The sequence below is a fragment of the Lepisma saccharinum genome, chromosome 18 (genome assembly GCF_977018435.1).
Source record: "Lepisma saccharinum chromosome 18, izLepSacc3.1, whole genome shotgun sequence".
Classification (NCBI taxonomy): Eukaryota; Metazoa; Arthropoda; class Insecta; order Zygentoma; family Lepismatidae; genus Lepisma; species Lepisma saccharinum.
The window spans coordinates 25,850,724-25,994,902 of record NC_139246.1 but is presented as its reverse complement, the minus strand read 5'-3'; the positions used below and the strand labels follow the sequence as shown (position 1 = coordinate 25,994,902).

At 37.4% G+C, this 144,179-nt stretch overlaps 1 protein-coding gene across 6 annotated transcripts; it reads left to right on the top strand.

Moving 5' to 3' along the window:
- The first annotated feature begins 58,962 nt into the window (after positions 1 to 58,962).
- On the top strand, positions 58,963 to 137,001 carry su(w[a]) (suppressor of white-apricot). 6 transcript variants are annotated; one of them, XM_083140366.1, is made up of 16 exons: positions 58,963 to 58,980; positions 72,012 to 72,121; positions 74,470 to 74,639; positions 78,887 to 79,083; positions 80,122 to 80,335; positions 86,102 to 86,178; positions 92,233 to 92,632; positions 97,058 to 97,270; positions 103,285 to 103,578; positions 104,775 to 104,939; positions 113,034 to 113,181; positions 115,383 to 115,450; positions 117,654 to 117,795; positions 120,763 to 120,852; positions 127,312 to 127,515; positions 136,848 to 137,001. In XM_083140366.1, exons 3-16 carry the CDS (start codon positions 74,576 to 74,578, stop codon positions 136,852 to 136,854), a joined length of 2,283 nt encoding a protein of 760 aa, XP_082996492.1. In that variant the 5' UTR covers positions 58,963 to 58,980; positions 72,012 to 72,121; positions 74,470 to 74,575; the 3' UTR covers positions 136,855 to 137,001. The 6 variants fall into 6 exon arrangements, with proteins under 6 accessions (XP_082996492.1, XP_082996488.1, XP_082996487.1 ...); XM_083140364.1 differs by lacking the exon at positions 58,963 to 58,980 and adding an exon at positions 68,477 to 68,613; XM_083140365.1 differs by lacking the exon at positions 58,963 to 58,980 and adding an exon at positions 68,596 to 68,613 and having other exon boundaries at positions 72,002 to 72,121.
- The last annotated feature ends 7,178 nt before the right edge of the window (positions 137,002 to 144,179 follow it).

The window sequence follows — 144,179 nt, the reverse complement described above, 5'->3', positions numbered from 1 at the left end:
CGATAGTAGAAGCAAAAAAGTCTCAGTAAACGAACCATTTGCGACACATCGTACGCTTGTCACTTTACAAGTGACGTGCCTGTTATGCCTTCCGTCCTGTACAGGACGTATGGTTTGTTTATAACGCCATTTTCGGCAGTGTTCAGTTTTAAACAATGAGACCTCGGAGTGCGCAAGGAGACAAGTGTACCATGCGTACAAACAATGAAATCAGTGGCGGATCGTAACCATACATTCGTAATTATCTTACAACCGGTTCGTTTGAGACTCCATGTTTACTACGACATTTTTGCTTTTACCATCGTGTACTTTCCACCGTTTCAGTTTGCGCAATTATTTATGATACACCCTGTAAATTTTCACATGAATGAAAATATAGATTACTTATGATACATCCTGTATACACTCGTTTAATTTAGTAGCCATTGATAAGAACTTTCGAAAGAACTAAGAGATTCAAACAATTCAGAGGATTGGCATGTAGTATCGTTTCTGCAAATATGCACAAATACTAGTAGGGATAAGTACAATACATAATGAGAGCAATATGGATGAACATGTTTAAATAAAAGTAATAAATTTAGCCGAAAGTTTATTATCCTCTGCCTTCTATATGAGCGTTTAAAATAACATATCATGTCTACCAACAGTGCTTAAGTTTCTAGTACAAAATGCATCTAACAAAATTGCTTCACAAACTATATAAGTTATAAAATATAGTGGATAATCATCTAACAAAAGTCCGAATACGAATACATACGTTGATTTCGATTACTAACTCTTTACGGAGCATGACGATTCAATTCTCAAATGTTGACGTTTCTTTAGTGTGGAACCTTTTGATGTGTCTTTTAAAGTGTTCAGAGGAGCTAAATAATTTGTAGCAGTATCTACAAGCAAACTGTTTTTCCCCATAATGTGCTTGGGTATGTCTTCTTAGATGATCTTTTCTGTAGAATTTCTTATCGCATTTTTTACAACTATGGAGAATATCCCCTGAGTGCAGCTGAAAATATTTTAGTGGATCTGATTTATTTGGAAAAAATTCAGTGCATTCATTACATTCAAATGGCTTATAACCTGTATGCACAATGACATGATCCTTTAGGTTCCTTTTAGATTTGAACCTCATGTTGCACTCATTGCACGTATACGGTTTATCGCTCGTGTGTGTCAAAGTGTGTCTCTGAAGATTGACTTTAGTTGAACAAGAGTACGGACATTCGTTGCATTTAAATGGTTTTATAGCAGAGTGTATTAATTTGTGCCTGGCGAGTATTGAGAAAGAACTCAAGGTTCCACCACATTCATCACAAGTGAAAGTCTTCTTCCTCTTCATAATCTTAACATGACTAGCAAAACTGCACTTGCTCTCAAAGATATGCTCGCACCCTATGCAACGATAGAATTCTATCTTCGCCTCTCTGTGAGTAATTACATTATATAGTCCACGGCTGCATTCCGATATCGAAATTCTGCATTCATTTCTTTGGTGAAATTCAATCACTTTCTTTCTTTGATGAATCTGCACATGGATAATGGCGTCTGACTTCAACTCGGATGAATAACTACACTTGATGCAGTTGTATAAGTGTTGTGTTTCGATATTATCATTGTTTAGTTGAAAATTATTAGTGCTGCTGTGAGGTACTACTGAAACATGAACTTCCTTATGCCTTTGAAGACTGTCGATTCTCGTGAAGTTCTTTTTGCAGAGATCGCACTCGTACGGCTCTGAAACATGAACTTTCTTATGCCTTTGAAGACTGTCGATTCTCGTGAAGTTCTTTTTGCAGAGATCGCACTCGTACGGCTTTCCCCTGTGTTTTTCCATGTGCCTAACAAAGTTTTTCGTATTGATAGCTAAGGTGTTGTATTGTTCACAATTCAGCTTAACTCTTGAACTTTCTACATCCTGGTAAATCTTTCCTCTACAGTTATATATAATGTGTCTCTTCAGACGGTATTTACTGATGAATTTCGTTGAACAGTTTGCACAAACAAAAGGTTTCTCTCCTCCATGAAACGTCGACAAATGATTTCTGAGGACATACTTTCGTTGAAACCCTTTTCCGCAAATGCTGCACTTATGTACAAGTGGCATGTGCAACTTTAAATGTCTCAGAAAGGCACTCATTGATCCTAATCCTTGTCCGCAAACACTGCATTCGTATTTTGAACTATCTTTGACTCCCACTTTACACTTTTTACTTGAATGTCTTCCTTGTACATTATGTTCAACTTGTCTACTCACCTTTGTGGTGCGTTTGGATTGATTGGAAAGTGTAACAATTTGATTCCGAACTTCTTCATTCGATTCAGACAAATCTTGGTTTCCTGGTGCATCTACACAATTGAGATACGAAGTTTCTTCATTATGACGATGGACAACTTTAACTTTACACGACATAACACATGCATGTTCCGAATTTTCTTCGTTGTAACTTATACGTTCTTCATCAGAATAACTACTAGGTACTCTTAAATCACCGTTTCCTTTGACAACGATGTGCGAAATGATTCTTTTATCTTCCTCTCTCGAGTTACTGTGAAGTTGCTCTTGTCGTGGTATATGTCTTTGGTTCTTCTCTTGTTCTACCGAGGTATCCCTTGGTGTTGTCAATTTGAAACTCCCTAAAAGAAAAGAACAGTGAAATAGATAGGATTTGCGTTTTGGCTTCTTGGATTTTGGACATTTCAGTTGACAATTCAGTAGACCCTCTTAGCATTCCACCCGTAACCTCATGAACATAATTCCCGGAACAACAGGCGTTACTGAAAACATGAAATATATTCTTGCGTACAAACATAAATATACCAGATATAGATAGAATCAACAATGATGTACTAAATTGACACTGATATCTTAAATAACAGAATGAACTTTCTTCTGCCGACATAATAAAATTGTTACGTTCCCTGCAGCTCTTACCCTCAGCTCCGGTAGCCAGAAAAGTAAGACGTCAATGGTCTACACTGAACCTCTCTTCATGACCGTTTGCACCAACGCCGACATACTCGCGAGTAAGAGTAAACTCACAGTTAACCCACGAATCGGCTGATTATCTGTTGCACCAACATAAACGCCGAGTAAGCTGGGAGTTAAAGGAAAAAGGAAGGTCAAATTTGCTCTCCGAGATCGGCGAGTAAAAGTGGAGTTAACCCACGTGCAGCGGAGTAATGGCTGCCATCTGCAACCACCAATGTATCACTTCAAAATTACAAGACTAAATTAATGTAAAATGCGGAGTAATAGACTCAAACTGCGTATACAAAATGCGAAATATATATAGTATGTTGTTAAATATATACCTTCGTAGATGTTTATTTTGCACATTCTGCAGTACAGAGTTTGTAAAATCGCACTTGCAATACAAACATAAACATATTCAGTGGCAGGAGAAAGTGGAATAGTCCTAGCCATAAAACGATCGTGAATACTACGTGAAGGTAGATATATACATCGAAATCTACTGCAAACATCACTATAAAACTACTTACTATGATTGCAAGCTGTAACAAAATATCAAAATGTATCACGTAAATATTTTCGCCCGTCTTTATCACGCCCTTGAAATTTCCTCGTAGCAGTCACTTTTTACAGAGATATCAAAGTCCCGTTACCTCCACCCTGTCTCTATTCTTACCATTCAACAACACCACGAGTGAAACCAGCCCTTCCTCAAACAGGTGCTTCCATCTGTATGAAGTTTAGCTACTTTGTTTTAGACTAGCTGCTATCCTGTGTGGCCGCGGTGGCTCAGTCGGTAACGCGTCTGACTACCATGCTAAAGGTCTCGGGTTCGATCCCCCGCCGGTTCAAATCCGGGAACTTTTCTAACAATGGAAGCGGCACCGGTACCCACCCAGTGTCGAATAACATGAGTACCTGGGGGAAACCCTGGGGGGTAAAGGCGGTCAGGGGCGTGATGCTGATCACATCACCCCCACTACCGACCGGATCAAGAAAGTGTGGAGCGTTACCCTCTATATGCCTTCAGGGCGTGGTGCTATGCACAGGGAAGCACTTTACTTTACTTTTGCTATCCTAGAATAAAGCCCCTGATCCGTAGTTTTTCAAACTCGCGAGTTTGTGCAATGTTGGTGCATACGGCCCACGGTGTTGGTGTTAAAGAAAAGTCTAAATTTTGCAGCGTTTATTTTTTCCAAAGGACTGAATACATCCAGATGGCCGGATCAGGAGGGTTTAATTTCGATGTGCAATAAAACCTAATGTCTGTAGTTGGGAACTCTTAATAGTGTCGAGAATTCCAAAACTTCTGCCTAACCCAGATTGTGTAAGAAACTGTAGAAAGCTCCTCGTGTCGAGAATTCCAACACCTCTGTCCAGAATCCAGACAGTCGAAGAAAACTGGAGCTTGGTACTGTCAAGAATCCAAACACTTTAGTCTATAATCCAGACTGTGGAAGAAACAGTAAAAAGCTCAAGTTCTTGAAAATCCCAACACCTCTGTCCAGAATCCAGACACTGAAAGACATTTTGAGCATTTGGGCACAAGGCGATAATTCCGACTTATATACCTAGAATACAGGAAAGGCAATTGAAATTAGACTAAAGACACCTAAAATTATATTGCTGTATTTATGCTCGTGTTCTAAACTTCGAACTCTTCTCTTTAGTTATTTTATGACATAATATTTAGTGTTGTTACATACTGAGAGCAAATCGGATGAACCTGTATAAATAAAAGTAATAAATCTAGTCGAAAGTTTATTATCTTCTGCCTTCTTTATGAGCCTTTAAAATAACATCTCATATCTACCAACAGTATCTAAGCTTCTATTTCAAAATGTGTCTGACAAAATTGCTTCACAATCTACATTAGTTATAAAATATACAGGATAATCATGTAACAAAAGTCAGGATGCAAACATATGTGTACATTTCGATTAGTAACTGTTTTAGAAGCATGATTCAATTCTTAAATGTTGACGTTTCTTTAATATGGATTTTTTTTCCAATGTCTTTTAAAGTTGCCAGAGGAGCCAAATAGTTTGTAACAGAATTTGCAATCGAACTCCTTCTCTCCATAATGTGATCGGATATGCTTCCTTAGATTATATTTTCTATAGAATTTTTTATTGCACTTCTTACAACTATGCGGAATATTTCCTGAATGCAGCTGAAATATTTTAAGAGGGCTTGGTTTATTTGGAAAAAAATCAGTGCATTCATTACATTCAAATGGATTTTAACCTTTATGCACAATGACATGATCCTTTAGGTTCCTTTTAGATTTGAACCTCATGTTGCACTCATTGCACGTATACGGTTTATCGCTCGTGTGTGTCAAAGTGTGTCTCTGAAGATTGACTTTAGTTGAACAAGAGTACGGACATTCGTTGCATTTATATAGTTTTATTCCAGAGTGTATTAATTTGTGTGTGCCTAGTTTTGAGGCAGAACTCAAGGTTACATCACATTCATCACAGGAAAAAGTTTTCTTGTTCATAATCTTAACATGACTAACAAACGTGCACTTGCTCTCGAAGCAACGCTCACACCCTATACAACGATAGAATTCTATTTTCTTCTCTCTGTGATTAATTACATTATATATTAAATGACTGCATTCACTTCTTTCGGGAATTTCAATCACTTTTTTCCTACCATGAATCTGCATATGGATTTTCGCATTTGACATCGATTCGGTTGAATAACTACACTTAATGCACTTGTACAGTGTCTCTCAAAAGTTTTAGGACAACGACATTTTAAACTAGGCAACCCAATTTACACAAGGCGTTGGTGGGTTGCGTGTAGAGTTAGGCTCAAATTCAGGGTTGCCACATGCACAATAGATGTTTATAAAATACGCGAAAGAAATAAAAACAAGTATTATTGTATAAAAGTATTAAAAATATCACTATTATATCGCATGTGACAAAATTCTTTCTCAAAGAAAAAAATAGGTTTTCTAGTATTTCATCGCTGATGAGTCTACAGAAAGAAAAAGAGGTGAGAGAAAACGAGAGGTGACAAAGGAGAGGAGAAAGAGAAAGCGAAAGGAGAAGAGAAGAAAGAGAGGATAGACGAGGAGAGGAGAAGTAGTGAGAAGAAAGGAAAAATCGAGGAGGAATGAGGAAAATGTAGCAAAGAAGAGAAAAGAGAAGGAAAACGAGATGAGAGAAGAGGAGACGAGAAGAGGGGAGTGGAGAGTAGAGTAAAGGAGAGAAAAAGAGAAGAACGAAAAGAAGAGGAGAAAAGTGCAGTGGAGTCGGAAATCTAAGACAGGAGAGGAGATACGAGGAGTGAAGATGAGTGGGATGGAGATAAGATGCGAGAAAATTAGGCAAGGCGATATGAGATAAAAGCAGAGCAGAAGGAGGGAAGAGAAGAAGGAGAAGGAGAAGAGAAGAACAGAAAGGACTGAAGAGAAGAGGTAGTTGCAGAAAATATCGTCTCAGCGTCAAGAATTGATGCATTGGTCAAATTGTCGACATGAAACATTCAATAACATTTTGAAATGTATTGGAGAATGTATTAGATCGGTGCCATATGCCTTTTGGCTGACTTCAGAGCAAGATGAAATCTTTCACGTAAGATCATTGATTTTACATGCGATTATACCACTAAAAACATGAATGTAATTTTAACATTTATCCAATGTTTCTCCAATTCTCGCTTCGTTGAAATGAAGATGTTGTAATTTAATATTTCCCCTCCCCCCATCGTTAATTCCAAACTGAATCATTCCGTTTCACACAGCGTGGACAATGAACACAATGGGATATGTCTAAAACTTAAGAAAATTTTCTGCCACCGGAGGGGTTTGAACCTACGACCATCAAGTTGACAATCCTTAACAGTAACCATTACCCTACAAGCTGTCACTCCTGAAAGCAGGTAGAAGGAGCCGACGAACGTGAAATGTATATGCAACTCTCCTCCTACATGTAATGTGCAAAGAATACTTGTTTGAAACAAAGAAAACGAAGGTAGAACGAATCGGAGAAAACATTTAATGGAGAATTGCACATGTTGAAAACTTTTCATTCGATATTTGCGGAGGTATCCTTGATTGATCTCGAGTGGGAAAAGGGGTAAAATTAGTATATCCTGAATTGCCACAAATATAAAGAGTTATTTCATTAATATTTGTCAATGTCTTTAAACGAGTACAGAATTATCGTTAGAGTATCATAATTCATGATCTTATACATGAAAATATCCCTTTGAACGTGTGTCAATTCATTTATTTGTTTTTATATATACATTCCAGATGCAGAACAATGTAGCCACTTTACACTGCTATTACAAATAATGTTACCTTAATAGAAGGGGAAATATGTTTTTTAGTATGGAGGATCGAACCTGAGACCACAATCAATCTTTCAAGAACCAATGCACTACTACAATACTGCTATTACAAATAATGCCACCATGCCGTTGTTTAATGAAATGAGAATTGAAAGAAAGAGAACACTTCGTAAGGAGGATCGATCCTAGGACCGCTAGCAGCCCAATCGAAAATACTAGCCACTACACCACGTTTATACCTTTCGTTGAAGCATCAATTATTAAGAATTCTGACCTTCCAATATTGTAAATGTCGTTGGGTAAACATGTAGTTAAACTTTAACTTTAATTTTGACTTGCTTTCTTATAGTATAGCAGCTATCAGCCTCCCCGATGGCGCAGAATTTACAATACTGGACCAATCCCCGATTTTTGTAATATTTCGCATACTCACTAATTGAGGCCTCCTAATCACGAATTTGAAGTTAAAATTTGGGGCTCATGTGTAGAAATTGCAAAATAAGCTAAATTGAGTGGTCCGCGACCGGCACGATTGCTCATTATTTACCGGAAAATTTTGAGTTTCCAATACTTAAAAAAAAAAGAAATATACATTCCTGATTTTAATTATGCTTGCCTTGCCTAACCTAACCTAATCTAACCACCGTGAATGGTTCGTGGGGCTATCCGTCAATGATGTGTGCGTCTACCCGTGCATGGTTTTACGACCCCAAATTTTAACTATGTTTGCCTAACCTAATCTAACCTAACCTTACCGAGAATGGTCAGTGGGGCTATCCGTGAAAGGTTTTGCTCTAATTGTGAAAACGAACCGATAAAAAATCTTATTTTCGTAGCACTTTAACGGCAAACGTTCATAATCGAAGACGCCATTTTCGTATCCTGCAATTTTACGATCGATGCACTGTTGCCAAACTTACTTGTAATCAAATCAGTCCACATTCCACATGTTCTTCTACATCGTGATTGTCAGTCACTGTCGTCTTCTTCGTCATGCTCTCCAAGTATGAAATCAACAGTGTGGCAACGCTGTAGACAGCGTAACTAATTGCGAACGTCAATTGTTCATATCAACAAATATGGCTCCCATACTTGTATACGGAGAGTCATTGCGAGAACTGAAAAGCTTATTTTACAACTTCTACACGTTAGTGAACAATTTCTTCACCTCATCCAAACATGTTGACCTGAGATAAATCATCGCGGCTAATTATTTCGTGAGTATAAGACGTAGCATAGAAATTACAGAAGGGTCCGCTATTGTAAATATTTTCCGCGTTGCCTTGTAATCAAGGGGTCTCGCCGGTGGAGTCATATAGTGGTTCAGATCCCACTTTAAACTGTAGGTCCAGTCCCGATTAGCCTTACTGTGCATAAAGTGGACTTAAAACACTAAATCAATCAATCAATAGCAGCTATCTTCGAGAAATAATTTGATGTGATGATGAAAAACTAGAATATCAGTAGTTGTGAAAATACGAGTTATTTCTTCTAACTTATTATTGTGATGAGATATTATGAATGGGAATGGAAAATATCTAGAGGCTTGACATTGCAGAACGATGCTCTCTTCCTGTGATACTGTAACAGACGAAATGCTTGTTTACTGACGCAAGTCTCGTGTCTAGAACAGTCTTATGAAATGTATTTGCTGTTGCGCAAGGTAACACGAAGTAATTACACCGTTTGCAAAAATGTTTGCGAACTGCCAAATGTGAGAAACGTTATAAGTAGACAGGGGAAAAATTTTATTCATGAAATCACATCACATTTGACAGTGTTTGTCAAGAGATACTCGTGGGACTGTGTTAAGGTGCTGGAATAAATGCTTCTTATTTTTCTTCACCGAAGAACAACAATTTTTAAGGTAGAGCAACAGTAGTTCCACTCTTTCTAATTTCTTTTAAATTCTTTCATATTCCTTTAATTGGGTTAAAAAGAAATAAAAATATTGCTTGCATTTCTGTCATTGACGTAGACCAGGCACGTATCCAGGATTTCTTTGAGGAAGGGGCCAGACCCAAAATTATATATATATATATATATATATATATATATATATATATATATATATATAGAGAGAGAGAGAGAGAGAGAGAGAGAGAGAGAGAGAGAGAGAGAGATTACAAACAGTTCAAATTGTCCGAGCGCCATTGAAAATTAATTATAATTCTATGTTTAGAAAACGACGGGAGAACATTGGTCGAATTTCCTTTCTTGCTCTTTTGAGACAATATATACTTCTACAATAGCAATCGCGTTCGGAAACGGTGAAAAAAATGACTGTTTTCAAAGGCAGGCAAGCTTGGTAGCGTAGCTTGCTCGCGTTCAAAGTGACTCACGCTATATTCAAGGCAGCTTCTTATCGCAAAACACAACGTCTGCACGCAACAAGTTACAAGTGACCAGAGTCGAATTTTACAAAGAACCTGAAGAATGTTACATTTCATCAGAGGCGGCTAGTTGGGCACTAGATAAACATGCATAAGTTTGTCATAATTCCTGACAAACAAAAAGCTTATTATATTCGAATAGTAATACGTGCTTTATCCTGTAACATGTAAGATACTTATCAGGATTACAGCGTAGTAGTGGCAATAGATCCATGAAGAACAAAATAAAACTGAATGGTTGCTTTATTATAGATAAATATTTAAAAAATATATTTTTTTCATTCCCTTGTATTTTCTTATTTTAATAATAATAACCCATGGCTCGACAATCCTCGAAGGGCCTTGACCTATCTCCCGACTGCCAGTCTCCCTCCTCCCACAGTCCTACCTAGAGGTGTGGAGATCTTCAACCGGTAATGGGGTGACGTGGGATCAGCACGTCGAACCCCAGCCGTTATAGAAGATTTACCAGACCCGATTACGCTACTCACTCGTAGCTCTCCAATTTCCTCACGATGGTGGGTTGCTACCGGCCCTATACCCAGGCCGAGAACCCTAAGACTGAACACAGGCGGACTCGAACCCATGACCCCATGACGTCTCGCAGTCGGAGTCCAAAGCACAGCACCTTAGACAGCACAGTCTGATTTTACTTTTGGCTAATCGCGAAGATAAGGATGAATAATGAATAGAGAAATAAATAAAGAAGGTCACGCACAAAGAAGACGACGGATCTTCAAATCTCTTAGATTACGAGTTCAAGCCCTAAATATGAGGATTTTAACCTTAAACCTCAATTTCAAAATTATAAACAAAATGCCTATTTATACTAAACTTCTCATCGAGAACAAAAGAGTTTGTAACTGTGAAACTAGCTCTGAATGCAAACTGACATTTTTTCATGTGAGTAAGAATGAAATGTGTGGCACACAGAGATACTGTTTTGCGAAAACAATTAATTGTGTCCTGTCCCAGCATCTCTGGAGCAAAGCCGCGCATAGCAGAAAAGAAGGAGGGAAGGGGGGGGGGGGATCGACTGGACAGAGCGAAACAGTGCACGCTGCTGGGAAGGCTGGTAACTGCAGTGGCTTTCCTCCCTCCACGCAATCCCGTTCCTCTCACGTGTTCATCGATGCTGAGATACTTGTTTTCGTTCAACTGCTCCAGAGATAAGTGGGACAGAGTGTAGTTCGCATACATGTAGCAAGTAAAGAATCTTATCTCAGAATGAAAATTCCACAGAGTTTTAAAACATTTGCTTCAGCAATGAATGACTGGAAACGGATCACATATACAATTCCCTTGCAAAAATCTAGTAGTCTAAAACTAATTTGAAGACTTGAAAGTATCTATTTATTAGATTCCAAGTTGTAAGGAACTATTTCGTAAATGTTCATGTAACCGTTATGAAATTAAAATAAATTATTCACAAGCTTAGATATTATAATACGCAGAAAGAAATTCAGAGTAAAATGCATGTGTATAAAATAATTCTAGAAGTACAGAGCTATGTATATCAGAGTATTTTATTTTCATTTGCAGGATAACGTTTACAATATTGAGGCGAGAGAATGATTAAGAATTGTTGCTCCAAGGGAAACGAAGGGCGTAGTGTATTGGTTCTTGAAAGCATTGATTGCGGTCTCAGGTTCGATCCTCCATACTAAAAAACATATTTCCCCTTCTATTAAGGTAACATTATTTGTAATAGCAGTGTAAAGTGGCTACATTGTTCTGCATCTGAAATGTATATATAAAAAAAACAAATAAATGAATTGACACACGTTCAAAGGGATATTTTCATGTATAAGATCATGAATTATGATACTCTAACGATAATTCTGTACTCGTTTAAAGACATTGACAAATATTAATGAAATAACTCTTTATATTTGTGGCAATTCAGGATATACTAATTTTACCCCTTTTCCCACTCGAGATCAATCAAGGATACCTCCGCAAATATCGAATGAAAAGTTTTCAACATGTGCAATTCTCCATTAAATGTTTTCTCCGAATCGTTCTACCTTCGTTTTCTTTGTTACAAACAAGTATTATTTGCACATTACATGTAGGAGGAGAGTTGCATCTACATTTCACGTTCGTCGGCTCCTTCTACCTGCTTTCAGGAGTGACAGCTTGTAGGGTAATGGTTACCGTTAAGGATTGTCAACTTGATGGTCGTAGGTTCAAACCCCTCCGGTGGCAGAAAATTTTCTTAAGTTTTAGACATATCCCATTGTGTTCATTGTCCACGCTGTGTGAAACGGAATGATTCAGTTTGGAATTAACGATGGGGGGAGGGGAAATATTAAATTACAACATCTTCATTTCAACGAAGCGAGAATTGGAGAAACATTGGATAAATGTTAAAATTACATTCATGTTTTTAGTGGTATAATCGCATGTAAAATCAATGATCTTACGTGAAAGATTTCATCTTGCTCTGAAGTCAGCCAAAAGGCATATGGCACCGATCTAATACATTCTCCAATACATTTCAAAATGTTATTGAATGTTTCATGTCGACAATTTGACCAATGCATCAATTCTTGACGCTGAGACGATATTTTCTGCAACTACCTCTTCTCTTCAGTCCTTTCTGTTCTTCTCTTCTCCTTCTCCTTCTTCTCTTCCCTCCTTCTGCTCTGCTTTTATCTCATATCGCCTTGCCTAATTTTCTCGCATCTTATCTCCATCCCACTCATCTTCACTCCTCGTATCTCCTCTCCTGTCTTAGATTTCCGACTCCACTGCACTTTTCTCCTCTTCTTTTCGTTCTTCTCTTTTTCTCTCCTTTACTCTACTCTCCACTCCCCTCTTCTCGTCTCCTCTTCTCTCATCTCGTTTTCCTTCTCTTTTCTCTTCTTTGCTACATTTTCCTCATTCCTCCTCGATTTTTCCTTTCTTCTCACTACTTCTCCTCTCCTCGTCTATCCTCTCTTTCTTCTCTTCTCCTTTCGCTTTCTCTTTCTCCTCTCCTTTGTCACCTCTCGTTTTCTCTCACCTCTTTTTCTTTCTGTAGACTCATCAGCGATGAAATACTAGAAAACCTATTTTTTTCTTTGAGAAAGAATTTTGTCACATGCGATATAATAGTGATATTTTTAATACTTTTATACAATAATACTTGTTTTTATTTCTTTCGCGTATTTTATAAACATCTATTGTGCATGTGGCAACCCTGAATTTGAGCCTAACTCTACACGCAACCCACCAACGCCTTGTGTAAATTGGGTTGCCTAGTTTAAAATGTCGTTGTCCTAAAACTTTTGAGAGACACTGTACAAGTGTTGTGCTTCGATATCATCAATGTTAAGGTGAAGATCATCATTGCAGCTCTGAGGCACTTCTGTAACATGAACATCCATGTGACTCCAAAGATTGTCCCTTCTAGTGAAGTTCCTTTTGTAGAGAACGCACTCATATGACTTTCGTGCGTGTTTTTTCATGTGTTTAACAAAGCTTTCCTTGTGCATAACTAAAGTGTTGCAATGTTCACAATTGATGTTAACTCTCGAACGTTCCCCATCTTGCTAAATCTTTGATCTGCAGTTATATAGTCTCTTTAGATGTTGTTTACTGGAGAATTTCGTTGAAAAGTTTGCACAAGCGAAAGGTTTATCTCCCTCATGCAATGCTGACAAATGACTTCTAAGAGAATACCTTCGTTGAAACCCTTTCCCGCAAATGCTGCACTCATGTACAACTTTATATGTCTTTGCAAGTTGTTCATTGATGCTAATCCTTGTCCACAAACACTACATTCGTATTTAGAACTGTCTTGGACTTTCGCCTTATACTTCTTGCTTGAATGCCTCCGTTTACGTGCACCAACTGTACTCACCTTTGTGGTACATTCGGATTTATTGGAAAGTGTGGCAATTTGTTTCAGAACTTCTTCATTCGATTGAGACAAATCTTGGTTTCCTAGTACACCTACACAAATAAGACACAAAGTTCCTTCGTTCTGAGGATGATGAACTTTAACTTTAGACGATATAACACATGCATGTCTTGCATTTTATTCATTGTTACTTATACTTTCTTCATCAGAATAACTCTTAGGTACTCCTAAATCTCCGCCACCTTTGACAAAGATATGCAAGTTGATTTTTTTATCTTCCTTTCTTTCGTTTCTATGAAGTTGCTCTTGTGAAGGCATATTTCTTTGGTTCTTCTCTCGTTCTTCGGAAGTATCTCTTGGTGTTGTCAATTTCAGACTCTCTAAAAGAAAAGAACAGTGAAATAGATACGATTTGGGCTCTGGCTTCTGGGATTTTGGACATTTCAGTTTAAAATTCCATATGCCAAACAGTAACGTAAAATGAACTATTTTGAAATAAAAGTTATTCACTGACTCTACTAAAGTTTTTAATTAGTGAGTCAATCAGTGGCGGTCGCTCATAAGGATGATACGGACGCCGCACTACCGTGTATAATTACAAGTGAACAAACATTACATTAACATTTATAGCTTTCAAATTGTCTGAATGTAAATATTGCGTTGCTTACAGATCGTTGGTTAGTCACTTTTGTATTTATTCTTCCGTGACAATTATAAATTTTGCGCGCCACTGTGCCGGAATACGAAGCTTGGCTTTGACAGCTGGAGAAATCTGGCGGAGCGGCGTCCTTCCACTTTACGTTCCAGCAAGCATTCTCAGGCAAGGCCGAGCGAGGGGAGAAACAAGGCAACCGGAGGAATAACACGCACGTTTTCGCCATCCCAAACCCAACCACCTAGCCGAAACTGGCGCCTCTCGCAGGATAACTGTAAACAATGAAGAGTTGCCAGAAGCAAGCACGTTAACATAAGACAGAGAATTACCAACAGTTGAAAAATTAATTATGCATTCCATAACCTTCTTCACTTATGGCATAAGCGTTGAACAATAAATAATGTAATTTCCAACGAGGAAAAAATAAATTATAGGTAATTGAAAAAATACAATCTCTTGCTGTTTGATTTGTGTTATTTAGCGTCGCTTTCTTATACTTTTGGCTAATCAAGACGATGAGACTGAGTGACTCATGATATAATGAAATTCATGGAGGGACACTCACAAGAAACATCCATACCCAAGCTGGGATTCGAACCCTGGACCCCTGGCTTTATAATGCTCTATGATATCCACGGAAGTCGGCTACAGATTCTTGTTACCTGCAAAATTAACGCATATATGCGTTGTATTTTTTCCATGTGTTTAGTGGAAAGTGCAGTTGGATTACAATGATGTCTACATCATGTACATACGTAGATTTAAATACATGTTTTGATTAGCACGTTTCAAAAAATTCATGTTGGACAGGAAAATTTTGAAAGCTTGTTTAATTATCTTTTTGATCACATAATTACATTGTAAAAATGTTTTTTTGTGTCAAAGGAACGATACCTATTTTTTGTTGAAAAACGTAGTCCAGAGGCGAGTTCCTAAGATGGCCCATGGTGGACCAACTTGTGAACAGGTCACCAATCAAAAGTTTGATACTAACAATTTCTCTAATAAATTATAAAACAATGAATAAACATGAACAAATATGTTTTCTTGAGCACAAACAATATTTTCTAGGAAGGTATAAGCAGTGCCCTTATAAAGTTTAGCAGATTATCGTACAAGCAACTACGATGAAAATGACCATCGAATGTGCAATACATACGCACATAAAAGTGTGGTCGTACGCCACTGGACCTCCCCGATACCTTAGGGGTAACGTCGTCGCCTTGTAATCATGAAATCCTGCATTCTATGCCCAATGGAGCAACATAGTAGTTCTGATTCCACTTTAACCTGTAAGTCCGGTCGTGATTACACTATCTGGCACAAGAAAAGAGCCTTAAAGCTTAACTCGACTCGTACGCAACCGTCAAAGTTACGCGGGGCATAGAGGACATGTTCCTGGCTATTGTATTGTTTGTAACGGTCTATTTTCAGCTCTGTACACACATGAGGTGAGACAATTTAATTCCTTGAATAACCCTGTGAAAGCAAAATCTGCTTACCTGTGTGCACTAGCAACTGCTCTTGAATTCGAAATCTCTTCTTGTGGAGTTATGCTCTTCTCGAAACGATGGTGCAACTGTCGGAAATAGACTTGAAAATCGTTTTCCAGAATGCCCTGCAGTTTTGTTGTCATGTTGCGTGGGTGTCAGGAATGTCAACACTTTGCCTCTTCATGGCATTTTTATATTTTGGAATGAGTCAAAATTTACAGGGGCTAAGTCAGGTGATTTAAGTCCCTTTGTGTAATGTTTTTGTAGCCAGGAGCTCTCAACACATCAACCGTAGGTTCATTGTCATGGTCAGAGGTGTTCACCCTCACACTCATGATTTGACCTCGCTCTCACCCCCAGCGCTCGATCTCACCCTCACAAGTCTTCCGAAAGTTCAGGGTGAAGTCTGCCCTCATGAAGGTCGCCCTCTGGATGATGAGAACTTGTAGTCATGGTGGAGAATCTAGACACCCATAACCTTGTTCCAAATAGCACCGCTGATTCGCCGTTTCTTCTTCTGCAATGAGTTCATCCCATTGGATCGAAAAACGCACAAGCATGCTCATGAATTACGCGTTGTTTTTCTTTGGTTTTGTTTTTGTTCTTTCGGCAGATGTAAATTCTACTTTTCGACTCAAATCTGTGGAGTTTTGTTTCTGTGTCGTATTGAAAACACTGTGTTTCATCACGATAATGACCAAATCAAACATCTCCGCATTTTGAAAATGATCAGATGAAATTTGAAGGCGATGTTGTTTCTGGCCAACGAACGACTTACTTGTGAACACAAGTTGGAACATGTCCAAACGTGCTTAGGTACATGAGTTTGCTTCACTCAACATCCCAGCTACAGGCTTTAATTCCATTCCAGGAATTAAATTGTCCCACCACGTACAGGTCTTCGAAAACTCATATCATCTCGGCAGAGACTTACGGTTGCCAGTGACATAAATTTATTTATTATGTCCAAAAACATAGAACGATTATGTGGCTTATGGCATTTCATGCATTTACAAATGTAATTTTTCTTTAGCGCTCTTTTAATAATACTGTTGAGAAAGGCGAGTCAGCAGTGCTATTTAGAAGTCCAGACAAGATTGCCGATGGAGAGGCACTCTCACTTCAAATAGACACTCCTGACGTCTGGTTTGAACATTCCGTCCGCACGGTACTAAAGGATTTTGTCATTCTCCGACAGAAAAATAAACATCAGTGGAGCACTGAAATTTATTCTCACAAATAGGAAAACGCGTGGATAATACATGCACAGAGTAGTGACGTCAACAATAATAATAAAAATATATATAAACCAGTAACAATATTCAGGTCAGCTGTATTTTTCTTGAAATATCTTGACTCGTCTAAGTGTGATGGTGCTGCAAAAGCACGATGCAAGTTGAAAATTTATTTGTGATTCAAATGTTATATTGCTTACGTACTACCAATCACAATAATGTAGTTTATCCACTAAAAAGTATAGATAGTATGGATTCGGTTAAAAGTAGAAAAATAATAATATAACATTTGTCTGAAATTTAAACCTTATGTTTACATGTAATTTAAACCAATATATCGTTTCTATAAGACACAATGCTTTGAACGGGTAATTATTAAATCTATCGATGTTGATGTTTCTTTTTGCGGAATTTTGACAAATGACTTTAAAAGTTTGAAGACTTGTAGCAGTACCCGAATCCAGACAATTTGTCTTGTGAGGGTAAAGGTCTCCATTGCTGGAGAACGTCTCGTTGCATTCTTTGCATTCGAATAACTTTTCTCCGGTGTACACAAGAATATTCCTGTTCAGGAACGCGTCAAGTATCTGAGCGCTCAGCGAGAAACGTGATCGCTCAGCAACTGGACGGCCAAATAAGCGTTGCTAGGCGACCGCTGCTCACTTGATCACTGAGCGAACTTGAAACTTGCTTACCACAGCTTTGAGCCACATAATATATTGTTCTTGTGTTTCGATCTCGTGAGGCAAAGGGAATAAGAGGAAAACTGTATGAGGATGGCGGGTTGGCGGCGAATGAGGAAATATTTATGATTAACGGCTTGCGATATAGCGATATAGCGTAAGTTCAAGTAACAGAAGGTAATGTAATTTCTAGTTTTTGTAATTGTATTAAAATGAAAGTGTTGTTTATTCCAAAAAATAAATATACACCGTAGTTTTGGAAAGTTGTGCAAGGGTGTGAAAATTGAAATTTCGACAGTTTTGTCCACGTCAACTATGATCCAAAATAAACAGCTTTTCAAAAACTGAAATCTTGTCCACTCGACGCAGCTACATTTATCACAGATTATTCAAAGGCACTGATATTTTGATCAATGAGCAAACAGCGTCAAGTAAATGATCTGTCTGCTCAAACAGCGAAAATTTTGCTCAGCGAGCATCGCTCAGATACTCGACGCACCCCAGGATTCACCCAGAGCAAGATACCTTTCCAAACTCATAGCAAGAATACGACATATCTCTCGTGTGACAGACGTTCGTTGCACCAGTGTAAATCAGCTTTTGTCCACTTGGATGGTAAAAAGAAATGAAGTTTCCACCGCTTTCATCTCAAATCTCTCACTGATAAAATCATACTTCCTGTCTAATGAACCACCACACTCTTTCTTCTTCAATATCAGAGTCTCTACCAGTCTGTATCTGTAAAACTTTGAAATCCTGGAAAAGTCAGGGAATTTTCTTGAAAAGTCATGGAAATGTCAGGGAAAATTCCTGTGTTCATGGAAAAATTGAAATATTTTCTAGTAGTGGACTGAAAATAGGTTTTTCAACAACGAAACATAGGAGAACCAAGAAACTTTAAATTTGTTTTGTACAAATTACAATGTAGGAAATGGGTCATGTTTTGAATATTGTGTTCACCTAGAACTATACTACAAAAAGTGACTATTGGAATTTATTAATTGCTCATTTGGGGGATGAGGGGTGTTTGGTAGATAGTTATTAGGATGAATGCATATAGGTAGTGTAATCAGAGGTGTTCAACGCCTTACGTGGTACGAGGCCTATTATTTTTATTAATTTAACCACAATGGTAAACCTATTTTGAAGATGTTTTTGTCAATTTTATACTATTGCAAATTTGAGATTTTTCATCTCGTATTTCGTACGTGTCTCATAATTTTTTTCGAGTTAAAGTACGTAACACCCACGCCCACCCACGCAATGTTTATGCAACAAGTTATTACGCAGACCCGTATCTAGTGTGTTGTTGGTTATGACGTAATGGGTGTCTTCTGATTGACTTACTGTTTCGGATGTTTTCATCCGCGCTTAGGTTACATAAAAGGGTTCTCGCATTACAGATCAGTCAGTATCGTGAGAGTGTTTTGAAGAGTACGGATGTGTTGTTGCAGTGTTAAAAGTTAAGCATTTAATTTATTTTAAAGCTACATACTATTTTATTATTTTAAGTTTAAAAAAAGTGTATCAAGTGATTTTTTTTCATAGAAATTTCGATCAGATTGATATTTTGGTGTATTTATTATTTTTTTTATACTTAGTACAAATATATATTTTATATATAATAAAAAATAGCTAATATAAAATAAAACGTCATGAATATTTTTGGGTTTAAAAAGCAACAACATAATCAGCCTGTAGAGAGAATTCCAGTAAACATGAATGTATTTAGAGAAATTTATCATCAATTGAAAGGGTTACTTCTTGTTCACTTGAATAGTATTTGGTCTCATGTTGACGAGGATACTGGAAAGCACTTATTTGTATTTAATAATAACTTATCATCATATAAGTTACCTGTTAGTGGGAAAATTCAAATAAACATTTCACCAACCAATGCAGCAGTTTTGCACATAGGTCGAAATTTGTATAGAATTAAACATAGTACATTACTTCCTGATACGTCTTATGATGAGGAAGCTGGTGAATTTTTGTATGCTGAGATAATTGGAGAGTATGATAAATTGATTCCTCTGTTTAACGAAATAGGAATAATCTATCCTCTTATTAATATATAAAATACCTAAAAACAAAAAAAACATGAATGTATTTGGTAATAGAAGGCGACAGGAGATTCCAGATAATTCCAGCGAGATTGCTAGTTTAGATGTACGTCTAAAGAAACTCAAATCAGATTTACTCATATTACAGAATTCGCTAAATCTAAATATTCAAGCAGAGATTACAAATCTTCAAACTCAACTGATTGATTATATAGTAAAAATTGCTGGAGAACTCAAATCTTTGCTTGAGAAATATACTAATTTAGCTTCAATAGATAATCTTCAGAACTTAGAAGAGAATATTGCCAACTTGAAAAAAGAACTTGATAAATTTAGACAAATCCAGTGAACGAATACCGAACAGCTGAAACAGCAATTAAATGACCAGGCAAATAGTATTCGTACCGAACTGCAAACCATCATCCAGAATATCAAAACTCAAGAAGAATATGAGCAGGTAAATGCTAGTATTGCTAAATTGCAAGAACAGTTTCAATCTTTCGAAGTTCCTACATTGCAAAGTATCAAATCTGAATTACAGACAGATGAACTGCATACAGCTATAACAGAAGTTCAATCGAAACTACAGACATTGGAAGATTTTATCAATAATTTACCTCCATCTTTTGAATTAAATGCTATTGCTCAGAGCGTTGCCGGCATCAAATTACAGTTGGAGACTTATGAAGATTTTGGAAAGATAAAAGGTACCTTAACTCACATAGAAGATACTATGGCAACTATGAGAAATGAGCTAACAAGTGTACAGGAAACTCTGGAATCGAAACTGCCTGGCATTTCTGATATTCTAGCTATAGTCCAACAGCAAGTTACTAAGCTTGAAAGCTTGAATACTGAATCAGAATTATCGCATTTCCATCATCTTATTGACGACATTCAGAGTAAATTAGAGACACTGCAAAAGTCTACACCTACGCAGGATGACATAACGCAACTACAAGAAATTTTGAAAAATGCAGCTGATGCAACAGAACTTGATGCTATAAAGTTAACTCTTACCACACTACAGAATACTGTAGCCGATTAGCCTACTTCTCAGGAAATCAGAGCTATGAGGAGAGCAGTACATCGAATTTTAAAATCTGAGGATATCAAAAACATTCAAGCAGAAATTGCGCAAATCAGAGAAACTGTTGCTACTCTCCCCAACAATCAAATAATTAACGAAATACATGCATTATTTACAGAAATCAGAAGTCAAGTACACGATCTTGTTACCCAGAGTTCTAAATTGAAACTTGTAGAAAATTTACAGGAGATTATTTCTAATATTACGTTACAAATTACCACTCTTGAAGCAAGTCAAGAATCTGCTTTATCAGGTTTTGCTACTCAACTTCACGATCTCAAAGAGGAATATAAACAACTGTATGTTGATTTAAAAATCAAACCTAGCTACGATGAGTTGGGTCGTACTATCAACGAACACTTGGAACCGGTATTAAGCAGACTAGATGACGTAGATACTCGTCAATTTTATTCTATGGAAATTGTTAGATTACAAAGTGTTCCAAATGCTCGAGGGCACTGGACGTACGCCAATGCTGGCAATGTTTACAAATTATATCCGTACACTCAGGTACATGAATTTTTTGTTGATGGTAGTTTACGATTTCTGAAGTTTAGTTTTCTAAAACATGGAAAACATATTGAAGTTCCACAGTTTACTATAGTGCGAAAAGATGGTATACACAAGGCAGTTCAAATACCTATCGCATACTGGAATGAGTCTACCAATAAATATAAAGTACATGACGACGAACAATTATCAGTTTTTGATATTGAAATTGGTGACAAGCTAGTATTTGACATAAAGCGGTTATACCCTGAGGACAATCCATTTTATGCGATATTCTCACTTCGAACTCGATGTCAAGACAAGATATAGTTCATGAATTACACAAACCAGCCCGTCGCAATTACAAGCGATTGAGTGTAGTAACAAAAGTTGTAAATGATTTGTTTCAGGCTGATCTGATCGAGATGGCCTCTCCAAGGAGGACTTTAAAAAATTTGGATAAGATAAATCATGGTTACAAATATATGCTTACAGTTATTGATACCTGTAGCAAATATGCATGGGCTGTTCCCTTAAAATCCAAGACTGGTACTTGTGTTACCGAGGCTTTTAAGTCGATATTTAGTGTAGGGAAGGATACCAAAATATTTACAGACAGATAGAGGGAAAGAATTTTACAATTCTACATTTGCTAAGTTAATGCAACAACACAATATTAAACATTATTCTACATACAGTGATCTGAAAGCTAGTATAGTGGAACGATTCAACAGAACATTAAAAAATCACATGTGGAGACAATTTACTCTACAGCGTAATTATAAGTGGGTGCAAATTTTACCCGAGCTAGTTCATGATTACAACAATACAGTACACATTACTATTCACATGAAACCTGCTGAGGTAACCAAATCTGATGAGCAACGATTGATTTCTACTGTTTATTCTAAAAAATATACATATACTACCAAGAAGCCAAAGTTTAAAATAGAGGATCAGGTAAGAGTTAGTAAATATGAACAGTTATTCGAGAAGGGTTTTAATAAAAATTGGAGTACGGAGTTATTCTCAGTGGTTCAAGTTTTACCAGGGAATAGAAATACATATATAATAAAAGATAATCATAACAAAATATTGAAAGGGAGATTTTATGAAGAGGAACTTAGTAAAACAAAATATCGAGATACATATCTAATCGAGAAAATATTGAAGAAGAAAAATAATAAATTGTATGTGAAATGGTTAGGTCTGCCAGACAAAAGTTGGATAGATGCAAACCAGGTGATTCTTTGACACCAACATGGAATGTGGTACAGCGTTTACCAGATTTAGTGAAAACTATTAAAAAAAAATGGAGAGTTGTTACCTGATAACATAAGATGCCTCATTGCAGGCCCATCAGGTTGTGGAAAAACCACTTTGCTGGTTGATAATTTCTTGCTTGCCCCCAATTGGCTAGATTGAAAAATTGACACTTGTATGTATTCTCAAAGAGTTTAGAACAACCGAAATACCAACAACTCTTGAAGTTGTACGAGGGACAGGGCATAGCTACATTTGCATCAACAATAAAACCTCTCGACCAATGTTTGAAAAATTCTGTTGTAGTATTCGATGATGTTATTCTAGAAAATCAGAATGAAATTGGAAATTATTTTACACATGGTCGACACAAAGAAATAGACTGCTTTTATTTAGCTCAAACTTATTCCAAAATTCCGAAACAGTTACTACGAGATAATACAAACTTAATCTGTTTGTTTCGTCAAGATCATACTAATTTGAAACATGTATACGATGATTATGTGCGAGGAGACTTAAATTACAACCAATTTTCAAAATTTTGTTCACCTTGTTGGAACAGCGACGATTTTGGATTTGTTACTATCGACATGACTCGGAAACCTATCAATGGTAAGTTTAGAAATAAAATCAACGACTTTTTAAACGTTGAAACGATATAAAATAACCATTAATCAAAAAATAAATATGGCGAAACATAAAATAGAAGATAATTCGAAATTACGAGAGTACTTGTCCAAACGTTTCAAAGGTTGGAAATCAGTGAATCGAGGTTTTTATGAACAACACAAGCGTCAAGACCAACCTATTATCGATGCAATCAGTGATCTCGGTAAAGAGATTAAGAGTGTTACAGAACAAAATAGAAACCTCATCAATGAATTGGTACCTCTTACTGCTAAAAATTATGCAGCACCTACCCCTCTATCCAGCATCCACACTCCCCTGGTACTTAAGGAACCACCTGCTAAAACAGCTATAGAACAATCAGAGAAAATCGAGTTGGGTCCTCTGGCAAGGGATTACCTGAGTACAGGAAAATTCGAAAAATGAGGTGCTTGGATTGTATCCAACTATGGAGGGTAATGAAGGTGTAGTACGAAAATTGGCAAGTCTAAAGTTACATTCGAAGGGAATAACATAAAAGTTAATTTGGGTGGGAGAAACAGCTGGTCCAGATATCCCGGTACCGTAGGGCTATGGGAGCTCATTACCAAAAAACAACCAAAAAATTTTACAAAAGATGATTATCAAAGTTACTCTGAAATTTTGACTCTGATGCTTTGTACCAAAATAACGATGCCAGTCAAAAGCGTGTGAAATGGAGCAGCGGGGATAAATACAAAAATCTGATTAAACCTATCTGGAATCAACTAAAAACCGGTAGTGGTATAAAACAATACAATACTCTACCTAAGGAATTTGTATGGGTAAACGATGTGAGAAAACTTATAGATAGGTTGCTGGTTATAGCAGGGGAGGAAAATGCTGGGAACAATAATTTCCATAATGAGAAAATGGGTATTGTAAACATGATTAGTGACAAATTAGCTAATTTTATTGTAAACGATCCTAAAGGTATAGAATACTTAATTAAAATTATCAATACTTTACCTCCTAAATTCTGGAATATATCAGAGGGTCGAGGTTTAGTGAATGATATTATTAATTAACTTCCGTTCGAGTTACACGTACCTGGTTACCAATATTGTGGTCCTGGTACAAAACTTGAGAAACAAATAGAAAGAGGGGACATGGGTATTAATCCTCTGGATGCAGCTTGCAAAGAACATGATATTGCATACAACACACACAAAGATCTGAAAGATCGTCATGTGGCTGATCAAAAACTGGAAGAGGCATCTTTTGGAAGATTAACAAGCAGAGATGCATCATTGGGTGAAAAAATAACAGCGTTGGTTACAACCATTGCTATGAATACAAAACAAAAATTAGGGTGGGGTTTGTAATATAAATACCCTGAAAAATAATAATAATAATAAAACAACATGATACCAAAAGGAGTTGTATACCAAATACCATATCACGAACTTAAAAATTTAACACTTAATTCGATTTAAACTAAAAAAACAACAAGAAAAGAAGAAGCAATGTATAGCCAAAGGAAATGGAATGAAATTATTACTCAGTACGCCACAATTAAAACGATTGCAATATACAAGAAAGAAAACACACAGTGGAGGATTCATCTTCAGCATTCCAGCTATCCTGGCTGCATTGGGGGCAGTTGGGAGCTTGGCTGGGGGTAGTGCTGCTATGACCAAAATTGTAATTGATTCGAAAAAAATAAGGCAGAACTAGAAGAGCAAAAGCGTTATAATCTTGCCATGGAGAAAAAAATAGGCAAAGGTGTGAAGTCTAGAGCACTCAGAAAATTAAGAAAAAGAAGAAGCACTCACGAACCAAGATATTGAATCTTTAATTAAAATATTTAAAATTAAATACTTCAGGGGGTTTTCATGTCTGATTCTCTCCCTAAAAGTAGTCCTCACTCTCGAGAATGTGGCGTAGTGAATTTGGACAAGTACGAAAATGTTGGTACTCACTGGATATGCTACAATAAACACAATGACAATGCTTTTATTTTCGATTCTTTCGGAGGGGTACCCCCTACAGAATTAATTCGTTACTTGAAACATGTTAAAATTTATTGCAACGATGATCGTATTCAAGATTTTGATCAAATTATATGTGGTCATCTTTGCATTACGATGCTCAGAATTTTAAATAAAATACCAAACATCAAATTAAAAGATTTTCAGAAAGCTGTATTATGTATTAAAAATTGGAAGTTTTCATCTCTCCAGCGAGACTTCGGTTTTGAAACTACATCTTCACAATGATGTTATCTATCCAAAATCCATAGCTCTGAGAACATTCTACAGTATGTATCTGATTCCGAATGTAACTACCTACAGCAATACTATATTAGTAGGTAATGAAAAAATAATTATTCCTCCTGGACAGTATAACTTATCTACTTTACAATTTGAACTTCCAACCACTATCTTGCTTTCTCAAAATTCTGTAACACACAGAGTAGAAATTGTAACTACCAATGAAACAGTGGACTTATCTACCATGGGAGAACTTTTAGGATTCGAGAACAATAGCAAATTAGAACCAGGTGTTAGGCACATAGGTAAATTTATACCAAAAATTCTTAGCTATAGAGACATTAAATATTCACTGTAACATTGCCAAAGGTATGATTATCAAAGCAAAAGAAAATTCGATTGGCAGTCACAAGGAGACAGGTATTATTGCTACATTTAAACCGAATTCGGAATTTATGGAACCTATCTTCTATTCCCCAATCCCACCAGTCTATTTCCCTGTTTCTATTGATAAAGTTAATTACATAGAAATAACAATTACGAATGAGAAAAATGAAATCATCGATTTTGCCAGTGCTAATAGTACTGCAATAATAGAAATTAATATTTAAAATATATAAATAAATACCAAGATGGAAAATATTGAGAGTTATGAATTACAGTCCTTCCGTCCAAACAGGAGGACATTTGCAAATTTGAATCAGCCCAATAAAGAGATACAGTATGACATCACGGTGGGGGACGGATTCATTCATCCACATAGATCTGATCTGCGTATAAAATTTGATATTCTAAAACATAGTAATGTTGAAGAATATCTAGCTACTTCTAATTTAAAACTTATAGATAATTTTGTTCCATTCTTATTTTCTCAAATTGAAGTCAGGAAGCATGGTACAGTGATTGACAGGATTGATTGTCCTGGAATTACATCCACTACAGTGGGGACATTGACACTGTCCAAATCAGAGAGTGCATATTATAAAGTTGGTGGGTTCGAAGCTGGAACAAAAATTCAAGCAAAAAGTCACACAGTACTGTTCCCCATGAGATTGCTATTTGGATTTTTCTCTGATTATAAAGAAATTATGTGGAAAGGTGGTTTGAGTGTCATATTTCGCAGAGCATCCAATGATCATAATGCTATCATGAGATACAAAACTTTGAATGCAGATTGAACAGGTAATGAGGCTAGTTTACCCAAAGCTGCAAAACGTGTGATCCAGTCTATGAAGTTACGACTGCCTATAGTTGAATATGAATCGAATTATGCTCTCAAATACAAAGCCAACATTTGGAAAAATCCTCAAATTCCGATTCAATTTTATACTTATCAATGCATTCAGAGGTTAGTGGAAGGTAAATTGTTTGAATTTGACCTTACTAATCAGTTCCAATCTTTGCAATATGACATGCCAGAGTTTGTAGCTGAGCTGTTTCAAACAGGGAGAGATGACAATCAGGAAAAAGATAGCAGCCAGTTTGATAATTGTAAAGTTAAAAATGTGTATCTGAAGAATGGTAGAAATGAAGCATTTCCTCGTGAAAATTACAATTTCAACATTACAGAACAAGATTATCTAAAATTATATGAAGCTTATAGTGCATTTAAAAGAGTAGCTGAAGGTAACATAGATATGTATTATAATCCAGATGAGTTCATAATTCACAGACTAATGTTTTTAATCAATGCATCAAAATGAAAATTGGTAGTTATAAATGATCGAACTAATATTAAATTGATATGTGAATTTCATGAAACTCTACCTGAAAATACAATATGCAGTGCAATTTTAATTGTGGAGAAATCATATATTTATGATGTAAAAAATGAAAGAGTGATAGAAGAATTTTAATAGGAGAGAATAATATATGAAAAATTAGACTACGTGTAGGAATTTTTTTTTGTTATTTTCAAAATTTTGGTTTGATGTTAGGTTTATTTTTATCACATGTGTTGAGTGCAATTATTATTAACTTCTAAACTAAAGTGTCCGCAAGGCAAAGTATGGATTCCACACTCGAGAATACACCTCTTGTCGTCATGTGGATCCAGGGCTACTTTCTTATTTTATTTGTTGTAATCTCATGCTTTGAGCTTGGTATTCCATTATCCTCTCGAAGTATCCTCGACTGTGAAGAAATGCAACAAATATAATCCTGGAATGTTAGTTTGTTTTCCACGGTATCTTTGCACGTTCCTTTTGCTTTCTTCGTGACGCTGCTTTCTGTTCTGAATGTATACATCTTCGAACGCAAACCAGCGAACTCAACAATAATATCACCGTTACATTCATCTTTGAACTTACCGAGAACCTTCTTGTTGTGGGAAGGAATCCCAAATCTGTTAGGTTGAGGGTAGGAAGAAGTGTCGACATACCCAAGCATGGAAGGATGTTTAAGATCTTCGTAGAGGTTAGGTGTTTGTATGTCATAAATAAAACTATCGGTGTCCATGTACAAAATTGACAGCTTATTATAATAGAAGGGTTTCATAATATTATAATGAAATTCGAACATGTACAGTTTCGACAAGTCGAGAACTGTTGCACCAACATAAATAGGTTTTCTGAATTTTATTAATTTTATATCTTGATTAAAAAGTGTTAAATTCTCGTTGTAAATTTTTCGCGACTTGAATCTAGGATTAGATACCAATTTTCTACATTTATTATTATCTGAAACCAATTTTATGTCTATATGCTTTCTGACGTTCTCCATCGTTTTTCCATAAACGGCATTATTCATGAGTTTATAAAAATCTTTATCTAATTCTGAAATGGCAGCTGTTCTGTATCTCGTGTTGGTCTCAATATAAGATTTTAACCATGAAGAGTGTTTGAACTTGAGAATTCTTCTCACATTTACTACAAAAAACACCCTTCCCAATCAAAAACTGGAGATTCTTGTAGTGGACGACATATCTCTCTTTTCTCTCCAGAGTTAACATAAGTTTGCTTTGATTAGAATCAGGTGGACATTTAATTCCTGGAGCCGGAGGTAAATCGGAAAAATATCATGCAAATTATTTGGAAATTCAATGTATACCTCAATGAACATACCAAATTCACGATCGTCGAAATGATTAATATCAATTGAAATAGGATCTATCCACTCGAATCCTCCGTATGGAAGTTTTTGTATCATTGCGAAACCGTAGAGATTGTTTACGTCAGCGTAAAATATGTAATTCGATGGTCGATTTGCATCGTATTGATTCTCAGACATGTGAATATTGTTTGCCTTTGCATGTCTCTGCGAGCATTGCACCATCTCCCCACGTATCTCCCATTCTGTAAAAAGTAACATGTCCACATCCGATATCAATTCCAACTTGATCCTGGTCTGGAGCAACATAGCAGACCACGCCAAACCAGGAAGACTGTAGAAGTATGCTAGATCTAATTTATAAATATTTATTGCTGTTTTTCTGAATACCTGAAATACATCAGCAAGTACTGTTATGTCTAATTTGAGATATGCATCGTGATAATCCCCGAGAGTATTCCATCTCAATTCCTTCCATATTAATTTCGCATGTTCGTATTCTTCATTCGTAATTCCGGGTTTTTTTTCAGTTGACTGAAGAATTCTTTTTGAGGTGGGAGAGTGTCATCCTCAAATTTAGATTCATCGGTTACATATTCGTAAGGATAAATGCCTTTACGCTTAATCAGTTCTACGTCTATGTTGGGAAAACTAGCTTTTGTAATTTTAAATTGTTTGTCAGTAAGTTTACTTGCTAAAGCATCGACACTTGCCGATAGGAATCTAAAAGAATCTAGAAACCTCATCTCTATGATTTCATTCGTTCCTGGAATTTTAACTTTTTTACTTATAGAAATATAACGTTCTTCGTTTTGAGCAAGAATATCTATGTTTTGCTTATCGTATCCAAGATTCCTAATTAAAAAATGGAAGTCGTAATTGCATCCATTGTGAAAGAATTTTGGTACGAATTTGGGCTTCTGGATTTTGAGGTTGCAGGTGTTACAGATTCCACTAATATAGTTTCCGGTGAAATGGTTATGGTGAAATACTTTCCGATTCTCATCCGTGAAATGTTGATCACACACGGACACGTTTCAATGTTATTGTAAGACTGAAGTTCATCACTAGATAATGGAAGGATTGATTTCGATTGTCATAAGAGGCTACCAATTTTCTCAACCTCCTCCACCATCTTTTTAAAAAAGAGTTCAATAACATTCGGTCCGCGATATATATATATATGGTTCATCTATCCTATCCTGCCAAACAACAACATATCCAAAACTATTTGGATCATGAAGCTGGTACGGTGTTGTGGAAGAAAATTCGGGATCCGGATCGCAATAGGACAATCGTTTGAGAAAAATCTCAAAATCTGCAATGATAATGGCCGGATGTTCCAACAAGGCCTTGTGCATTTTAAATTCTTCGAATTCATTTGCTTTGGGCATCAACATACGAGCCGGTCTTTTGAATCCACAGTAGACTTTATGTTCAGCAAGTTTTTGTTTGGCAATTTCTTGATTTTGGAAGTGTTGGTAATTACGTTGGTCACGATCGTCGAATATGGTTAAACACCTTGGACAAACTTCGATGTGTGCATCAAGCTTGGTTGTTTGGCTTCTGACCAAGCGGGAGAGTGAATGAATTAGCGTGTAATGATGGACATCTTCGTCAGGAATAAGAAGCAGATTGATTTCTATGGCTTCGTCATCAACAATATTAGTTATCCTAACAGGATGCACAAAATGCTTAACTGAAGTATACGAATAAACATTTATAGCTAATTGTTTTCCTTCTCCATTTCGTACCCTGTTTTCAAACTTTGTTATGTCAGAAATAGCAACAGGGTATTTGATGCCTGTCATAGCATATTCAATCTCGTCGATATATTTCTTGTTGTGACTAACCTGTTCCGGATAATTTGAACAATGAATCGGGTGAAGCGCTGCTAAAATGCACCACATAAAACACTTATTGTCGGTGTTATGAATGTTCAGCACGGCTCTCTTATGCTGAATTTCCACTGGAAGTGGAACATAGCTCGAAGCAGAAAAAGGTGTAAATTTGTTTACATAACCGATTAACCTGTGAGGACTTCTACATAAAGACCAACCTTATCCCTTAGCCTCGAATTCATCATGTTTCCTAATCAATTCAGTAGTAAGATTAGAATAAAAAACATTCAAAATATCAATGTCTGCCAAATAAAGAACTTGGTTTTTCGTATTGTGAAAAAAGATATTTCTTGTACCATCGGTTTTCTTATATTTACAGATTAGATCAACATATACTTTTATGGAGTTGTTTTCTAATTTATTTTTCAAAATATTTATGATAGATGTTTTAATTTCACTCAAAAAACTAGAAATATCACAGCCTGGTTTCGAAGTAAAAAGAAAATCCAGGAGTTGGTTGTTGAATGCAGATCTAATCGGCTTTTGGTCATTAGATATCTTAATTTGTTTGGAAGTAGAAGCTTCAGTTTTAGGATGATCAATTTTTCTTTTCAATGTTCCATGTCCGGTTGATGCCTTGCAAATTTTCACGTGTTTACTTAAATTAGTAACGCTAATTATTTTTCCACACTGAGTACAAGGCTTAGTAGGTAACAAACTATTTATTTTCGAACCTGTTTCGCTACATCTTGCCCTATGCTTGCTAATATTAGTTTTGGAGATGAATTTCCCACAAATAACACATTGGATGAACTTGGTAGATGACATTTTTTAATATGTTATAAGTAAATAACAATAAGACGCACAATCAACTCAAAATTCAATAAGATTCTATTTACTAAAAAACCACTTTTAAACTTACGATAATTGATAGAATGTAACTTTAAAAAACAATAGTTATAATTATAATAATTTTCTTCAGCTCTGGTATTTATATATAAATTTTCTCGGGAAAAAATGCAAAATTCAATACAAATACAAATTCATACAAATTCAATCTGTGTGAAAAACAACTTGAACCACCTTCAAAATAAAATAATTTTAGCTATTACGATCAAATTTTCAGCTATGTTATTTATACAGAATTTCCGGAGACAACAAGTAACATCTGATCACATCAAAATTCAATCTGATCGAAATTACTATGAAAAAAAATCACTTGATACACTTTTTTTAAACTTAAAATAATAAAATAGTATGTAGCTTTAAAATAAATTAAATGCTTAACTTTTAACACTGCAACAACACATCCGTACTCTTCAAAACACTCTCACGATACTGACTGATCTGTAATGCGAAAACCCTTTTAAGTAACCTAAGCGCGGATGAAAACATCCGAAACAGTAAGTCAATCAGAAGACACCCATTACGTCATAACCAACAACACGCTAGATACGGGTCTGCGTAATAACTTGTTGCTTAAACATTGCGTAATAACTTGTTGCATAAACATTGCGTAATAACTTGTTGCATTGCGTGGATGGGTGTGGGTGGGCGTGGGTGGGTATAGGTGTACGTGGGTATGCGTGGGTGTTCCGTACTTTAACTCGTAAGAAATTATGACACTCGTACGAAGTATGAGATGAAAAATCACAAATTTGCAATAGCATAAAATCAACAAAAAACATCATCAAAATAGGTTTTCCATTGTAGTTAAATTAATGAAAACAATAGGCCTCGTACCAAGTACGGCTTTGAACCGCTAAAAAATATGTACTTGTATACTTAAAAAAAACTGGAAAAACTCACAGGTGTCTGTCAAGTAGACCAGAAGTGGACCGGAAGTAGACCGGAAGTAAATAGGTGTAGGTGGGTGTGGGTGTGGGTGAGCGTAGGTGGGTGTGCGTGGGTGTGCGTGGGTGTAGACGTTTCGTACTTTAACTCGAAAAACATTATGACACACGTACGAAATACGAGATAAAAAATCACAGATTCGCAATAGTATAAAATCGACAAAAACATCGTCAAAATAGGTTTACCATTGTGGTTAAATTAATAAAAATAATAGGCCTCGTACCAAGTACGGCGTTGAACACCTCTGATTACACTACTCATATATTACTCAATTGTACGATAATACAGAACGTTTGCTCAAGTTTCGGCCAAGAACGGACATTTCCGCTTTTGACGCACCAATAACATAACAGCACAATAAACGATTGTTGTTCATCACCAACAACATTTAATAATCAGTCAAGAAACAAAATGAGTTACATTAATTGTTTCTTGCGTTGTTCGCAACTTTGTATCTTCATACCACAATGTAAGTTATTGTGCTGTCATCATCGTGGGCTTCTCCTCTTGTTGAGTTTCAGGTTCTTTCAGTTCTTCAATCACACAAGAAATGGAGTCAGGAATAAAACAGTATTAGCAACACGAACGTAAATGTATAATTTAGGAACACAGTAACATAATCAGCACAATAACTTACATTGTGATATGAAGATACAAAGTTGCGTCGCACAGGACGGCTATATCATATTGGACATGTTTGACAGGAAGAACGCACAGACTAAACACCAACAACATTTAATAATCAGGTCTGGCGTTCGAGTTCAATCAACATACGACACTCTCCCCCCCTTAGGTTGAAGAGACTCCCGTTTCATGTAGTTTGCCCATATCGGTCAGGCGGTCGTCTTGGTCTTTGTGATCTCCTAACCGGTTGATTGTCGCAGGCCGCATTCGGAGGTACCACTGGATCCTGATAAGCAGGCACTGGGAGATAATCTTCCTCTCCAACAAGCAATGGGTTTTTTCGGACAAGGATGTCTTTTCCGACCTTGTCGGGATACTTCTTGATCTTCGAGAGATGAACAACAATCGTGTCATTGTCCACAATCACCTTCGCCATCTTCCGGCCCATCAATGTAACAATTTCTCCGATTTTGTATTTGGATCCATGGCTGAATTGTTTCTTGCGTTGTTCAACAAGCACCTTTTCCCCCGGCATAAACGGAACGGGACTAATAGGTTGATTGTCGAAACCATTTGGTGCGTCAAAAGCAGAAATGTCCGTTCTTGGCCGAAACTTGAGCAAACGTTCTGCTGGACTACATCCGTGCACTGGAGTATTCCTTAATCTGCCTAAAAGCTCAAGAACGAACTTGTCCATCTCTCTCAACGTGATGTATGAACGATTCGAAAAGTTCTTTTGTAGTAAATTCTTCACCACCCCAACATTCCTTTCAGCTAGACCATTTGATTGAGGGGTGTACGGAGCTGAGTGAAGAAGCTTGATGTTCTTCTTTGAGCAATAAGAATTGAAGTCTGAAGATGCAAATGGTTGGCCATTATCTGTAACATATGTTTTCGGATATCCAAAGCATGAGGAAAATTCCTTTAAGTAACCAATCATGATGTCAAATCGCATATTCTTCACTCTCCATACCGATATCCAATGAGAGTAAGCGTCAACTAGCAATAAGAAATCCATGTCCGAGAAATGGAAGAAATCAAGATGAACACGCTCAAAAGGCTGCGATGCAATAGGCCACGTTTCGAATGCGGTACCTGGTACATTGGGCCTGTTATTGTATCGCAAACATGTATCACACGAAGATGTAACCCTTTCAATATCTTCATTCATCGTGTTCCAGAAGAACGATGAACGAGCTATTTCCTTCATTTTGCATGTTCCCTGGTGGAATTTGTGTAACAGAGACAGGACACTTTGTATACAAGATTCAGGTACAACTAGTCTTTCGCCCACGAAAATACATCCCTTCTGTATGTGGACATCATATCGCCTGTCGAATATTTTCCTGATAGGATGACTTTTTGTTCTCCCTATGGATTGTGGCCATCTCCTTTGAACATATTCGAAGACTTTAGAAAGCTCAGGATCACGTTGTGATTCCAGCGAAATGCGCGTCAACACCGAAGATTCAATAAGATTAAGGACAACTGGCTCAGCTGTCAACTGACACGCGAAATCATCATGATAATCATGAACTGGATCATCTGCAACACAAATTCTAGATAGAGCATCAGCCAACTCAACATGCGGCGTGTAAACAGTTTTGAAGTCATATTCTTCCAATACTAACTTCCATCTGTTGATTCTGCTGATGGCTAAAGCAGGCAGGTTACTTCTAGGATCCAGCAGGTGAGATAAAGGTTTCGAGTCGGTGAACGCGACAAAATGTCGTCCAATAAGATACTTGTGAAAGTATTTGACTCCACGGACTAATGCAAGTGATTCCCTTTCCAATTGAGTGTAGTTCCTTTCCGCAGCGGATAAAGTACCGGCCATACACATGATAGGCTTTAGGACTCCGTTTATCTTGTGCATTATGGCTGCTCCCGTAGCGGTAGGAGATGCATCCGACATGAGGTATAAGTCTTTATCAGGATCATATACTGCGCGTACTAAGTCCTTAGATAGCAGATCCTTGACATCCTGGAATTCCTTCTGATGAACATCTGTCCATGACCAGCGCACCCCATTCTTCAACAAATCATATAAACTGGCAACACAGTCAGCTAGGTTTGGCAGGTACGAAGCGTAATACGTGACCATACCGAGAAATGACTTCAATTCGCCGACATTAGTGGGTGGCTTACATTGAATTATTTTATCAATGTTTTCTTTCAGAGGACGAATTCCCTCCTGTGAAATAGAATGTCCCAGATACTTCACATTTTGTACAAAGAACACAGACTTTTGTTCATTTATGCGGACGCCATAATCGGAGAAAAGATTTAGCACCTTTCGTGCGTTATCATAGCACTCCTCAAGAGTAACTCCTCCCACTAAAATGTCGTCTTGGAAAATGGAAACCTTGTCTACACCCATCAATATCTGCTCCATCGTGGCTTGAAAAATTGCACTGGCAGAGTTTACTCCGAAGGGAAGCTTCAACTGTCTGAATAACCCGAATTCCGTGTTGAAGACAAGAACCTTCTGAGCCTGAAGAGATAGGCGTAACTGAAGGTAAGCCCTTCGAAGGTCAAATGAAACGAACCAACAGCAACCAACCATCTTGTTGAAAAGATCCTCTATTCTAGGTAACGGATGTCCCATCTTCCTGAGTTGCGGATTAACAGTGTTCTTGTAGGATACACATAATCTTAATTCACCGTTTTTCTTACGAACAACAACAAGAGGAGAAGCCCACGATGATGATTTGATCGATTCAATGACTCCGTCGCTAACCAACTTCTGTAATTCATCTTTGACTGGTTCCTTTAGCGAGTACGGGACGTCATAATATCTCTTGAATACTGGTGTAGCATCGTCCTTTAATGGCAAATCTATCTCAAAACGCTTGATCGACTTGGACATGTCACCATCAAAAGGTATAGGGAAATCTTTCTTTAGATTCGCAACCAGTTCCTTTATTGATGACGATTCAAGAGTATTTGAAACCGTCTGAAGAGTATGTGAAACAAAGATGTTTCGCCATTCAGGCATGAAAACATCAATCCAAGATAAACCCATAATCGAACGATTCAATTTTGTCTTAACAACAATCATATCTAAATTATGTTTCATTCCTCGAAATATAACTTCAACATTAACTTTTCCTAATACACCAAGATTGTTGCCATTTGCTGCTTTCAAGACGATAGGAAAATTGCATATAGTGCAACCTCGCAATGAAGACTCAAATTGTCTGCTATCAATTAAAGTATAAACAGAACCTGTATCCACTAGGAATGGAATCTTAGAATTATTGACTTGTAAGTCGACAAACAACGATCCCTGTGTTTGCCAAACAGATTCACTCTCTTTAGTAATGCAGGTAGTGAAAATTTTTGGACACAGAGCATTACATTGGACACTAGCGGCGCTGTAATCAACAAATTCGCTCTTAGATTTTTCTTCTTGATCATCTGAAAATTTGTGATCTATGGGAATGCACGGCACATTAAAATCTGAAAAATCAATGGATGATTCTCGGACCATATGTTTAAAATTGCTGTGATTGTTAGGTACAATGGAAGGTTTCGAATTATCTTGCATATCAATAGATCTTTCATTGATACCCGTGTTAAGCACAATGTTAGTGCCAGAAACCAATTTGCTTTTACTAGAATTGTTAAATTCTCTCTTCTTGCAGGCAGTCAAGAAATGATTTTTCTTTTTACAATATCTGCAAGTAGCCCCAATAGCTGGGCATTTCCCGTTAGGATGAAAAGAATTACAATTACCACACGGTTTACCAGAATCATTGTTTGATTTGTTACCAATATCCCTTGAATCAGTTCTATTTTGTCTGATGTTCATTCGGAATTTGTCCTTGTACCTGTTTTGTATTTGCGAAGTGACTTCAGTTGGAGTTTCAGAATATTCCACAGCCTTCTTTGAGCGACTTTGATTAATAATTCCCTCATTTAATTCTAGCTCATCGAGATACATGGCCGTATCTATTGCTTTTTTCAAGGTCAAATCAGGATCTGATAACAGTCTGTTTCTAACGCGCACACTTCTCATACCAAGAATAAATACGTCGCGACACATTGAGTCGATGAGATCACCAAAATCACATTTTGAAGCTTGTTCTTTGATTTGCACAATGAAATCCGGAATGTTCTGATTTTCTTTCTGTTTAATAAGAAAGAACTTATGCCTTTCAAGCACGAGATTTTTCTTGGGCTCATAATGGCGGATCAACATTTGTTGAATTTGGGCAAGACTGAGTTCTGATATAGATTTTGGTTGTATGAGATTATATAAATCAGCATACGTTCTGTGCCCTATTGCTGCTAATAGAATATGCTTAGCCTTTTCATCTGGAATGTCTGAACCTTTGCAGAAATGCTCGAATCTATCAAAATATTGCTTAATACTTTCCTGCTCCCTGCAGAATTCGGAAAATTGAGACAACCTCTGCATTGTATATAGAGATTCTTACCTCCAACAGACAACTTGAAGAACAATAACGAGAAATGTGTAGAATTACGAGAAGTAAGTATGTTCCAAGATCCTCGTCGCCATGAAGAAAATTCATCTAAATGACCAATCATGGTGTCAAATTGCATATTCTTCACTCTCCATACCGATATCCAATGAGAATAAGCGTCAACCAGCAACAGGAAATTCATGTCTGAGTAATGGAAGAAATCAAGATGAACACGCTCAAAAGGCTGCGATGCAATAGGCCACGTTTCGAATGCGGTACCTGGTACATTGGGCCTGTTATTGTATCGCAAACATGTATCACACGAAGATGTAACCCTTTCAATATCTTCATTCATCGTGTTCCAGAAGAACGATGAACGAGCTATTTCCTTCATTTTGCATGTTCCCTGGTGGAATTTGTGTAACAGAGACAGGACACTTTGTATACAAGATTCAGGTACAACTAGTCTTTCGCCCACGAAAATACATCCCTTCTGTATGTGGACATCATATCGCCTGTCGAATATTTTCCTGATAGGATGACTTTTTGTTCTCCCTATGGATTGTGGCCATCTCCTTTGAACATATTCGAAGACTTTAGAAGGCTCAGGATCACGTTGTGATTCCAGCGAAATGCGCGTCAACACCGAAGATTCAATAAGATTAAGGACAACTGGCTCAGCTGTCAACTGACATGCGAAATCATCATGATAATCATGAACTGGATCATCTGCAACACAAATTCTAGATAGAGCATCAGCCAACTCAACATGCTGCGTGTAAACAGTTCTGAAGTCATATTCTTCCAATACTAACTTCCATCTGTTGATTCTGCTGATGGCTTAAGCAGGCAAGTTACTTCTAGGATCCAACAGGTGAGATAAAGGTTTCGAGTCGGTGAACGCGACAAAATGTCGTCCAATAAGATACTTGTGAAAGTATTTGACTCCACGGACTAATGCAAGTGATTCCCTTTCCAATTGAGTGTAGTTCCTTTCCGCAGCGGATAAAGTACCGGCCATACACATGATAGGCTTTAGGACTCCGTTTATCTTGTGCATTATGGCTGCTCCCGTAGCGGTAGGAGATGCATCCGACATGAGGTATAAGTCTTTATCAGGATCATATACTGCGCGTACTAAGTCCTTAGATAGCAGATCCTTGACATCCTGGAATTCCTTCTGATGAACATCTGTCCATGACCAGCGCACCCCATTCTTCAACAAATCATATAAACTGGCAACACAGTCAGCTAGGTTTGGCAGGTACGAAGCGTAATACGTGACCATACCGAGAAATGACTTCAATTCGCCGACATTAGTGGGTGGCTTACATTGAATTATTTTATCAATGTTTTCTTTCAGAGGACGAATTCCCTCCTGTGAAATAGAATGTCCCAGATACTTCACATTTTGTACAAAGAACACAGACTTTTGTTCATTTATGCGGACGCCATAATCGGAGAAAAGATTTAGCACCTTTCGTGCGTTATCATAGCACTCCTCAAGAGTAACTCCTCCCACTAAAATGTCGTCTTGGAAAATGGAAACCTTGTCTACACCCATCAATATCTGCTCCATCGTGGCTTGAAAAATTGCACTGGCAGAGTTTACTCCGAAGGGAAGCTTCAACTGTCTGAATAACCCGAGAATTACGCATCCGACATGAGGTTTTGGGGCTCCACTGGATCCTGATAAGCAGGCACTGGGAGATCGTGTCATTGTCCACAATCACCTTCGCAACTTTGTATCTTCATATATTATGTACCTGCAAAGCAGTGTCTATCTCCTATACAAAAGGAGTCGCTAAATATTTCGGAGACTTAAATTGGAAATATTTCATGTAAAACATACTTGCTTCGGTTAGTGCATGCAAAGCTCCAATTGAGTGTACGAGGGTATCCTTTTTCGTCTCTTATATATTAGATTTATGATACCGAGAAGTTAGTATATATACAAGATTATTTGATTCAGTATTCATGAATACATAGAATTTGTTCTTGCGTTGTTCAACAAGCACCTTTTCCCCTGTTCTTCAAGTTGTCTGTTGGAGGTAAGAATCTCTATATACAATGCAGAGGTTGTCTCAATTTTCCGAATTCTGCAGGGAGCAGGAAAGTATTAAGCAATATTTTATCATAGCACTCCTCAAGAGTAACTCCTCCCACTTTCAAGATGATAGGAAAGCTTCTAGAGGATCTTTTCAACAAGATGGTTAAAGTGTCCTGTCTCTGATTAATTTTCGCCCACGAAAATACATCCAGGAGTCATTGAATCGATCAAACTTACATTGTGATATGAAGATACAAAGTTGACGTTCTGTGCCCTATTGCTGCTAATAGAATATGCATGATTTTTTATGTAAAAATAATTATTTGTCAATACTCTCCATATCAAACAGCCAAATAGTGTTGTTTCCCTTCTCATTGTTACCTTCACATTTGAAGTTAATATTCTAAAACTTGATTAAGTGAGATTCTAAGTGTGAATGTTTAACTGAAATATTGTAATGATCTTAGAGACATGTTCGTGTACTAATTGTCCTAATGACTTGGTCTGGAAAATTTGTTCTTGGTTTGGGAAAGCTGGAAAAGATAGACATCCTGAATATCTCCATCTTCAAAATGCTCAGTGTGGTTAGTGTGTACTTCAACTCTATGCATCTTTACATGTTTTCAAAGAGTGTCCCCCTCTCGAAGTTCCTCTTGCAGATATTGCACATGTACACTACTCCCATGTGTTTTTTGCATAGGGCGATGTGTAACAAGATTATATTCATGAACAATGCATTGCAGTATGAGTGGGTAAGTTTACCTCCTACATATTCTTAATAATATTAAGTTTGGATTTTTGACAAGGTTTTGTAGCAGCTGTTTATTTCGTGCGACTTTCTTTCATCATCAATATCTACATGCTTTATGAAATCCCATCTCTGTCGTCATACATAATTCGGTACAAGCGTAGCTTCTCACATCAGGGTAACTTCGTGTGTTGCAGCTATGTTTAAAGTGTCTGTTATTATCGAATTTATTACTAAATTCCCGCAAACAGTTTCCACTTTGGTAAAGTATCTCGCCTAGATGAAACTTTGTTAATGCCTTGTAAGAAACTTTGTTGATAAATTCCGCATTTCGCAGTTGTTCGGCACGTAGGTTTTTAAGTGTCTTGTCAAATTGGGATAGTTATACTCGTTTGTTACGTGTGCAAAATCGTATCCGCTTCACGCTCTGCCTTGTTGTCTCGTTTCTTGCTTCTTTGTTTGTTATATTGCACTACCATCTTTTTTAAAGCCCTTGGAATTACAGGCTGGGTACAGGTAAAGTATTACGTTCAGTATCTATTTCTTCGATTGTGATTCACGTTTACTCTATATTTAGAAGTTTCTTCACAGTGCGAACTACATTTTTCACAAATACCAAAACACCTTGCTTCATTCGCCTGATTTGCTTATCTTCTGGAGTCACTGCTGTCGTCTTCTTAATTAAAATATCTTCTAATTATCCTTGCGTAGTGAACGTTTTTGGACAGACATTTGGAATTCATATTTTCAAATTTCTTCCCAGACTTAAATGACTCAGCACGTGAAATTTTGTTTGTCCCTTTCTTTTGCTCCCCCGTTAACCTATGAGTTGGGGAACATCAGGCAGCTTATAAATAATTATGCGAGAATAGGAATTCCGTTCTTTATGTGGATCACAGTCACGGACACTTGAGGGTTGTAACAATCCATTTGACTTCAATGGGATTGTGACTGTACGTGCAATAAAATATTTTAAGAAAATTTTACATACAATACAAAACACAATATATGTGGACTTCTGCGTAGTTCGTGCAGTGGCAGTTCCATTTCCTGTAGATATCCCAAAAATTAATCCATCATCCTGTGGGCAACTGGGGAGCTCGCTGAAAAGAAGAAGTAACAGACTCCAGTCTCGAAAGCCAGAAACAGCGGCGATGGGACTCGATGGCTTAGGGCGTGTCATTCAAATAAAAGTCTCTTTGCAAGTCTTGGCCCTCAAAGACCTGTTTCGGCGTGGAATGTAGTTTAGTTGTATTTAGATGGATACTAAATATGACTAAACCTCTAGAAAATACCCCCTCCACCTCTACGCTTATTTCTTTCTAGCATAGGACATTGACAGAAAAATAATTTGGAAAACCAAACGCAAAATCTTCTTACCTGATCGCTGACATCTCTTCACTGTCTTAGCGTTTTTCGGCACCAACTTCCTCAAAGCGGGGACTTTCGGTGGTTTCCTGATAAAGATAAGTGGGGAAAACACATTATTAGTTTTTTGTACTATAATTTAATTCGTTTTTAATGTAAAATATACCGACACATTCAGTGGTGGCATAGAGGGAGATAAAGGCTCTGATTGGCACCATGCTGCTATGTCCGATGAGGCGGGGAGGGGGAAATCAGAATATATTTAATAATTAATTTACTTTAGCTGGCTCGAAATCACCTTTGCTACTAGATACATCATATTTATTCCGTTACCTGAAGAATAGAAATAATTTGTGGAGAGTAGACAAGTTAAATGTTCAAAAGAGGGTTTAAAAAATGACTTACAGTAATAGGATCACAATAGACATGCTATCGTAATTGCTTACTTTATGGGGATCGTGACATGATCTTTGGGGCACTCGCCGTTGGCCTGGAGGGGGATGTCCCTGGGCACATTCATGAAACTACATCTGGGTAGTTCTCGTGTCTTATGCAGGAAGTTTCGTGAACCGAAGAAACTAACATAAACTCTACATACAGGCTTTTCAGCGTGATTGAAGGTTGATTCTGATTGGCTGTGTTTCCTGATATTACCACAGAATATTTATCGTGGTACCGCTCCTGCCACTCTGTGGTCTGTCATCTGCTTCAAGACCTTGGGAGCTGTCACGTGAGTGCTTCCACCAATAAGAGGAGCGCTGGAGACAGCACGTTCTTTGCTCTCTGCCAGGCAGAACTCACCTTTCCCTGTTTGAGGGGAATTTGAACATTTGGTTGCAACATTTACAAAGCAGCCGACACAATGTGCAGGTAATTCAGACGGAAAGAGGAAAATAATTTGCTCATTATGAGCTTAAATAGCATTGATATAGTTTGCTTGCCCTTTCGAACGACTCGTGCAAAACAGCGGTCAGTCGTCATGTTTGGACGACATATACGTTTTGCAACAACGATGCAGGAGCTGTACCAGGATAAAACTATAGCACTTGGCTGGATTATGGGCGAGGCCTGAGAGTGCGATAGTCTAATAAGATTATCGTCTCCTTGTGATCTCTAAAAGTAAGTGATCACCTTTACCGAAACGGGCGAAGCTGACAATGAATTGTCAAGTAACATAGAGCAAACAGCGATCTCCTCTGTCACGACTAAAATTATACGATCATGCCCTGCACAGGGCATCTAAAACTAATACGAAACACTCAAAGAATCTAGCAGAGGTACGCTATAAAAAGCTACCACCTTTCCACGATACAATGTAGTGAATCCGCCACTATCTTAGTATTTAGTTCAGTGACGATAATAGGAGATCTAGTGTCAGTTAATTCGTTGTAACTGATCTAACACAGGACTCTGGGATTATTCACAACCACGTCTCTTCACACTCGTTTCTTTACGTCGGCACAAAAGGGCATTTCCACCGTCCTTGTTTCACTTCCGCCTCTGAAGTTCGCGGGTTCGAGTCCGGGCCTGGAAATGTCCAGTGATAAATTTCTTCTACTCATTCTCATCGTCACTATTAACCAAAAGTTTCAGAAAAGCGACGCTCAATAACAAAAATGCAAATACAAATTTTGTCCCTTCTCCGAGACAGACACTGGTCCGTCCTCTTTAGCCACAGAGAAGTCGCCATGAACTCGAAAATGGGCGTACGGTAGGGAAAACGAGAGACACTGGGGGCCTCCTGATGATGTAGAGGCAACTTTGTCGCCTTGTAATTAAGGGGTCGCAGGTTCGACACCCGGTGGAGGCACATAATGGTTCGGAACTCACTTTACACTCTAGGTCCAGTCATGATTAGCCTCTCTGGATTTGAAAAAATACTCAGATTGAAGAGAAGACACCGACACTTACATCTGGTTTCAACAGTCCTTGTCTTCGGTCAGGACCTGGGAACTGAGTGGAAACGACCAGGTCAATCGTACCCTGGTTTAATAGCGGACAGGATAGGTCAGAACAACACAGACCTCAACATCTCGCCAGAGCTGACTACTTCGCCATCGATAAATCAGCTAAATAAGATTTGCTTTGTGTGTGAGATATATTCTGTAGCTTTCGTCACTGGCAATACTAGTGACATCTAACAACAGTGAACAGTTGACCGGAACTATCTGCTTCCGAATCTCGATTCGATTCCTGGTGGAGGCAAATAGTGGTTCGGATCCCACTTTAAACTGTAGGTCCAGTCCCGATTATCCTTACTGTGCATAAAGTGGACTTAAAACACCAAATCAATCCAATCCAATCCGAGTCTCGAATCCTTTACAGCCTCCTTCTGAGGTTGACAGACTTTCTTGGTAACGTGGCATTCCTCTCCGATTACTCCCTGATATCAACCCAGTTGTCTACCTGTTTGTTCCATATTTTAATTGAACGCAATGATTGCCTTCCAACACTAGTTCTGTAGAATGCGCAATTACTTATGAGCAAAGGTGAAACATGAGATGAAAACATGAAAAATGAGAGAAGCTTCCCTGTAATAATTTAGGAAATCTTACCGTCTCACTTTGTCCTCCGTGAAACCGGCGACATCACCATCATCTCTGTTATCATCCTTATCGTCAGTTTCTACCTGCAAGAAGGAGACAAGGATGAAAATTACTCCTCTAAAACATGGTCTTCAGTTAAATATCACAAACAAAATTGAGTTTAGTACTTTGTATTTAAGCCTGAAACATTAATTTGATATCCACATTTTGAAAATATTACAAGAATCATATGAGAACCTTAAAAGTCCAATAAAATTTTTAGGGCAGACTGTATACAGCTCAAATTTATATGAGGTATAAACTGTTATATACAAAACGACCTCAAGGCTGCAACACTAATGAAGTGAGCTTCAAAACGCTATTTGTGTTATTTGAAACATGGCGCCTCCTATACACACTTGCACCAGTAAAGAGAAGTGATTTCTTGCGCTCTGTCATTACATTAATTTATCGGCAAATGAAAATTTAATATCTCTGTGCATGCTTACCACACCAGGAAGTTTACTAATGGAGAAGGTTTGACAATGGCCTCAGTTCGCAGGCAGATGGGTGGAAAAGCCTTCGCAGTGGCTCATAAGTGACTGCACGTGGACCCCAAAGACATATTCTTCTTAAGGTGTACAGGCCCTAACTCAAAGTTAAAAATATATGTAGATCAGCAATAGCTCTGTGATAAAATGCCGCAAACCTGTGCAACCCTACATACAGAAATCTACTAGATAAGATAGACAGACAAATTAAGGCTTTCATTTGACTCTTCTTGTAGATATGTGTTGACATTAAAATTATGCCCGCGGACAACAGAAACGTATAGAGAACATCAAAATAAACAACTTGTCTAGGCTATATTCTTGCCTTTGGTGCTAAATATGTATTAAGAGGCTCTTTTGCCGCCTGTGTGCTGGTGGCCCAACATAACATTTGATCGCATCTAGGCGTTGCTTCCTGTGAAACGGAACATTCCCGTGTTGCAAGGAACACACATCCTACAAAAAATCTGTTGTAAAACGTAGATAGCAAAGCGATCAGTAACCCAACGGAAAGTAAACCAATGATACTAAAAAACAATGGAAAGAAAATAACATATCCAAAAGGAATTTGTGATAAATGAGGCTGAAGAGGAAGAAACAAAACGTTTCTGTGGTCCGTTGCTGCCATTTTAATTACATCCTGTATAATTATTGAACATTTTGAATGTCATTCCTAGTAGGGCAACCTTACTTAGAAAAGTGATATAACAACATAAATTTATTACCAACGCATTAGCATTTTGTACACATTTGCACATGATTGTTTTTCTATCAATATTTGAATGAGAGAAACCTTTGCAATGAGACCATTATATTTTGAAGTGAAACTCTTACAAACTGTATTACCATCTACTATAGATAGTCAGCATTTTGTATGTTTGCAAAACTTGTTTCTTTATTTTTAAAGCATTAAGATTGAATTGTCTGTGCGCTGTCATTCTACAAGTAAGTCAAACTTAACAACTATGCATATCTACAGTATATACTAATGTACAAATTCCTTGTTGTTATTTGTAATTCAAATTAATTTTGTAATTATGTAGACTGTTTCAAGCAATAAAATAATAATAGAGTTATTTTTATGTTACCGTGTCCTTTCAGAATAAACTTTAAGTAAGATGAAAGACTTGTAATGAACTTACAACTAAAATATATTGTTATTACTTCACGGTGTTGAAGATATTGTGAGAGGGATGTAGTGATAAATACAGCAAGAGGGAGAAAGAGTGAATAATGCGATGCACATAACGTTAAATAATGAATAGATTACTGATGAGAATTTGAAAATGAAATACGGGTGAAAATGAGATTTCTAATAGAATGCCCAGTTAGAGTGTGCTCTATAATGAACAACTGTTATAAGGTACAAACAACGTATGGTACAGTAAAACTGTAAAATTCAGCCTGAAATATATATATTCTGAATGGTTTATGTATGTATCTGTGCGTAACTCACCTGTGGTTTCAGCTTCACTCCGTGGGTTGTATTGCTGGAACTTTGTTTGGACTGATTTCGCGAAAATTGAAATTTCTTTGAGTATGATCTCGCTGATTTGTCATGTACTTGTTTCTTCTTCTTTGGTGGAGTCATGTTCTTTCTTTTGCGATATTTCTTTGTTTCACTTTCTAGATGTAGAACATTCAGAATCGAAGCCGAACAGTCAATAGTTTCATCTATCCGTTTTAGTTTGATTCTAGGTTGAAGCAAAATCTCTGATTCATCAAATCTATTACTATCGCTATCTAGCCAAGTGTCTTTGCGGTCATTAGAATCTTTCCTGATATCTTCTTTAGCCTTTGTCGATTGATTTTGTGCAGTATCAGTGCCAATGCAAAGTTCATCAGTATCTTCTTCTGTAAGCAAACAACCAACTTGCTTAGTATTATGTACATTTTTCCGATTCGTCGTTATGTCGCCTGCAATGATATCGTCAATACTAATACGCTTTTTCTCCATACGATCATCTTCAGCAGATTCTCTTGGGAACGCCTTTTCAATATCAAGGTCTTCATAATTCTGAACGTTGGATGACTTGTTGAAAATCTCTGTATTGTCATTCTCCTCGAAATTTTTACTCTCAGAATTATAATCAGAACTTTTCATATCATCTCGTTCGCCTGAAAGTTTGCTTACATTGCAATTGCCTTCAATTCTATCATCATCATCATCTTCCAGATAATCAGAACTACCTTCATAACTCCTTATCATTTCAAGTGCGTTTGGAAGCCTCTCCGTGGGGATCGTAATGCTGTGGCCTCCTTCCCAATCACTCCTATGGTATTCATATTTCTCTTGACCATTATCATCATTATTACTCGCAGATGAAATTTCATGATCATCTAGTGTTTGATGATTCTTAAAAGGTTTGCCTATAACCTTTGTGCTATTAGTTATATTATTCTGGTCTCCCTTGGGACGCATTCCTATCTTCTGAGAAACTCGATTCTTGTCTTTATTCATAACATATCTTTGTGTGCATATACTGTCAGAAGAAATAGTGCGAGTATCCTCTGCTACATTTACTTTGATCGTAGACTTGCGTATAAGACGTAGTCTTGAGCATGAATTGCCAGGAGCGTTAGCCATTTCACTCGAATATTTGTCTTGAGCAGCATTATCATCTTCTGAAACTTCTGTCACAAAATCTGTGTTGGCTTCTATTTTCACTATTGGTTTGCTGCTAACAATTATCTTGTCCGCATTCAACGTGTCGATCATGTGCTCATGTGAAAAGTCTCTATAATCCATCATGTTTTCTCTTCTTACAAGCTTCCCTACTGATTTCATATCCTGATTTACACTACATGATGCATTTCCATGTTGATCTAAATTATCATCACATTCCAGTGCTACTCCCCGTATTTCTTCATCATATGATGATGTGTAATGATTTCCTTCCATCATGTTCACTTTACATGGAGTCTTGGCCTCATGACGTGCATACCTAGTTTTGTCATAGTAGACTGCTCTTGAATTCTCATCAACGTCATTTACCTGATTTCTCATCACGTATGTACTAGAATCGTCTTCCATTTTATTATTAGTTGTAGGCATTATGTTAATCATCCTCTTAAAAGATTCATTGCCATCTGTTGTTACGTATGCAGCTTTCATTTGAGAAAAATTGCAATTTTCATGATTTGTGACTCCGTTGCGACAGTCTTTACACAAAGGAGTTGCATTTTCATAGTTTTCCAACCTTTTATAAGGCCCCAACGACAAGTATCCATATCTGTCAGCGTTACCATTCTTAGCAGATGTGATTCCCCTGATCTTATCTTCATATATGCGGCGCCGATCATGTACCGTTGCTATTTTGTTCTGGCCTATTCTAAACGGCGCAACCGGTTTGCAGGCAGCATATTTATCATTACCATTGCATTTTTCTCTTGTCAAATCTCTACCACCGACAGCTTCCAGATATTTTACAACTTGGCGTTCCTCATCACCTATTTCATCTGCCCTTTCCGCATAATCAGTACAGGTGTCATCAGATTCTTCTACAACTTTGAGAGGCTGTAGTAGCCTAACTAACGCCATGGGGTTAATATACCTCTTACTCCTACCTTGGTTTCTATCATCTTCTCTCAGTAAGTCTATAGTAGAACTGCACATATGATCTGCCATTGTACTTTTCTCAATACTCTGAGAACTGACTATTGTACTACTCGGGACAGCTCTAAACCGAGAAAATTGACCATGATCATTTTCTACTTTGCTCCTCATGAAGGTAGTACTATCAGAAGATACACTGTAACCATCTGATTGTTTCACTAAATGTCTCGAAAAATTCCTTGGATGTGACCTAAATGAGAAGTGATTATCTCCAACAAGTAGTTTCTCTCTGGACAAATCTGCCATCTCATAACTTTCTTCATTTCTTAGTTGAGATTGAATCGTACGTTCGTGCAGCAATTCCTTATTCCGAAGTGTCCTCCTGTCAAGGACTTGTAGATTGTTACTGTTACCTTCTTTTCTCAATATACCTGTGCAGGCAGGACGGACTATCGGCTGTAGTTGAGCTGCGGATTTGTCTCCAGCCATTTCATCAAGATCTGGGGCGATGTACGGGTTCCTGATTATCACATCTGGATTGTCACGGACAGTAGTCAAGTTAGTATTGAGTGGAGGCTTGTATGTCTCTTTGGAGCCAAAATGGTCGTTGAGGTGTTTCCTGTAAGAATCATTGGAATTTTTACAAAAGTACATGTAATCACTTGCATCTCTCATACTGCATCCCTCATCAACATCTTCAGAATAGACCGGTATTTTCAATTCGGTTGGACAAGTGGATACAGACTCTTTATCTATGCCCGTTCTGATCTCGTGTGTTCTACGACATGAATCCATGGTCTTGATCGCACGACACTCGTTATCTGCTTCGCTGGAGATCAACCTATGTTTTGGACTTGATTGCCTTCCTTCATCTGGCGATCGGCCCATTCTTTGACGTACGATTTTTGCCAATCTTTGCTCAAAATATGAACTCACACCACTTGCATTCTTGGAGGTATTGCTGGCGCCTGAAACTGCATATATGTTAGTGTTTCCTAGACGTGTTGCCTTTAGCTTGTTAGAATAGCTATCCCTTCTGTCCATGTCCTGTAAGTGAGGAAATTATGTCTCTGTCTCTTTATCTATCTTTTCAAACTTTGAAGTATATGAATTGCATTTTATCAATTTATTTCCACTTGCCAAGTCACCACCTTTGGAATCTGCTTTCCAGTGATATCTTCGTCTCACCACAAGACTTAATTCTGAAAAAAAGCACAAATATCAATATCGGAAGTAGATTATTCCTAAGCTGTTCTGGAAAAAGCGCTTAAGTCAAGAAATACAATTTTACAGCAGACAGTGTTTTTTCATGTTTGATACCAAACAGTACCGACACGATATATATGTTGCATTATCACTGTTTAGAATCTTTGTACAAGTCGAATATAAGATTATACTTTTAATGTTTTCTTTAATTGATTCAATGAAAGCAACATATAATCGTATTTTGTGACTAAAGTGCTTTCCCCGAACACTCTAGATTTCAAACTTAAATTTCCAATTCCCTACGTTTACCTTAATTTTCTAGGCAAAATAAGTTTGGTAAAAGTAGCTTTGGATCCACATTATGCCAATTGGGACTGAATCTGACGTTTAAATTAATTCTTAACCGTTCAAGAGTTTTGATTTTATGATTTTATATTAAAGCATAATTGTAATATCAATTTCCTAATGAAGTGGATTTGTTGGATTTAATTTGGGGAACCTTTGCTGTCTCTTTTACGTACATTTCTACTGCGATTTTTAAATACTTTACATAAATATGTGTGTGAATGGAATATCGTAGGAAGGTGTTATTGTAAATCGCTAGTAAATCTTTGTGGATCATTTCGCCATTGGCGTAGTCAGGCACAGACTTGCCGGGGTCAGGCCTCTCTCCAACTTTTGCGAACTTCTACTGATCTACAGGGTGTTCGAGAAGTTCTTTGTAACGACCGCCATGATAGGCAAATTTCAGTTATATTATGTAAGTTATCTTATTTGTATGCTTTTAAATTAAGAACTTGGATTATATTATTTATACTTAATTGTTTTTCATAATTCTTGTATATATTTCTTTTATCTTATATTGTTATATTATTCGCATTTTTTTGCAACATTTAATTCAAATTTTATAGGGTAATAATTATCTCAAATAATTTGGAAATTTTCGCCAAGAAGCAGCAGCTAGAAGCGAAAAAGACGTGAAGCTTAGAGAACTTAGATCTATTGTGGCTGCTTCCAGTCAGAAGAAATCGAAATTTTGTTCTGTGATTTGTTATCTTGCGTTCGGTTGTGATGCTTTAAACTGGCTACAAACAAACTGCAACTACTCGATATGGATAACGTTTATCTGCCATAACGTTATATATGATTGAGACTTCAGCCGCTTAATGCAGCATCTACCTGGATGTGTGATGTAAATAGTTAGGTTACAAATAGTTGTAAATAGTTGCGTTAAGGGTTGTAGATAGTTACTTAAAACTGTGAATATTTGTAATAAAGTTGTATTAGTGTAAGTTAGGAATAATCACCTGTGTGTATTCTAATCTTGAAATATGCCGGCCCCCGTGTCGGAGTAGTTAGCACATCGCGCCAGGGTTCCCGGGTTCAAATCCCGGCCTGGGAATTGATATTTGCGTCCTTCATCAATTTCATCATGTCATCACTCATCACCATCTTCGAAAATTAGCCAAAGGGTGGGAACAAAAAGCGAAGTATTTTTTTTAAAAAAAAAATCAATCTAATCTTGAAATGAAGCCAATTTTAAGTCATTATTGAACTTGAAACAGCCAAACAGTTCTTTGAGATATATTAGAGAAGAAAGAGGAATAGAGGTGTATGGAGGAGGAAATAGCTAAGAAAGAGATTTGAGAAATCGAACGAGAGAAAGAGAGAGAGGGGGGCGGGGAGGGAGATGTAACGAAGTCTGAGAAAGAAAAATGCAGATAAATAAGAATGCCAAAACAGTAAATAAAAAAATAAGAAAGAGGTAAGATTAAGATGGAAAGTGAAGGGAGAGAGCAAAAGAATTAATATAATATGCCTCATCTCTAAAACATAAGAGCGCAAAATACGTTGCTGTAGCGACTTTTGTCCAATCGTGAAGATGATGATGAGTGAAGATATTGATGAAGGTGGCACTCACAAATAACACCCGTGCCGAGGCTGGGAATTGAACCCGGGAACCCTGGTGTTGTAGCGTGCTATGCTAACCTCTCTGCTATGGATGTCGGCACGTCCATAAGTTGTAAACGAATTCCTGGGAACGTTCGAAATTTATCACACAAAGTAGGCGGTGGGGGAAGGCACAGGGTGCACTTGGGAACTTTTGTGCAAGTGCTTGCTCCCCCTAATGGGATATATATTATTACAACAATACAACAGGGTGGCCACTGTAGTAGCATGATAAAATTCAAGTATAATTCCCGGTTTTTCAAGCCAAATTTTGCAAAAATTCAAGGTCCAAGCATATTTCAACCTTACATATTACCTCTCACCACCCACCCACACACACCCAAATAAATTAACAATATAAAGGGTCTGTGTGATTCCAGTGTGTCCAAAATTCACTATTTAAAATATTTAATTTAAGCACTTGCCACCTCATATACTCAGATTCGAAATACATTTACAAACAAAAGTTACAAATATTGTGGGATATAGCCTATTAATCTACGAAAATTTTTTAATTCTGAAAGAAGTTCAAACTCAAATTTGCCTTCAACTTCAAGATATATTATCTTGCAATAATCTTCTCCCTTTCAGATAGATTGTTCTGCAAACGACCAAACGACAAAATCGTTAAATAGACTCGAGAAGTGTGAGACAAAAGTTGTAGGTCCCAAGGCAGAAAAATGTGTTCGCGATTAGGACATAGTCCTTCGAGTATATTCCTGTTCAGGCAGCAAGTGTTCGCAATTAGGACTGTTCGCAATTAGGATGACACCCCCTGAGACTATGAAACCCTGTAGCCCCACACTTATTTCAGGCTGACTCGTTACTGCCCGTAACAGAGATATTTTTTTACAGTAAAAGTAACGTTATCAACAGTTACTTTCACAGTTACTTTACAACGGTAAATTTGGCAACTCTGTTTGTAACTGTGTCTTCTCCGAATGTTAAGGTGAAAAGATTTCGGACTATCTGCTGGTCCAAGAAGCTAGGCTTTGTTGCATGCTAAATTTAGAACACAGCTTTGTTGACTTTTATTGTTGATTACCCGCGAAACCTTCAGTGTTTTAGTGGATTGTTTCATTCAACTGAGGATAGGCAGTCGATCTAGGAAAAAGTCATTGTCGAGTGAGTGCTTCTTGTTGAGTTGGAATAGATGAAAAGGAAACAAGCTCATGCAGGGGCGATTCCTCCATGTAGGAAGTACACTTATTTTAAGTTTTCTACTTTTTTAGGAGTTTAATGCGTGTTATACAATTATGAGCGCAATGTGCGTACATTTGACTAGGTTCGCTACTGTTCGCTATCACTCGCTTGCTCCAGCTGCCGCCCAAAGACGACAGTCTTTCCTGCTGCTGAGAAAGCTCGATCTTCCACCTACAGCGGGGTGGGCGAGGAGTGTTGAAGGAAGGGGGTTCCTCGGTTAAATGGCCAGCGAGGAAGCATCGATAGTTTCCTCATTTTGTGATGCCAACCCTAGCATTATGATTCTTAACATAACATAATTTGAACTTCTTTGGCACTTAGCACCCTGCGTTTGGCACAAGATTTAAATCTAGCATCATATCTAAACGTTCGTCCCTGGGAGACAGATAAATCGAAATAAATGGAAGATACTTTGAGGGAATATATTTTTTAAAGTTACGTACTTCTTATGTATACTTCTTCAACGGACTTGTTTCGAACAAAAGGAACTATGTCCACCAAAGAAGAAGCGTTTACAATCACATCCCGGTACATCTTGTTTTCATCTTTTCTCTATCCTCCCCGATTTAGCAAATGAACATTTTATGAAAGGAAATCGGTAGAAAGATGGAGGTCACACATGAAACACGAGCAGCCATTCCCAATCGTCGAATTTTCTCAAACTTTTTCAAGCACTATACTGAATCCATTAATTTAATTGAACCATTGTAAGTAATTTGATGGGCGAAACTCTTAAATGTTGCTGAACTATAGTAAATAAAGGATAAACCAAGTTCACAGCAAAATAGCTGCATACATTGAAATTAAAACTACATAATTAGTTACATTTAGCATCGTTTAAGAGTTAAAGAAGTAATATTCTTATCACGGGATTTGCAAAATACACCAGGACAGGCTGGGAGGACTCAACAAACGTCAACAAACGTGTTATTCGTAATATGTTTATCTGTGGTCTAACCAATCAGCTTGGGTAAAGTGTTGCAGCTAAATGCAAGTCATGCGTGTGTCTGTTTTATTGAACGCATTTCAAAGTCTTCCCTCGGTCTGTTTACTATAACTTCCCAAACCTAAAAAAAAGCCACAAGTAGCCACTGAGCTCAAGTGGAATCAATGCCACCACGTTCAAAATACCATGGTACGTATACGAACGAGTTTTCGAATTAAAATCATTCAAGCAAAGCTGACTCTGTTCCATCATTTTATTTGTTGTAATAATATAGATCCCATTAGGGTTTGGTTTGAGTTGGTGATTTAAGTCCACTTTATGCACAGTAAGGCTAATCGGGACTGGGCCTACGGTTTAAAGTGGGGGCTGCAATATAGCATATTACCGTGTTTAGGGATACCAGATTTCTAAAATAAAAAATTGGGAAATATAGACATTGATATAGTTCAATTTATTTTTATAACATTATTAAACATTACACAATCAATTGCAGTTTAAAGCATTGTTAATGCCGAATTTTTTAACATTTTGACAAAATATTTTAATATTTGAGTGAACACTTGGCGTCCTTTAAGAGGATCTTTGTTTAGAATAATCACTACTATAAGAACACTTTCTTTTTGGCATGACGAAATAAAATAAAACTTTTTTACATCTCCTAAGCCCTGAATTTTATACACTCCACTCTGATTCCATTGACCAAGAAAAGAAACAAGTGATAGGTGTATTAGAACCAGAACTGCCTTTGCCAGTCGTGAGTCGCTTCTTATTCGACATATCGACAATGAGCAGTTCTACGCCAATGTTAATATGAGGATTGAGTGGTAAATGGTAATTAGTATCCAATTAGGTTAGCTATAAATTGTTATTAATTTCTTGTTGTATAAAATGATTTTGAAATTTGAATTCGTTTTTTCTTTAGCTAAATACGGGATAAATGGGCGTCCCGAGAACATTTTCCGGGACACCGGGACATTTGTTTAAAAAAGGGGACAATCCCGTATATACGGGACGTCTGGCAACCCTAACCGTGTTATATTTTTTGTTGATATTGCTGTCGTGAATTATCAGTGTGCTAACGAATTCAATAATACTGCTAATTGTACTAAGAAATGAATAGCAGGGGAAACGACGTATGTAATAATAAACGAAAAAAAATAACAGAAAAGGCAACAATACGCTCATCATTCATTCTCTCTGGGTTTAAAATTAAATGGAAGATACTTCAATTGTCGCATTTAACGGTAAGAGCCTTTGTGGTCCGCTGCTCATTGTTTTGGGAAAAATACTTTCGCATGGTGCTTTCTCGACACTTCAAAATCTCAAGTCAAGTTAGAATAGAACTCGTACTCTAGACCTGCACAGAAACTAATCAAGCTATCAATAGTTCTGCTAAAATTAACGGTTGGTTACATATTTCTATAAAATTATAGTTGTCAAATGATGGCGATCAAATACTAACCAGCATTCCATCTTCAACAATATGTTCCCGATCGCCTGAAACCAGAAGAATTTGACCCTCACTGGAGTAGTAGTCAAATGGCATCGATATGAAGGCAGAAGGCATTGTAGGAGAACGTATATGCAGCGGTGGCGATTGGGTTCCAAAAGTAGGGGAACGAGGTTGCCGAGAGGTGTCAACTGTCGTCATTTCACACTGCTATCGAGATTGCTTAGATTACAAAGCTAACCACCTATGAACAAATGGATTGCAGCGGTTTTAAGAGTTCACTGGATTTTTTTTCACGATTAGTCTTTGAAATTACATATTTACTTTTCTAGAATGAAGTATGTGTAATTTGTATAAGCAGTCTTCTTAAAGTACTCGATATTAACAAACAATATGATTATATACTCGGTGTACAACCCTACAAGTAATTCTGCCAGCGGCCATGCTTATGGGCCCCATGAAGTGTAATATCCTTCAAGGTGGGTCCCGGACAAGAAAAGGTTGAGGACCACTGGCTTAGGGAAAACCACATTCGTGTGTTCCAAGTAGACGCCCGCCATATTGGTGGCCGCCATATTGAATTCAACTCATTTTTTTTTAAATGGAAAGGGGGGTGATGTGGTATATATATGACACTGTTTTCTCACACTTGTAAAATGATACATTTGTTACAATAATGCAGTCGTAACTTTTCCCTGATTAAAAATAGGTTGAATAAACCTTCACCTCGGCATTTCTCATGAAATTCTAGCCTCATTTGATTCTAGTCTGACTGCCACGAGGGGAATCCGGGGTGGGTGTCTAAGATCGGGATTTTTCGGGCTTTGTCCCCGCATAAAACGGCTCTAGGGCCCACCCAGCTTTAAATCAAACGGTACCCGGGGGGGATAAACGCGGCCGCAGCGTGGTGCTGATCACATCACCTCCAAGATGGCCGGCATCGAAAATATATGGTGCTCTAGCCTCACATCCCCTAAATGTGCCTATATGGCACTGCTATGTGCACAGGGAACTTTAACTTTACCTTTACCTGTATATATTGTATTCTTTTGTGTACTCCTGAGTAACTGAGTTTATTTTTTACATACGTACTGTACTATGTCAATGGCTGAGGACACCCTAAATACACCCCCGCACTGCGGGGTTTTGCGGCTTGTAGATCAGACACTGTTCTAGACTCGTATGTATTATTTTAACGGTAAAAATAAACTGTACCCTCCCCCTCCTCCTTGTCCCACTGAGTTCTAGAATTCAGTCATTCGATGAACTTACAGCAGTGACACAGTGATTGAAAAATTAGTCAAATCAAATCAAAGCATAAACAGCTAACAAGTCGAGGGTTCGAATCCCGGTCTGGGCATGCATGTCCTTTGTGAGTGTCCCATCATCAATTTCATAACAGCATTACTCATCTTCGCGATTAGCCAAAAGTGACAGAAAAGCGAAGTAAAATAAACCAAATCAATCAAGAAATCAAAACTAACAGCTAAAAAATACTTTTCAAATGTCATGCTGCATTTGCTTGCATGTGAATATTACATATGTGCGTATTAGGGGGGGTGGAGGGTATAATTTAAAGAATAAAATTCCTTTACATTTCACTTTTCGAACTTAATATTGAGTAAATCAAAGCAATTGAACATGAAGTAAAAAATGGACCTACTATAGGTGTGTTTCACCTACGTCACAAACTGTTGCATTGTGGGATCGAACAGCCATGATTGTGGCAGGTTCTTGTAAACATTCGGAATTCAAGCGGGCGGGCGGGAGATTTGAACTAGGGATGGCCACATCCGGATCCGGTTGGTTCCGGATCCTAAAATTTTTCGGATCCGGAATTTTCAGATCCGGATCCGGATCCGGTACTTTCGGATCCGGATCCAGAACTTTCGGATCCGGATCCAAAACTTTCGGATCCGGATCCATTTTGCCATCCCACCTGCGCTTCTTTGGAAAGTAAGAATGTGCTTATAAATATTGTTACCTGCTAATATACATATATATATATATAATATACATACACACGTGTGTGCGCGCGTGCGCGATTTGTAATTAATTAATACACTTACAAGGGAGGTCTAAGTCTCCCCCTCCGATTTCCATGAAACTTGCAGGGCCCAAATGAAGAAATACGTGTTTTTTTGTTTCGACAAAAAAATTGTTCTAGGGGGCAACCCCCTCTCAAATGTCAAGATGAGGACAAATTGAAGTGGAGATCTGACCGCTGTGTTCCCCTCCGATTTCCATGAAACGTGGCAGATGTATAGTAGGGATAGCCAGATCCGGATCCTAGCTGATCCGAAATCCAGATCCAGAACTTTTTTATTTTAATTTGTAGAACTGTAACTGTAGAACAATTGTATAATTTTTGTATAACATTTCTATCTCGTTATATGTGGAATGGAATGTCTCACATTTATGTGTGTTTTAATTCCCCCCCCCTCAAATGTCAAGATGAGGAGAAATTGAAGTGGTCATCTGACCCCGAAACCACGTAAATATGGCATAGAAAGAAACAGGGGGCATACGGCCTCTCTATACACCTGTCAAATTTCATGAGAATCGGAGGGGAACACAGGGGTCAGATGATCCTCACGTCAATTTGTCCTCATCGTGACGTTTGAGGGGATTTTGCCCCCTAAAACAGTTTTTAGCTGAAACAAAAAAACACGTAATACTTCCTTTGGGCCCCCCTATACACCTGCCAAGTTTCATGAAAATCGGAGGGGGACACAGGGGTCAGATCCTCACTTCAATTTGTCCTCATCTTGACATTTGAGGGGATTTTGCCCCCTAAAACAGTTTTTAGCTGAAACAAAAAAAACACGTAATACTTCCTTTGGGCCCCTCTATACACCTGCCAAGTTTCATGAAAATCGGAGGGGGACACAGGGATCAGATCCCCACTTCAATTTGTCCTCATCTTGACAATTGAGTGGGTTTTCGCCCGGTAAAACCGTTTTTAGCTAAAACAAAAAAAAACACGTATTTCTTCCATTGGGCCCCACTATACACCTGCCAAGTTTCATGGAAATCGGAGGGTGACACATAAGTCAAATGCCCACTTAAATTTGTCCTCATATTGACATTTGAGGTGGGGGTTGCCCCCTAAAACAGTTTTTTAGCTGAAACAAGAAAAACACGTATTTCTTCATTTGGGCCCGTGGTACTATTATCGTATGGGTGAAACACCTACGAATCATATATTTCGGACTTCTTTACATTGCTAACGTGTTGCGGAACATTTCTTAAGGCGAAATAATGCATTTCTAAATAAGATAATATTTATTTTCTCTATTTACGAGTACTTACTGTTACTTGTTGTTTCGAATCTGTAACACATTATGGCCGTGATAGCATACTGGTTTAGGGGGCGTTCTGAGAGTGTTTTGTCGATTTATGCAGTGGTGCAACCTCGTTCACCGGAAAATATCTACTTTCGTGCCCCTATTTGAAATTATGCTAATACGTCGCATTTACGTGTAGAACTTGTAAAATAACCTTGCGATTTACCACGTTCATTGTCCATACACAGCAATTCGGAACCATCTTTCTTTCGCAATTCGTTAATGCTCTTCCTTTACGCACAACACTCTTGCAACCTTGAATATTGACGTCAGACGAGGAATGCCTACGTGGTTAGGTTAGGCCTGTTAGGTTAGGTTCGATTAGCATAAATACAAAGAAAAAATAATATTTTCGCTAAGAGACGCGTTACCTTTGTATTGCCTAACATGAAAAAGGTCTCTCCTGTGACGTCAGAACACAATGTTGCTAGAGTGTTGTGCGATAAGTGACACCCATTCGGGTCGGAACCATCTTTCTTTCGTAATTCGTTAATTCTCTTCCTTTACGCACAACAATCTTGCAACCTTGAATATTTACGTCAGACGAGGAATGCCTACGTGGTTAGGTTAGGCCTGTTAGGTTAGGTTCCATTAGCATTAATACAAAGAAAAATTGTAAAAACAGCTCTCTCCTGTGACGTCGGAACACAATGTTGCTACAATGTTGTGCGATAAGTGACACCCATTTGGGAAAAATGGCTTGTTCCGAACTCGACAGGTGGTTCTAGTGAAAACACGGCGAGGCTGAAACACTGGCTACGGGGTTGCATCGTCTTAACACACGGAACATTGCACTCTCATGCAAAAAGCAAATGGCGGGAGCAGAAACAGCGTGTCGGACAGAGATTTTCGCAGAAAACAACACGCATTCACATTAAAATGGATCAAATCTACATTCAGGAACTTCCAAAACGCTCAAGAAAATGATATCCGTAAGTACTTTCTCCTGTAAATTTGAAGGAAATTTGAAGGAATCCGTTTCACCCATACGATAATGTTACCGGGCCCGTTTATACACACACCTGCCAAGTATCATGGAAATCGGAGGGGGGCACAGGGGTCCGATCCTCACTTCAATTTGTTCTCATCTTGACATTTGAGGGGGTTTTGCCCCCTAAACCCGTTTTTTAGCTGAAACAAAAAAAACACCTATTTCTTCCATTGGGCCCTACTATACACCTGCCAAGTTTTATGGAAATCGGAGGGACACAGTGGTCAGATCCTCACTTCAATTTGTCCTCATCTTGACATTTGAGGGGATTTTGCCCCCTAAAACAGTTTTTAGCTGAAACAAAAAAAACACGTAATACTTCCTTTGGGCCCCTCTATACACCTGCCAAGTTTCATGAAAATCGGAGGGGGACACAGGGATCAGATCCCCACTTCAATTTGTCCTCATCTTGACAATTGAGTGGGTTTTCGCCCGGTAAAACCGTTTTTAGCTAAAACAAAAAAAAAACACGTATTTCTTCCATTGGGCCCCACTATACACCTGCCAAGTTTCATGGAAATCGGAGGGTGACACATAAGTCAAATGCCCACTTAAATTTGTCCTCATATTGACATTTGAGGGGGGGTTGCCCCCTAAAACAGTTTTTTAGCCGAAACAAGAAAAACACGTATTTCTTCATTTGGGCCCGTTTATACACACACCTTCCAAGTATCATGGAAATCGGAGGGGGACACAGGGGTCCGATCCTCACTTCAATTTGTCCTCATCTTGACATTTGAGGGGGTTTTGCCCCCTAAACCCGTTTTTTAGCTGAAACAAAAAAACACGTATTTCTTCCATTGGGCCCTACTATTCACCTGTCAAGTTTTATGGAAATCGGAGGGACACAGGGGTCAGATCCTCACTTCAATTTGTCCTCATCTTGACATTTGAGGGGATTTTGCCCCCTAAAACCGTTTTTTAGCTGAAACAAAAAAAAACACGTATTTCTTCCATTGGGCCCCACTGTACACCTGCCAAGTATCATGGAAATCGGAGGGGGACACAGGAGTCAGATCCTCACTTCAATTTGTCTTCATCTTGACATTTGAGGGGGTTTTGCCCCCTAAAACTGTTTTTTAGCTGAAACAAAAAAACACGTAATTCTTCCTTTGGGCCCCACTATACTGCTAAGTTTCATGGAAATCGGAGGGGGATACTTAGATAACCTCCCTTATTAGTCTTACACTTTGTAATTATTTAACACTGCATATATTATAATGTTTTATTTTAATTTGTAGAACTGTAACTGTAGAACAATTGTATATTTTTTGTATAACATTTCTATCTTGTTATATGTGTTAAAGGTTTCATCCTGGAATGGAATGTCTCGCATTTATGTGTGTTTTCATTTCCAATACATTCGAATGAATACATATTCGTTTCAATGGCATTTACAAAATCACCTCTAACATTTTATGTTAAACAAGTAAGATTATTTTTGTGCACGAGTGTGTTAGCCGATGCGTAGCAAAGTATTTTAGGAACAGCACTTGAAAAAAAATCTTGTTGGACTAACTAATGAAAAATGTCTTTGTAATCGAAGATCATAACACCTTTTAAGGTGTGGTAGGTAATATTATAATGGGATTGAGATACGAAACTCTCGGATCCGGATCCGGATTTTCGGATCCGAATCTTTCGGACCCGGATCCGGAACTCTCGGATCCGGATCCAGATCCGAAACTTTCAGACCCGGATCCGGATCCGGGAACTCTCGGATCCGGATCCAAATCCGTAACTTTTGGATCCGGATCCGTTTGGCCATCCCTAATTTGAACCTTGTTTACGATGGAATACTTTGTGCAATATTAGGTTGTTTAGGTCTAACAGGCACTCACGTTTGTCCTAGAGTTTTGCGAGAAAGAACAGAAGGTGCAATTCACGGCACACAATTTTCCTATTGTTGATTAGAATATGCCGTCATGGTGAGAATAAATCGTGCCAACAATAATGAATTAAACAAACAGTACGGAGCGGTGGGGCATACATTTCTTTTCAGGTAAGTTCATATATCGCATTTCTCTGTGACTTTTAGTACAAATTGATTGAACTGGTGGTTTTTATCATACTTGCAAGTAGCGTTTCCTTGTTATTGTTTGGTAGAAAGGTGTTGATAAGTTTGACGATAAAAATGATAACATTCAAAGTTAAATTCATCTTGATAATTGCACGCTTGTATTTGATTATTTATATTTCATTCATTAACACAAACTGTTATTAATTGTTATCCTATTCATGAGAAAAGGTGCCGGTAGTAGGTTTTGCGTACTGTCAGAAAAAAGCACTGCTTAGTTAAAACATATTAATGATATATAAAAGTATCTCAAATTGATTGATTTATTTTACTTCTTTTTTCTGCTATAGTTGGCTAGTCGTTAAGATCAGTCATGCCCAGACCGAGATTCGAGTTTGGTTTGAGTTGGTGTTTTAAGTCCACTTTGTGCACAGTAAGGCTAATCGGGACTGGACCTACAGTTTAAAGTGGAATCCGAACCATTATGTGCTTCCACCGGATATCGAATCCGGGACCCCTAACATCGTAGTGCGTTGTGCTAACCAGTCCCTCACTGAGGCCTGCATATCCCAAATTGTTAAGGCAAGGAGTGAAATTACTGTTTTTGAACAACTCAACATTTCAAATTACTGCGCTTGAACAAACGTTAAAAGGAAAGGCAGAAGATAATGGCTGAGTCTTGGAATTTTCAGTGAATCTGTACTCAAGGTCGCCGATGACCACTTTCTCCCACCCCGAGCGGGAAACATAGGTTACTTACTGGATGTAAATATTTCAAGCAGAATCCGAACCACTAATGAATACGAAAACAAACTGATCCCATGGTTCAAGTAAATAAACACAGGTGAACTAGAGTTGGCTTTTTCGTTGCATTTTTATGCAATGTTACCGACATTTTACACAGTACTAACAACAAACGTGCACTTGGGCACGCTGCGCAGCTTTGCCGCAAACATGGCGGCGGTGCGAATCCTGACGTCACATGAAACCCACCTATACTCTATTCCAAGACTGAAGTAAGACCGCGCATAAAGGTAGTGAAGGGGAGAAAGAGCGTGGGAGGAGGAAGTACATGCAAAAGCTGGTAGCTGCAGTCGCTTTACATTAAAATCTTCTGAAATACTCATGTCCTGAATATCAACTGTTTTCTGTTTGTGGATACTAACAAAACTAAATTAACTTGATCAAAGCAAGTTTTAGCAACCACAATTTGTAATTACACGGAACAAAATCAATATACAGATACACAGACTCTTCTAATGCATATCCATCATATCGTTAACCAAGCGTATAAGAAATTAGGATTCATAAAAAGATGTGGGGAAGATCTGGAAAGTACATCAATATTAATAACTTTGTGTGTCTACCTATACGCTCACTCGTAGAATATGCATTGGTAATATGACAGCCCTTGGACAAAAACATATGAGGGAAATAGAAATTATTCAGTCCAAATTCTTGAGGTACATAAAGTACAAAGAAGACAAGTGTACCCCAAATTCACTCCGTACTCTGAGCTTGTATCGCAGTTTAACATTGAAAAAATTGAAGAAAGGTTTAATCTTAATTTGATGAGCACGCTATACAAAATTGTAAATAAGAAACGAGACTCTACGGGGTTACTATCTGCATTACAATATCGTATACCTCAAATGAGAACCAGACCGAAACCCGGGTTGTTTCGTGTACCAAAATATATAGAACAAATTATGTAAAGATATCTCCGATGTGGAAAATGGGTAAAACTTATAATAAAGTGTTAGCAAATTATCCGAGCGTTCAGCAATAATATAAACAGTCTGCCACTTCAATCATTCAAAAGAGTCTTACTGGGTCAGTGGAGAAAGGAGTGAGGGGTTCGTCTATATAGTAATTAGTGAAACAATTTATGTTATGCACAAATATATGTAATGCACAAAATGTATGTATGCCTCAATGGAACAATGTTCTGTGGCATCATTTGTTTAATAAATAAAAAATAAAGAAAGAAAGAAAGAAATATCATAACAGAATTATTGAAACTGAAATACTATAAATAATTTATACCAAAAGTTGAATTTAAATCTTTGCATTTTAACATAATAACTGAACACAAACAGTGAAACGCACTGTAACATATTTCGAACTAAATCTCTACAAGGAGAATAAAGAAGTCTCCAGACTTTGATGCAGCAATGCCTTTGTTTTCGTTTTATGAGCTCTTGTGTAGATATTTTGGCGCAACAATGTATTTAAACTTTCTACTTCTCCCTCCCCCCACTTACTTCAAGAAGTTCAACGATGGCTCATTTTCGATGAGTCTTCAAAATAGTTTAATTGTCTGGTTGGCAATAACAAATTCCTTCGCTCGGCAAAGGCATATCAAAAGAAAATTAAAAGGTAATAAAGTTGTTCAAGGACAAAAATGGTAATCGAGGGTCATTTTAAGGGGGTTTCATTCACCACTTGCTTTCGGTTTGTTTGGTCTTTTTTGGAAAATTTCGGGATGGGCTGTAGCTCCATCATCTCCGCCCTGCATGCTCTAGTGGATTGGTTCGTCTTTAAGCAACATGCGACACGTGTCACCTATTACTTCACAGTAAAAACTCCCAAACTAACAAGCACATCTAAATACTCGATTATAAATCTAAAGCGATCCGTTGATGCCACTCCCTTTCCTGTTTGATACAATAAACGATACAAAAACACATACATGTACTACGGTACAGTGGTTCTCAACCTTCGTGAAACCGCGACCCGGTAAATTATTTTTTAAAAGTCAATCCTACGATCCCAACAATTTTACTTCTAAATACGTAGCTATCTTTCTACTTTTTAACTGTTATGCACTAATTAATATATATATATTTGATATTAAGGCATAATGATACAAAGTAAAAGTTCGATTATGCCTAGACCTCATGACAAATATAAAAAATATGTTCAAATTAGTTGCCATCTAGCAGATGTAATGAAATTTTGTAGTTTCCTTAAGCCAACATCATTTAATTAATTTGGTAATGCAAGAGAGGTTCTTATTATTACATAAGATGAATACATAAGGGGTCCCGGGGTTCGAAACCCGGCCTGAGCATGGATATTTGTGAGTGTCCATTCATCAATTTCATCACATCATCACTAATCTCTATCTTCGCAAATTAGCAAGGCGAAGTAAAATAAAGCAAATGAATCAATTAATTTGGTAAGTGCTGATTTTCTCGGCATTTTGCAGCGTGAACACCAAACATTTCTAAATGATACTAATTGGGATATCAATTACATTAGTATACCCGAAAAACTCAAGTCATTAATTTGATTTTAATTATGTTGGCTGGAAAAAAAATATTTCAGGGGTACCTCTCGCGGCACGGCGGTTGAGAAACAGTGGTACATTATTTTCAAAACTTCGGACTTACCTTTACTAAACGTTGCGTACTTCCTTCTATTTACTTCCAACAAGTTTGAACAGACGCACAATACAACAAGTGTAACAACACGCAGTCTGAATCTTGCTGATGACTAAGCCCCTACTCCAGCTTGTTTTATCTTTCGCTGCATTGTTGTTGGCTTAAAAGTTGATGGCATTGTTTGAAGTATTTTCCTGATTTAGAACTAACGACTGCAGATTGTAAACCAGAAGAGCAGTTTGACAATCACATACATTGATCCATAAATATTCAGTTTTAGTTAAACAAGTATATACTGTTTCCACTCGAATGCAGGGGGGATTCATGACGCCCAATAAGGGGATCGTTTCTTTGATTGGCATGTTATTGATTTTTAGTTATGATTATTATTTGGGAGCGGAAGTTGATAAAATGTCATCTTTTTTCTAACATCTCGGACACGATGCCCATTAAATATACACAATATTACACTTCCTCTAGAACCCAAAAAATATAATCTTAAAGTACATTTTTTGACATTTTTTGCCAATTTTCAGGTTTTATGTCATTTTTCCCGATTTTCGGCATTTTCCCGCAATATTCGGTGTCTTGTCTAGTCATATTTCGTCACTTCTTTCATTTTGGTAATATTCTTGAGTCTTTTCACCAAGGTGATCATAGGCCTATATATATCTCGCAGGATTGCAATTTACAAGCAAATGAAATGCTGAACTGGTGACAGTCTTTGTTGTCTCGGGGGAAACTACATTTTCATTAAATTGTTTTAAAATTATTCGGTTGTTTCCATTTTAAATCCTTGTTGCATATTTTAATTGAATGTGTATGTGGTATCATGTGGTGCCTTTTTTTAAAAGCAAGATTGCATTTTGTTTAGGCTAATTTCCTTTTCATTTCAATTTTTAACATGAAACTAACAAATTTAATGGTCATTTTTTGCATTTTTTACGTCATTTTTTTTCATTTTTAGGACATTCTATAGGTCATATACCTATATTTTTTAGGTCATCAACTTCCGCACCAGAATTATTGTGTACAGTTTTGCTACCTACCTGTGGGCAATGGGGTTAAAATGAAACACCCCCCTCTCATGCGTTTAGAATCGGTTTGGTAGGAGGGAGACGTGCTGTTCGCAATAATACAAGGTTAGCCAAGCAGGCAAACTGTTAAAAATAAGGTTCATTACACTAACAATGGCAGTGAGCCTGAGCACTTTTGTATGTTTTATGTTAGCAAACATGAAAGCGAGCCTAAATTACCTAAAGTAAACATATATTGCTTAAATATGTCTGTATTATATTGTTCCGCAATTTTTGACTGACCAAAATAATTTGAGTAAATAATTCGCCAGGGGCAATGTTCTATCTTTTGGGGGAGTGCGTCATGAGCCTTGGGGGTGGGGCACCCCTGCTCGAATGAGCTTATGATTAAACTACTAACTCTGACTTCTGAACATGGTAACACCATGGACATATAGAAAAACAGTAAAGAGCACCACTGTTTATACGTATATTTATTTAGCCTTGAACAGTCACCGTCACATGGGTCAATCCAATGGACTTGCAATAGGGTCGGTTACAACCCAGAAGTGTTCGTGACTGTACATAGCCGCTAACAATCAACTGATTTGTTAGTATTGACAATAGAAAGAAATCTTCGCACGTAGAATTATTTTTAGTTTCATGCAGATAAATATGCAACCTGATCTTCGCAGATCGATTCTCCATTTTTCCGCGCTTCATTACCAACATACCATTCTGGAGTACAAACTTAGGATTTGCTAACTGCCAGTTACTTTCACGTTGAAAAAACCGGTGCTGGTTAAGAGTGGCGATTATCTCCAACTGGCTGATAGTTAGCAGAGAGAATAACTGGACATTGAAAAACCGGCCGTTAATGGAGCGCATCACGTCTCACTCGTTATATTTGACCAGAACTTTTCTGATCATTATATTGTGGTTTCAATTGTTGTTCTAAGTCCACTTTACGCACAGCAAGGTTAATCGGGACTGGTCCTACAGTTTAAAGTGGGATCCGAACCACTGTGCAATGTGTCTCCAAGGGTATCGAACCCGGGACCGTTCATTACAATGGCGTTTTATTGTGAAAGAACCTTTTTGGAAGAAGTCATCATACTTCTTTGGAGTTATCTTCTCTTTGAGACGAAACATATTATCTAATGCACACACCTGACATAAAGAACTACATGCAATGGTAAAAGCAATTGAACTCATAAATGACATTCTGTAAGAAAAACAAATGTAATAAGTGTAGTTTTATAGAAGATAAATAACAGGTGCGGCAGTGAAACGGGCGATTTTGCAACCCTGGAAATAGCAAGTTACGTAAGGAATCAGAAAACGGAAGTGGTGCCACCTGGACAACAAAACTTTGCCATTGACACTGATATCGGTGTTCAGTCGAAATGGCGTCGTGAACCCGTGAACAACGCGGTTTTGCCGTAAAGGCGTGTGACAAAAACGCTGCGCGGAGACGTAGCTGTCGTTGGTTTTGTAAACGCCTTTACAGCAAAACCGCGTTGTTCACGGGTAGTGTTGCCCACGAGACGAGACTTTGGCCTGTCTCGTCTCGTGGAAATGCTGTCTCGTCTCGAATATTCGTTTGTCTTATGACACATGATCAATCTCGTCTCGTCTCGAATTTTTAAAAGCCTGTCCCGTCTCGTCCCGTGAGCAACACTATTCACGGGTTCACGACTCCATTTCGACTGAACACCGATATCAGTGTCAATGGCAAAGTTTTGTTGTCCAGATGGCACCACTCCCGTTTTCTGATTCCTTACGTAACTTGCTATTTACAGGGTTGCAAAATCGCCCGTTTCACTGCCGCACCTGTTACTACAAAACATCATGGAAAATATATTTTCGTGAGTTCCGCACTTGCAAAACTGGGCACGAAAAAAACGTAAAATTTCTCGCCCAGGTAGCATCCAAACGGCACATCCTAGAAGAAAAATGCACAGAACATTTTTTGTAGAGATTTTTATGTGCATTATTTTTTGTCATAACCTCTTTTGCTATAAAATGCTTTCCAAGCGAGACATTTGCAAAAAAACTGATTTTGGGCGCCTTTTTTCCAAATTGGTGGCCAAATACGGGATGGTAGAGGGGTGCAAAATTAGTATGTTGTTAAAAACCCTTTTATGAAGATTATAAAATTTGTTCCAGCTTTCCCTGATTTTATCCATTATTGGGCCCCTTGTTGACTGGCCTATAAGTGCTCTCGTGCGTTTCGTGAGGTTCGTTATGCTGTCGAAAAAGTCGCTTTCCGTGCGTTTCGTGCAAGAACAAGATTCACAAAACGCACGGGCCAGGATTCTGGTTTGTTTGCTGCTTGCAGACAACGCGCGTGCATAATGGCTTCAAACTGCACTAGTTCGTAAAATGTAGTGTAATTTTTACAGAGAGCGATATGAAGCAACATGCACAAGACGAGTGTGCTTTAACTGTTCTTACAATGTAATTAAAATGAGTAACAGTGTCCGCAATAGAGTTTATTTCTGCCAGAAGGACATGCCTTCCGCTGGACGCCATACGGAAACTTTCTCTAAACAAAACGCTGCGCTTTCGTCTAGAGCGTCCCGTCTGTAAAATATCGGTTTTCACCAGATTCACGAGTCAAGTTATCTTCGTTGAATTCGTCCGTTTCGTTAAGACTTTAGGAAATCGCGAGCGAAGCGAGCAGGAGAATTTTACGAAATGTGTCTTTATTTGCATAACATTTGCAATCGAGGGGAGCAATTGCTCCTCTGTACCCCCTTGCTGTGCCTACGCCGTCGACGTTTGCCCCCCTTAGAATTGACTTCCATCGAAGGTTGGGGGGAGGGGGGGCAATGATCCCCTGAACGTAGACTTTCTCGTCTGACGTCAGAATAGATGGTTGCACTAGTGTTGTGCTTTGAGACCAGCATCTTCGGGTGCTCCGGGCTGGCTCTTCCGGCACTCCGGCATCTCTGAGCAGAGAAAATGGCTGTCTCGAGGCAAACATGGCAATACAGTGATACCGGAATACTTCGCAAGAAAGAAGATGACGAGGAATTGTTAGTTTTTGGATATTCTTGCAAATTATTTAGAGATGATGAGAAGGCCTTATTCATTGATCAAGGAAAGCATCTCATACCTTGGATGGGAGATGAATCACTCAAAATTGACAGGTTCGTTTCATATCGCTGGTCATTTGGTAATAGCAATCTTAGATTTTAGTGTAGTAATACGTACAAATTAATTGATTTTAATTAGTATCTGTTTGTTTGTAATTTGTGTAGGACCAAAAAATACGTAATAAAGCATTCTTGCCTCTGTAATGTAGGAATTGTGACGGAATCTCGAAGTGTTACGATGCAATTTGTGCTTCCTTCTTTTGCCTCTGTAATATTGGTTTAAAGAAATGTGATAGAATCACGAAGTATTAAGGTGCAATTTGTGTTTGCTTCTACGAGTTGCGGTTGTGTAGTTTTCTGTAATTTTTGGCCCTTTTGTACAAATAAAGCTGCAGTGACTTGCGTCCGCGGTGTGTGTATTTTTGTCAAGTAGTATGGATAAGAGATGATTAGAAAATTTTTAATTAGTATCTGTTTGTTTGTAATTTGTGTAGGACCAAAAAATACGTAATAAAGCATTCTTGCCTCTGTAATGTTGGAATTGTGACGGAATCTCGAAGTGTTACGATGCAATTTGTGCTTCCTTCTTTTGCCTCTGTAATATTGGTTTAAAGAAATGTGATAGAATCACGAAGTATTAAGGTGCAATTTGTGTTTGCTTCTACGAGTTGCGGTTGTGTAGTTTTCTGTAATTTTTGGCCCTTTTGTACAAATAAAGCTGCAGTGACTTGCGTCCGCGGTGTGTGTATTTTTGTCAAGTAGTATGGATAAGAGATGATTAGAAAATTCAGTGCGTCTCTTCATCGCAGTTATTCTCATGTCTCTCGTTAACATGGCTAAATAAAGTTACATCCTTTAATTTAAAATTAGCTTGTCAAAGCCACAAAACCATCAGAACAGAACATCATGTCTGCTTCCTACTTAGTACAAGGCTTTTTGGTAAATGACTGTTATATCGGAGACACATTTCTTAATTTTTACAGAAGAAACTACTTACGGAAATGAGTTTCTGTAGCATTTTGAAAGTTCGTGGATGTATTTTCTCACCGTAGAATGCTGCATAACAAGAAATAAGCACTTTTGATATAATAAACTTGCATTTTGTGCAAAGCAGCAACATTATGCCGTTGTTTCCATTATGTACCTGCAGATGGCGCAAGCGTCGAAAGTCACGCCCTCTCGCCAGTGTTTCCAAACGTGCCTTTTTTTAAGATATTTTTTTTTTAACTATGCTTACCTAACCTAACCTTGACAGAAATGGTCCATGCAGCTATCATGAATGGTTTTTGGGACTATCTGTCAATGGTTCGTGGGGCTATCCGTCAATGGTTTGTGATGACATAATGAACACGAAAGTAGGTATTTTTCGGTTAAGAAGGTTGGAAACACTGCATACCCACTCCAAATCGACAAAACATGATGATCGCGATGATCCACAGCTGTGCACGCCATATTGTATGTTCCACAGTGGAAGAAAAGAACCAAAAAAATAACTCTTAATGTGAAAAATTGAAGTTATTTTCGTGTAAAAAGCATAATGGCACCTTCAACTATATTCCGCAATACACAGTTGGTAAGTACGAACCATCCAAAATACAAAATATCCGATTTTAATGTGTCTCCGATATAACAGACATTTACCGGCTTTTTATAAGTTGGCCATATGAAAAATAATCTGACACACAACTAATATACCATTTGCATAACTTAAAAACAAATAGAGCAAAGATACCAGTATGTCCAGCTTATAATTGTCAAATTCTATTATGAAGTGAATGTGTTTTGCATCATATGATTGCTTCACAGAAATGTTTAATATTCTTAACAATAAGAGAGGCTGTAATTGTATATTATTGTGTTTTGCACATTATAATTAATGTATGACTTGTATTGAACATGGTTTATAATGATGTTATTTTGCTGATGTTTAAGGGAAACTGTCCTTAATTTATTTATCTTCTAATTAAGTAGCACTTTTTAGAAATTTTGTCAGTGAATATTATCATGCCCTTTTTTAATTGTATATTTAGTAATCTTTTTAGGTAGACCTACAAAAGTAAACATTAAGATTTACCTGTTTATTAATGCCTCTTGTTTCACAGTTTCTTTATATCTTATTCCATTTTTTGTCACCCAAAATTGAGTAAACTTTTCTTGATCTGTATTTCGTTTTTTGTTAATTTTGCTCTGTATTTTTACTTGCACAATGTTTCCTTGTTCTTTATCTAATGTCACACATGTCTGAACAGGGTCGGGGAGGAGGCCATCTGCCTCCTTCACCACCTTAACAAATTATTTTAGTGGGAGAGGCCACATCCTGTGATATTTAGTTCATTTTTAAAGATTGGCTTAAGTAATTAATAGAGTATTTATTGGTTAATAAGTATCTAAGCTCCACATGACACAATTGTCTGACTGACTTTTGTTGGATCAGCACATCAGGTTTCATTGTTGCAGATTTCAAGCATTTTTTCTCAGGGTTTCCATTTGTTTTCAAGTAGTCACAATGATGGTTCGACACCCAAACCCAAAGGTCAAGTGTTAAATATTAGATCAGCAGTTCCAAAACTGTGCTCTGTGGAGCATTTTGTACCCCATGAAGAAGTTGGAATAAATTAAAGTGACAAGGTCTCATAATTGTAAATTTGTGCAGGTATGAACTGTGCATAAGTTAGTATTGGGTAGAAAGAATTTAGCTCTTGAAGTATTTGTCAAGCAGTGTAGTTATGACAAGTATGATAGACAGAAATCATGTCACAACAGTTAACTTTGCCCACATGCACCTGCACAACATGTAAAACATTGAACATGCTACCAATGATGAACATTATGTTAAACATACCTTTGATTATCAGTACCACTGTCATTTAGCTGAGTACCTCTTTGGGTGCTAGATGAAAATTTCACCATTATGCTGAAGAAGTGTTTGTGCAAGATTGATGTTTGTGAAATTCATACTTAGAGCTTCCATTTCTAACAACTTTCAATGGAAACAATCAAGTTTAGAATTCCAAAATTAGTACTTGTTTTTGATTTGATAGAATATTGAGTAACAACTTGAATAAACAGGGAAAAAGACAAATGCATGTATTTTTGGGGGGTTACAAAAGTGACTGTTGTACTGTGATGAGCTTATTTCTTGAAAACTGCTCCTCGTCTCAAGAGCTTTTGGAACACTGGATTAGACCATTCAGAGCCTCATGCTCTTACTTTTTGAGAAGAGAAAAGAAAAAGGGGGGGGGGTCCAATAAGTTGGCAATAGATATTTGCATTGTGTGATGATTATTCAATTCATAAAAAACAACTTTAACCCATGGAAAAGTGGAAGTAACTGTGAAGTATGAGGTACCCTGCCAGCACACGTTCACGCTGGCCCGAGTCAGGTGAATATGTGCTCCGCAGGGAGATTGCAATGTTAAATGTTCATTTATTAACTGTTTAGATTTCCACAGGTTGGTTTGGCGCAGAAGGTTGCCTTGAATTTTCTTCAGGTTATTTGCTTGCATGCTGACTCACCGTGTTGCTAAAACATCCAACATGGAAGCCGGTCTGCAATATGAAGGTGAGGCTGAAGCCGTGGCAGGCATGTGTCTGTGTGGTATGTAGGGTTTTTACCAAGAAGAAATGGTTGGAGAGTTTTGGGAGAAGGGGATATCTTACTGATGTTGGGTTGTTTTCGTTGTTACTGATATGGACTGTATTCCGTTAGGGGAATTGCAGCTGAGTTATTTTTTACTACTGGACATTTGCAACTTGTGGAGTAAATGAGACCAAAATGTCATTTTGATTGTTCATTCCCTGGCATAGATGCATTTATATTCAGTTGTCCTACGCACAGCGACAGATTGAGTGTACAATATAGGATGGTCTTAATTCTTTCTTCTAATTTAAGTATTGCAGTAGTTTCCTTGTCCACATTTATTACCACGTTATCACCATTGTAAAAATAAATCTTTAAATTTGTTAATAATTGTTTGAAAGTGTAAGAATGGAGATAATTGAAGTTCTTTTCCAAGGAATTAATGTAAGAAATGCTTATGGTGAATAACAGATCAAGATTTTGATATAAAAACTGGTCACATTTTGGATCAAAAGTGTTTAATAATATCCTAAATCTGATTTAAAAAACTATACTTATTTACACAAAATAAACTTTCCCCTTCCAATGGCACATTTATGTAGTTATTGGAGTATTAAGTTTATTCCTGTGTTAAGGAATATGTTTTTTTTTTTTGTTTCTCAAATATTTAGAGCAGAATTAATCCATTTTCTGAGATTTGCGTAACTCACAGTATGATTCAGATGTCAGAGAAAGTGTCACATGAGCAAGTGAACTTTAAATTTCATGTTTAAAAGTTCATTTCACATCATTTCATGACAAAACATAGTGGGAAATTGCAATTTACACCTTTCAAAAACATGACAAATTAACATTACAGTGTGTTATTTCACATTTGTGTTTCTGTCAAAAACAAAATGTGGATGGATGCCTGTACTTATTATCCAGTGTATGGTTTTCATGGGGGATTCGGGGACTGATGTTTGTGCATGTGAACCTGCTCCATATCACCTTTATGCAAAACAAAATGGTATGCTGCTAAAAGTATTGTGAGAAAGCTGAAGTAGTAGGAGTAGTCTGTAAAATATTCTTCAACATTTTCTCTCTGTGTGTTGTTAGTCTTTTTCTTACAGTTCTCTTCAGCATTAAGGAGAACTGCATTTATTTCCAGAATTTTGAAAAAACCTCCTGAATTTCCTACAACTTGCAACACATCCTGCAAAAACAGCATTGCATCGTGTATTATGCTTGAATTTTACCATTCCATCAGCCAAATCAATATGAATTGTAGGAATTTTTTATTGTGTTTTAATGATTCCAGTACAATGGCAGTTTACTTCTGACTAAGTTGGAAACACTGCCACCTTGTATTCAAGAGATCCCGCATTCAGTAGACACACATTTCATAGTGGTTTGGATCCCACTTCAAACTGTTGGTCCAGTACCAGTTAGCTGATCTTAGCATAACTAAACTTTGAACAAACTGAAGCAACTTTTGACATTGTGCACATTGTTGATTTTTAAATCATCGCTGTTATCTGGTATTCTTGACTAGTATGCAAGGGAGTTAGCCATTTCATTACATGGAACCCTCAGGATCTATAAATATAATCTGAGGTCTTAGTCCCCACTCATTTTGTATCCACAGAAATTTTTAAGCGAGATCTCACACCAATTGTTATGATTAACATTTCCTTAATTAATGACAGGTTCACGAGCCTTGTAGAAAAAGTATCATGTATCTTTGCTACTTTTCATATTTTCTATTTTGTCTTGCTTTCTTTTGACACTGCAATGATGATTAGATGAAATTGATGGCTGTGTATGAATACTCAACAACTCAACAGAGGACCCAAACCTGTAACCTTCAGTGAGTTGACCATTCTCAGCCACCAATGTGACTACGTGTAATACATATTGGTGTTATCTGTGTGAGTGAGTGAAACAGGGAAGGCAAGAAGGAATACCTGTTGATTCTTCCTTCAAAATAATGGGTATATATTCACAAACTAGTAGAACTGCTATTTTTCAGAACAATCAAAATGACAACCATTGTTACATTAATGCTTTTGTAAGACTTCAAACTCAGCTGTGGTTCTCCTAATAATTGGCACTCATGAAAGTTTGGGGATCCCAATAAATTAAGGGATAGTAATGATTAAATTACTATTATTGAAATCTATGCCATACTGTGCAATCATAGTGTAATTATTGCCTTTGTAACCAGCTTGTTTATTAGGACTGCATTTCTTGTGCCTAACCTTTCACAATGAAATGATCTACTGTGCTGTTAATGCAGTTGTGTGTTTGTTTTTCTCTATGATGTATTAACTGTTGTGCTTTGCCTGCAGGTATGATGGTCGTGGTGCTTTGTATGACTTGCGGCAGTACGAAACGCCCACAGGTGGCTTCGACAGGCTGTCTGGGTTGTCGGATGCCGAGCGGAAGGTGGAGCAAATGTGCGATGAGGAAAGGTACAGAGCTCTACTCCATAATGAAGAAGAGGAAGCACTTTATCAAGGTATACACATTTAATATTTTATTCGATAATGTATTCTTTATTCTGATTTTTGGACTTTTAACCACTGTTATTTTTTAAAAGAGATTTACCTACGTTTCGGAGGCTGAATCTGCCTCCGTCTTCAGGGTAGCGTGTTGTCTGTTAGATCATATAAGTGGTTGCCTTGGAGGATTATTCTTGGTGGCCTAGGCTCCACCGTGTCTGTTGGTCACAAGGACCTCTGCATACATAAAGTTGCCAGGTAGGATTATCAGTGGCCCAGGCTCCACTTTGTCAGATGACCACGTCAAGGTCAGACTACACGCTACCCTGAAGACGGAGGCAGATTCAGCCTCCGAAATGTAGGTAAATCTCTTTTAAAAAATAACAGTGGTTAAAAGTCCAAAAACTAGAAAGAATAGATCACCACTGATTAGCTACAAAGATGTATTCTTTATGTTGTCCTCCAACATGATTCAGATTGTGCAAGGTTTGATCAAATTTTAAATTGCAGGTAAGTCAACACTTGCATCACCCATGAGGCCATGTGGGATACTCTCCGTGCCCCCATGATAAAGAAAAAAATGTATGGTATATAAAGATTATGTTCTATACGGACGATTTCTGTGGTTTGTACCTCTCTGAGATATATTATAGTGTTGGTTTTGGTGGTACTATTTATTATGCCATTTTCATCGTCGCCATCTTTCTATAGTATGAGCTTAATCTGTGGAATTATATATTATGCATTGCTATTGTAGTGTTTTTTTATAGATAGGTATTGGTTTTAAAAGTCATGACTCGACGGAAGAATGGCAAATAGTTTGGAGATGCCGCTGTTGTAGAATTCGGGTGATTAATCGTGGAACCATTGCCGGACAGCGGTCTTCGCTTCATCATTACAAATGAACCTCTGTCCTGCGAGGAAGTGAAAATCACTGGGGTCACGGTCTGAACTATACGGTGCATGCTCCCATTCGAATGACTGAAGTATGTCAATGGTCCTGTTTGCCACATGAGGCCTGGCGTTATCGTGGAGGATAACCACATTGTCCACATTGAGAATCCCTTAGCACGTTTCCCTGATGCCAGCTCGCAGACGTGAGAGTGTGCCGCAATAGTTGTCAGCATTGATGGTGTCACCTCGTGGCATGAAATTCAGTAGGAGTGGTCCTCAGCGATCCCAGAAGACTGTGAGCATCAACTTCCCGACTGATAGCTGTTTCCACTCCATGCTCTGCTGCTTTGATTCTGGAATGTAATACCCACGTTTCAACTCCAGTGACAATGAGATCCAGGAAACTTTCACCCTCCTCGGCGTAACGCTGTAAATGTTTCAGTGAAGCCATCATTTGCTTGCCCTTGGTCAGGTCACCCAAAAGCTTAGGCACCCATCGACATGAAACCTTCTGATACCCCAAGGATTCGTGAACGATATCGTAAACACTGCCATAAGAAATGCCAAGCTCCTTGGAAATGTCCTTCAGATGCAGACAGGGATCCGCTTTCATCATTGCATCCACGTGGACAATGTTTTCGGTTGTGAGCGAAAAGCGAGAATGCCCCGACCACTTATTGTCATGAAGGGCCATTTTCGAACTCTCAACACCACCACCGCACACTTCTCAAAGCGAGACACTTGTCCCCATATGTCGACTGCATTTCCCTATGGATCTCTATGGGCGTTTGTCCCTTGCTCCATAGAAAACGAATAACAATTTGCTAAAACACTAATACCGTATTTACTCATTTATAATGCGCACTTTTTTCCAAAATTTTTGCCCTAATAACTGTGGTACGTATTATGCACGGAATAATTCTGACAGCCAACATGAAACCGTACAGGATCTTTCCATGATTCTCTCGACACTTGCATTGATTTTTCATGTTTACGTAACCCTATCATGTTATATATCGTTGAAAAGCTTAAATCCTGCAGTTTCTGAATATGTCAACAGTATTCCATTGAAGATAGTGAGACTAGTGTGAAATTGCGGTTGAAATAAGCTCATCACAAAATCAAGGAACATTCTGATTTGAATGGTACTTTGGATGAAAGAAAAGATAAGAAAATAGAAAACAATAATTAAAAAGCATTACTGGCCAAATAATATTATATATATGAAGTGTGTAAATGCCTTAATGGAAGAACACTTGTGCTGCTAACTGGTAGTTTGAGGGTCCTGAATGTGACTCCTATAAATGTTACGTTAAGTCACAAAAAAAGTATTTATTTTGAAGTTTATTTTAGAAAATTTAAACAGGAAATGAGCAAAACCATGTATAAAAGTTTGAAAGCCATTTCCCACAATTTTTCACTTTCTACTAATGTAATGTTCTACAATACCAAGAAAAGCAGTGCCATTTTGATGAATTTCGAGCATGCACCCCCCGTCACATGGGATGCGTATCAATTCTATTTGCTGGGCGAGAAATAATAGAAAATAACTTCCTGGCCACTGCAAATCCATAACGTAATTTTTATCTTTCTTCACAGAATAAATAAGGTGGTTAAAGAGTGAAAGCTTAGGGATGATATAAACACAGTGGAAGAAGAGGGGGGAGGTGGCATGGGTTGGTGACTTATTGTTTACACAAGGGAATATTTTAGGTTACTCATTGAATAGGTATGATGCCATTCGTTCTTGATTGGCATAGCAACAGCTTTACAACCTACAACTAAGAAAGCCATTTCTTGAAACTGGATTGTACTGCGCATTATATATGATATATAGTTGTTTGTCACTTACGGTATATTAGTATATATTAATACATTAATATATACAGGCCATTCGGTTTAGCTTGAGCTCTGGCCTTCAGCTGCGCAGAAGCCTGCCGTCAGCATGAAGATGCGAGAGTTCAACTGAGATCAGAGTTGCTAACTGCTTTAACAATTACCTATATCCATAATCTAACTTCAGAGCTTGGTGGCGATGTTCGGTACTTACTGGTGTCTGCATTTAGTTTTTTGAACCGACAGTTTGAGAAGGTGATAGTTCAAGGAAAAGAATGACTGAAGATTCTTTGTCGGTGAAACCCCCATTGATTTAGTCCCCTTGGCGAAAGAGGCATCCTCCCTCCCCTCCTATTCCTCTCTGGGGAAAAGGGAGGGGGTGCAGATCATGTTACCAAGAGGACTGTAATTGTTGACCTGTGTTGTTCAGTGGAAGCTGAGGTGAAAACTGGAAAGAATCTTGGAAAAAGCCAAGTGATTCCCAGTCAGAGTAGATAAATTATCTCAAAATTGCATAATTTTTAGAAGACAGTGGTCTTGCGTTGAATGTTAAACAAGTGCAATACTGTGTTGCTGCGGTTACTGGTGTGTCAGTAAGTACTTTGAAATGCATCTTAAATGAAAATGATTGCAACAAAGTAACTGGGAAGGGATTAGCAACGCCTTACAAACCATGCTAGAGAAAGAAATTTAAAGTGACGTGGACCAATTTGACAAATGTGTTATTCTTAAAACAATTGACGAATTTCACGATCATGAAGGACAGCATCCTACTTTAGATTTGTAAGTAATTTTTTTAATCAAACAACAGCACATAGCCTTTGCCAGTTTCATGTCTAGTACAATTGTAACTTCGGTGAATTGCAACACTGCTCCGATGAGTCAAGTGACGTCTTCTGCAGACAACAAATATTTCCCGCTTTGCGCATGCCAGAGCTCAGGCTAAACCGAATGCGCTGTACTTAACACTTTTAGATACAGGGCTGCAGTGTTTCTAATCAATTAAGACCATTTTGGTCTCCAGAAAAATATTAAGATCTGCTATCAGTCCTGTAATGTCATCTGGCCTCCAGCGGATCTATATCTATAACTTATCCACTATAGACACTGTTTACAAATTTTGGAAACACGTTCATCTAATAAACTCAATTTTGTACAATCTCTTGCTATAATTTTTGCTGTAAAATTATTGTTTGTACAATAAATTGATATTTTGTTACATAAATTTCAGTTTTTTATTTATATAGTGGTGCGTAACCGTCTAACCATTACCGTTATAGCAGACAACACTATGAAGCCGGAGCTATCTGGTTCATAATCTGGTCAATGCATGGAATGTGTCAATTTTCTTCCCAACATCCATTTCACTTGTTTGCCATTCATTCTCATGGTTGTGATTAACTCAAACAGTATTAAAGGAACCAATATACTGATAGATAATTAAATTTGTTTGGATACCAGCCATAGTTAATAATATATTTTTTAACATGTTTCTATGTTATTTATTCCCAATATCAATCCTCTTTGTTTTTAGAGGAAGAATTGAAAAGACTGCATCAAGCCCTTAGTGCAGACACTGGCAACACTTACGGACAAGTAGCGTACAGTTACGATGATGGTGTGGCTATGGAAACAAATAATGATGCAGACCAGAGTACAAAGGAGGATTCTTCAGGAGATGAGCCCTTTGTTCCCCCTCCAGAACTAGACATTCCAATAAACATGACACTGGTAAGATGTTCTTAAAGATTCGCAAAACCACTTTCTTATATACACCTATGTGAAAATTGGCAAGCATTTGTCTTTCAAATGGTGGTAATATCATGTATTTCTGTTCGCTGTTGGTGAAAATTTGACCTTACAAAATAAACCAATAATTTTTTTACACTGTGTAGCGTATAAAACCCCTAGGGTTTTTGGGATCGAACTTAGGCTGTGCCAGCCTAAAGCAACTCGCATATGTGAGAGGTACTTTGTATATGTAAAGGGGGTTCGCCTCTGTGAAATAAGGATAACACTTTAGCATTTGATATTTAATGCTTCGATTGACTGGTCTGGCAGGGTCATGACAACAACAGAAAAGGATGTTCGTTTACCTGTAGTTCCGGAGGTGCTGATCGTCCGCCAGTTCTGGTGTGCTGGCATGGTCCCTGAAATGAAACTTTGAGAGCGCACCACTCCGCGGTAACTCTTTTGATAATCAGACTATAAATCGGAGGCAACAACTGTTCACTCGATAACTTTCCGATTACAACTGGGCTGAGATCTGTTCTCTCAAACTATTTAAGTGGGATTCAAATTTCCGATCGTTAAAGCCGTTGAGCCATTTCCTTCCTGTCGGTAAACGTACTTTTTGCATAAGGCTGACATTATGTTATTTCAACTGATTTCCTGTCGATTCCAGTGTCAGCAGAGTTTTAAAGATCCACTGATGGTCGCCGGTGCAATATGCTTGTATGAAGCTACTTCCAGCGCTTCAGCCGGACCCCTTGGCGAAGTGATTAGTCTATCGTGCTATGACGACAGGGGTCCCAGGTTTTGGCGTGATACGACACTTCCTGGGGCAAAAAAAAATATTTCACGAAGGGAAGTTATTTTTTTTGTTACGTGTACCTGGCCACTCCAGTCAATTCTATCCAAATTTGCCGTACAGATAACAGTTCATTGGTCAAAAGAAAATCTGAACATTCAAAAACACAGAACCAGATTACAGAAATTGTTTACACACCAGTTTGCTTGTAAACTAATAAAACTTTTCCTTTGTTGCAGCCTGATACTGTAAAGGCAAATGCCATCATTGAGAAGACTGCTATGTTTATCAGCGAACAAGGACCTCAGATGGAGATTCTCCTAAAAATGAAACAAGCAAACAACCCACAATTTCGCTTCCTTTCCTTTGACTGTCCATTGCACCAGTACTACAGGCTGCTCCTGTTAGCAATAAAGAATGGACGCTACAGACCTCATGTCAGTAAGGAAGAGGGTAAGTTGCTTTCTAATAACATATTATTAACTTGTAAGTTTGTCATAATTAGGCTCCATATTGTAGTGATTTAATGTGGTTCCTTTTTCTTTCTTCCTCCTTTGTTAATCTGTATTAAAACACTTTATTGATAATTTACTCAACCTCACAAAAGATTTATGAGTAAAGTCAAAATGTTGCTACTAGTTTATTTTTGCTTATTTTATTTGTATTGAAATAAAACTGTTATTATTAGGGATGTGACGAAGCTGAAAATTCACCGATGCCGATGTACTCACCAATAATTTTTGTACCGATACCGATGCCGATATTTAACCGATTCCGATACATAAGGTTATTAAACAGAAATGGGATGTTATTTTCAGCATGACAAAAATAAATTTGCTATGTACATTTCTATTGCATATCATATGTATATACATATATATTCTCAAGAGATGTGAATGTACATTTGCATCTACAAAAGGTGGTTATGTGAACCTTTAAGAAGAACATGGATTCTCAAGACATTTAACATTAGTACACAAGCAGCGCTTTGAAATGCAAAATGAATTCCTGTTCTTAATGTTGGAAATTTACTGCTGCCAGATCCAACTTCAGAAACACAAGTTTTGGAAGCACTTCAGGAAGTAACCGACTTCTTCTCTTATCGCAAATCTTTCACCATCACTGAATACTGAAGCATCAGGTATACCCAAGTATTTTTCTCAGCACTTTCTTCAGGTTTGAATACTCACTTTTGAATTTCCAATACAACAGCATATCCTGGATCAGCAATGTACTGTTTTATTTCCGATTTTGAGTTAGGTTGATCCTCTGAATGAGAGTTTGCAATAATTTTATTACATAAACTCTACAATAATGATGAATCATAACCTAATTTTCAATAAATCTTACAAAACTAATATATAAAACTTATTAGAAGGTAAAACTCTAGTATAATCTGTACCGGTTTAAATATCGGATTTTTGCCGATTCTGATGCCGATATGTCAATTTCGGCCAATTTTCTTACATCTGTAATTGGCTTCGGCACATCCCTAGTAATTATGAGAAGAATTCTCATAAGTGATATGTAAACTATCTTTCTTAATAATGAGGAATTTCATTACAGTGTTTATTACCTGCAGAAAATGTCCTAAAATGAAATAAAATACACAACGCACAATTAGAAAGGATAAGATATGATTATTCTTTTTAAAAATCGTGTATTCATTCGTTTAATGTTCATTCTCAGGAGCTAAAATAATGTTTCTTTTTCTTTTAAATCAATGTTTAATACTTTGAATAGGTAACATGAACAACTTGTGTGCACAACACTTTCCATCAATGTTAGTGCCAAATGTTGAACACTGTGGAATTTTTACATTCTTCTGAATGTGCAGTAAAAATCTCAGTTATGCATTTTATGGAGGACAGAAAGGAAAAACGTGTAACTGAGAAAAATGTATTATTGAAAGATAATTAAAATGGTAAAATTAAGCACAGAAAAAAAAAAAGGTTTACTCCATATACACCAAAGTTTGCTATATTGCGCTAATCTGTTGTAAATTGTTATTGTAAATTCACAAAATCACGAGAAATAGACAGTGAAGGCACCAGGGGGTGGAAGGGATGCAAGGAAGTTTACTCGCTTAATCCATTCAGCCAATTTCCTGCACAAAAACATGTTGAACATTAGGATGTTTATCTCGATCTTATGTTTACCGCAACTCTCGTTTCCCACTTTATAGATCTGCCGATGACAAAAAATGCCAGAAGCCTGTTCTGTATGTCAGGCGACCTTTCCCTCCCCTCTTCCTTGCTTTTGCAGCAGTCTTATTCATTCACCATGCAACCTTGAATGCTTACCTTACAATCAGGAACACGTGCACTATTGCGAAACTGATAGTCACTATAAAAGCTGCTTTCTCTAGGGTTTAACTATGAATGGAAGATATCGGAAATTTGGTATTGCGATATATCGTCACAAATGATACTTTGCGATATTTTTTGGTATTGTGATATCGGCGATAATATCATCTCCACGATATATATCGCCAAATATCGTGATGATATGTTGCTGATGTGATATATATTGTTGAAATATTGTGACGATATATCACCAACATGATATATATCATGAAATATCGCCGACAATATATTTTGCCAAAATATCATGATGATATATCCCAGACACGATACATAACACCAAAATATCGTGACGATAGTATCATCTAGTTGATATCCTGTGGACGATATATCGCTCAACACTAGTTTTAACACATTCTAAAAGTGTGACATGATGTGTTTTTGTTCTCCTTCCTCCACAAAAACATATTTGGACAATTGAGAACCTTAATCACATTTCACACTTCTTTACCAATGCTTTTACGTAATCCTTCCTAGTATAGGAGGGAGGAAAACTTGCTTGGAAAACTTTCCTTTCTTGTTTGTCGGGGAAATAGTAAGATGAATTTGCTAACCCCGGTTATCCGATATTGCTTTAGAAACCGTCACAAGAGCTTGTTAATCTGCAACTGCTGTGCACGGCTATGCAATACTGAAGGGTTTTTTCTTATACGTAGCTACGAGGGCTATTTTTTTTTTCAACCTCCAATGGTGCTGCCAGCTGGCTTGTGAAGCGCTAAGGTCTAAATCACCATCCCTGAGACCTTCTGTAAACAAACAGTCTCACCGATTCGATGTATCACTCCGCGTCAGCTGATCCATGACCGCAATCATCTGCTGTTACACTCATAGTTCGCCGCACCTATTCATTTTATATAAGAGCCTCTGAATGTAAGAACCCGTTCTCAAAACATCAGACGAATATGCAACCGCATACATTGTTACTCTCCCGGTCATTCTCTCTTTCATAACCCTTAAAACTGCAGACACTGACACACCACTGCACTGGGATACCAACTTAACCACTTCATTTACTGGTTTCTCAGGATACCACTGACAGAACGTTACATAAATATTGAGTAGAATCTGTTTCTCACCCCTTTTCAAAGGCTGTCCTTGCTGGTGTTTTGTAAACAAGCTCGGAGTAAACGGAGACTTTCCCTCATGCATAGAACTCGGCATGTTATTTTTCTAAGGCTAAGTCAGGCAATATTACTAAGTTGCACTACTTCCTTGCTGTTCACATGATTATTTTTAGAAAATAACCAATGTTATAAAATATTCTTATGTACACAAATCTCTAAGCTCATTGAAAGTTATATTACTACAAAATGTTCACACTTATCTTGCCTTGCCATATCATCAAGTTATTTTACGAAGTGCACTATATTTGGCGGAACAAAAATCGTTATTAGGATGCTTGTCAAAGTTTCCAACCGCAATAAATTTACGAACTTTTTGTCTTGTTTTGATCATCATCAATATATTTATTGGACTTACAGCAATGCATATGGCTGTTTATGCCCATTATATATTTTATTTACATAAGATACAATTTACATAAAATGTACAAACAAATTTCAAATACACTCCTATCTATATCAAACCTTAGAAATATACATTACCATGTTATATCATTTTGTCTAAAAAATGCAAGTAAAATATATTCAAAGAAAGAATCCAAATTTATGGGAAATGATTACTGGTGCAAAGAGTTAACCATAAAGGTGAAGCAATAAGTAAAATAAGAAAGAGCATTGGGTTTAAAGTGAGACGTCATTTGCGGCAGCGTATCCCATACTACAAATTTGCCATTGTTTTACCTTACGTAATGAATCCTGTAACAACGCTGGATTTTCGTGTGGATTATTTTACTTCTATGAGTTTGCAATGCTTTCTGCATGCAGGTGGTTTTGTTTACAGAAGGTGTCAGGGTTTGTGATTTGAACTATAGGAAGCGGGGCATCACGCTGCGTGATTGGCATCCCCCTGCCACTACCACCACCACTGCCAAAGCCAACCCTTCAGTTGAAGCTGAGCTACGGCTGCGTAGAGTCTGCTATAATCGACTCTCCCGCCAAGTGCGAGCTATGTTACTGGTTGACTTTCTGGATCCGGGGACCACAATCAATGTGGCTGCATACTGTGAGACATTGCGGAGGCTTCGCAGAGCCATCCAGAACAAACGGAGAGGCATTGTCTTTCTTCATTACAATGCCTGACCGCATTTTGCTGCGTCAACCCAATCCCTTCTTCAACGATTTCAGTGGGAAGTGATTGATCACCCTCCCTACATCCCAGGCCTGGTGCTGAGTGACTTCCACCAATGAAGAATTGGTTGGGAGGACTGCGCTTCCACACCAATGAGGAGCTTCGGGACACCGTGCAAACCTGGCTCAACAGACACCTCTTTTTGCAGAGGGTATTGGAAAGCTGGTGCATCGGTATGATAAATGTCTGAATCTTCTTGGTGATAACGTTGAAAAGTAGATTATTGGAGTGCGTAATTTTTGTCAATAAACCAATTTTGTTATTCATTGTGGATTATATTTCAAGCCCTATTGGAGTTGAAAAAATAGCCCTCGTATCTGCATAGGAAATAATGCTCTTGTATCCATTACAATAATCCTTCCCCCATTCTTTCTGCAACTTGGTTCGGGAATAAGCATGCTGCTGATTTTTTAAAAAATGATGCTTTGAATGCTGTGGTCCAGCTTCTCATCCTCAACAAGTGCTTTATCTTTAAAACACGCATGACCTTCTATTCCACAACCTGTTCGTTGGTGCCAGTCTGTCTGGTGGGAGACTGCTACCAGTGCCAGTGATATGTCTGGTTGTTCCAAAGCAGCCCTTGCTGATATTGCTTCTGGCAGCAATGTCATCAACTCCAACATACAAGATGCAACTTTTCGTTCTTGTCCTGCCTTCTGATAAACAAAACCGTAATTCTTATCTTGTGGATAACACAAGAATAATCCTTTTGAATACCAAATCCAGTGGCGTGCCTCCTTGACGGCATAATATCAACGTCGTCACCTTGTAATCGAGAGATCCAGGGTTAGACAGGATAGATGGAGGCACATAGTGGTTTGGATCCCACTTTAAACTGTAGGTCCAGTCCTGATTAGCCTTCTGTGCATAAAGTGGACTTAAAATCTTTAGCGAACGGAGCCTTGTGTATCTGTATTCCCTTGAAGCCGATGCCTTTTCAAGTGTGCGCTTTTCAAACTTGCCGCAAAGTACAAAAAAATCATAGCTTGAGAACCAACCTACCCATCCTTCTACGATAAAATTTAAATCTTTTATTTCATCTTGGAATTGATTGAATAACAGAGCCAGATGTCGGGCACACCTGGTTCTGCCCTCTGATACGACCAATGTTGCCAGTGCACCTCGTAATGTCGAAAAAATACACTTTTTATGAATGTCATAATTAACCTCATAAAATCATCTGTAATGCATAAAATGCATTAAAAGTTATCATTATTTTATCTATTTGATAAATACCCACAAAGACCATCAATTCAAATCTAAAATTTTTGCAAGGGTCTCCACAGCTGTCTTTTATCCGTTTGTTTTTCGGCACATTGAACGTTCATATACAGCATGGTCCGTTTGTTTTTCGGCACATTGAACGTTCATATACAGCATGGTTTTCCTGTTTAATGTTTCAAAAATATCCACATAGACGAAGTAAATACCAACGTAAGCTTCATATCTCGATCACTTTTTGTACAAAGGTTCCGTATGTTCAATGTCACACAACTATGACTTTTCGGACACCCTGTTAACTGAAATAGAAGTAAATCAAAATTACAATTAATCTGTCAAAATTTAGTTACATCAAATTTAACTCCTTCCTTTAATTTGTTTACAGAAGAAGAAAACCAACATGATGAGGATGAGCACTACCTGCATCCAGCTTTAGCATCTAGTTCATCCCGTGTTGAACTGGTAAGCAATTTCTTTCAATTCATTATTTGAAAAGAAGAGAACGTAGTTGGTGTTCGTAGTGAATTAAGTTTTCAACTTAGTAAAGTTAGTTGACTGATCATGTACATTTGAATGGTTTTCTTTTGAAAAGGGTAGTTTTGTCAGTGTTTGAAAATAGAGTATTGGCTACCTTGTAAGTATGCATGCAGTTTTCAGGAATTCACGTTGTTTTGAACTGATTAAATTTATATATTCGGTCACAGTTTAGTGGAATTGTATCTACTCAAAGCAGCATCATCCTGTTCAGTTTTCCTACTCAGAATCGGCCAGCATCAAGGTCAAGCCTCTATTTTTTTTCCCTCTTCACCTATCTTCTTTCTTTACTTTTCCTACTGCTGTGGAAAAGAAGGGGTTCTTTCCACTGCTTTCACATTCTTATGGTATAGGGTAATTATAAATGATTCATTGACTTTGAAAGGGCTGCATTAAAATATATAACACATACAATAAAGAATGATATGTTAAAATAAACAGAAACTGTCCCTTTTCGTCACACGACACACATCTATGTGATAGTCTAGTTTGCCCAACACACACTCTAGTCTAGTTCGCCCAACACACGCTCTAAGATAACCCTACTAATGGCCGTAAATGCAGCTGTAATGCGATCCTGCAGCTCAACCAAAGTTGTTGGTAGTGGTGGCACACACACTGTGTCTTTCAAATTCCCCCAAAGGAAAGAATCATAAACTGTTGGGTCATGAGATTTAGGAGGCTCTGGTAAAAATCACTAAGTCATCTTCAGCACATCTCCCAATCCAATGGCGTGGGATTTTTCGTTCAGGTAGCGACGTACTGCCAGTGGGGCGGTGCCCCATCAAGTTGGAATACAAAGTTATTGGAGTCCTCTTTCACTTGTGGAAACAACCACAACTGCAACATTCCAAAACACAGAATGCTTTCTGCTGCATAGATGCCATTTTGGAAACTTTGTTTGTGCTGCCATCTGTCGGCAGGCACAAAGTTTACAAATATGAGAAATTAAACTTTCAGATGTGTTCTTTCGTTTCATGATTAGCACACACATATTATATTAATAGTTTTGGAAATATTTCCTGATGAATCATTTATAATTATCCTGTACTATGGTACATCTTCCTCATATATCCATACCTCTTCACTCTTGCCCTTTTTATTCTCTCTTAAAGCTGTACTGTTGCTTTCATTTTCCTGTTGATGATACCCACATTGAGGGGTAGAAAAATGCAGCATGCCCAGTCACCATAGTGCCTGATAATATCCACCTGGTGCCTGAATTTTCAAATTGGAGATCGCTTACTGAAATTTCCTTTGCCTTTTTTTTTACTAACAAGTAAAATATGTTTTTTTTTTTATGTTTGTGTTTTTTCTGTATCACGTGTATCATTAAATCAGAATAATAAACATGCCATTGTAAATTTTTATACTAATGCTAGCAGAATTTTAAAAATATGAGGCGATATGTTAGAGTCGGTCATATATTAGAATGTATTGCATAGTCATTCATGCTGTTAGAGGTAGAGCCTTCTTGAGCAAGACCACTCCGGCGCAAGAATTAATTACTTTTAATTAGGACTGAGCCAATACCACTCTGAACCGATACCGAACCTCTGACCGATTCCCACCAATACCGATACTTGAAAATTCTAATACAGTAAAAACTGCATATCCTGGAACCTCTATAAGAAGGAAACCTGTAAATACGGAAAAAAAGTCCCCAGAATGGACCGATTTTATACCTGAAAATGACCTGCTTAATGCGGAAACCTCCTTAACGTGGAAACGGAACACCATTTCAAGACCAACGAGATGTTTTTATTCTCAGTAAGATGGAAATTTCTTCCTTTATTTCTTTCGCTCGCAAGAAAACAATGCAATACTGTAAGTGGATCACACCTCTGTTGACACTCGCTTATCGGTAACATTGTCGATATGAAAGAATGCGCTACAATACTCATAGCTGTTACGATTCCGTTTCTTTCTTTCATCTCTTACCCTCTTTCTCCACCTTTCTTTGTCTATTTCTCCTCTGTTCTTTCGTCATCTTTCTGTCTTTCTTTTTTCCTTCACTTTTATCTCAATCTTTCATCACCACTCTTATTCCATCTTTCAGTCTTTCTCTTTCCCTCTATGCACGTTGCGCTACGATGCCAGGGGTCCCGGGATCGAAAAGATACATAAGTACGTACTGTACGTTCTTACAACACTGTAAAATGTGTACCAACATGTTGTGTAGTTACATAATTGTAATCTCTGCTATGCTTATTGCAACTGTATCACATTTTTATTCATGTACGTACATGCATTAGTACTCTACAGTATAAGTAATGCGAAATGTAAATCTGTCTTTCCATTATTTCCTGCAGCACTCTATACTGTATTTAAAGTCAACCCTGTATAAGAAGGAAAACTGTTAAGATGGAAAATTTTGCTCGGAACCATCATGTTCCGGGATAGATAGGTTTTACTGTAATTAAAAGTTATTTAAATTTTCACTAAGAATAGGGTGTAAGTATTCCACCCTAACTACATGCAACATTTTTGCTTTAAAATGTACAAAAATTACATAATATTAAATTACAAGTTATGTCATCAGAAAATTTAATTTTTTCAAACACAACTGGTACAAAATAAAGACAAACTTCGAATTTTGCATAATTTCCAAGATAGACTTCACGAAAGTGCCGAGAGGCATTTTTGCGCAGCCTGTGAAATCCCAAAATGCCGGAAAAGTATTGATCGGTATCGGTAAATAAATTCCAAACAATACTTTCTGATTCCGATACCAGATCGCCATCGGTATTGGCTCAGCCCTACTTTTATTCCAATCTTTAATTAATTAATAAAGAAAATGTATTAATACATTTCAAAATGTGTAGCTTTATCTTTTTATTTATTTATTTATTTACTTACTCAGAGTTTCAAATAGTCGTATTTGGCCATTTTACACTGAAACAACATAAAGTAGAAACAAAAAATAACAAAAGATAAAAACAATAACAAGATGGGATAGTTTTATATGTTCTTGGTCAGTAATATATAAAAAATACGTTCTGGAAGGAAAATATCTACATCCAGGGGAAGTTTGTTGTAGATTTCTGGCAGCCTGTAAAACGAGGAACGTTGTAGAAGGGATAACCTAGTGGTTGGGTTGTTGCAGGGTGCGCGTTTGCTTTTGGGGTACCCTAAGTGTGAATTCACTGATTATTAGATCTGTTCTGATTTTGCCATTTAGTATCTTGTATAAAAATTTCATGTCTGCTAGTGGCTCAATCGGTAACGCGTCTGACAACCATGCTCAAGGTCCCGGGTTCGATCCCCGGCCGGTTCAAATCCGTGAACTTTAACGTTGGAAGCGGTCCTGGCGCCCACCCAGCTTCGAATGACATGGGTACCTGGGGGAAACCCTGGGGGGTAAAGGCAGTCAGGGCCATGATGCTGATCACATCACCCCCACTCATGACCAGATCAAGAAAGTGTGGGGCATTACCCCCACACCCCCTATACGCCTTCATGGCGTGGTGCTAAGCACAGGGGAGAACTTTACCTTTTTTTTTTTAAAACCTTTTTAGATCACTACGAAAGGATGAAGAGTGAATATTCAGAGCAGCTATGGTGTCTGATTTGGATACATGTTGGAAAGAAGGTATGCTATGGCGAACAATGGCAAGAAAAACTGAGAACAGAATCTATTATCTTAAGATAGATTCATGGCTTTCTTAGACCACATTAAATAATAATTATAAAAAAAAAAAAAAACTGGCTCCTCAATTATTTTTAGTTTCGTCTACCCATGCATACATTACATATTTTATCTTCTCTACCATATACCTTGGAAACCTTGTCTCAAATACCACATCTTTCCCCATATTTTGACATGGCAATGTCTGTGAGAGTACAGTAGAATGTAAGTGTGATGCAGAAAATTTTCCAAGGCTAGTAACTCTGAAACTATAAGCAGTACAGTATACAAACCTACATGTAAATAAAACGGTAATGCTAGGATTATGTTTTATGTAGTTCGTTTCATAAAGGCTGTATATAGTGTTGAGTTGATACCAAGAGTGATGTTGGTACTCGTACGAATTCCCACCAATTGAGACACTTAAAAATTGTTCAAAATATTCATTAGCATGCAATGTTAATTGGGCATTATCCATTGTCTAGTATAGTTGAAAGCACTAGACAATGATGCCTGCAGAATGCAATGTAGAACCATTGTCACCAACATTCAGAGAATTATTAAAATATTATTTAATATTAATGTTCGTAGTTCCTTCGTCCATTTCGTCTTATCACTAGAGGCATGCATATTTTGTTTTTGACAAAATGTGAAATAATACATTGTAATGTTAATTTTTCATGTTTCTGAAAGGTGTGAGGTTGCATTTTCCTACCCTGTTTTATCACGAAATAATGTGAAATGAACTGCAAAATGGGAAATACGTAGACTCTTAAACAATAATTTATGGCGGTGATTTACTCTCTAATTGGGGAAACGAAGGACCCTATACCATGGCGAAGAGATTAGAATTAGCAATTTGTAACCGTTGTTACCATTTTTGTTCTTCAGTGCACTGCTACTTAGTGTTGCCCAGTTTTGTTTTTGTACCAACTGTCTGGTAGAATATTTTTTATGCAATTGAGCAGTTAGGGAGGGGTTGCAGTAACCTTAGAAATAAAAATACACTGTTCAGTGTTGCTCAATAAGCTCTTGAACTGTGTGTAAAGTATTTCCTTTATAGACTGGGAATGCTGCAGTCAAAATTTTGGTTGGTGAAAATATCTTGCTGGGCAGTAATGTTTCTGCAGCTCTGGCATTCTGTTCAGAGAATTTGCCCAAAGTGGGGGGCTAGAAGCTCGACCTTGAAATGTCTCTATATGTTTAAAACTATGTAACTCTTCTTTCATATTTTGGAAATGAGAGATGCTGTAGTAGATAAATACAGAGAAACTGGTACTCATTTTTTCCACGAAACAGTTTTTTTTTCATAGTTCTATTAATTACAGTGGTCACTTTCACCATCCTCGTTGGAACTTGCACTGTTGCTTGGCATGTTTCTATTGTTTTTAATTTTCCGGTTGCCACTAGGTGTGCTGTTGTCAACTGTCATCTGTGTTTGTGCCGTCTGCTATTGACTGGTATTAATTGTTGTAGTAGGGGAATCCAAGTGTAGTGAGCCTGTCCACTATCGATATTAAGCTCGTGTGGGAAGTTCATTATGGCGTGCGTTTCCTTGAGTTTGGTGTCTATGGGGGTGTGTGTTGTGTGCCATATACCAAGCAACAGTGCAACAAGTTCCAACAAGGATGGTGGCAGTGGCCACTGATATTAATAGAACTATAAAAAAAAAAAACAGTTTCGTGGAAAATGGGAGTACAAGTTTCTCTGTATTTATGTAACTCTTGTTAGGATTTATAAACTTTTTTCGTAGTAGCATGCTTACAAGGAAGCCAATAATGTCTATGTAAGATATTTGATTTGATAGTTGGGTTTAAGTTTAAATTACTTTGCACATAAGTTTTGTTGGTTCACCAGTTTACATATATTGCTTAACATTTGTGTACTGTTCTGTGATTTTTTTGTAATCATGTCAATATTTCTTTTTTCAGGACTGAGAGATAACGGTACGGATGAAGTTCTGTATCTGTTGCTGTATGGAAAATTAAGTGCTTTAAATATATAATGCTCAAATTTGTAAAATTATTCTAATTTGTAAGATTAATATTTTTTTTAGTATATGTATGTAAAGGGGTATTAGCCAGAAATTATTAAACTTTAAGGATAGAGCACTGTTATAACTATTGATTTTTTTATTGTAAAAATGCATGGATATTGCTAAGGTGTATTTAGTGCTCTAATTCTCGATTTTGATAATAGTTTTATATGTATTCATCTTTCATATGTTGCTTATTTGTAAATTGACAGTCGCATGATTTTTTGAATATGTTATAAAAGCAACATGTAAAAGGTTTAATTACTATATTTAGATTATAATGGTCCTGTTGTAAATTTATGTTTGTTGTTTCCAACAGGCACCGTCCATTCCTAGTATAAACTACAAACCATCTGCCGATTGTGCATATTCTATGTTGGTTACAAAGATTCGGGATCAGCAGGCTGCATTGGCTGAAGAGAAGTTGGCAGCGGCCGAGGAACATCAGGTTCCATCTCCTGCTGCAGCGACGTCTTCGCGTCACTCTGCCGATGATACGGAAAGCAGTTCATCATCATCGAGCAGCCGGAGTAGACATGCTAGAAGTGAGTCCGAGTCGTCATCATCCTCAGGCTCCGAGAAGGAGGATGAAGCCTCCGTGGAACCTGCAGGTCCGGCTTTCGTAATGCCTCCACCCGACATGCAGTTGATAATTGATAAGATGGCGAGTTATGTGGCGAAGAACGGAAGAGATTTTGAAGTGATTGTGAAGAGTAAAGGTAGGTGTTTCTTACACAGCAAGCTGACGGTATAGAAATGGAGGTGAAAGATTGAAAACTTAGGTTTTGTGTCATTAATTATAATAGACTGAAAGGTAAATTTTTCGTCTTTTTTTTTTCAATGGAGAAATGGAGACCAGATGCTAACTAATATGACATTGAGAACCTTCTTGCATCACGTGCAGGCAACATTATTGTTAAAAACCATGCAAAGCAAATAAACAACACAATAATACACTTGATGCTTTCCTGGCTACGAATGATGAATAGATTCTCTCAGAGGTGAGTTGTGGAAAATATTCCAAGCTTTTGAGAGCGAACGTCACTCTCATCTTCAGTGTAGAAGTGCAGTTCTGAGCGTCAACCCGGTGTATATACAAGGGTTGATCAAATGAAAAGGTACAAAACGACACTGTCGGTGTAAATGAATACTTTATTCAAAGTATCCTCCATAGGCCTGAGCACACTGATCCCATTGATGAACGAGCCGAATGATTGCTTTTCCCCAGAATTCCTTTGGCCGTGACGCGACCCAGTCCTTTACAGCATCCTTGAGTATCGTCTGAGGTGAAGCGCTTTCCTTTGAGATGCTTTTTCAGGGGACCAAACACATGGAAGTCACAGGGGGATAAGTCCGGACTGTAGAGCGGATGGTCTAGCTGCTCCCACTTGAACCTGGCCAGTTCCGCGTGTCTGACCCTGGAGACGTGTGGACGTGCGTTATCATGGAGCAGAACGAAAACAGGCACTCCGTTTCCTCACTGATTTACCAGACACACAGTCTTCCCCGTAAACGTTCACCATCCGGCGATGAATATCGGCCGGTTTAACACCTTCCGCTGTCAGAAAACGGATAATGCCTCGCTGCTCCTCAACAGTCGAATTTCCCAATATTAAAACCATCCTGTTCGAACACGCACTGCCGCGTCACTTGGACGGCGCTCTGTATCGGAGCCTCTGCTCTCTCCTGCGCATGCGCATTCCCCTGGATGCTCCAATGCCGCGTGGCGACTCCAATCGCACCCCTACATATCACGCTACGTTCTCCCATCGTGGCATCGGTATTATATAAACGATTCCGTTGTTACGATGTTTCGTACCTTTTCATTTGATCAACCCTTATAGGTTCATGGAGGGGGGGGGGGGATCCCAGTGAAGATGGCGGACCTGGTCGATAGCCCGAGAGAATCTATTAACAATAATATACACTTTATAAAAGTCTGTTCAAGCTTTTGTCTCCATCCCAGATTCATTCATGAGAGCTTGAGAGGAAGAAGAGGCCAAAGTTCCCAGAAGCACTTTCGTGAGCTGCTCCACTGGATTTGGATGAATGGGTTGGGATACTGGCAGCTTCTTCCTCTTCGTCTCTTGGCCAACCCTGACAATTACTCTGGGATTAAGTTGTAAAGCCTAAACATGCTTTTAAAGTGTATTTTATTGTGCTGTTTATTTGTTTTGTATGGTTTTTAACAAGAATGTGAACTTATTTAAAATTGATTAGCTATTTGAAATAGATTATACGAGGGCCGCACTGAAAGTTTCGGGAAAATGACATAAAGAAGAATAATGAAAGTACATCATTTTTTTAATGCTTTTCAAAATATTCACCCTTTACAGCAATGCATTGTTTCATGCGATGGAACCAATTGTTGAAACAGTTATGCCAGTCTGAAGTTGGTACCTGCGAGACATGCATTTCGTATGCTTTGATAGCCTCTTCGGGAGTGAAAAATCGCTGACCACGCAACTTGTTTTTGATTGTTGGGAACAAAAAGAATCACATGGGGCTAAGTCAGGTGAATAAGCTGGATGAGTCATGAGTTCGACTTGTTCATGATCCAGAAAGTTCCTTGTGTCAGATGCTGTGTGCGAGCTGGCATTGTCATGATGCAGAATGATTCGAGGATTGGGGTTTGAAGTTCTGAGCACGTGGAGTACTTGTGGCAGGTAATTGTGGTATACCATTCTGCATTGACTGTTCTACGATTCTCTAGTGCAACAGTCGCAATGTGACTTGATTTACCGAAAAAAGAGGCAACCACTTTTTTCGACACACTGCATGCACGAACAATTTTCGTTGGTTTAGGCTCATCCTGGAACACGCACACAGCAGATTGTCGCTTTGTTTCAGGTTCATAAGAGTAAATCCATGATTCATCGCCTGTGACGATGTTAAACACAAGATTTGATGATCCCTACTTGAACCGTTTGATCATAGCCTTGCACCACTTCACACGGTCGTCTTTTTGTGCTTTTGTTAAATTGTGTGGCATCCAACAGGCACAATGCTTTTTCACACCTAAATGATTGTGCAAAATTGTTTGTATTTGACTCATGCCAATACCTAAGGAACCCTGAATTTCGCGATAAGTCACGTGTCGATCACTGTTGATTAGTTCACGAACGGCATCCATGTTTTCTGGCACAATGGCTGTCGGTGGGCGGCCTTCACGAATTTCACCACTAAGGCTAACCCGGCCACATCTGAATTCTTGAAACTAGCGATAAATTGTCGTCTTTGATGGGACATCTTCGTGAAAAGTTTCGATCATTCGAGTAACACACTGTTGCTGTGTTAAACCTTGCCGAAAATCATAATAAATCATGGCACGTAAGTTCTCTCTTGTTAATTCCATTTTTTTACAAACTCCTCACTTCAAACTTCTATCCTGAACCGAAAAAGAATCCGTGTTACATCTGTCCTTGTATTTACAGTCGACAAATATCACAGTTTATAAATATAACAAAATCTAACAGATTGCATAGTTGCTAGTGCCTGATTCCTGAAACTTTCAGTGCGGCCCTCGTAAGATGCCGAGGGAGTATTGTAATTGAAAAGGTTATGTTTGTAGTGAATTTGTAAAACATTGATGCAATTTATTGTCAGTCAATGATTACTGACCAATATTGGCTTGTAGTATGTACTAACATTTCAAAAACAATCTAAACAAGATTTTTAGAATTACTTCTACAGAAGTTTAAAATAATTTTGTGATTTGGAAAAGAATAGGGCTGAGTAGACACCACTGCTTGAAATTAGTAGAGGCACATATTTTTGGTAAATAATAAAGCAAAATTTCGGTACAAAAACAGAGTTAAATTTTGGGTTCAAAAGCGGTAAATAAAATAATATTTTGCTGTTATAGTGGTGAAAAAGTGGTATATAAAGTGACATTTTGGTTTTAAAAAATTTGAATATAATCCCAAATTTGATTTAAGAACTGCACTTACTACACAAAATAAACATATCATTTCTAATAGCACATTTATGTCGTTTCCAGAATATTAAGTTTATTCCTGTATAAAGTTGTCCATTTTTGCTTCTCAAATATTTACAGCAGAATTAATCAATTTTCCGTGAATTGTATAACTTGCAGGATAATTGTGACTTCAGAAAGTGTCATGTTGGTAAATAAACTAAATTTCGTGTATAAGAGTCTATTTCGCATTTTGCAGTTCATTTCGCATTATTTCGTGACAAGATAGGGTAGAAAAATGCAACTCACACCTTTCAGAATGAAAAATTAACATTACAATGTGTTATTTCATATTTTGTGTTTTCATCAAAAACGAAATATGCATGCCTCTAGAAATTAGTAACAAAAATATTGATTAATATTAAAATGTAAGTGTTCCACTGCAGTTATATTCTTCAATTTGCCATAGTTTTGCTTTACAATGTTCAAGAATTTCATTTGAATATTAAAATAGCTTGAAGTAAGTCTTGAAGCTTTCCTGGCGACGAGTGATGAAAAGATTCTCTCCGGCTATCGACCAGGTGAGTTGTGGAAAAGATTCCAAGCTTTTGAGAGCTAATGTCACTCTCATCTTCAGGGTAGAAGTATTTTCCCTGGTCGATCCTGAGAGAATCTTTCAATCTGTCAATTTATCACAAAAATCCACTTCATTTCAAACAATTCTTTTTCAAAATAAATGAAAATTTCTAATTTTGCATAATTTCCAAGATAATGAAACTGTTGTGTGGAGAAAATAATCATTTGGTACTGGTGAATCTCAAAAATGATTTTATTTAAATTAATAAATTCACACCACAAAATGTTACCGGTTTTTTATTTTTTTTATCAAGGTATCGGATTGGTAGAATATCGGTTATCGGTAAATTTTATGTCTGAACTTTATCAGTGGCACTAATTCAGTGGTATTTGTATCAACTCAGCCTGCATAAAGACCAGAAATCACGTAGATAATCACAATGTTTACAAAATTTTCATGTATGACCAAAAAGAGTGTCTCTGTTGGTATGAAGAGACTGAAGTCCATTAAAAAAATCGAAAATTTAATCTCTTATACATGTTTTACAGTATTTTATTCAATTTACTCAGTTATTGTGCTGGAACTAATTTATAAGGAAAGTGAAGTGTTCGTTTTGTAGCTCTAATCTCAGACTGAAATGTCTTAAAACAGGTGATACCAGGTTTATGTTTTTGGAGGCAACTCATGAACATCATGCTTACTATCAGCATAAAGTGGCTTTCTATGAAGCAATGGATGCTACACAGCCAAAGACTGAGGATGAAGCAAGCCAGGATGCTCCAAGTGAACCTCAGCAGCCTAATTCGCCGGACAGTGATGACTCAAAACTGGATGATGATGATGCACGTTCTCGTTTGAAACCAGGTGAGACCAGGTGTCTCTGGAAACTTATCTTGTTTGTTTCTTTGTTTCTTTTTAAATGTGTATGAACTCTACCCCTTCAGTTCCTATTTTCCTCCTTATTATTGTTAATTTTGTCTGCTGTTCATAAAAAATTGTTTTGTTGGTCACTTTTCACAGTTTCCCTCTTCCATTTGTCAGTAGAGGAATAATAACTTGAGCCAGTTCCGATGTATCAGTATCAGCTGATACCAGTGATATTGATATTGAAAAACCTGAGGCCGGTTGTCTCGTGGACTGTCTAAATATCATATGCAAAATCCATAATTTTGATTTTTGCAACAGGAATTTGAGTAGAAATAGATATTCTGATTCAATATTATCTCGTGAAGTTATGAATATTTGAAAACAAAACTTGTAGAATGCAATGGTACAGTTCCATAAAGATTTCTGTTAAAAAAACTGGCCACATTTCTGGATCAAAAGCAGTGTATAAAATGATGAATACAGTCAACTCTCGATTCTACGACCCCGGGTATAACGACCCTCTTGAAGTAACGACCCTTTTCCCGGGAACCGTGAAAAATTTGGGGAAAAACAAGTTGAAAAATTGAAGGAAATCGGCCAAAAATGCATTTTTTTCCTCCACTCATTCCCTTAACGAGCGCTCTACCGCTCACAATTAGGTCTGAACTAAAAATAGACACCACCACACTATGCTTGAGTGATATCCAATAGCACTTGACCTCTGCCCTCCCCTCCCTCAAGTGCACCAATGTTACCCTGCACCCGACTGCCGCTACCCAACGTGCCAGGCTTGTTTTGCCACGCTTGCTCTTGAATACGCTAGAAAAGAAGATCGAATGTGCTTGGATGTTATTTTAAATCGACTTGACTTGTTTCCTTGTCCTAAGAGCTGCTGAAAACTCGCGGGGGAGGGTGGGAGCAGCCCGAAATGACTGCTGGACTTGCAGTCTTTGCAAATGTGTATGGCAGGTCAAGATCGCAGGAATGTTCGAAAATACAGATGCAAGTCTGGCCCATATGTCCAGCTCTGACCTACAGTTCAGCAGGTTCCTGTGAGTGAGCAACTCTCGGCCTTGTAGCCGACAACTTCCCGTAACCTCTTTTATTCAAACCGTGTTCTTTGTTCCCTGCAACACTTCATAAAAAAGCGAAACTGTCAGAGATAATCAAGACAGATAGGTGAACTAAAGATCGTCAACCTGCTTAATGCGTTTTCATCCAGGTTTCCGCAAAAGTTTACTTCGATCTTACGTGCATCATAACTCCCATTTCCCACTTCATACGTTTTCCTAATTGTGTCGATGTAGTAATATCTGCCAAAAAAGTGTTCCGTTGGCTGACTGACTTCTCCCTCTTTTCCTGTCAGCAAACGTAAAGGGGGGGATGCAGATTGTTTCGGCCACAATTTTTTTGCTGATGCGGGCTGATTACAGGCGAGGGTGGAAAAGTCTTCCTTTCCTTCGACGTCTAAAATGGGGCAACCAGTTCTGGATATATTCTTGAAAACGAACAAAAACCATAAAACAAGTAAAAAAAAAAAATGACCCTCTACCCTTTCCCCAGCTCATTCTCCGCCACTAGTGTGCACGGCAATGTTGATAATTGCAGAATTCAGTTTTTTTATTTATTATTATTTTTAATGCTGTTGTCTGCATAGGAAATATTGCCCGTATTATTGTCTGTTGCATGGTAAAACGTAAAGCAAGGGTCATTTCTTTCTTCTTTACACTGCTGTTAAAAGTTCCTTTTGATTTGACGATAACTAAATTCGATCTCCAGAAAGGAAAACAAAATAACTTCATGTTCTGCGCCTTCTGATAAGCAAATCTGTAAATTTAATTTGCATCCGCTTTTCTTCAGAACCATTCATGTGGAGGGGAAAAAAAAGTGTGTTCAATATAGGAATGGTTGCTGAGACCGATTAAAAAGACATTATTCAAGGGGAAGAGGTTTGGAGGGGTGGGTGTTTGACATCGAGAATACTCCTAAATACAACATTAAATCGTTGATTAACGTGAGAGTAAATAACGATCTACCAAATTTTGATAGGTATGTGAGAATGCGTAGTTTCATAAAGCTTGTTTTCAGTTCATTTTATGCTGATGAGCTGGCTAATTGGGACTAAATATACAGTTAAAATTTAAATTCAATTCCAAACCCGACTGATTATCAACTGCCACGCTGTTTAATGACGTGTCCTAGAATACGCAATGGGTGAAACAGAACGCAAGTTGCACGTTTCCTTTTTCACGCTGGATTACAATGCAAGTAAAGGAAGGAGTTTGGACTGCTCCCTTGAATGGGGAAGGGTGAATGAAGTTGGTTGAAGCAAAGAAAACTGACTTTTTTTACGATGTATTTTACACAGCCGAACCAGAACGAAAATTACAGCCCTGCCTTTATTTTTTTTTGTCTCGTACCTAGAGAGGTTGTGTTGTTTCTCCCGAGAGATCTAATCTTGCCAGTTAATCTTGTAACAAACAATGCTCCAGTAGACCCGTATAAAATCCAACATTCATTCTGCCCGATAATCTCCCGACGTTTGCTGGCACCGGTCTGGCTGGTGTCAAGATTCTTCGAGTTTCACTTGCAATAATCGAGAGATTGTTTTCCTTTCCATTGGTCTCAGTGCAAACGGGTTTCTCATGAACTAGAATTGTAAGAATTTCCTGGGAAAGCAACGACTGTGCACAATTGAAACAAAGTAACATTATTTTAAATTCTCTTTTGTGAAAACTTTTTCATGTTCTATTTTCCTTCTCACAACACGCATACTGTGCATAACAGGTTGTATAACTACCAGGATAAATGGTGTTACCATCTCCTAGGCATTTTTGTGTCCGTTTGAGCTCCCTTTAAGCTGAAAATTGGTGCAAATTCCAATAACGACCTCTTCGAAATAACGACCCTTTTCCCAAGAACTGTGAAAGGTCGTTGAATCGAGAGTTGACTGTATAACCCTAATAACTACTTATTACACAAAATAAGCATTTCCCTTCTAATAACGCATTTATGTTGTTATTGATTTAGATTATTTTACTTCACGTTTGGTGCCTCTTGGCTAATTTGCGAAGATGGGGATGTGTGATGAAATGATGAAATAGATGAATGGACATTCACAAACAACGAAGCCCGAGCGGGATTTGAACGCAGGACCCTTGGCGTTGCAGCGTGATGTGCTAACCACTTGGCCACAAGGTCCGGCTTATTATTATTATTATTAAGTATTAAGTTTATTCCTGTGCTTCTGAAATATTTAGAAACATTTATCAGTTTTCATGATCTGCATAACTCTCAGGATATATCAGAGTTTAGTTCTTATTTTGCAGTTAATTTTCACTTCATTTCATATTTTGTGTTTCCATCAAAAACGAAATATGCATTCCTATACTGTTTTCAAGTATCGGTGTTGGTGGGAATCTGTAAGAGTGTTGGGATAGCTATCTGTTCTAAATGGCATTAGCTCACTCCTAGTCAACACCACTTTAATAATGAAGATTTGTTGAAATATTTTGAAATATATACAGTGATTATGTGAATTTTTGATAACATTGTGGTATGCCTATATGTCAAGGTGGATTCATTTAAATCAGGATGTACATAAGGGTTTTGCAGATATCTGAATCACTTTTGGGGAAATTACATTAATCTCATTTAACCTTTAGCCACCCGAGCCCTTGCCGCCCAAGCCAATTTTCATCAAAATTCTGAGTTTTATAAAAATGACTAGATCAGATGGTAATTACCATAGACAGACAAATGATATATCGTTTTACTCGGAATGAACCATAGATTCGGACTATACCTGAAAATTCAAGATTTTTTTTTAAAAAATAAGGGGGTTTTGCCCCTTCCCCCTCCCACCCCCACAAAAAGTACAAGACATTGTAACAATACACATGGAAATAATCGCTATAGTTTTAGGAACACGAAAATAATTGCACTATTATCATATGACCAATATAACATGACTTGTAGCCCCAAAACGACATGTCTGTGCACCACTGACTCTTTCAAAATATACGTAAGTGCACATTTGGTCAAAAAGTCGTCGTAAAGGAAGAGATGCCATGGTCGGCTATAAGCATTTTGGAAACACTGCAGACACTATTAGCACTAATGGCACTTGAACAGCTCGTTCCCACAAACACACACACGCTCACAAACTAATTGAAGAGGTCGTATAACAAACTTCACACAAAAAAAAACAACTGATGCATGCACGAAACCACCACCGCTGAGCTATGGAATGTTGCTAGAACGATAGCCAGGAAAAGGGTGACGAAAGTGTGCCAAATCTTCCCCTGTCTTGCATCTGCGGCACCTTTCTATTTTTAGACAATGCAGGTCACATTGCAGCAACTTGAAAAACATGTGCTTGGCAAGACAGACCCGTTTTCGTTTTGCTTTCAAACTTTTTCTTTGTAATAACAAAGTTTTCCTCAACACCTCTCTCCCTTCTTGTGGTGACACGGGAAAAATTCCTTGTGACCTTGGGTACCGAGAAGCAAACTTTTCACCCGTATAGTTTCCAGTGATGGAAGAAAAAAATTGCTAACAAATCCAGCCTTTTTTTTTTGTCGGAATTATTTTTCCTTTGTGAGGAAGCTGCACAAAAAAGCTGTCATTTTCCCATCTTTTTTGTTCCGACACCAAGACGTGCAAGAGTCATAGTTGTTTAATGTGTGTGTTAACAATAATGTAAAAGAAGAAAATCGCAAATCCAGCCAAAAATAGCGACATTATAACGTAAAAACTACGAGCGTGCTAGAGGATCTCGATCGAGATGCTCGGGATTCAAGGGGTTACATGTAGGATTTCGATCAAGATGCTCGGGATGCAAAAGGTTAATGGTGTTTATTAGGCTCTAAAAGAAAGGAAACAAAATATATGTACTGATGCGGTGAAGCTCATTTGAAACTAAGGCGGACCCTGTGGCCGAGTGGTTAGCACATCGCGCTGCAACGCCAAGGATCCCAAGATCGAATTCCGCTCGGGCTTGGTTGTTTGTGAATGTCCATTCATCAATTTCATTTCATGACACATCCCCCCATCTTCGCAAATTAGCCAAGAGGCACAAAACGCGAAGTAAAATGAACTAAATCAATCAATTATTTGAAACTAAAGCCATTTAAATTTCTCTTGATTAAAAATTCAACACTTTACATAGGCAAAAATAGGAAACATTTTGTGTTGACAAATGTACAAAATTAATCATGTTAAACTGTAAAATAGTGTCATTATTAAAACTGTAAATAAACCTGGCATCTGATATTTTGCAAACTATCATTAAAAAAATTTCCAAAATTCAGCTGCAAATGCTTTAAAAACAAATACTTTAAAAAAAATTTAAGTTAACATTATAGATTACATCCAGAATGTTTTATTTTCACTGGAAGAGAAGTTACTGAAATTATTATAGTTTCATTAACACACTCGACAAACATTTCAATATGAGATTCATGTAGCTATACAGTATCAGAAACAGAGAAATGTATATTTACATATATTTTTTATTTGCTTTAGTCGAAGTGTTCAAATATTTTATATTGCCGTTCACTAGAAACCTTTTTATAAAAAAATCTATATGTATGGTACCAAAAACCATACAAGCAATTTTAAGTGTGTTTTAAAAAAAATCAAGCGATTTAAATAAAAAAATCATCAAAATTTTTTTTAAAAATTAAAATCATTATTTTTATCCACCCTGTTATATCTAACGGTGGAAGCGGCCCCGGCGCCTACCCAGCGTCGAATAACATGGGTACCTGGGGGAAACCCTGGGGGGTAAAGGCGGTCAGGGGCGTGATGCTGATCACATCACCCCCACTCACGACCGGATCAAGAAAGTGTGGGGCGTTACCCCCACACCCCCTATACGCCTTCATGGCGTGGTGCTAAGCACAGGGGAACACTTTACCTTTTTTTACCTGTTATATCTGTTTATTTATAGAAGACTGTATATTCTGTCTCATGATTAATAATTATATTTTTCCTTTCTGTTAAAACAGCACCAGTGTGTTTTTCAATCAAACCCAAAGAGTCTGACTGTCCACTGGAAATCAAGAGTGCTCTTCCCATCGAAGAAAGCACAGATGAGGAAGAAGAAGAAGAAGGTGATGGTGAAAAGGACCCCGAGAAGGAAAAGGAGCGAGAGAGAGAAAGGGAGAAGCGAAGGGAGGAAAGGGAAAGAGCGAGGGAGAAGGAAAGAGCCAAAGAGAAGGAGCGCTTGAAGGAGCTGAAGAGGGAAGAGAAACTGGAAAGACAAGGAGGTGTGGAAGAAAAATCAAAAAAAAACAAATGGGGTTAGTAAGTTCTTGGTTCTGTTATAAAGATACTGTTCAAAAAGGTGTGGAAACATGAAGCCTAGATCTGATCTATCTACAAATATCTTATAATTTAGTGCAAAATTCTGCCATTTTGTTATAATTTTTATGGTTAATTGACATGCCCTTGTTTAAAGAAAAGTAAATTTCTAAATATTCAACTTATTTTGCATTGCAATCACCTGGAAAAACATTTATTCAGGTCAATGAACCATTCAGGTTCTTCAAAGATCATTTGGAATTTTATATCGGATTGGTAGAATATCTGTTATCAGTAGAGGCATGCATATTCAGTTTTTGACGAAAACACGAAATGTGAAAAAACACACTGTAATGTTAATTTTTCTGAAAGGTGTGAGGTGCATTTTCCTACCATGTTTTGTCAAGAAATGATGCAAAATAGACTCTTAAACACGAAATTTACCATTTATATATCGATGCAACACTTTCTGAAGTCTGAAGTATCCTGTGAGTTATGCAATTCACGGAAAATTGATTAATTCTGCTATAAATATTTGAGAAACAAAAATGGACTCCTTTATACAGGAATAAACTTAATATTCTGGTATTGATTTAATGTGCTATTAGAAGGGATATGTTTATTTTGTGTAATAGTTTTTAAATCAAATTTGGGATTATATTCACATTTTTTAAAACCAAAATGTCATTTTATATGGTGCTATAACAACGAAATTTCATTTTATTTGCCGCTTTTGAACTCAAAATTGTCTCTGTTTTTGTACCTAAATTTTGCTTTTTTATTTACCAAAAATATGTGCCTCAGTATTGGCAAATATTATATCCCTATTTGAAACATTATGGAATTCTAAATTTCCTGCTGCAAATGCACTCAGCATTAGTATAAATGACAGGAAAAACAGCCTCGGTTGTTGAAGGTTAAATTTAATGAACTCTGATAAGCTTACTATTAATTTTTCCACGTAAGTTTTTTTTTTCCGTGATCGATTTTGCTACTTGTCTGGTGGCTTCGGCAGGCGTGTAAAAATTAATAGTAAGCTTATCAGAGTTAATTACCTATCTCCACGTTACTGCCAAACGGATATCTTTAGATATAATGTGGTTAAATTTATATTTTTCACCCATCCATGTACAATATGTAATGACTTTTATTTTTTCCCCTTGTTTTTAAACGTTTTCATCGTTTTTCTCATCAGAAGAACGTGTTAAGGACAAATTAGCAGCTGCTGCAAGGGAGAAGCTGGCAGCATCCATCCGAGAGAAGCAGCTTCAGTTGGAACGCAAGAGGAGGGCTGCGGCTTTTATAAACATGATAAAGAAGGAACATCCCCTGGGCTCTATCCAGGATGGAGGCAATTCAGGTGAGATTTTCTGAATTATATTATACAGGGTGTTTCTTTCACTACAAAACCCTGGAAAATGCAAACATATTTAAGGCCATGGTAACACTGTTAAGCTTTGTTTCCATGTTAATAAAACATAAAATGCTGACCAAGGCAAACTTTTATAGCTTAAAAAAATATACAGAGCATTCCCTGACATTTGCTACGAGACTCGGTGGCAAGCGCCCCGGCGTCAGCGCTTGTCTTTCCCGGCGAACAGGGTCCGCAACAGTCGGCAGAGTCGGCTATTAAAATTATAGTTTTCATATTGTGTACTAACCTTGACTACAGAAGGTGTTGAAAATGATGTCCCTCTGCTGCAACACATTCCTGGCATCCCCGAAGGAAATTGGCATTTACACGTGCAAGTCGTCTACTGTAATTCTCCCAATTTCTCGTACAATACTCTCTCTTTTATCTCACGGATGGTGTGCGGATTGTCTTTGTATACTTTATTTTTTAGATTTCCCCATAAATAAAAATCACAGGCTGACAAATCGGGGGATGCAGAGGGTTTTTGAAACACCCGTTTCTTGTGAGAGGTGGCGGATAGATTTCCGAGGAGACTGTTGTAACCTTTGTCCTATCTCATAGTTTTTCCTGAGTAAGTACACATTGGGTTTTCTTTCCAGTTTTATTCAGAACTGACCCTGTTACTTAAACTTTTTTTAAGAGGTTTAATATAGTGGTCCTATGTGGAACGGGAACACCAGGAAATTTCGTTGCAAAACGTCGTCGCACTTCTCCACAATTCCTCTTTCCGAAGTAACACTCGACAAGATAAATCCTTTGTTGTAATGTAAACTATTGTGCTGCCATATTAAGCCACAATCTTCAACACACGGATACGACACAACGCAACTTCCAAGGGAGGATTATACTGGCGTCAGTTTGCAACGTCAACAGAAAGGGAAAGAGAGCGAAGGCAGGGAGAGTGAAAATAAACAGACTGTAGCGTGCGACTGTCGTGGACCCTGTTCACCGGGAAAGGCAAGCGCTGATGCTGGGCCACTTGCCTCCGAGTTTCGTAGCAAATGTCAGGGAATGCTCTGTACGTAAAAACATAATGTTTCCACCCTCTAACAGGGTCTTCTTCAGACGAATATCCACAATAAATTCACAATAAACTATAAAAGTTGGCCTTGGTCAGCATTTTATGTTTTTTTAGGGCCATGCTTTTTATTTAGAACATACATACATGGCTTGATTCATGATGAACATGTCCATATTACAGAAGGTGTTGAAAATTGATTGATTTATTTATTTTTAAGTTCACTTTATGCACAGAAAGGCTAATGAGGACTGGACATACAGTTTAAAGTGGGATCTAAACCTCTGTGCCATGTGCCTCCACCGGGTATCGAACCTGGGACCCTTTGATCACAAGGCAACAATGTTACCACTACACCATCCGGGAGACGCAAGGTGTTGAAAATGTCCACCACTGTCCAGACAGACTCGATCTCAACCCTGTATATTTGCAATTAGCACATGCTCTGCTACTGTGTAACTCATTCCTCTGCATTAACCTCGCACGCTAAGCAAAAATTGAAAGGAAACCTGTATGCGTACTCCATAGAAGCCAACAATATCGTAGGGACCAGCAACTACAACCGAAATGAAGAGCGTAAATGGCAATAATGTGGCACGTGATTATCACGGTGCTACATTGCTACTCACTGTTATGGCCACACATTATCACTCACTGTCATTTGACTATTTCCTTCGTTTCTCTAAGGTTCTTTTTACTGAACGCTTCATATTTGTATGTTTTCAATGAGCTGAGATACTCCCATTTGTCATGGTCTTCCAGTGATAGAATCACTCTACATTCATCTTTACTGTTGTGATTTCACAGTTTAGTCACCTTTTCCAGTGTTGTGATTTCAGCTTATTTGTTGTTTAATATCTTAGCCCTTAGACAACCAGTTGAATATACAGAATCCCAGCTATTGATTTACATACACTATATAGCCAAAAGTCACCGGACACCCAGTGGTGTTCATTCCAAAGACACCAGCCAGGTAACTAATAAGATGCCGGATCTCCCTTCGATATTATTACGGCATTTACTCTTCAGGGCAGGCTTTCCACTAAGTTCTGGTACATTGCTGGTGGAATTTTTTTCCATTCGTCCTTGGTGGGGTGGTTTTCGGTCAAGTGGGTCTGGCACGTAACCGATGCTCCCGTTCATCGCAAAAATGTTCTTGGGGTTCCAGTCGGGGCTTTGAGCAGGCGAGCTAAGCTAAGCACATCCACTTGATTGCACTCAAACCACAATGCAATGGACCCTGCTTTATGGACATTATCGTGCTGATAGAGAAAATTGCCCATTGCAAACTGTTGCCATTGACCAAAACTAACGACCCAAGCCTAAACCAGGAAAAACAGCCACAGACCATGACACTACCGCCACTTTCACTTGGGAGTCATTCCATGTCAAATCGACCAATGGTCTGAACCTTGACATCACAGAAATAGATAATTTTTGGTTCAGTGGTAGTACTAGTAATGTTCACGAAAACTGTGAAATTTCAGATTTTTTGGGCTCTTTAGTTTTCGAGTTATTGACTTTCAAAAAAGCAAAAATCCCCAAAATTTTACGACATTTTGAAATCTTTAAAATAGCTGTAGATCAAAAACTATTTGACCTAGAGAGCTCAAATTGGTGTCATTCTCTTCTGCATTTAATGAGCTTTAATTTGAAATGCAACATGGCTGTTCTGTTTGAATTTTGTAATTTTTCAGAAACCGAAAAAAAAGTTTTTTTTGAAAGTCTCAAAAAAACCTTTTTAATTTATTTTTTAAAAAAAACATATATTTTGAAGACAATTGACTATTTGGGTGCAGAGTTTCATAATGGGACACTAATGGGTTCCTATGCAAATTATTGTTTTCCTATTGTAATGTGTGTGCAATTTCCTAAATTTGTGAATTTCCATGTTAAAACCATAACTGTAAGGTGAGTGCTTGATGTTGAAGTCTTCATATTAGTCTATTTTATAATTTTTGGACTACACATAATGAAAATGCCTAAAATTTATCACTTTTAATATCAGATAAGCAAATTGAAATATGTATGAGGGGAAGTCATTAAGTAACAGGAATTTTATTCTAATCTTCATGGAGGTTTATGCAAAACGAAAATTTGTATTTCGGGACTGAAAATAGTTTCTTAGTAACATGCCACAAAGATGTGACGATCAAGTAGTATGCGTCTACGCAGTAGCTCATACAACATGGTTCCCCACTGTTGACTTGCACGGTAGAAGAGCAACGAAGTGTTATTCGTTGTTTTTGGTCAAGAGGAAGTGAAATGAAGGTTCAGTACGGAGACAATTGTTTAAGTCAGCGGATAGAGTACTAAATTAACGGATTCACTGATCGATCTGATGTTTCACTGCCTGAGTTGCCACACAAACTGGCCTCCCACTCAGGTGTTCATTAAGGATATTTCGTCTTCAGTCTTTAAATCTTTCCACCCATTCATACACTCTCCCCTGACTTAATCAATTGTCTCCGTACTTAGCCTTCATTCTGCTTCTGACCACAAAAAAACTAATAACACTTCGTTGCTCTTCTACAGTGCAAGTCAATAGTGGGGAACCATGTTGTACGAGCTACTGCACAGATTCATACTGCTTGATCGTCACAACATCTTTGTGGTGTGTTACAAAGAAACTATTTTGAGTCCCGAAATACAAATTTTCTGTTTACATAAATCTCCATGAAGATTAGAATAAAATTCCTGTTACTTAATGACTTCCCCTCGTACATTTTTCAATTTGCTTATCTGATATTAAAAGTGATAAATTTTAGTTATTTTCATATTGTGTAGTACAAAAATTATAAAATAGACTAATATGAAGACTTCAACATCAAGCACTCATCTTATAGTTATGGTTTTAACGTGGAAATTCACAAATTTAGCAAATTTCACACACATTACAATAGGAAATCAATAATTTGCATAGGAACCCATTGCAGTCCCATTATGAAATTCTGCACCCAAGTAGTCAATTGATATCTTCAAAACATATGTTTTTTTTTTTTAAATAAATTAAAAGGGATGTTTTTGAGATTTTCAAAAAAAACTCTTTTTGAGTTTCTGAAAAATTACAAAATTCAAACAGCACAGCCATGTTGCATTTCAAATTAAAGCTCATTAAATGCAGAAGAGAATGACACCAATTTGAGCTCTCTAGGTCAAATAGCTTTTGATATACAGCTATTTAAAGATTTCAAAATGTCGTAAAATTTTGGGAATTTTTGCTATTTTCAAAGTCAATAATTAAAAAACTAAGAGCCCAAAAAGTCTGATGTTGCCACCATCAAGATTCAATGCATAATGCAGGAAAATTTAAAATCAAGGAACATAAAATCAGAGTTCCACTTGTAACATTCTGCTTGCTACAAGTTACGTTTGGGAAGCTAATCAAAAATAAAGAGGCCGGGATGTTTATTTAAGAATGCAGCAGAATGTACAAATTGCTTTGGTGGAGGTTAATGTCACGTTGTTACGTGACGCCTCAAAGTTCTTCAAGAACTTCAAATCTGGGCCCAAGACTTTAGTAATAAATCGTAAATGAACAATTACATCATCAATAATGGCAACAATCCTGAAAAGCAAGACACATTTCAAAATATCTTAGTACCATTCCACGATGCGTAACACAACTTGTCTACTACTACAATTCTATTTTTGCCAACACCAACTATGTAAATTGACTAGATTATACCTTTTTGTTGGTTGCGATAATGAGGTTAATAACAATTCTTCGAATTTTATGTGGCAACTATAATAACAATGTTTTATTTATTAATTAGTGGTTTCACATTAACAAGTCATTTCTCAACAATTACAAGATTGATTAACACTGGCATTCAAAACTGGCAGGCGTGTCCTTGACACAACAAGATTCATTGTTATGCGCTTAAAAGCAATTTCTTTGTAACATTAACACGTTGCATCACAATATTAATAACAATTACAATTTTAAATGTAACACAATTTGTGTTAAAATTACATTTGACGATTTCTCAATTAAACTACGTCATTCAAAATTTTGCTTTCATAATTAGACACGAATCTCGTCCAGCGAAATAAACTTACAAACAACTACTGTATCAATAGATATGGCAACATTAACCCAATTATATTTATTATTATTATTACCCGTTGTGCAAATCTAGATTCAAAAGCATACATAACTACAAGCGTTCTTTTTAGATGCTCTACAGGTAACTAAAAGGTTGTTAAGAATTTTCCATTTAGGTTAAAGATCCAAAAAGGGGTCATAGAGAAACTTAGACAAACTCGCACCCGCGTGCAAATTACAATTAATTCTTAAACACATTCGTTTTAGCACCTAACCATATGCTAATCACAATTGTGGAACGCCACAATTACCACAATTTTACACGTCAAGCACTTCTGTATCACTTTAGTTTGCAAGCAAAATACATACAATTACATATCACGTGATATAGGCAATTTTACGCGGAACTTTGCTTAGTCGCATCTACTGTAACGTTTAAACCGTCGTATACATTCACTGTCAAATATGTGCGCATTTAGTTTTATCACTGGTGATCAAATTGGTGGGGAACTCGTAAAAAGGCACAAGCGTCAAATTTAGTTATCAATTAAGTTCACTTGTCATACCTGAGAATACGGCGTTATACTCGGCGTTTGCTTCACGACTCCACAATTCCTCGTTTTGGTACCAACTTGAATAGTACGGCTGCATCCTCCATTCAATGTCCAAGTTACGTCTTCCCTTTCATAACTCTTGTGTCCGCTTCAACTTGAAGTTCGTTCCAACATTAATGTTCTTGTGATTTCATCATAAATCACGTCCACTAGTCGTAGTCCCAGAAAACATCCTTTTATAGATGTTCCATATTCATCGCTGATGGTGAAGTCTCCTCTGATTCGGGCGACGTCAACTAAAACATACTAGTGGCAGTCCAAGCAACATGTTTCAACATGTTTCTTCAACATGGTGCTGCCATCTCTGGAGAGTTTGGTTAACTAAGTGGTCACTGTTTGCACATATTATGGGTGCGAATAGCGGCACTGGCGCAGCTGAGAATATTGTAGCCGATTTTGCACTATTTTTATATGTTCGCGGAAAATCGCTACACACTATATCAGTATTGGTCTTGTCTTAATGTCTATTTATTACTGATTTGTGGGCTTTGTTGTGCACAAAGTGGGGAAAACTTGTTTATTCCAAACAAAAATAGTGTCGAGAATAGTGTACCTGGTCTGAGAAGAAATTGCAGCTAACGTAAATAAAGAGGTGAATGGAATAACTTGCCCACCATCAGTAATGAACCTGGTGTTGATGTTAATTTTTTTATTTCTTTTTTGAACATAATACACTATACATCCCAGAAAAGAAAATGCCAAATGAACATCTATGTACACGTTATTTACACTAGGGTAAGCATTTGGTCATGTATTGTTTTCTTCAGCGAACTACATGTGTCCGTGAATGTATGCAAGTGTGGAGTTTTTAGTAGTTCATTCACAGTGTTCTGCATTATGCACTCTGACTCTCGATATCTGTGTAGAATAGTTTTCTATGTCTTGCACTGTGGCAACCTACATTAAAGGTTCTGTTAAATAGTGTGTCCAAACCAAAATGTTTACGTAACGTTTTGGAGACCTTTTTGTGATAAGTGATATTCACCTTGAGACACAGCCATTTCACAAACTGTATTTGAACGCTCTCCACTTTGTCCTATTTTGTAGGGATGGGACCGATTAATCGGTACTCTATCGGTATCGGCCAATATAGGCATATCAGTTTATCGGTAAAATTACCGATTATTTTACCTATCTGATATATAGATAAATATCTTATAAATTAGTGCAAAATTCTGCCATTTTGTTGTAATTTTTATGGACAATCTCGATGCCCTACTTTCTAAAAAAGTAATTGTCTAAATATTCAACTTCTATTGCACTGTAGTCACCTCGAAAAAAAAATGTTAAGGAGATCAAGGAACATTTCATGTTCTTCAAGTACCATATCTAATTTTATATCGGATCGGTAGGATATCGGTTATCGGTATTGGTAAATTTTATATCGGTACTTTATCGGTATAGGCCAAAATTTCATATAGGCCCATCCCTACTATTTTCACAACAGTGGGAGCAGAAAAATTAAACAAAGTTTCTTCAATTAGTGTTACACATTATTTTCACCAAAGTCATTCACTTGCTTTTCTCATCGACAGTGATGTGTGATAAGAGTGTTGGTTTAGTTCTCTAGGGGGGGGGGGGGGGGGGTACAGTGCAGTAGGTCAGATCCTATTTTAAATTCTAGGCCCAGTACCAATAAGCCTGTCTGACCATAAAAATAGACTTAGAAAGGCTTGGTATTGTTCATTACACCGGCCTACATGGATTCGGATGACTCGCAGATGACTATTGGGTCTGAATAATTCAGCATGCTGATTCCAAAAATTAAATCCATTTTTACACATCACGTCATAGCAATATATTAACTGCCTTAATTTCACAATGAAATGTGTAGTTCCATCATTTCCTCAATAGATGGCTCTGTTTAGATGGTAAAATATTGGTTTTCTACAATACAGATCCTCCAATTTTGAACTATAAATGCACATAGAATAGTAAGCATTTAATGCACCTTCTACCATCACAAGACATATTGATATGAAAATTGTATAAACTTTGATTGCTCAAGTTTCATTTTCGAAATCCCTCGTAAGAATTCCCTTCACAAAATATCCAAAACTCAATGTTATAATGTAGTGGGTTGATTGAACTTAATGATGTGGAGAAAAGTCCTGATGTGATGGGAAGAAATTTATGTCATATCCATCAGCCCTCAAAATACTTCCAGAATCGCCTATTGATTTGAAATCATCCAATTCTCCCCCCCCCCCCAAATTGCAGGGCTGTGTTATGTGTATTCTATAATTAGAGTAAAGTTGCCACATCATTCTAGTCAGCAGGAATCTGTAGATGTATCATTAAAGTTTAATTTGCAGAAAGTTGTGAATGTTGACTTACTGAACCTTACTTATATTATTCAGAAACAAATCCCCTTGGGGATGCCATTGTGGACCTGAGGAGTGATGACGATGATGTGACCTCACTTCCGCCACCGACACCACCACGAATCAGCTCACCGAAGTCTCCACATACGCCTGCCACCACTCCCCCACCGCCCACTATAAGCAGGTAACTTGCATGTTTCATGTAATTTGGGTAACGGTTGTGGCAGACTTGAAGTGAATGAATTGCCATTTCAGTATGTACAGGGTGGCACAAAATAAACTGATGTTTTTTTTTTCTATGTAACTATTGAAAGAAATAAAATAAATGGTCCGTCTAAATGGCAAATGAAAGCTTTATTGTTGAAATTTGTTTTGACATTAAGAATGATGATGAAAACCATGTTGGCCAAATTACCTACCCCTTGTTCGCAGGCATATGCTCTTCTCATACTATTTTCCATGACACCTTTTACAGTTTCAGAAGTTCTTGCGGCTATCTCGTTCCTGATGGTGCCTTTAAGTTCCTCAATGGTTTGCAGGTTGTTCTGTTTGTTTACAAAACCACTTAATTGAAAATGTGCTTCATCACTCATTAACAGATTTGAAAGAATTTTGGCACCATTTGCGACATGACTGAGGAAGGCATGCGTTTAAACTAATTGAATTTTTTGGGGAAAGAGATCCAAGTCTTAGCTCAGAAATTCATTGCAATGTGCAATGAGAGATCTCCAGTTGTGTCGAGCCCTTTCTGGTTGATGTTTGGGGTTGTTTTTCAGTAATGCCTTCCATATTCAATGTTCTGATCTTATCAACCACTGTGAGGTCATCCAGTATGCCTAGTATCTCATTTAGTTTCTGTCTTCAAACTTTTTAACTAGACTGTTAATTGTGTTCTTAGTGGCTCGCGAACATTATAAAATTTGCTATAGCCTTGTTGCCTTAAAACTAATTACTGACTGATTATTTTCCCAGAAAAACTCAATATGCTGACCAAAGCAGAAATTTATTTTATTATAAAACATAAACTAAACGTAACGTTTCAACCTTCCAGCAAGGTCTTCTTCAGACTCTGCACCAAGTACAAATGTAACAAGATACAAAAACAGGACTATATATATACACAAACATTACTCCCCTCCAGACTATTAGAAAGTTGTTCTGGAACATTCTAGCAGGTGGCTTTCCCTTGTCAACTGTACTTTCACCTAAAAGGCTAAACATATTTACTTCCGTCTAGAATGTGGTTGGACTCTTTATCTCACACTCTTTTTCCTTCATTCTTCTTCCTTCTTCTCTCCTCTTTCTCTCTTGTCCTTTCAACTCTTTCTAAAACCTTCTTCCATTCTTTGTTTAACTTCAGTCCCCCATTCCAGTTCATTCTGTCTTCTTCGCCTTTCTTCTCTATTTCCTTGGACTCCTTCCATTTTCTCACTAGTATTCCCTTCTCCCTTCCTATCTGCTTAGCCTCATCCCACTCTGTCATGTCCTGTTTCTCTCGTGTGAGAGAGACCTGTTTCTCTCGTGTGTTTAATCCAGAAGGTTGATGCAAAGGGGCCATAGAGGACCAAGGCAAAGCTGCTTTTCTTCGTGTGAGAAGTGGTAAGTGCGTCGTGTCCCATCACTGCTTCTGAGACTGGAGTCTGTCATTGTTGCTTCCATGTAGCTTCTCAATTGTTCTCACGATGCTGGGCCAACACTGAAATGTCTAATCTAGAACTAGGAATCTCTAATGACTACATAAACCAAATAGAATTTACAGGAAGCCCAATGTACACAAATTCCCCATCATATCAGCACGCTCACTGTACACTGAGCTTTGCTAAATGTGTCCCTTTCCCCATAAAGGTTGCCTCGAGACAAAACATGCTTGTTTCCTGCTCGAGGCTCCGAGCATGCCAGCCAATCAGCATGAGGCATGATGTAATGCAATAGTACCAACTTATTTTTGTGGGTAGAGTGTTATAGAATCAAACCTGGTACCACTTTTCCATGCTGCTAAGGTACATGGGAACTCCAAGAGATAGATACGCAACGTAAAATAACAAAAATAGAAAGAAGAACTCCTTAAATGAGCATTACTGTGCGTCATCTCCTTTTCTGTGTTCCTGTATACAATTATTTTTCTGTATGTCCATCTAAATCCAAGAGAAATACACATACAGTGAAACCTCGATTTTACGTTTTTCAGAGGACTAAGTTGAAAGAACTTAAAATACTGGAAAATGTAAAATCGAGGAAAATTTTATCGCGTTTTGCTCTACTGGGACCATGAGAATTGAGTGTATGATGCAGGAAAATGTAAAACGGGGGAATGTAAAATCGAGGTTCCACTGTATTTAGTGTTTTTTGTAGAAGGCTCTAATTGGGGATTTTTGTATATTCCAGGTCCAATGGAGAAGTAAGACTGAAAGCCCCAAAAGAGAACGGAGAAGCTCATGAATCTTCACATCACGGTAAGTATATGTAGTCTCAGTACTGTTGAACTTTCACTTGCAAGGCATATTTTATCCATTCCAAATTAATTCTTCTTTAAAATAAATGTTTGTTATTTTTTATTTTTGAAACATTCTCAATTATTAACTCAGTAGTATATAATTTTGATATAAATTAGGTTTGACTGATATGAATTTTTTGCCGTTACTGTTAAAAGTGCTGATATAAACTTACCGACCATATCGATAACCAATATTCTAGCAATAAAATTACAAAATGTTTCTTGATTATCTTGTGTAATGTATATAAACAGGTAACGGCAGTAAGTTTTGCTTGTAAAAAAGAAACTGCTTATTTAGATTCATTTTATAAAACCAGGCTAAATAAATTATACATTTGAACAATTTTGCCCTAATTACAGTTTATTTATAGGTATATTGTATTGGTAAAATTATTTATCAGTTTGACCTACAAACTGATCCACTGACATGCCTGTATCAGTGGATACAAATAGAATGCATTCATGTACTTTCAATGAGATGGTTACAACCAAGAATATTCTGTGACTGTTGCTAAGGATTGGCGCAAACCCTCTTCTTCTTCTTTCCCCTTTTGCCTCATACTGTCGGGGTTGCCTCTATCCACTCCTTCCATCTCTCCCGTTCCTTTGCAATCCTCTTCAATTCTCTTATTCCTTTTCCTTTCTTTTGTCCTATTTATTGTATTCCTTTTTCGAATGTCTTCTGGGGTCTATTTCTTGTTCTCCTCCCTTCTGTTCTAGCTTCCATAAATTGTTTTGCTTTTCTATCTTCGTCCATTCTTACCACATGTCCAAACCATTTTAATTGTCTTTGTGTCAGTTTTTCTTCTATTGGCTTCTGATTTAATTCTCTCTCTTCTCGTTTTACCAACTATTGTTATTTGTCTTACTTCTTTTCCTCTTACTGACCAGCTTTCACTTCCGTATAGTAGAATTGGTTCCACTACTGACTTATACACTTGTAGTTTAGTTTTGGTGTTTATTTCCCTTTTTCCGAAAATGGTCTGGCTTAGTTGATAGTATGCATTGTTAGATTTCCTTACTCTATTCATCACTTCCTCTTGTATTCTTCCTGTCTGGTTTATGATTGTTCCCAGATACTCGTATCTTTCTGTCTGCCCCTGTTCTATTCCATCGCATATTATGTGTATTCTTTCTGTTACCTCTTCCGTTCTTCCTATTTTCATCACTTTGCTCTTATTTGCGTTTACAGTCATTCTTTTAGCCTTTAGCACTTCTGCTCTCACAAACCATAATGTATAAATTATCTCAGGTTTATAGTCTGTACAGTATCTCGCATGGGAGTTCTCGGTTCAGTTCCCGGAATAGGTGATCTCAAGTGGAAATTTTCTACGGTTGAGCCAATGCCACTTTGAACTGATACCAATGCTTTCCAGATGCTCATATTGATTCCCACCAATACCAAAACTTGACAACTGTAACAATTGGAAGTAGCGATAATAACTCGTGACTCAACAGCCTCTGTGAGCCAGAGCCTACCTTCCGACTGTTGGCCTCACTCCCACATGCATCAGCAGAGGTGCACGATCATCCAACCAGTTACAGGGTTGTCTGTGGTCAGTAGGACGAAGCCCAGTTGTTGTAGGTTCCCATGACTGGGTTACGCTGCTCATTTGTAGCTCCCCAATTCACAATGATGGGTGGCCACCTGTCCCATTCACTGACTGAAATCTTAGGAGAAAAGTTGTGCTTCCGTCCCAGGAGATTCGAATCAGCACTCATCCCATAGCCTGAACCCAAAGAATACAATATTCGTAACTTTTAATATTACAATTTTCCACTAAAAGTATAGCATAGAAATCTACCAGGATTTTGCTAAGACATTTGGAAGACATGAGAAAATCATTCGATCACGAAATCCATATTTCTTCCCACAGTGTTGTAAAGATAATGAAATTGTGCATTTTGAATAATTTTCAGCATATTGTGGAGTCTGCACATGTGGCATTTTTGCATACTGTGCAAGAGACCCAGACTTGTACCTTTTTTGAAATGTGTCTTCGTCAGTTTTATCTAATCACATTAATCCTTGTTTTTGCAATTAGCCTAAAAAACCATATAAGTGATGTAAAATAAAATATGTATATATGTATGCATGAAGGTGGAGAGTTTTCTTTGTTGGGAAGCTGGTTTAAATTATGGAATATTTATTCTCTCTTCAGTTTCCCATATGTCTTCCAAATCCCATAGCCACAAGAGATCCAAACACAGTAAGAGTTCTAGCGAGTCAAGATCTCGAAGTAGAGAAAGGGACAGACACCGTCATAAACATAAAAGAAGAAGATATGTGGATTCTCACAGGAGGCAAGTATCAACCCTTGGAGCCCATTTTGTGCTTCTCGAATACTTAAAGCAGAATTAATCAATTTTTCATGCATTGCATTAGTCCAGGGATAATTCAGACCTCAATTTGCATTGGTAACTAAACTCTAAATTTCGTGTTTAAGAGTTTGTTTCACATTTTGTTACAAAATTTGGTAAGGGAACTTGCCTTACACCTTTCAAAAATATGAAAAACTATAATTATATTGTGTTATTATGTTTTTCTGTCAAAAAACGTAATGTGCATGTCTCTAATAATATCACACGAGATGATAATTTAAGCATAAAATCCATTTATCCGTACAATATTGTTGCAAAAATAATGAAAATTATGTATTATTGCATAACTTTCATTTTATTTAGAGTTTGTGAAAGTGTTGTGTGGTGTTTTTGCAGATACTCAAACTCTGGAATAGCATCGGCCGAGATTGCTGATTACATTCCAACTAAAACTTTCCGATACTAATACCACTGGTATCGTCCGATCCAGATATAGTGGTGCGGTTCAGTCCCTGGTGAAATATAATCAGGGTGGCTATTCACCAAGAATTACACGAATTGTGCAGGAATTTTACTCTGTAGATGTGAAAAATTGTAACTTTTATTAATCCAAATCCCATTGAATCTGTACATATTTTTAAATGCTCCGGGGTATGTTTTTTCACAGTTCAGCTTCTGTGTTTATCGAGGAAGTAAAAGAAAGCTGCAGTGCAAAACAAAACAGTCCGTATACTTCGTTAACATTCCTCACATGTCAATCTCTCTGACAGACATAGCAAGTCATGTGATGACGCCAGATCTAACCTTTTTCGAGAATTTAAGCTAAGAATTCTTTTATGATGGAAATTGGACTGCGCTTAGCATCAGTTAATTGTCTGTCTGGATACATTGAAATGCAATAACCCTTTATATTGTACATGTATTTTTGTGTATGGGGAGAGGTGCGGTAATAAGTAATGTTGAAATAGAGGAAATTCTTATTTGTATCCTTGAATTTTTGGAAAGCTCGCCTTGAAAACCGGGAAATAAACTTGAATTTTATCGGGGTCTTAGAGTAGCCACCCTGATAATACAATGGAACTGCAATTATGTTCCTGTATTTTACATTTTACCAATTAATTTGTTAGTATGTCCCAGCAAGATGCTGAGTTAAATAATAGAACATTTTCACTGTTCATTCCACATATACCACGACACGCACTCACTTATTGTAACCTGATGTAGTAAATTTCTGTGATGACTGTTGCGATGCTCACACAAGAGTAAGAGTGCTGATGCAAGTTGTGACTGTCACACAGAAATTGAGTACAACTTTCTACAAAGACATATCATTCACTATTTATTTATAAACAGCTGATTATTTTGTTGAACAATGAACGTTTCACAATCAAATCTGGGTCACAATTCAATTGTTCCAACTCCACAGGGTCTGATGATGTAAATGAGACATTTGTGAAATACCGTTATTACGCGTGTATAGTGCACGTGCATGTATAATGCACACCCTGGTTTTTTATGGGTAAAAGTTACAAAAAAATATATCTCGTATATAATGCGCAGTACAATCCAGTTTCAAGAAATGGCTAAATGACTTCCTTAGTTGTAGATCGTAAAGCTGTTGCTATGCTGATCAAGATTGAATAGCATCATACCTATTCAATGAGTCACCTGTTGCTATGTGGACCAAGAGGAGAATATCCTCTTGTGTAAAGAATAAGTCTCCAACCCATGCCACCTCCCCCTTCTCCCTCCACTGTGTTTAGCATCCCAAAGCTTTCACTCTTGAACCACCTTATTTATTCTGTAATAGAAAGCGAGATCAAAATTACATTATGGATTTGCAGTGCTCAGGAAGTTATTTTCTATTATTTCTTGCCCAACAAATACTGCTGATATGCATCCCATGTGACGGAAGGTGCATACTCGAATTCCGCCAGAGTTGCACTGATTTTCTTGGTGTCACAGAACATTACAATACAAAGTGAAAAATCGTGAAATGGCCTTCAAACTTTTATACATGGTTTTGCTCATTCCTTCTTTACTTTTTCTAAAAGAACTTCAAAATATATACATTTTCCATGACTAATGTAACATTTATACAAGGCACATTCAAACTAGCAGTTAGCAGCACAAGATTTCTTCCATTAAGGAATTTACACACTCCATATATATATTATTATTTGGCCAGTAATACATTGTAGTTATTGTTTTCTTTTTCCTTATGTTTTCTTTCATCCAGTGCACCATAGAAATCAGAACTTTGCTTCATTTTGTGATGAACTTATTTCAACTGCATTTCACATTAGTGTCGTTATCTTGAATGGAATACTGTTGCCATATTCAGAAACTGCATGATTTAAGCTTTACAACGATATATAACATGATAGGGTTCCGTAAACATGAAAAATCAATGCAAGTGTCCCAAAATCTTGGAATGACCCTGTACAGTTTCATGTCAGCTGTCTGAATTATTCCGTACATAATACGCACCACAGTTTTTGGGAGCAAAAATTTTGGGAAAAAGTGTGCATTATACATGAGTAAATACGGTGTTACCAGTTTTAAAAATAATCAGTGTACATAAATTATGAATAATAACTTATTTTCCAGCACAAGACCTAATCTAGTGTCATATTATGCTATAGAGAATTTGGTTGCAACTTTATTTGTGCTGTGTTATATTTGGACTACACATGGGGCATTTATATTGTATGTAATTTTTTAACTTTATATGAATTTTGTAATTTTTCTTGGGTTTTCTTGTACATTCACTGCAGTTTCCCTCTGTTGCATAATTTTTTTGAAAAGTGGAACATCATTTTGATGCACCCTGTACTTTGCATACACTCTGGGTTGCAATACATCAGTTGCTCAGTATTAATTAGAAAGATCTTACAATATTTTTAAATAACAGCAATGTATTGATGCAATCCTCTTCTTTTTATATAGATCCAGATCCCATTCAAGACCTCGCTCGTATTCCTATAAAAGGCATGAGGATAGTCATTCAAGGTCAAAGAAACCAAAAAAGCACTCAAGGTTAGTTGATGAATTCTTTTCAACATATTCTTTAGTTAGTTTTCTCCTTATTTGTAGTGAGGTAGTATAAATTGTGCATCTTCGTGCTAAAGTTGTAGTTCAGAATATTTTATCTTTCTCTTTTACTTCATTTTTATCTCACTCGGTCTAATCGCAGCTATGAATGATGATTGGATGGCATCGATAAAGAGACAATCACAAACACCCATGCAAGAAGTCAAACCTGGAACCATTGCTGGTCAGACTGCGAGTCTAACGCTCAAGGCATTCAGCTACTCAGGTGGCAGAAACATTTCAAAATAAATTAGTTCAAAACACAAGCTGTTAAAATTCACTTCTTAGAAATATATGGCGATTTCATGTAATTCACAAAAATACTAATTTATTGACCCATTGATTTCACTCACTGTTACCATTTACAGATATCTCTTCATTCACATTCTTACCCTTTTGGTACCTGACCCTCTTTCGCCAGGTAAGCCCCGGTTGCCCAGACCAATTTTGAGCAAAATGCAGAGTTTTATAAAAATGACTGTGGATCGAAGACTAATTGCTGTAGACAGTAAAATTTATGCACGTTCAGCGTATATATGGAGGGAGGGGAGGGGCAGAACCGGAAAATTCAAGATTTTTTTTTTAAAAAAATGGGGGTTTCGCCTACTCCCCACCCCAACCCGACAAAAAAGTTCAGGACATTTTCAAAATACACATGGAAATAATTGCTGGAGTGTTAGGAACAAGAAAGTAATTGCACTATTATGATATGAACAATACAACACTACTTGTACCCCCAAAACGATACTGTACGCCACTGAGTCATTCAGCAAAATGCGCAGTTACCTTGAAATGACTGTACGTCTGAAGCTAATTGCCCTAGACGAACGAATCAAGTACCGTTATACGCGGAATAAACCATAGAATCGGACTACATACAATTTGTGCACATGGAGTGTATATATGGATGAAGGAAGGGGGGGGGGGGGAAGGGACCGGAAAATTCCAAAATTTCTGAAGAAAAATGCCCCCTCTGCCCCTGGACAACAAATTACAGGACATTGTCAAAATACACATGGAAATGATCGCTGGCATGTCTGGAACAAGAAAACAATATCACTATTATGATATGAACAATACAACACGACTTGTACCCCCCAAAAGATGTCTATGCGCCTCAGTTTCAAAGAAAGCCGCCATTTTCCCCACATTTTTATGGAAGAACAAGTCGTGCAAGAGTCATTATTGTTTAATATATGTGCTAACAATAATATGAAAGAAGAAAATTGCAATTCCAGCCAAAAATAGCGACATTATAACGTAAAAACTATGACGATAACAAGGTATCTCGATCGAGATACTTGGGCACCAAGAGGTTAATGTTTTTTCTTGAGCTCCATGGAATTGTTGTAAGAAGTAAGCATGGAGCAGATGAATTGTTGGTGTATTTGTATCAGCCAGTATAACCATATTTGTGTATGACTTTATCAATAAAATGTCACCAGCTCCAGTGTTCATAATGTAGACACTTTTCTCCTACCAATCTTTTGGATAATAGGTTTTAATGTGGGTCTAGCTTGTATTGTGCAACATACAACCTTTTGCTACTTACGTGGGGAAGTCAATATATAAGTCGCAAAATGAAATATCTTCGAATTGCTGCAATGTGAAATTGTTCTATGAATAACAGTTGTTGCACTGATCCTTTCCGCAAGTGTTGGTGTAGGTGGCAGCACCACCATGTATCGTATATGCCGCTAGTAGTCTCATTCTCGTGCTGCTGTGAGTCATTTGAGTGCCAAGTGGGTAAGATGGCACTCGAATGATGGTAAGGTCACCCAGTCAGCATGGAAGGTGATGGTGACCATGTTTTGGGACAGTAAAGGCATCTTGCTCATGGAATTCCTGCCCCAGGGTGACACTTGTCACTGCAGCCACGTATTGCAGAACCCTGACGAAGATACGGTCAGCCATTTGCAGGAAACATCCAGGTGCTTTGAGAGATGGAGTTCTGTTGGATGACAACACTTGTCCACACAGTGTCACTGGAACATCCAGCCTACAGTCCCGATTTGGCACCATCCGACTTTTCATATCTTCAGCCCACTGAAGAATCACCCGGGTGGTCACCGGTTCCAGGATATGGAGGAGGTCCATCGGAAGGTTACCAGCTGGCTGCGACACCAACCACAAATCTTCTTCGCTGCTGACTTTGAGGGACTCTTGAAATGCTGGGACAAGTGCCTAAATGTTCATGAGATTACGTTGAAAAATAAACTGCATTTCATCAGGTAGCTATTTCAATTTTTTTTTCTGTTCCATTTTGCGACTTATATATTGACTTACCCTCGTACAATTTGCAGTGCCACACTATGATGCCAGAAGGTCTGGCTTCGAATCCCGGTCTGAGCATGCATGTTCATTGTGAGTGTCCCTTTATCAATTTCACCATATTATCACTCATCATCATTTTTGCGATTAGCCAAAGTTGCAGAAAAGCGAAGTAAAATAAACCCAATTAATCAATTTGCATTGCCCATAATGGGTAGTTACCAACAGTTCTAAAAAAATCTCATATACTTTCTCAAGACACTTGTTGCATGGAGGCTAATCATACATAAACTTTGAACCTAATTGAGTGTTGGTTGATATACTCAAAGGTAAAAACTATAAAAGTTTAATTTAAAATTAAAATTCAGTTGGAATAAAGGCAAGGTAGACTTGCTGTTAGGCAAGAGCAATTTTTTTTTTACTTATAGCGAAGGTACCAAAGTTTCAAAGCATTCTGCATTATAAATCAATCGGGAACAAAAAATATGTGGAAAAACGAAACGTGAACTCATTACAATTAATTACAACTAGTGTTTCAATTTTCATGCAATTTGTGTTTTTTTAAGTGCATATTTGGCCATTTTTACATGATTGGGCATTTTTTTTTTTCAGTCATGTTCAGCATACTTTTGCAAATTTATTCATATTTAGTTATTTCTTAAATAGATTTTGTTCCTTATAAAATGTTTCCTCAGCTTGTTGAATTTCTTGCAAATATCTTCTCAACCCCAGAAATTTCCGACAGGGGAAAGTCAGGGATGAAACTGCGGACAATATTAATATCCCAGCATATGGTATTCCTAAATGGAATAAAATAACAGGTTTTCAAATTTCATGCTTTTCACTTCTCTCTTGTTTTTATATTACACATGTAAATAGATCATATGAAGTGAGCTATGTGGTAAGAAACAATTTGTTTAGTAGAAATTTATATTTGGTGCCTTTGTCAGAATAACTATAAAACCAGAAAACCCAGGTTTCAAACCTTTGGCAAGGCATGGAAGTATCAATGTGTTTGTCATCCATGCCATCAATTCATCATTCATCCTCATCATAACTCAAAAGGTAGAAAACTGATATAAAATGATCATCATAGAAAAAAAGAAAAACATTTTGTTGCTAGTGCATACAGTGAAACCTCGTTAATCCAGACCCCAATAAGCTGAACTTCGCTTAATTTGGACAGGCAAAAGGATATGAAAGAAAGCAGAATGTAAGGTTTTAAAAGTGGCTAGAAGTCAACAAAAGAACTTCACAAAGAATAGGCAGTTACCACCGATGAAATTCTGTTTCCCACAGACTTTGTACTGTACTGTATAGTGTATTTAGGCCTATGCCCTTTAAATACACCTTAATAAATGTGTTTTGTTTGCTATAAACAATGTCTTAATGCACTTTGTACTGTTCTTTTAGGTTATTTAAGTTAATCCGGACTTTTGTTAAACTGGTCAACTTATCCTCCCATTAGTCCGGATTAAGGAGGTTTTACTGTATTTGTGAATATTTTAGGTCATACCTGTATATTTTGATGATTGTTAGGTCATAAATTTTGTAGTACTTTTATACCTAAGTTCAGACATACTACTACAGAAGAGAACTTTAAAACCACACTACTATACTGCATTACAATTGTCACACTACATCATTATACACTATATTGACAATAATGACCTGACACCCGTAAGAATCTGCTTACCTGAAGGTGGTGTCAGTACAGGCTAGGTCTGACATTCACCTCTTTCAGAGCCTCTACCCTTTGAGGAGACTTTTCATCAGGTTGCAGTAAATGTTGGTAGGGAGTCACTTCCATTCATTCAGCAAAATGGTAAGCAGTTTGCTGGTGGTGTTCGTGTGGTTTGGCCTAGATCGCAACTGGCAATCAAACTCATCCCACAGATGTTCAATGGGGTTGAGATCAGGGCTCTGAGGTGGCCAGTCAAGTTCATTCACTCCCGTGTCATTAAACCACTTGGTTACTACCCTTGCTTTATGAATCGCTGCGTTGTCATGCTGGAAATATAAAGTACCACATCCGAACTGTTGCCACAAGGTGAGGAGAACGAAGTTGTGTAATATTGCACGATAGGCATCGGTATTCAGAGCTCTAGCCGCCAAAACCAGAGGACTAACACCATACCAGAAAAACTGCTCCATACCATGATTCCACCCCTGCTGGTGGGGACAGTACACTCTGGTAAGACTACTTGTCGGGCATTTACTACATCACACACGCCCATCAGATTGCCACAACATGTTGCATGACTTGTCACTCCACAGGATGTTTTTCCATTGTTCGAGGGACAACTGGTGACATTCTTTGGACCACTGTAATCGACGTGCTACGTTCCGGGTAGTAATCATTGGCTTATGTGCTGCAGCTCTCCCATGGAATCCCAGTGCCATCACCTACCCCCCCCTCTCTCTCTCTCCCTCTCCCCCCCCCTCCCTCCCCGAGCGAGTCCTGGCATCACCTCATGATGCTATTTGAAAGTCCGTGGCCACAGGCCACAGTGTCCAATGCAGCCTGCTATTTTTCACTTCACCACAAGTTGTTGGAGCACTCACCAATCCCTATCGGTATTTTTTTTTTTTTTTGGCCTCCCGGGTCATGGTTGTGGTTTTATCACACCCTCACATTTCCATTTCATCACTTCATCACCGACTGTTGCATGTGGTATCTGGAACCTGTCCGAAATATCACGGTTGGAATGCCTGAATCAGTTGGCACCGATAATCATACCCCCATTCAACCTCACTCAGCTTACATCGTCTGCACATTTTGACTGCTGGCAGCGGTGTACACGTCTACGTGGCACTCGCTGTCCTATATGATTCATTCAAGTGGCTCACGATGTGTATTGATGTATGTGCAATCCTTCTTACAGTTCAGGGGGTGTCCGGTCATTATTGTCAATATAGTGTATGCTCTCATGAATTACATGGATATTTGACTGAAAGATGCAGACTTGACTGAGACTTAACCCAGATCTCTAGCATACTGTGTCAATGCTAATCCACCGAGCTATTGATTTGCCTGATTTTTCATTACCGCAGTTTCTATCTTTGTTCAATCATATTTACAACTATTACGGATTGGGCAGATTAATCAGTACTCTATCGGTATCGGCGGATGTAGGCATATTTGTATATCAGTTTATCCGATTTTATAAACTTATTGATCACAACACAGTTAAACAATATGTTCAAAGTCCCCACCAACAAAATAACTTGGATTCGCTCCTTTAATCAGTGCCATGGTTTACCTGTAACACAATAGAGGAATACCTATGGCTCCAGACTTGATGGGACATCCGGCAAATATCTTACAATTTAGTGCAATATTGTGTCATTTTGTTATAATTTTTATAGATATAGCATATAGTCTGTATTCATATTTTTGTAAGTAAATGTCTAAACATTGTTTTTGACTGCAAAACTTGGTTCATCTGGTAACATAAATTTATTAAGAAGGTCAGTGAACTATTTGTAATGTTTTATCGGTTATTGGTATTGGTAAAGTTTATATTGATACTTTATCGGTAAATGGTCATAATTTCATATCTATCCATCCGTAATAAATTTAATAGAGCCTTGGCATGGTATGCCATAGATCCAGATGAAAGTTCTGGTTGAGCCTGCACTTTTAGCTCAAGTTTCAATGTAATACATAATACATATATGGTATAGTCTCATGGATTGAATATCAGAATATTGCTGATTCCAAAAATAGTTCTGATTACTCACATGAAATTTATAAATTTCGAAGATCCACTGTCTTCATTCACAAAAGGGTATGGTGTACCCTTTTGTGAATGAAGACAGTGGATCTTCGAAATTAATAGGATTCAACCATTAAATTGTGCAACGCAGAAGTGCGAAATTTCTAAATTTCATATAAGTAATTTTAAACCGCATTTACCGCATCCATCACGACTAGCTCTGATATTCCATTGTTGGTCAATAATAATACATTTGTCACTCCTATATGATTTACATCACATGTAATTTATTATTAATGATTCTAAGAAATGGTTTTACAGGTAGGGATAAATGTCGTTTCTGCTTTTCTTTTGTAAAATTTACTTGCATGAATTTGGCAAATGAGATTTTTTTTCCCAAATCACTGTTACACAGGTCAAGGTCTCTCTCCTCGTCCCGAGTAAGACATTCAAGATCCCACATGTCCATTCGCAGCAGCAGGCATCATGGCCCGAGTCGGAAAAGAAAGAAAGATAAGCACAAGAGGAGAGAAAAAAAAAGCAAAAACAAGAGTAAAGAGAATAAGGTTGTCGTTATTAACGTTAGCTCAAGTTCTTCAAGTAGCTCTGAAGATGACGGGTAAGTGGAACTGATTCATTTGCGGCAATGGTTTCTGCATGTCGAATGTAGACAGATGGGATTTTCTTTTATGTTGGAATTTTAATTGAAGCAGTTTTGTGCTTAACGTACAAGGTGTCCCAAAATGTGCCTATCAGATGCAATTCTGCAGGACTGAGTAATGGAAGGGAATGTAAGTGCTACACACAGCATATGAAATATTTCAGCAGGTCCATAGCAATGGGTAGGCTAAGGGTGCTGAAGCCTAGGGTGAGAAAAAGACAACATAGTCATAATATGCAATGGAGGAATCCCTAGATACTTCCTCTGGAGGATCACCATGTAAAAATATGTGAATAGATATACTGTATTTACGCATGTATAATGCGCACCCTGGTTTTTGATGGGGAAAAGCAACAAACAATTATATTTCATATGTAATATGCAGTACAATTCGGGTTCAGGAAATGGCTTTCTTAGTTGTAGGTTGTAAAACTGTTGATATGCTGATCAAGAGCGAATGATTTCGTGCCTATTCAATTCGTTGCTATGTGGACCAAGAGGAGAATATTGTCTTGTATATACAATGAGTCACCATCCCATGCAACCTTCTCCCTCCTGAAGGTTTCACTTCTGCAACCACCTTGTTTATTCTGTAGTAGAAGAAAGCAAGATGAAAATTATGTTATGGACTTGCAGCGCTCAGAAAGTTATTTTCTATTGTTTTTTCGCCTGACAAATATTGCTGATACACATTCTGTGTGACGGGAGGTGCATGCTCAAATTCTACCAGAATGGCGCAGCGCCGTATTTCTCAATGTTGCAAAAGTTCTGTTGCATTTCATTTTTATATCATTTTTTTTTTTAATTGTTATTACTAACGAAATCCAACCTGGTAAGTTTTATTTGTTCCAGTTGATATATATATATGTTATATGCAGGGACATAGTGAAAACATGCATGGTTTTAATGATGGCTGTCCGAATTATTCCGTGCATAATACACATTATAGTTTTGAGGGCAAAAATTTTGGAAAAAGTAAGCATTATACATGAGTAAATACAGTAATTATTATTCTTAACATTTTTTTCTTCCTTTACCTGTAGTAAAGTGCTCCCCTGTGCTTTGCACCATGCCATGAAGCTGTTTTGGGGGTGTGGAATAGGGTCCCACACTTTCTTGATCACGGCTGAAGGTGGGGCTGAGGTAATCAGCACCACCCCCCAGAGTTTCCTCTCGGTATCCACTTTATAGGATGCTGGGTGGGCGCTGGAGCCACTTGAACAGGTGGATAAATTCCCATGTTCTTCCCTGCCGGGGATCGAACCCAGATCTCTTGCATGGTAGTCAGATGCTCTAATGACTGAGCTACCACGGCTAATAATACTTGGAAGTTTCTGTTTCCCTAGTACGTTGTTAGAGATGTTTTTCAGACACAAAAACGTAACTGAAATATTCATAAATACACTAAACTTTTTTTTTTAATCAGAAATGTATACTATGAATCTTTAAATATAGCATACACATATTATTTTTAATTTTTTTTTCCTCATTTCAAAATTTGTAGAATGTAAATATCACAAACCATGACATAGAAGAAAATATTGTAGGATGCACATAAAATGTTGGTGCTTGGTATTGTGTGTGTGTGTTTTGGTGGCAGGCAGAAAGGAGGGGGGGGGGTCCTGCCCAGCATGCCAAAATATCATGCTATCGGGCTGTATTTCAGGAATTTGTGATAATATACTGTATATGCACTTTAAATCAATGACATTTGGTAACCTTAGTATGCTGTCTTTACCAAAACCAACCCAAAAAATTGGTCGAGTTCTGAAAACTACGGTGCATTGCTCTACACACTGTTTTTCAATAATTCAAGATAGTGTCATGGTTGCTGAAACATTTCTGGAGCACTGACGAGTGACTGCATGCAGACTCACCACATTCCAGCAACCAGTGAAAACAGTCTGTGAACTCTTGTAGTGTTGTATTAGTTTAAACTTGCTAGGTACATTTTGGGATGCCCTGTATTTTGTGGGTAGGTATTTCTTCGTTTGATGCTTCTAAAGCTTGTTCGTATTGTTGAGTACGTGCTATCTTTCATCTTTCATGTCCCATCAACCTGAAGGAACTTTATTATTTTTTACAAGAAGTTATGAAATGAAAACTGGAAAAATGAATAAGTATGTGGTATGTATAGGAATGCATTTTTAATGCATTAATGTGTAATACAGAGTTGTGTGTGTTTAGTATATTTTAACCAGGACCACCGTTCAGGGTGTGCGACAAGTGCCACTGCATACTGTCGGATTAAAAATTATAGATACTAGAGTTTGAACTCCAGTTAAAAATTAACCAGTAGACCTACATTAAAATGAGTTATGTACATCAAAATTTAGCTTATTCAATTCTGCGTTAATCTATGCTAACCAATTTGTTTTTCGAGTATGCTTTCTATTTTTATCGTCGTGAGAAAATGGCACACAGCGATGTCCGTTGAACCACGGAAACTGCCGGCGGGTGCTGCGAGTCAATGCTTGTGGTGTTGCCACATTCCATGAACAGCTTCACTCCGCTGAATAAAAATCAGATAATGCATTTTAAAAACAGATGCAAAGAGCTTCAAAACAAGATTAATATTTTATTTGTAGGACTACCCATAAGAAAACGTTGTTTTGCAAATTTGTTAAAAACTTTTTTTGAGAAATTTTGAAAAATTAATTTTTTTGTTCTCACGACGATAGAAAATAGAAGGCATACTTCAAAAAGAATGATCAGCATAGATTAACACAGAATTGAATAAGCTAAATTTTTTATGTAACTTGTTTCAATGCAAAGAGCTTCAAAACAAGATTAATATTTTATTTGTAGGACTACCCATAAGAAATGTTTAGCAAATTTGTTAAAAACTTTTTTTGAGAAATTTTGAAAAATGAAAATTAATAATTGTGTTTAAAACCTTTGTCGGCACCCTACTAAATTTCGTAATGATCGGACAACCCATTTTTCATTTACAGAATTTCAAAGATAGCGATCGTTTGCAAAACTAAAAAAAAAGGCCCTTTTTTTGTTCTCACGACGATAGAAAATAGAAGGCATACTTGAAAAAGAATGATCAGCATAGATGTAACTTGTTTCAATGTAGGTCTACTGGTTAATATTTAATTGGAGTTCAAACTCGAGTGTCTATAATTTTTAATCCAATAGTAGGCCTCGCGCTTCTGAAATATTTATCGTTTATTATATCATTGAATGTGCTATTCACATTAATTTCTTGTGCAAACATGATCACATAGAACAGAAGTAAGAATCCTACATTACAAACGGTGATCACAACGCTACTAAAAGGAAAATTTCCACGCTAACACAGTTGAATTTCTTGTTTGTGACCCCCAAACCTTCTATCAATTTGTTGTCATGAACTGTGTTGTTTGAGAGAGCACAGACATTGTTGTGATTCTTTGTGTTGAAGCTGATAGATAACAAATTTGAGGGTGTGCCGCTTCTTGTTGTCTTTGATTTTGCATTGTAATAAACTGAGTAAAATTGGATAGACTATGGCAGAAAAACTTATCCCCATCTTCATACTCCATTTTATGTAAAACAAATCTGCGGCTTAAATGGGAATAAAGATCCGGAGACACTTATTTTACTTCCTCAAACCCCTGAGAAGGGATGTTTACAGATGTTGCCATTGAGATTAATCAAGTTGTGTTTCAAACCTAAAATGTCTTTTTAAGGTTTTTTTTTTTTTCCACACACTGGATTTACATTTTTCGTCGGAAAGTAGTGCCGAAACACGAAACAAGGCTTGAACTAGATAAGGGAAAAATTGTTTGTTCTGATGTCCTTTAGAAGATACCAAATTTAGTATGTGCTTTCTAGGAAATCCTTATGTTGATAGTGTGTGTGTGTGTTGGGGTGGGGTGGGGGATATAATTACCGAAGATTAATAAGGGAGTTGTTTACAAGGAATTGCAGGTGTGTATATTTTCACTTCCTAAAATAAAGGTACCTCGCGTTTCCTAATGGTGGCCCTGATTTTTACTAGAAAGAAAGATGTTAAAGTAGAGGTGAGCTGGGTGTTGAGTCTAAATGTCAAGGAAATTATGCAAGATGCATCATTTTTATTATCTTTGCAACAACTTCATGGAGAGACATCAATTTTTTAATGTAATGATTATCTCACGTGCAATTATGAATATTTTAAAAGAAAACCCTGGTAGAGTTCTGTGGTATAGTTTAGGGATGGTGCAGATTAATCGGTAATCTATTGGTATCGGCCGGTATTGGTTTATCAGTAAAATTATCTATTATTTTACCAATCTGATATATCTATAAATATCATATAATTTAGTATAAAACTTCTGCTACTTTATTATAATTTGTATGGTTAATTTCCATTCCCTACTTTTTTAAAAAGTAAAAGACTAATATTAAATACCGTATTTACGTGTGTATAATGTGCACCGTGTTTTTTGATAGGGAAAAGTGACAAACAATTATATCTCATTATAATGCGCAGTATAATCCAGTTTCAAGAAATGGCTTTCTTAGTTGTAGGTCGTAAAGCTATTGTTATGCTGATCAAGAGAGAATGACATCATACCTATTCAAAGAATCACTTGTTGCTATGTGGACCAAGAGGAGAAGAATATCACTTGTGTATGTCATGAGTTACCAACCCACAACACTTCCCCCCTCTCCCTCCACTGTGGTTAGCATCCCAAAGCTTTCACTCTTTAACCACCTTATTTATTCTGTAATAGTATACAGCGAGATCAAAGTTATATTATGGATTTGCAGTGCTCAGGAAGTTATTTTCTATTATTTCTTGCCCAACAAATACCGCTGATACGCATCCCATGTGACGGAAGGTGAATTCTCGAATTCTGCCAGAATGGCAATGTCTCAGAACATTACATTACAAAGTAAAAAATCGTGGGTAATGGCCTTCAAACTTTTATACAAAGTTTTGCTCATTGCTTTTTTACTTTTTCTAAAAAAAACCTTCAAAATATGTACTTTTTCGTGTCACACGACATTTATACGAGGTACATTCAGGACCCTCAAATTAGCAGTTAGCAGCACAAGATTTTTTCCATTAAAGCATTTACATGCTCCATCTATATAATATTATTTGGCCAGTGATACATTTTAATTATTATCTTTTTCCTTATTTTTTCTCTCATCCAAAGTACCATAAATGTTCCTTCATTTTGTGATGAAATTATTTCAACCGCATTTCACATTAGTGTCACTATCTTGAATGGAATACTGTTGCCATATTCAGAAACTACAGGATTTAAGCTTTACAACATTATATAACATGATAGGGTTCCATATTCATGAAAAATCAATGCCAGTGTCACAAAATCATGAAATGACCTTTTACGGTTTCATGTTGTCTGTCTGAATTATTCCGTGCGTAAAACGCACCACAGTTTTTGGAAGCAAAGCTTTTGGAAAAAAGCATGCATTATACATGAGTAAATACGGTAATTTGATTGTAGAAAATTATGTATGTATTTGGAAAACATGTGGTTATTATGGCATCCATCCTTCTTGGTCGAGTGGTAGAAGGTATGAATTCAGGAGCTCCAGGTTCAAGTTATTTTGTGGACATATTGGTTCTATTTTAAACTGTATGCCCAGCCTCGATCAACCCACCTGTGTATAAAGTAGACGTCAAACAAACTTTTCTAACCGTCAGTCACCTCTGAAGCAATAAGCTTCATTATCGAAGACTAGGTGTAAAATAATTACGGATCAAGCATCAATTGTGTGATCCAGTCAACCTCCTTCAGTTATAATAGAGCAATCAGTCCAGCTAGTAAAATGGTTGCACTGAACATTCTCTGGATGTGTTACAAATAACAAAGCAGTTGATATGTTCTTTACTAAGGTTTAGATAAATCCATTTGCTGGTTAAGTTAGATAACATATCTGGTTTCTTGATTCTTTCATGTTCCATTCAGATGGAACTGTTGGACACCTGATAATCCTTGAATTCTGGCAGATAACATCCATTTTGGTCTAGTGTGTGTCTCTGAGATTCTTCCTGTAGAGTCCTCGTGGAACATTCAGGAAATTGTCACAGTGCAAATGCACTGGGGGTCCAGATAACCCCATTGTCAGCTTGACTTCAATTGTTAATAAAATGATTAGAAAAATCTATTGTGGAAATACCATTTCAAACAAAATTAGTATATTCGAAGAACTAATTTTTGGATTTAAATTGAACGTGCACCATTAATACGACTTGTTTTCTGTTTCATATAACAATAACTCTTTTAACTCCAACGTGAATAAGCTGAACTCCATGGCAGAGATGTGACCATAGTGTGCAATGAAGCCAGAGATCCCCTGTCCGAATCTTAGCCTGGTCATGGGTGGTGTTTGTGAGTGCCCGTTAATCAATTTCATCGTATCATTAACCCTTAGACAACCGAGCGTGTTTTCCCGGTAAACGCACTAACGACCGAGGCGTTTTCAGCGGGAATTTTAAATTTCCGCATGCTTTTATATAAAAATTTTATATTTCTGGAATTAAGAATGCTGGAGTTACAAATTATACCTCGTTTTGTTCAGTACAGATGTGGCTATAAGACTATGACATAAAAACCAAATTTCCGTTATTGGGTAGAAGAAAGAAGAAAACTTTTTTTTATGAAATTTGAAAATTGGCGGGCCCCCCATGTGGTTACGTAAATGTGCAAAATTTCTCCTTGGTAAAAGTGCCATTACAAATCCCAGAACTGAGAAAATAATGATAATCAAATTTTAAAAAAAAAATGGAACGAGATTTTTGGAGGGTGCTTCCCCCCCCCCCCCCCAAATATAACTAACCCAAATGAAATTAAACCTTACTGATGGTTTATTACATACCGCAAGACTCATGCAGAGCTAATAACATTTATATCCAAACAAAAACAGAATCACAGTATGTCCCAAAAGTCAGATACAACACGCAAAAGCATCTTGTCCCCTATAAGGGATGAACGGTCGTTGGCGTAAATACCTGCTGTCCATAGAGGACAAATGGTCGTCTAAGGGTTAATCCTCATCGTCGCAATTACCCACAAGTGTCAGAAAAGCCACGCTAAATAACAAAGATTAAGTAAGGTAATAGTAAAGTAGGGTAAAGTTCCCCATGCCACGAAGGCACATTTAGGGGAGGATTTGGCGGTAGGGCCTACACACATTCTCAATCGTGGTCATTTTGGAGTTGATGTGATCAGCATCATGCTCAGGCTGCCTTTACCCCACAGGGTTGCCACCAGGTACCCATTGATTTTAGGCTGGGTGAGCCCCAGAGCCACTTTTTGCTGGGGCAAAGCCTGAAAAATTCTGACCCTAGATCACCCACCATGGCCAACGAAAACAAGTAAACAAAATATTATGGCAAATTGTGCAGCAGTTTCTCAGGTTTGTTTCCCCTTGAAGGATGGAGAGACATTTCAGTGATTCAGATCTCACTTTAATCTGTACATCTAGTTCTTGCAAGGAAAAACAGGTGGAAAGCAGCTCAAATAATGTCTTGTCACCCCTAATCAAATGAGCAATAATACGTCATCAGTTTTGAAACAATCCTTGTCCTATTTGACGTGAGCGTAAGCTAATTGCTTGGCAATGAAAACATCAAGCTTCTTTTTTTCGCAATTCTTCTGGCCAGATTTCCCGGTTAATAGGTCTTCTGTTATCTCATGTTTGTGAATCTGTCAGATTAAACTGGATGAAACAGCCAAGCGTTTCTCAAGATGTTTCCTCATTCACATGAACTAGCAGCCAACTTCTTTCATTGCGTCAAGCGTAGTGAGAATGTGTTTTAGTTGCTGATGTAATTTCTTCCTTTCCATCGTAATGCATATATGTTTGCACCAGTTTGTTTGTTGTGAAAATGTGAATGTAAGATGCCAGTATGCTCATGATAATTTACATGGGTTGTTTTGCTTGTTTTCAAACAATTGTCGAAAATATGTTTCTAAGTTCGTTAGCAAACCTGTCTGAAATCTACAAGATGCCCTTTTTCCACACATACAGGGTGGGCACAAAGAGGCTTTCCCAATAAATGAAATCAATTATTGGGGGAAAGCAACTTTGTGCCCACCCTGTATATAGGAAGGGCTCGGGTGTATAACATAGTAAGTAACATTTTGGTAATTTTTTAGTTACAAAGTAAAATGTGCTGTCCTTCAATTTTTGAGTGAAATTGCCATGTCATACAATTCGTATTGGACTTAGAGAAGCCTTCTGAAATTGGTAAACACAACACGAAAACAATTTATCTACAGTATAGCTTCTAATAACCCTTTTTTTTTTCTTAACGAACTCAGAAATGACCAAAATGTCACTTATCATGTTTTACACCTGAGCCCTTCATATATTGCAATTTATAAATATTTTTCTATAACAATTCTTGGGGGGGGGGGGCATTATATAAAGGGCAAAATAATGATATATGGTTATTTGAGTTGCTTTTTTTTTTCCTGCAACATTTAATACTGGTTCCCCAAAACTTTTCTCAAGCCAAGATAAACACACACAACCTTACATGACTAGTCACTTTAGAAAAAGTACGTGAGAATGTGGTGCGTTTTCAAAACCAGCATTATCATCATGCTGGGCTCATTCTGGAGTTCTTGGGAAAGGATGAATGTCACTGTGGGAGGGATGTGGATTTATACCCTTCTGTGTAATTCTTTTGCCCGACTGCTTGCCGTTACTGACACTCCAGCCACTTGTTTTTATTGCAAATGACAGAGAATAATGGACAGCACTGCATAAACAGAGCTGGACAAATGAGCATTATGATATATCTGTATGTATTTTTGTTGTTTTCGTCCCCCTCTCAAGTTAACCCAAACGACAAAAATGTTGTTAACATGAAATTGAAGCAGGGACATATTAGTAATCCACTTGATTTTTCGGTATAACTGCAACACTTGAAAAAGATTTTTGCAGCATTTCAAAAACTAGTACTACTACTATTTTTTTTGCATCCTCTGGGTCGAGAAAATAGTTCACATAAAATGTCACATGACTTTTTATCGTGCTATAATGCAACATGAGAATAATATAGGAGTTATTTATGTGGTGAGATGTTATGATTCAGTAACTAGCCTTCGTTATTTTAAACTGGAGTTACACAAGTATCACTATCTGTATTGGTATTGGTTGGAATCAGTCAGGGTATCGATATAGACTCAACCCTATCATAATGTTCTTGTAGACCTGCGTGAAGCTTAATTTATTATAAAGAAGTTATGTTAAAAATAATTTATTTCTAGAAGTGGAAGTGGTGGTATGTTAGATTGAGCAATTTTTGAGACAACATAATTCCTTGTTTGCAGGTCCTAGTGATGGCCTTGTACGTCTCTCCAAATGTGATTGTCCACCAGAATCAAATTTTTCTTTCAAGAGGACTATTTTGTATATACATGTATGATGCCTGTATGTTTGTATTTAATAAAAGAAGTGTGAAATAGTATGATTGTAAAAAGAATTAGCAAGATTTATTGTCACTAATAGTTAAATGAGAAGTATGGGTTATTTTAGAAGCCCTTTACATACTGGGAATTCCAGGAATTATGCAATAATACAGGGTGTCTACAAATGATTGGAGCGGTTTCATGATGTTACCTTACGTGCAAGGTGGATCGATTTAAATCAGGTGTTTTTTAAAACGAGTTTTTAGATATCTGAATCACTTTCAGTGTATGTACATTAATCTCATAATCATTTAATGGTTTTATTATTCTCTAAGATAGGAAAATAAAGGAAATAAAATATATGTACTAATGGTGTGAAGCTGATATGAAAGGAAATGTAACACATATTTCTTTTGATTTAAAATTCAACAATTTTTAAAGGCAAGAATAGCAAACCTTTTGTGTAGAAAAATAAAGAAAATACTAATCATGTTAAACGATAAATAGTGTCATTATCATTAAACTGTAAATAAACATGGCAGCTGATATTGTTCAAACTATCGTTACAAATATCTCCAAAATTGAGCTACAAAGACTGTAAAAATATTTAAGTTACAGTTGTCGTGTACGTAGGCGTACCCAAAAGAAACTGAACTAATTTTGTGGTGGGCAGAGCTTTTGTATTACCGTGTTTTGCCGCTAGGAGCGCATAAAGCAAACCTTCCTGAGTCCGTAAGCTGAGTGCCGTCGCTGAAGCAGGTCAGGACACGTTTCGGCGGAGTTTAGAGTGACAGCTGTTTTGTGTGATCGTGGTTTTTGCAATGGCTGATTTTCGGGAACAGCGTGCGGCGGTGAAATTCTGCTCTTTGCTCGGAAAGAGTGGAACAGAAACTCTTGAAATGTTAAAAACTGCATACAAGGACGATGCTATGGGGAAAACTCAAGTGTGTGAGTGGTTTTCCCGTTTCAAAAATGGTGAATTGTCAATTGATGACAATCCTCGTTCTGGTCGTCCTTCCACGGCCCGAACACATGACAATGTTGAAAAAATTCGTGAAATCATCAACGAAGATCGACAACGAACCATTCAGAGTTTGTTCCGCAGGGTCAGACAGTTAACCAGGCTTTCTACTTGGAAGTTTTGAAACGATTGCGCAACAGTGTGCGGCGGAAGCGGCCCAGTTTGTGGCAGTCAGGTGACTTGTTTTCATCATGACAATGCCCCGGCTCTCACAGCCCTGTCTGTATGACAATTCTTGACCAAAAATGGTATGACCCCTGTTCCTCACCCCCCCATACTCACCCGACCTTGCCCCGTGTGACTTTTTTTTTTGTTTCCTAGAATGAAAGGAGACATGAAAGGAAAGTGTTTTGCTGATGTTGCTGAGGTGAAGAAAAAAATGACGGAGGTACTGTCATGCATCACAAAAGATGACTTTAAAAAATATTTTGAAAACTGGAATCAAAGATTGGACAAGTGTCTTAATGCAAGTGGAGAGCACTTTGAAGGGGATTGAAGGTTTGTACTTAAATTGTGAATAAATAAGTTCACAAAAAAATTAGTTCGGTTTCTTTTGGGTACGCCCACGTACATCCAGAATGTTTTATTTTCACTGGAATAAAAGCTACTGAAATTGTTATGGTTTCATTAACACACTCAACAAACATTTCCATAGTAGGGACAGTATCAGAAACAGAAAAATGTATATTTATGTACATTTTTTTATTTGGTTTCAGCATGTTTTTTAACAAAATCAAAAAGATCAATTTAAATATAAAAAAATCAACAAAAATATTTTTTTAAATAAAAGTCATGATTTTTATCCACCCTGCTTACATGTATTATTGCATGTATCATAAAGTAACTTTACAGTTTTGTAAGAGGAACTCTACAAGTTTTGTTACACATTATAATTGTTCGATATATTCCACCTTTGTGATTATGCAAACATCAACTCTATAATCAGGTTCTTCCCAAACGCGATGCAGTGTGTCAATGTGCTCAATGATGCCATGGGGGTTTTCTGTTCCCTATTTTTGCACATTATGCCTGTGCCAATAAGACCAAATATCGCTTCATCACTGAAGACAAGTTTATCAGAAATGTTGTCATGCTCTTCCATAAGTTCTTGAAATTGTGTACAAAACTCAAGGTGAATGACTTTGTCCTTGGGTTTTGGTGATTGCAGCAACTTCCATATGATCACTCGTTGAGAACTAAATACCTTGCTCTCTGCATTGATTTATTGGTGGATCTTTACTGAACTTCATTCTAATCATCATTGAACCGTTGTCAATGAGTAACTTGCATAAAATTCTAGGACAGCGTATGTTTTCTCACTGTTTGTTGCCATCTTAACTACTGCTGCGCTCTAGCAGCAGGAGGCAGAAACGTACTACACATGCAACAGGAAACAAAACTTTGTGAGATACTAACAAATTATATATAATACTACAATACAATAATTATAAATAATATTTGAAACTACTCCAATCATTTGTAGACACCCTCGTGTTTTGTAGCAGGAATTATGTGAGAATTAATTTTCTACAGAAGCATGAAACAAAGTTATGTAAATTAGTGTAAACAAGGAGATTCAAATCTCTCAAGCGTTTGAGCTTACGGCCGTCTCAATCCCTGCGCCACATCCCCAGCTGTTCTCTCACTTACTTCAGGCTATCAGAGCCAATGCAGTGTGGCCCATGCGCAGAGGCATGAAAAAGTCTTCGCAGGAAACGGGGAAGGAGGTGGTAGCCACAAGACAACCAGCCGAGCCAATTTTCGGCTGGCACGACGCAAGAGCTTTCACATTGTGTTGACATAGTTGCAAACTTCAGAGAGAAGTGGCTAATCCTGACTGATTTGTAATACTCGTTGGAGAAGTAATTCACGAGGAAGATACTTTCCTGCCTACTTGGGAAGAACGAACGTAATATCTTCCCAAATTTATATAACCATTTAGGTAGATGTGTCTAAAGAACCATCCAGACTTTTTTGTTATCGATTTCTTCCTTAAGAAAAGACATATCCCTTGCTCTCACGCACACAGACACACAACGTGTAGCAACTGACGACAATATTGAAGACATTTTCTGTAAAAAAGAATTGTCTAAATATCAAAGAAATTCGCATCACCGGGGAATTTTTTACTTTAATATTTGTAAAAAATCGCACTGAAAATCTTATCAGTATAAGAATTTCACTTGGAGATATAATTCAATTTCTTGCATTGCATTTTGAAAATTGTAGGTCCACATTTCATTTAGCAGATATTCATATTTTAGTTGTTAGTAACACCGATTGTTGATGTACCGTCTGCCGTGCTGTGGTTGGAAATTATAAACAAAGCAAGGCAAGAATACAGTTTTCAACTAGGTTACTATAATTGTTCAGTGTTTTTCTTTTTAGTGAAGTGAAAGTGTCGGATGGTGTGTGAAAGGAAGGGTAGTGAGTGAAGATCAGTCAGATTAGAGCATTATTACATACAGTTTTCCAAGGTACTATACAATATTAAATTAAAAGTTAAACAACTTGGCCGTCCCATGCCAGATTTAAACCTCAATTCTATTTTTAAAAAAGTGGTAAGTGTGACAGGCGTCGAAATTTTAATAATCGCATTTATTTCCTAGAAACTCTGGCCGACCTCCGTGCACAGCATGCTACGATGCCAGGGATCACTGGTTCGAATCCCAGCCTGGGCATGGATGTTCTTTGCGAGTGTTCACGATTAACCAGAAGTAGTACAAATGCAAAGTAAAATAAACCAATCTTAGGAACTCTGAATTTTTGTCTGCAATTTTAGTAAACAAAAGTTCTTTCATTAGATTTCCATGACATATGCTAGCGAAGATTTTTAGATTTCTTGATAACGTTGGCACTACCCATCATACTAGCTGCCAGCCGCCACTGTTCTAATGTATATTTTTCACATTTGTTTTGTTTTTAGGAAGTAGAGGATATTCTTAACCCAACAGGACATGCTCTCTCTGCTTGAACATAAGGTAAATGGGTAAAAATACCCACAAGTCCAAATTTAAATTTTTTAAACATGTAAATAATAATAGCTTTATTGATTAATCTAATCTGTGGAGTACCTTGCATTCCTGGGCTACTCTGTCCTTTGCAGAAGGCAGGAAATAAAAAAAGAATATGTTTACTGCAGCAGTATGCATTTTTAGCAACATGAGCGGTAGAAAGGAGGGAGAGATCGTAGGTGAGAGGATTTGGGTGTAGGAGGAACGAAAAGTATCAACTGGAGGGAGAAGTGAGCATAGTGATAGGAGTTCAGGAGATAGCAAAAGAAACTGTGTTAGTGTGAGTGAACATAGGAGGACTTACTGATCAACTATTGAAGTACAAGTCAGGTAATTCCTTTCTCTAATTATGTCCCTGCCGATTCAGTCTTAAAGATCAAAACCCCAATTTGTGTGTCACCATTCATTTGAAGAGTATTGATAGAGTTATGTACATTAAGGCACCTCTCAAGACGAAGGCTAAATCTAAGCGAGTAGTTATGAGTTAATGCCACCCAGATATGATCCCATCACCTAGCAGTGTTACATGAAGTAAGGCTAGGTGTAATACGGGGTAATAGACCGTTGCCAGCAGTGTTACACAAATCTTATTAAGCCTTTTTATTTCATTACGCAAAGATAAAATTGAGAAGAAAATGAGAGAAAAAAACTAAGATGAGTACTCTCTGTCATAACTTACGGATGTACACTGGGTAAAAAATACCTAGAAGAAAAATTACTTATGTCCGAATACCCAGACACTGTTTCTATAGCCCTGCAACTGGAACTAACGAACCAACTACAGCAGCCGAATCAAATTCCCAACACACTGAAGGGTTCACTGAAAAGGTACTACTGATAAGGGTGACCTCAGACACTCATTGGAAGTGATCAAAAATATATTTCAAAATCCAGTGATCAAAATGCTACATTTTAAAAGTAACTTCGCTTCAGCCACAGCTACATTTACCAAAAAGTAGCTTACTATGCTACTCCTCTGCACTACTTACTACTTTGCTACTTTTACACTACTGTTGCATAACAATAAATTTACAGCTATCTGGATATTTAAAAGAAGCTGTTATCAGTGGTATTTACTACATAGTAGATTGTTATCATGAGACCTGTCATTTGATATATTTTGATAGCAATGTTACCTCTGTAACTTTTATGTTTGCTTAGTGTTTGAGAATGATATCTGAGTATTGCAATTAGGATGCTACCAAGTTCATGTTTACGACTATACACAAAAATAATTTAATAGGTTTATTTATATCAACATATTTTCATTGATAATAATTGTTTCATTTTTAATAGATGAATATGAAGGCAATATTTTGAACGAAAAATATATATATTTTTTTTCCTCAGTGACTCTTTCTATGATGATAATTGATGTGAATATGATGGATATCCAGATTTTATGAATATCCAGAAATCCAAACTGTTTAGATAAAATGATTCTTCAATAATAGTAAGAAGTTGCAATAGTGGGAGGGAAAGCTATGATTTGTAATAATCGTTTTTCTATTAGATATTCCTGTTGCCCATGTGCAAGAAGAGAAATTAAACTGGTCTTGCATGCTTTTTCTCATCAAGTCATATGAAAAATATTTCTTAACAAAATATTTAACACTTATCATATGTATAGGGATTAACTATAATGTGCTGTGCAAGATAGAAATAAGGTAAAAATGTAATATTCATTAGTTTTATCTGATGAGCCCTTGAAGGGACTGGTTAGGTGGGGGTTGGTTGCTTGCATGCTAGTGGTTCCCAAAGTGTGAACCATGGCACCCTGTGGTGCCGTGGCTGGCTTACAGGGACCCGTTGAAAGGTTTCAATATATTCACTGAAATGACACTTATTCCAAATATGCCAAACCCTGTGGCAGAGTGGTTAGCACATCTTTTTTACATTAAATATTTTAAAAGTACATTTTTAAGTAAATGTTTTAAAGTACAATTCTTTCAAAGTTAATAATTTAAGAGTACAATTCTTCTGCTATTTGAACTTTTGTACAATTTTGTTATTGTTGTTAAAGTAAATATGTTAGTTGATATAAAATTTCAATAAATTTCCATGAATTAATATATTAAAAATCAAAAATAGTGCTACTTGCTAAAAATAGCAGTCAAAATATCAAATAATTTAAACTTTGACAAATACTGAACAAAAAATATACAAGCTTATTGATCAATATTTTTTGAAAATACCTTTGTTACTATAGAAAATAATATTACAAGAGAGAAAACAAATAGATTCAGTAAACAAATAAGGAAATAAGCAAAAAGCAATCAACAATAAAGTTAAAAAAGGATAGCACTGAAGTCAATGTAACTCGGATAACAAGCAGCAACAAGGATAAACAGAAAACAACATGGAATTCAGAAAGGAACATCAATAGCCACAGCCATAGCAAAAATAATAGGTAGTCAAACAAGCTAACTCACATATCAAGCAGCAACAAGGCATAGGATAGAGTAAAACCGGGCATGCTTATGGAGAAACTCAACAACATAAGAATAAAAGGGACAGCCAAGGCTATTTACAGTACAGAATTCAAATCACCCAAATAAGCTACACCATACATAGCACATGAGAATAGGACATTAACAACATCAGCAATAACTACTTATGCCTGCTAAAACAACTAAGCAACTATAGTTAATCAGAAAAATGCATATTTTCACGAACTAATTTACCTCTATGTTAATAATACTGTACTACCAGAATACTAAGGCTTAAAAGAAAGCACTCAGAACAAAGTACAGCCTGGAGTATAGGGCATCATGCAAATGATTATTCAGGAGAGTTTCATAGATCAATAAGTCAATAGCGATTATTCTAAGTACTGCAACTTGACCGAAAATAGGAAACCAACCCAAGAAGGAAAGATAATTACAGCAGACACTCAATATCTCAAAAGACCATGTAAAATATTCTACAACAATCTGCTTCATAATATAAAAAAACTTCTAAGTTCCCAAGAAGTATCCAATCAATGAAAGAGAACTGCTTGAAAAGTGAGAAAACACTGCAGTCTCGCAGAATTATAGGAAAATAACAGCAAAACTTGGAAGCATACACACTCAATGGTGCTCAATATGCATGCAGTTCACATGCAATTCCATGAAAAAGGCACATAGCAGTCTCTCAGCTCAGTTCTCATCTGAACTTGGACACCCAAAACACAGCACTTTGGGCTCACTAATACTCATAAATACTACATTGCCTGCC